The sequence below is a fragment of the Citrus clementina genome, unplaced genomic scaffold (assembly GCF_000493195.1).
Source record: "Citrus clementina cultivar Clemenules unplaced genomic scaffold, Citrus_clementina_v1.0 scaffold_3, whole genome shotgun sequence".
Taxonomy (NCBI): Eukaryota; Viridiplantae; Streptophyta; class Magnoliopsida; order Sapindales; family Rutaceae; genus Citrus; species Citrus x clementina.
In genome coordinates, this window is record NW_006262339.1 from 1,475,016 (window position 1) to 1,592,697 (window position 117,682).

The 117,682-nt window shown below is 35.6% G+C and overlaps 13 protein-coding genes and 1 long non-coding RNA gene across 18 annotated transcripts; 5 read left to right on the forward strand and 9 right to left on the reverse strand.

Annotated features, from left to right (window-relative positions):
- The first annotated feature begins 3,386 nt into the window (after positions 1 to 3,386).
- On the forward strand, positions 3,387 to 6,873 carry LOC18046436 (1-aminocyclopropane-1-carboxylate synthase). Its single transcript, XM_006439409.2, has 4 exons — positions 3,387 to 3,837; positions 3,952 to 4,083; positions 4,206 to 4,366; positions 5,575 to 6,873. Exons 1-4 carry the CDS (start codon positions 3,667 to 3,669, stop codon positions 6,560 to 6,562), a joined length of 1,452 nt encoding a protein of 483 aa, XP_006439472.1. The 5' UTR covers positions 3,387 to 3,666; the 3' UTR covers positions 6,563 to 6,873.
- Positions 6,874 to 10,601: 3,728 nt separating this feature from the next.
- Positions 10,602 to 11,984, reverse strand: LOC18046437 (heavy metal-associated isoprenylated plant protein 39). Its single transcript, XM_006439411.2, has 3 exons — positions 11,601 to 11,984; positions 11,264 to 11,339; positions 10,602 to 11,116 (listed from the first exon to the last, which is right to left on the reverse strand). Exons 1-3 carry the CDS (start codon positions 11,604 to 11,606, stop codon positions 10,791 to 10,793), a joined length of 408 nt encoding a protein of 135 aa, XP_006439474.1. The 5' UTR covers positions 11,607 to 11,984; the 3' UTR covers positions 10,602 to 10,790.
- Positions 11,985 to 21,071: 9,087 nt separating this feature from the next.
- Positions 21,072 to 22,630, reverse strand: LOC112100258. The gene is made up of 2 exons (XR_002906572.1): positions 22,316 to 22,630; positions 21,072 to 21,274 (listed from the first exon to the last, which is right to left on the reverse strand). It is a non-coding gene; the product is annotated as an uncharacterized LOC112100258 (long non-coding RNA).
- A 3,869-nt stretch (positions 22,631 to 26,499) lies between these two features.
- On the reverse strand, positions 26,500 to 31,517 carry LOC18046439 (monodehydroascorbate reductase, chloroplastic/mitochondrial). Of its 3 annotated transcripts, XM_006439416.2 has the most exons (17): positions 31,208 to 31,513; positions 30,948 to 31,122; positions 30,748 to 30,847; positions 30,475 to 30,552; positions 30,129 to 30,200; positions 29,826 to 29,944; positions 29,622 to 29,706; positions 28,838 to 28,927; positions 28,604 to 28,705; positions 28,396 to 28,485; positions 28,128 to 28,208; positions 27,836 to 27,907; positions 27,643 to 27,737; positions 27,452 to 27,540; positions 27,293 to 27,355; positions 27,149 to 27,189; positions 26,500 to 26,960 (listed from the first exon to the last, which is right to left on the reverse strand). In XM_006439416.2, exons 1-17 carry the CDS (start codon positions 31,215 to 31,217, stop codon positions 26,829 to 26,831), a joined length of 1,494 nt encoding a protein of 497 aa, XP_006439479.1. In that variant the 5' UTR covers positions 31,218 to 31,513; the 3' UTR covers positions 26,500 to 26,828. The 3 variants fall into 3 exon arrangements, with proteins under 3 accessions (XP_006439479.1, XP_024045219.1, XP_024045218.1); XM_024189451.1 differs by lacking the exon at positions 30,475 to 30,552 and having other exon boundaries at positions 31,208 to 31,517; XM_024189450.1 differs by lacking the exon at positions 27,293 to 27,355.
- Positions 31,518 to 35,167: 3,650 nt separating this feature from the next.
- Positions 35,168 to 36,777, reverse strand: LOC18046440. The gene has a single exon (XM_006439418.2). It carries the CDS (start codon positions 36,644 to 36,646, stop codon positions 35,465 to 35,467), a length of 1,182 nt encoding a protein of 393 aa, XP_006439481.1. The 5' UTR covers positions 36,647 to 36,777; the 3' UTR covers positions 35,168 to 35,464.
- Positions 36,778 to 45,581: 8,804 nt separating this feature from the next.
- On the forward strand, positions 45,582 to 54,247 carry LOC18048141 (transcription factor MYB16). Its single transcript, XM_006439421.2, has 9 exons — positions 45,582 to 45,714; positions 45,813 to 45,942; positions 46,509 to 47,184; positions 47,433 to 47,508; positions 52,512 to 52,567; positions 52,716 to 52,764; positions 52,901 to 53,183; positions 53,438 to 53,570; positions 53,915 to 54,247. Exons 1-9 carry the CDS (start codon positions 45,582 to 45,584, stop codon positions 53,990 to 53,992), a joined length of 1,614 nt encoding a protein of 537 aa, XP_006439484.2. The 3' UTR covers positions 53,993 to 54,247.
- Positions 54,248 to 56,802: 2,555 nt separating this feature from the next.
- LOC18048142 (heat shock protein 83) lies at positions 56,803 to 60,113 on the reverse strand. Its single transcript, XM_006439422.2, has 4 exons — positions 59,633 to 60,113; positions 59,365 to 59,506; positions 58,971 to 59,251; positions 56,803 to 58,372 (listed from the first exon to the last, which is right to left on the reverse strand). The coding sequence occupies exons 1-4, from the start codon at positions 59,768 to 59,770 to the stop codon at positions 56,825 to 56,827; spliced, it is 2,109 nt and encodes a 702-aa protein (XP_006439485.1). The 5' UTR covers positions 59,771 to 60,113; the 3' UTR covers positions 56,803 to 56,824.
- A 4,988-nt stretch (positions 60,114 to 65,101) lies between these two features.
- LOC18048143 (mitogen-activated protein kinase 4) lies at positions 65,102 to 69,268 on the forward strand. Its single transcript, XM_006439424.2, has 6 exons — positions 65,102 to 65,502; positions 66,173 to 66,302; positions 66,979 to 67,116; positions 67,796 to 68,128; positions 68,397 to 68,580; positions 68,676 to 69,268. The coding sequence occupies exons 1-6, from the start codon at positions 65,327 to 65,329 to the stop codon at positions 68,846 to 68,848; spliced, it is 1,134 nt and encodes a 377-aa protein (XP_006439487.1). The 5' UTR covers positions 65,102 to 65,326; the 3' UTR covers positions 68,849 to 69,268.
- A 374-nt stretch (positions 69,269 to 69,642) lies between these two features.
- On the reverse strand, positions 69,643 to 72,605 carry LOC18048144 (probable polygalacturonase). The gene is made up of 6 exons (XM_006439425.2): positions 72,396 to 72,605; positions 71,982 to 72,314; positions 71,123 to 71,243; positions 70,858 to 71,032; positions 70,668 to 70,738; positions 69,643 to 70,446 (listed from the first exon to the last, which is right to left on the reverse strand). The coding sequence occupies exons 1-6, from the start codon at positions 72,426 to 72,428 to the stop codon at positions 69,737 to 69,739; spliced, it is 1,443 nt and encodes a 480-aa protein (XP_006439488.1). The 5' UTR covers positions 72,429 to 72,605; the 3' UTR covers positions 69,643 to 69,736.
- Positions 72,606 to 77,092: 4,487 nt separating this feature from the next.
- LOC18048145 (protein SPIRAL1-like 5) lies at positions 77,093 to 77,709 on the reverse strand. The gene is made up of 2 exons (XM_006439426.2): positions 77,368 to 77,709; positions 77,093 to 77,266 (listed from the first exon to the last, which is right to left on the reverse strand). Exons 1-2 carry the CDS (start codon positions 77,590 to 77,592, stop codon positions 77,192 to 77,194), a joined length of 300 nt encoding a protein of 99 aa, XP_006439489.1. The 5' UTR covers positions 77,593 to 77,709; the 3' UTR covers positions 77,093 to 77,191.
- Positions 77,710 to 88,100: 10,391 nt separating this feature from the next.
- LOC18048146 (beta-carotene 3-hydroxylase 1, chloroplastic) lies at positions 88,101 to 89,992 on the forward strand. Of its 3 annotated transcripts, none has more exons than XM_024189745.1 (7): positions 88,101 to 88,806; positions 88,900 to 88,959; positions 89,045 to 89,116; positions 89,238 to 89,372; positions 89,565 to 89,690; positions 89,785 to 89,841; positions 89,936 to 89,992. In XM_024189745.1, exons 1-7 carry the CDS (start codon positions 88,429 to 88,431, stop codon positions 89,981 to 89,983), a joined length of 876 nt encoding a protein of 291 aa, XP_024045513.1. In that variant the 5' UTR covers positions 88,101 to 88,428; the 3' UTR covers positions 89,984 to 89,992. The 3 variants fall into 3 exon arrangements, with proteins under 3 accessions (XP_024045513.1, XP_024045514.1, XP_006439490.2); XM_024189746.1 differs by having other exon boundaries at positions 89,581 to 89,690; positions 89,936 to 89,964; XM_006439427.2 differs by lacking the exon at positions 89,936 to 89,992 and having other exon boundaries at positions 89,581 to 89,826.
- A 2,043-nt stretch (positions 89,993 to 92,035) lies between these two features.
- Positions 92,036 to 93,528, reverse strand: LOC112100378. The gene is made up of 6 exons (XM_024189747.1): positions 93,158 to 93,528; positions 92,949 to 93,063; positions 92,760 to 92,841; positions 92,630 to 92,681; positions 92,418 to 92,472; positions 92,036 to 92,311 (listed from the first exon to the last, which is right to left on the reverse strand). The coding sequence occupies exons 1-6, from the start codon at positions 93,521 to 93,523 to the stop codon at positions 92,133 to 92,135; spliced, it is 849 nt and encodes a 282-aa protein (XP_024045515.1). The 5' UTR covers positions 93,524 to 93,528; the 3' UTR covers positions 92,036 to 92,132.
- Positions 93,529 to 98,983: 5,455 nt separating this feature from the next.
- Positions 98,984 to 101,567, reverse strand: LOC18048148 (pentatricopeptide repeat-containing protein At4g13650). Its single transcript, XM_006439429.2, has one exon. It carries the CDS (start codon positions 101,488 to 101,490, stop codon positions 99,085 to 99,087), a length of 2,406 nt encoding a protein of 801 aa, XP_006439492.1. The 5' UTR covers positions 101,491 to 101,567; the 3' UTR covers positions 98,984 to 99,084.
- A 6,026-nt stretch (positions 101,568 to 107,593) lies between these two features.
- On the forward strand, positions 107,594 to 111,198 carry LOC18048149. Its single transcript, XM_006439430.2, has 3 exons — positions 107,594 to 108,993; positions 110,169 to 110,711; positions 110,851 to 111,198. Exons 1-3 carry the CDS (start codon positions 108,055 to 108,057, stop codon positions 110,950 to 110,952), a joined length of 1,584 nt encoding a protein of 527 aa, XP_006439493.1. The 5' UTR covers positions 107,594 to 108,054; the 3' UTR covers positions 110,953 to 111,198.
- The last annotated feature ends 6,484 nt before the right edge of the window (positions 111,199 to 117,682 follow it).

Here is a 117,682-nt window from a genome sequence, read left to right on the forward strand (position 1 = left end):
CATCCTCTTTACTTATTCTTCGCTTCACACTACAGATTTCTGTCCGTTTCGGACAGAACGGCAGCTCTTTTTACTTGCAATTCTATTTTAATTTTTTTCGTTAGAGTTTTAAAATTGAAACTATCAACAAAAAAATGGTTAGCTTTAATATATTTCATCACATTTTCTTATTATTATTGATAGCAATATGATTTTTTGATTCTTGATTTCTAGTTATAGTGAAATTTACAGTATCCATCAACAACAATTATAAATTGTGCTAGTTAATTTTATTGGAGTGGATTAGATGTTTGAGGTTTAAACTCTGCTCACATAGAAAAAGCAAAAATTAACATACCATAAAACAATCTATTGAAAAAATAAAGTACACATAATACGATGAATGAAAACATTATTAAATATTTATGTTGAAGTTTCTTAAACATTATTATTGTTTTGAATGACCCTCTTTCGGCTCAAATTCCTACCTTCACCGCTATTTTCTATTAAATAATTACGAAATCAAACTATAGTTATAGTGATAAGTGTTTATTAAATGCATTATAACTGAGACTTTTAAGCCACGACTTCTTAAGAGGAGTACCAAACAGACCCCAATAATTATCATTTTTTTCATGTTTTATGTATGCTTTAAAATATATGTTCCTCATCTCACGTTTTCAATCATTTTAGTTTGGATTTTGTTGCTGCAGAAATTTTTTAATTCCCAGTTTTACATCACAATAAAAATGTTCAACAGCTTTTTTAGATCTTGGAATGATTCTCTGCACCTCTCGAACCCTTTTCGGCTCTGTAGCATATGTTCCTTAAATTAATAATTTGAGCAACATATCTTTGAATGATTTTCTGCGTCACATATAGACCATTAAATCGCACATGTTTTTCAATTAATCAACGTTCTCAGCTGGCGAAATTCCTATACTAAAATTACCGTATAGATCCAAGTATGGTTTCTATTCTAACTAACCTCTGCTTTTTGGTACAAATGGAAGTCGCAAAAACACGTTTGTACACTTGGATCTCTTTAGAGCCTGTCTGCTTGGCAATAGAGGTTTGTATTTCTTTTGAGTCAAAGCGCAATATGCTCCAATTTTCCTTTTAATATTTTTTACCAAATTTCAATTACTCTTTTGACTTTTGCGAAGTCCTGGACAAAACCCAGAAGCCAGAACTGGTCAATGTAGAGCTGGGCTTGTTCGTGGAGAAAAATCGGGTTGTATATGCAACTCAATGGTACTTTTCAAAGGGCTTAGTGAGTTCCTACGACGTTAGAATTGTCGACTTGTGCCCACGCCACGTGTAAAAATTCTAAACTATGACTTTTGACAAAAATAGAAATTAATACAAGCGGGTCTAAGTGGGCACCTTGAGGATTTGGAGGCTTCAACATTTTAAGTTGACCAAGAAAATTGAAAAAATCACTTGAAGATTTTTTTTTTTTCTCTTTTTCACTCGTAAGGCTCCATTTGAGATTGATAATAAAACAGTATAAGTGGTTTATTTCAAAAGTTTTGATAAAAATGATGTTTGGTAAAGTTAGTTTTTATTATAACCTTATAAATATTTTAATAAAAAAAATAATTATGTCTTATTTTTCTATAAATTCTAATATGTAAATTAAAGGTAGTTTAAACTTACATTTATTTTGGTTATTGTATAATAAAATAACAATTCTATAATAAAATTTACTAAAAATATATATTCTACTTTTTAAACTGACAACAAACACAATAATATAATTTATTAAACATTAAATAATTTTTTTAATTGATAAATTTATTTCATCCGCATAATACAAATAACTTAATAATTCCAAATTAATTAGTTTCACTCCAATTTTGGGTTTGATATAAATAAATGACTCTCCAATCTAATTAAATCCAGTTTAAAAAGAAAACAACGAAAGGTGATGGTCTAAACGTGATTTTAAAAAATAAAGCAATCCGTGGAGTCAAGGTTAATGTTTGCCCCTGGCAGCCCAAACTAAATTGCCTCCTAAAATTCTGGTCACATTAATAATATGTGGCCATTAATGGTTGAACTTTCTAGATTTGGACTACATAGTGGCATATGACCTCTATTGAATATTTGTGCCACGTGCCAGAAAATGTATACTCCTTTCCTTCCTTTGACATATGGCTGTAAGCGTGTCAGAGTTTTTGCTTTGAAACGACTTTCGGTCGAGCAATTTTGTCTATTTTCAAAATTTCCATAAACATCATCAAATGCAGTCAATTCCTCCTCTCTCTCTCTCTCTCTCTCTCTCTCTCTCTTTTTTGAAGAATAAATGAGCATTCTGTATTTCAATTCAACACAAATTAAGCATATACGTAGGTGGAGCAAGCCCTTTCCTTCCCGTTCCTGGCTTCTGGGAAGCGAATACACACATGAAGGTTCAGGATTTCAGAGGAAAAAAGAAAATCTTAAGTAATTAGCCAGATGAAAACAAGTGGCGATGATTAAGACAGATGCGGTTTCGGTGCCAAGTAATGAACTGGCAATACCTACTTCGAGATATACATACTCCTACTTGTCCTTCATATTAACTATTAATAAGTAGATAGCATTACCAATAAAGTGTTGGCTCCACTGGCAATGGAGTTTCCTTAAGTGGCTTGACTGAGTTTGCTCTCCAGTTCGAGTCACAGGGAAGTCGCCTTTGTTGGGAGAACCTGTGCCTCTCGGTTTGAGTGGGGACTTTTAATCTGAGTTGTGGTACGGACTTAAAGGTGCCTCTCACAGTTGGGGCCCTCCCCAAGATATCTCGTGGTCAAAACCAAAAAAAAAAAAAAAATAGATAGCATTAGGAAGTTATAAGAATAATATATATCATAATTTGCTACAAAATCAAATTAATGCGATGGACTAGTTGTCGGGCAACACGTCTTTCTCATTGCTCCAGTATCTTTCATATGGTGCATGTTATTTTGATAATTTTTTCGAGTAATTAGGCATACTCTTATACGCATACACTTTTTCCACACTATAACAATACGGAATCAAAAGAATGAATTTCACTAAAGTACAAAATCACAATTTAATTTTCTTTTTCTCTTTCTCCTCTAAAAATGGTAAATAAATAAATAAAGAAATAAAAGGTGTTAGAAATGGTTCTCTATGTGGCAAATTTTGATTAAACAGTCGCACCAGCAAATTTTGGTCCCACCATAATAATTCTCCCTCTGGTTACCTTACCTTCACCTGCCACACAGTAAACACCATGAGTAAATATGATTGGAGATGAATTTCAACAGGCCTGCCAATTCTCACCCGTGTATTCAAAGAAGAGAACCATGTTGGCCTTCCGGGATCCTTCTGCTAGGACTAAAAGGTCAAGTTTGCTGTCAGAACAAAACAGAGAAGCCTTCTCAGACAATATTATATATATATATATATATACACGCACTAACACATTTATGGATCCAACGAAGCTGCATCTGTATCTCAATCTTGCGTACTCTTGCTGGTGGTAGTTCAGACATCACCATACAGAAACCGTGTGAATAACCTAAGCGATTGCGAATCCAAAAACCAAATTAGAGCCTCCCCTCACTACAAATATTTGCCATCTCTCCTCACTTCTTTCAGTCAATTTCATTCCACTGATCTCGTTCACACTTGTATCAGTTCAGTGCATTTACTAAATTACTTTCAGAAACAGATTAAATGGCCTTCGCGTTGAGTAACCAAGTGCAATTGTTGTCCAAGATTGCAGCCGGCAATGGCCATGGTGAAGATTCTCCGTATTTCGATGGCTGGAAGGCTTTCGAAAGTGATCCTTATCATCCCACCAAGAATCCTAATGGGGTTATCCAGATGGGTCTAGCTGAGAACCTGGTAAAAAACTTATTATGACTAATTAATTAATTAATTAAGTTCATCCAAAGCGCAAAACTAGCCACCTAGCTGCTGCTTCTAACTTCTTTAATTTGTTGATTATTGAAATCGCAGCTTTGCCATGAATTGGTTGAAGACTGGCTCATGAACAACCCAAAGGCCTCCATTTGCTCAGCTGAAGGCCTAAATGAATTCAAGGGTATAGCTATCTTTCAGGATTATCACGGCTTGCCAGAGTTCAGAAATGTATGCAACAAACCTAGCCTTCTACTGAATTAACTCTCTCTAAGTTGGATTGTTACGTTTAATTAAACGTTTTATACATGGTTCTTAATTAATTTATAATACGATTAATATTAATTCTACAGGCTGTTGCAAAATTTATGGGGAAAGTGAGAGGGAACAGAATTACATTCGATCCCGACCGTATTGTTATGAGTGGTGGAGCAACCGGAGCTCATGAGACGGTTGCTTTCTGCTTAGCCGACCCCGGCGACGCATTCTTAGTACCCACTCCCTATTATCCAGGGTATGTTGTTGATTCATTATTTTAATTTCCTGTTTGATTTTGACTTTGTTTTCTGCTTGAATATTTTATTGTTGCTATGACTAATAGCAGAGATTGCATGATGTAGGTCAGCGGTTTAATGATTACAGCACTTCCTAATTAAACACACATTTGAAAGTATAAAGTCTTTTTTTCTTTTTCTTTTTCTTTTTTTTAAGAAATAATATTTGCATATGATATTACACATTCGATTGAATTTTATCATTAAAAATAATAAATATTTCATTATAAAATAAATTTATTCACTTTAATATTTTTATTTTTATATATAAGTATTCTCATTTTATTTATCATATATAATTTTGCGTGTAAGTGTCTTATATCAATATTTTTCTTTTAAATAAATATACTCTTCGCTTATTAGAACCACACAACTGAGAAAATGCAAGAAATTAAAGGAGACATTAGCTCTATCAAATCAAGATTTAGATTAATGAATCAAGTCAAGGTTACTTTAGTCAATCACTTTGCTTGCATTCTTAATGTATTAAAATTTATTGGGGAACTAAAACCTGATTAAACCCTAACAAACAAAAGGAGGTTGTTTTTTGGTATTTTTTTTTCTTTTACAAAAAACCCAAAACATCTAAGGATTTAATTTTTGTACATATATCGTTGATCTACCTAATTGTATAGCACCAAATTTTCAGTGCCATATCTTAACCTTTTGACAAACATGTATTATTGGTGGGGACGAGCAAACAGCCAATTTATTCTAAGCGATGAATTATACCGATTCTCTTTCATCATACACGGACAGTTTCAGGAATCATGTCCATTGTCCAATACAATAATTGATAACACTACTCGAGGAAGATGAGGCCCCACCTTCCCACAAATGCGATACCAATTTACCCGCCACTTGGGTCATTAGTTGACTCTTCCTTAAATGCATAAGGCTAATTGGCTTCCACCTATTTAAGAAACTATCAATTATTAATAGCTGAATGCATAAAAACTCGTCCTTAATAGGCTTATAAATTAGTATGCGGGCATATATTTAAGTTCTTTAATTCGCAAAATTTCTTTTATACCACAAGAGGTACAGGAGATCTAAATTTAAATTTTTGGCACATTAATTAATTAGAATAACTTCAAGATAATTTCTCTGTCTTCTAATTCATTCAAGTTGGATTATATTACTAAAAGAATTTGTGATTCTAATGCAGATTTGATCGAGATTTGAGATGGAGAACAGGAGTTCAACTTGTTCCAGTTGTATGTGACAGCTCTAACGATTTCAAGGTCACCATGGAAGCCTTAGAAGCGGCTTATGAAAAAGCCCAAGAATCCAACATCAGAATAAAGGGTGTCCTTATTACCAATCCATCAAACCCATTGGGCACTTTCTTAGACCGAGAAACCCTAAAAGATATAGTGAGCTTCATCAATGAAAAGAACATCCATTTAGTCTGTGATGAGATTTATGCTGCCACAGTGTTCACCAAGGAGCCTAGTTTCGTTAGCATCGCGGAGATAATAGACCAAGACATTGCATGCAATCGCAATCTCATTCACATTGTATACAGTCTTTCTAAGGACATGGGATTCCCTGGCTTTAGGGTCGGTATCATTTACTCGTACAATGATCAAGTAGTGAGCTGTGCTCGCAAAATGTCTAGCTTTGGACTTGTATCCTCACAAACCCAACATTTAATCGCAACAATGTTATCGGATGATCAGTTTGTGGAGAAGTTCATCGCCGAGAGTGCTAAAAGAATAGCAGAAAGGCATAAGGCATTCACTTGGGGACTTTCCCAAGTGGGCATTGGGTGTTTAAAGAGCAATGCTGGCCTGTTCCTATGGATGGATTTGCATCATCTTCTGAAGGAGCAAACATACGAAGCTGAGATGGCGTTATGGCGAGTGATAATTAACGAAGTCAAGCTTAATGTTTCTCCTGGATCTTCTTTTCACTGCCCGAATCCAGGGTGGTTTAGAGTTTGCTTCGCCAACATGGATGATCGGACGATGGAAATTGCTCTATCAAGAATTACAAGCTTTATGCTTAAGAATGTGGAAGCCAAGGTGCCTAATAAGAAGAAACTTTGCTGGCAAAGAAGCCTTCGGCTCAGCATGTCATCTCGAAGGATGGATGACTTCATGGCTTCACCATGCATGTCTCCTCAATCACCTCTTGTTCAGGCCCGGACTTAAGTGCAATAATAATTGGAGCTACACGTTCGTATGACCAAGTCAAGTGTAATTGAGGCAATTTAGTTCAATTATTTTTTTCATTTTGTTCGTAACTAAGAGAAACAATGGCTCATGCATTTTTTTTTCCTCCCTGTGTGGAGTCGACCAGAATTGTAGTCCTTCGTTTGGGATTTTTTATGCTTCGTGCATTTGTAATTCTTTTTAAAATTATTGTACTGTTCGTGTGTATTTTTTCGTTGGTGAAAAAGTCTATCATTTGTAAGTCGACGGTTGTATCTGTATTCAATCAATTATGATCCGTAATTCCAAAATTCAAGATTCATTTGCCTGCAGTTTAGCAATTATCATGGATGAGAAAATTCTTTAGTACTCTTGGAGCATTGTATCTTATCCTTTCATTACTTGTCAGGTATGTGCAAATTTTATTACGATTGGTTGAAGTATACATGTGATAGAAAATGAATGAGAAATAAGTACTGTTTATTATTTAATAGGTATTCGTTAGTATTAGACTAAAAATACCAACCAGTTTATACAATCAATTTGCAATAATAATAATAAAAAGTCAAAGTCAACTATCAAGTGAAGTATTTATAATTTCTTTTAAAGAATTTATAAGTTAAATAAGAAAAACAAAATTTGGTTTGCATTATTGCCTTTCCCGTCGCTTTCGTGATCATTAAAGTATGTTGTGGTCGAAAGGGATAAGGATGCCTGCATGGCTCTTCATCTCTTCGATCCACCATGTTATTATTAATCAAAGGTTTTATGGTTAGTGTGAATTAACAAGATCTTAATTACGTGATGAATTTGGTTCCATCGATATCATAATCAGATCAATCCTCTTGTCTTCTTATTCTTCTTCCTTGTTTGTACCTTTTTTTATTTTCCCTTTCTGTTTTAACTTTTAGGTAACATTACAATTACATTGCTAGGGTCGTATTCTTTTATTTCCGTTCCAGCTGCGAACTGTATGATAAATTAAGGACATCCGAAGACATCTAATGTCAGCAATCACATATCAAATAGGTAGCCGCCTAGTCGGTGGGATCATTATAATAAATTAATCATTATTGTGCATGCTCTCGTCATGCTCTTTCTAATTATGAACCGTCATTGTCATTACACGAGTACAGGTCATCGATGAAAGGGTATATGTATAAAGAAGAAATAAAAGAGCAAGGTTTGAATATGTTTTTGGGTGTTATTAAGTTACATTATAACGTCACCCCCAATGATAATATTTAATAATTCAAAAATGGTATCAAATAAATTGTATGTGATGCGGAATATTTAACTGATGCTGAATGTTTAACACACCCTCTCAATTTGGGGCACGGGCATGCCTAAATGAGAACGAAACACTGCCAGGATCTTGAAAAAAATGAAGGCGTGAGCCGTGAAGTAAAGACTGCCCAAATTTAGGTTTGGGAGGTGTACAACAAAGCCCTAAAGCTTCCATGGCAATTAAATTACTAGATTTGAAGTTCTTAATCCAAAAAAATTAAGTAGATAATTAATTAGTTATTGGGTTAATCTTCAGCCGTTGATAATTAAAATGAACGACTCTTATCCATTTGCCCTTCCAGGGTTGACCACTACATTCATTTAGTGATATGTACAGAACGGGGCTTCACCTTGCAACTTGTGATTGTAATTTAAGCCCTCAGAAAGAAGATTGTGACTCAATGACAAATTAAATAATCTTTATGAACCTTTTAAAAAGGAAAAAAATTCGTTTTGAACAATTCGTGGTTCCAGATACAACAGCTAATTAAAAAGTATGTTTTTGTTAACCCTCCTTCAAAGAAGACAAATATACTTAATTACATAGGCATCCTTAAAAGACCGCAGCGAAGCTTAATTATTATTAATTGGATTGTCTTACGTACGACTTGAGAAAAGACAATTTGACTTGTTCTTTGGAGAAATCACTTTTTCCTCTGCCAATTGTTCGTTTTGATTAATTTTATATATTTTCCTTATTCCACAAGATTGATTGTCTTATGATTGATCAGCAATTTCAGAAACACAAGATAATAATGCTAGTTAATTTTCTTTCATTAAATTTAAAGCAGTGTGCGCCCATTGCGTATTCTGTTTCCAGAAGTCAAAGTCACGGCACTGCCATTAATTCTCGACGACTCTACAGAGCCCATGAAATTCAATATTAAAATGATAAAATGTTCTATTGGTCAGGGTTATAGTGTTAATTAAAAAATATTCATAAATTTTCAATTAGCACTATGAATCCTATTGAACGTAACATTGTGTTTATCGTCATTTGATCAAAATATTTTTGTATCAAATATCAGTTTACGTTCAAAATTCGAATGGTCATTCCATCTTTAAGAAAACCACTACATGAACAGCGAGAAGTTTTTAGGACTCCGTATAAGAGAAAATTTTACTCTATGGATAATGACAATCAATTATTATGATAAACTTGTTAATGTCACATATAAGAACTTCAATTTTATCATTGTTATCAATTAGTTTGATGAAATAGACAGATACTTTACCCTTTTTTTCAGTCTAATAGAGAGGTTTAGGTTATTTTAACTTAAAATTTTGATTTAAAATTTTAACACAAATTTAATGCTACTTGTTGAATTTAAATCCCTACCATTTTAATAAATGTTGAACATAAAATTTTGATAGATAAATTGATCTTGTTAAATGTTAATTCGACCTCAATTATTTAGTAGTATAGTATAATCTTTATAAATTAATAACTTCTATTATATAATTTATTTTCAGCCCCTTGCACTAATAGGCTAAATTTATACTTCCAATAAACTAACAAGATAATTTTTTTAAAAAAACTTATATAACTCTATGTTTCCATCCATATTACAAATAAATAATCTGCTAAAACGGAAAATATAATTTTTCATGATGTTTAATTAAATAAAATATGCCTTTATTGTTACTTTTTTCCTTAAATTTTAAATATCCTTGGATTTCATCTCTAATTTTACTTATTGCTTCTAGAAATTCTAGAGTTCGAATCCTCAAATTGAAAGAATTTTGATTTTTTTGGTTAATTTATTTCTATATTTAGTGGATTGATTCATTTTTAATTGATTAGATTGGTAAAATGTAATGAAATTTTTAGTTGATTAAATATATATTCATGAAATTGTATGTAATTGATTATTAATTTAGCAGTTAATTAATACCTCTTTAAATTAATAAATTTTTTTTGGTGCCAAAATTATTAATTTATAAAAGTTCAACTGTAAATTGCATGAGAGCATTTTGTTAGTTCTATTAATAATTAATCAAATTTTAAGTGAAAATAGTTCAACCCTCCTCTGCTAGTATACAATTAGAATTTTGTTGAGAGTTGAGACTCATAATCAATGTTGATCAGCACACCAGCGATGAGTAAATACACTCTTAAAAATAGACCAAAAAGACAAGAATCTATCCCAAAATTTAGAAGAGAAAAAAAAATGATGGAACATAACAAAGAGAAATCGCTAATGAAGATACATAAAAGTCACACATAGTTAGGGACGCGCATTATTTCATAAGAATATGCATAAAGCCGGAGAAAATAAATACTCTAATGTGTAATATGTAAATGTACATCATTACTTTATGAAGTCTATTCCAGAAGTCAATGGTATTGGTTTGGTTTCTAGTTGCCGTGACTAAATCAATCCTTTAGTGGGTTTGTTGATCTCTCAAATGATTTTCTATTATTCAATCCCATAATATAATCTTTAACCAATCCTACTAGAATTTGAATTCAAAGCGTCAAGTACATGTCACAACCCACATGGATCGCAACCCCAACCGTAAACAAATAATCAGACTGTGTAGCCAACGTCACCTCTGCCGATTGTGGGACGGGGGGGGGGGGGGGTGGGGCGGTGTGTCGGGTGCGCATCACATATTTTAATATTTTGATGGGTAAAATGAAAAAGATCAATAACAAATGAACTATTAAGTAGCGTAAAAATATTGAAGTGGAAAATGAAATTTGATTTGATTGATTGATTCTAGTAGAGCTAATTACAAATTGCTCCTGGATCCGAAATTTGTTGATTGAACTCTCTCTGTAGTTTACACGAACACACATATCCTTTATACTAATTAAGACACTGAACCTGAGGCAAAGGGCAACCCATTTCTATCAACTATAATCTACACAAAAATAAGTAAGAAACCCCGGTGGGTTAATTTCCATGACCATATTATATCATTGATTGCAAAATCTTTAAAATATAACACAACCATTAGGGTTTTCTTCAGCACTGACATAATAATGTCTGGGCATGTAAGGATTGTAGGCTTGATATTGATAGGCCCTAATGAGCTCGGCTAGTTGTTGTTCATTGGGATTCTTCTTCTTATCGTCTTCCTTTTTTTTGTCTTCCTCTTTCTTTTTATCATCCGGTTTCTTCTCTTCTTTTGCCGGACCCACCGTCAAAATCTCCGCGTACCACTGTTTCTTCCTCAGCTTTTTCACCACATCAATGGGGTCAACGTCACCGACCACTGTTAATTTATTGTCCTTCATATCTATAGCAATGGATTCAATCCCTGAAGCAAATTGAAGAAAGTAACCAAAGACATATACATATGTTATCATCGTGAAAAGGAAACAGAAACAGAAACAAAAGAGATGAATATTGATCGTCAGTAGTCAGCTGATGATGAAGGCCTAAATAGCTTATACCAATTGATTACCTGAAATGCTGGAAACTGCTTTCATGGCCTTCTGCTTTGCTTTGTCATCGTGTAAGTCCAGTTTCAACACCACTTTCTGCAACAAATTTAAACACAACATATTTAAAACTAAATTTTATTAACAAAGAGATAAACTGACCATCAACGACAAATTCTTAATAAATAAGACTAGGAAATTAAAGCACAGTCCATCACAAAGCTAAAAGACTAATTTTATGACCAAAAAGACTGATTAAACTAAACTAACAAGAAAAAGACTCATGACTTTTCCAAGAAACTGAGATTACTTAATTGGATAATTAGCTAATTTAATTAGATTAAGGGAAGGAAGTTTCACCTTCATTGCGCTACTGGTTTTGTTTAAAGCTCGGACCTCTACTTGAAATGAAGATGATCGATCAGATAGAGACTGCACAAAAGAAATGAAGATCAACAAACAAACCAACCAACACAAAGAGAGGGCCAGAGAGAAATAATTATTTATAAGAAGATCCAAGTATACATATTTAAGAAAAATAATCTATTATAAAACTAGAACAAGGTGCGGATATGTGTTGAAGGTTTAAGGGGAACATTGACAAATTTAACCCGCAGGGCTAATATCAACAAGCATATACGTAAGGCCAAAACTAGTCAATCAAACTACACTGCGAGTGTGAGGTTCCGAGCAAGCTAGCCTTGTGAAACAAGGAATTCATCAAACGTTGACGTTGAAGCTGAGACAAAGTCCTCTAGGTTTTATTTTGTCTGCGTTTCCTGTTTTGCTAGTTAGAAAATGAATGCTATATTTTGTTGTACCATAAAAGCCTAATATGTTGTATGTCCATTTATATGGCCGTTTGAGAGTACAACTTCACCAAGCATAGTATGTAATGATGGTGCGTTGCATGAAATTTATTTTCCCGAGGCCAAAAATATGAAACATGTGGAAGCCGTCCGTCCCGTGGTTTTTTGGCTGTTTGGTAATTTTACTAGTCGCCAACGCCAATGTCATAGTTTCTTGTCATTTTCTTTGGCAAACAAAGTTTCTCTGTAATTGAAAATTTGAATGGATAATTTTCACTTGCCACTTTTTTTTTTCGTTAATGTGTATCTCCTCACGATATAATAAATAAAGAATCCGAGTGACAGAATAGAACATTTTAAAATTTTTAATAGTAACCCAAAAAAAAAAACTGAAAATGTGAGTAATAACATTTCATTACTGTTTGGGAGGGATACTGTTTGGGACAAATGCGTCGAAGGGACCAGGAATGACGAGCAGACATCTGATGGCGGAGTTCTGCGAACCGGTGTGTTCCGTTAAAGCCTGGCGCGTGGAAGAACAGGAGCAGAAACATCCTGCTCGTCCACGATGTTGTCGTCCGCAAGGCCAATTCCTATAAAAGGCATGAGGCCATTCCGGCTAGAGATCGAGAGGCGAGGAGACCCGGTCGACGGCAGTTGGCAAGACGTGCTCTCCAGCACGAGAATCTAGGCACAACAGCCACGCTTTCCCCAGAACCGCGACGTAACACGCAAGGTCTCACAGAGCCGTGGCAGCCACGCTTTCCCCAGAACCGTGGCGTAACACGCAAGGTCTCACAGAGCCGTGCCAGCCACGCTTTCCCCTGAACCGTGGCGTAACACGCTAGATCCCATGTTTTGCCCATAACGCAGCAGTTGGAGTCCCATACCGTCTCGAAAAGAGCGGAAGACTGAGATTCAGAGGAAGCCTATAAAAAGGTAGCCAACGAAGGTAAAAGGGTTGGCATTCTTGAAAAAAGGGGAGAAAACCACAAGAAACGCCATAAGACCTGTGGCAAGCTTTTCCCGAACCTTCATATCTGACTTGAGCGTCGGAGGGTTTGCGCCGGGAAAACAACCGGCGTACTCTGACTTATCTGTGTACGCAGGGACCTCCGGAGAAGAAGCCTGGCGAGGAGACCTCCTGGTAGTGACGAAGTTGATCGAGCAGAGATCCTGATCGTAGAACGAGGAGAACCGGAATCTCGCATCAACATTTTGGCGCCGTCTGTGGGGATCCAGAGCAAAAAGCTTCTGTCGATAGCAAGAAGAGGGGGGGAGTAAGCGAAAGGCAATGGAGATAGGAGGAAGTAGCGCACAAGGGGGTGACATAAGGCTTAACGATTCCGTGACGCTGAGGGAGGTAATCAGCGAAGCACGGGAAAAAGTCATGTTCGACCGGATGGAGCGAATGGAAAAGCAGATGGAAACCTTGACAACCATCCTGCATGAGCTGCGGAACGAGCGAAGGGTAACCCAAGAGGGAACGGTGAGAGGCGGTGGAGCGGCACCAGGTACCGATAGTGCGGAGAGAAGTCAAACCGCTGGGAGATTTGGTGGTGAGAGAGGTAACGTACCTCTGCGAGGAGAATTTCATAGAGAAAGAGAGCAGTCCCCGGTAAGACAGACTTGTGACGGGGGCGACGGGGTGGTGAATGCAGAGGAAACAGAACTGAGGCAACACTTACATGATGTAGAGCGAGAGCGGGATCAAGCTGCAGCGCGCGACCCTGGTCGCGCAGGACAGCTGGAGGAGGAAGTGCGAAGGCTAGCGCAAATAATTGATGACATGCAAGGGAGGAACAAAGCCCCTGGTTGGAGGATAATGCTGGACGGGGAATCACCGCTCGCAGCAGAGATCATGAGGGCAGTTATTCCGAGAGATTTCCGCCTCCCCGACCTCAGATACTCGGGAAGAACTGACCCGCTGATGCACATGGAGCGCTTCAACGACATAACGGGGGTACAGGGATTATCTCCATCCCAAAGGTGCAGGGTGTTCCCACTATCCCTTGAGGGACGTGCACGAGAATGGTACAGGAAACTTCCTCGGGGCAGCATAAAAACCTTCGAGCAGATGTGCCAGGAATTCGCAGAGCAGTTTAGTGGGGCAATGTCACCGGAAGATGACATGATGGAGCTGAAGAGCATGAAACAGGGGGAGCAAGAAACCCTTCGGGAATTCATCAAGAGGTTTCATCGGGCTGTCCTCGACTTGGGAGCCTTCAACCACCCTCAGGCGTTAAGGGGACTGAAAGAAGGGGTGAAGATAGGAAGGCTGTGGTACAATTTGAGAAGCCCAGCTATTCAAACGTATGCAGCCGCATACGAACAGGCTAAAAGAGACATCGAGATTGAGGAGGAGAAGGCTGCACGGATCAAGACAGACCAATTGGAAGGGTTAGGGAGGAAAGAGAAGAAAGCATTACCAACTAATGGGCCGATCAGGAGGAGGGACCACCAGATCTCCGGTAGTGGAGCAGGAGGTAGGGTAATTGCTTACCAGCCTCATCAGAGGCCGCCACAGTATCAGCGCAGCAGGGCGCCGCCTCCTCGTTCCCCAGCTAGGGAGCCTTGGAGAAGACATGATCCGGCATCCGGTGATCTTCATCAACATTCCCACGGTAGCAGGACGAGCAGACCAGAAGCACTCCCACCGCCCCCAACTCACAGTGGGGCAAACAGAGAAAGAGCAGTGCATCTGGTCGACCAGAACCAGGACTATGGGCGGTACACTCCCTTGAAGATGCCCCTGGATGAGGTGTACGAGGCCATAAAGGGTCGAGGGCTGCTGCACCTCCCTACACCAATAACAAAGCTACCCAACATGAGGGATAGAGGACGTTATTGTAAGTTCCATGGCACCCATGGCCATACCACAGCAGAGTGTAGAGATCTCAAGACCCAGGTCGAAGATTTGGTGAGAAATCGGTACCTGGATGAGTTTATGGATGGGACTTTCCCGATGGTGGCCACAACGGATGAAGGGGAGCAGAGTGAAGGAATCTTGAGACGCGAGCCGCCCGCAGCGAGGGTGATAGCTGGGGGCCCAACGTTGGCCGGAGATTCGAACAGATCGAGAAAAAATTATGCCAGATACGCCATGACCAGTAAAGAGATACTCTTCAACACCCCAGCAGCCAAACGAGCAAGGGTCAGGCAAGTGCCAATCATGTGGACGGATGAGGATGAGGAAGTGATTCTATACCCCCACGAGGACGCTTTAGTCATCAAGGCTACGATCGCTAGCAAGAAGTTTGACCGGATACTGGTTGATACGGGGAGCTCAGTTGATGTGCTATTTAAATCAACTTTGGAAGAAATGAGAATAGCCGACCGGAAGTTGGAATACACCAACACCTCCTTGAAGGGGTTCGGAGGAGGGAAGCTGGTCCCTCTGGGCGTGGTCGAACTGCCTATCACAATCGGGGGCCCCCCGACAGAAAGAACAATGATACTGGACTTCGTCGTAGTGGACGAGGAAGGTCCTTACCAGATGATCCTAGGTCGGCCATTTTTAAGGATGAGCAAAGCGGTGCTGTCCAACCATTATCTGGCTCTGAAGTACCGGGTGAATGGGGTAGTCGGAGTGGTACGAGGAGACCAGAGGATCGCAAGAAGCTGCTACTCCTCGGCAGCAAGGGAGGCGATGCAGATAACATCCCTCGATACCCGAGTGGAAAACAAGACTGGCAGACAAGAACCCGTAGAGGATCTGGAAACAGTGAGCATGGGACCAGAGAACCCGGGAAAGACGATCAGAATCGGGTCGAGACTTGAGGGAGAGCAAAAGCAGGAGTTGGTGAAATGCTTACAGGCTCACGCCGACGTGTTTGCCTGGACACATGAGGACATGCCAGGGATTGACCCAGAGGTAGCATGTCATAGGCTGGCAATAAAGAAAGGTGCTCGGGCAGTAAGGCAGAAGAGGAGGTGCTTCAACCAGGAGAGGTATGAGGCTGTAAATGATGAGGTGGAGAAGCTTCTGAGAGCGGGGTTCATTCGGGAAGTCAATTACCCGGAGTGGATATCAAATGTGGTGTTGGTAAAGAAGGCAAACGGCAAGTGGAGGATGTGTGTGGATTTCACAGACCTCAATAAGGCGTGCCCAAAAGACAGCTTCCCTTTACCAAAGATCGATCAGCTAGTAGATTCAACGGCTGGACATGGTCTGCTTAGCTTCATGGACGCATTCTCGGGATACAACCAGATCCCCATGTACGAGCCGGATGAGGAGAGCACGGCTTTCATCACTAACCAAGGTCTGTTCTGTTACAGGGTGATGCCATTCGGTCTCAAGAATGCTGGGGCCACCTATCAAAGGCCGGTGAATAAAGTCTTTAAGCCCTTGATCGGGAAAACCATGGAGGTGTACGTGGACGACATGATCACCAAGTCCAAAATCCCGAAGGAACATGTCAGACATCTCGAGGAGACGTTCGAGCTTTTGAGGAAGTATAAGATGAAGCTCAACCCGGAGAAGTGTGCTTTTGGGGTCGAGTCAGGGAAATTCCTGGGATTCATGGTGAGCCATAGGGGGATTGAAGCAAATCCCGAGAAGATCCAGGCGATTGTGCAAATGACGTCTCCTCGAAACCTGAAGGAGATGCAGAGCCTCACGGGGAGGCTGGCGGCGTTGAGCAGATTCATATCCAAGGCTACAGATAAGTGTCAGCCATTCTTTCAAGTGATAAGGAGGGGAAAGAAAACGGAATGGACCCCAGAATGCGAGGAAGCCTTCCGGAACTTGAAGCATTACTTGCAGCAAGCCCCGCTACTGTCCACACCGAGGGATGGGGACAAGTTGAATCTGTATTTGGCGGTATCTGATCGGGCCGCCAGTTCCGTTCTAGTGAGAGAGGAAGAAGGAATTCAGTATCCGATATACTACACCAGCAAGGCCCTGCTCGACGCTAAGACCAGATACCCAACGACGGAGAAATGGGCACTGGCCCTTGTGGTTGCTGCTCGGAAGTTGAGGCCGTACTTTCAAGCATTCCCGGTCTCGGTAATCACCAACCAGCCATTGCGTCAAATTCTGCACAAGCCGGATGCCTCTGGTCGGCTCGTCAAATGGGCTGTAGAGCTGAGCGAATTCGACTTAGACTATAAACCCCGCGCGGCGATAAAGGCCCAGGCAATGGCCGATTTCGTAGCTGAGTTCGCGGAGCCCGAAGTATGCTTGGGTCAGCAAGATGCAGATGTAGGCAACGACGAAACTCAAGTATGGCAGATATCTGTGGATGGGTCATCAGGAGAGCGGGGTTCAGGAGCAGGGATTGTCCTGGAAGGCCCAGAGGGGGAGGAGATCTCTTATGCTGTAAAGTTGGAATTTGCAGCCACAAATAACCAGGCAGAATATGAAGCCTTGATAGCAGGGCTGGAATTGGCTAGGGCCGTGAAAGCGGACAGAGTTAAGATCAGAACCGATTCCCAGCTGGTTGCGAATCATGTCAGTGAAAGATTCCAACCAAGAGAGGAGAAGATGGAACAGTACCTAAGGATAGTCAGGCAGATGATGGGGAAGTTCGAAGCAGTGGAGGTGATACAAATCCCCAGGGAGCAGAATAGTCGAGCAGACATTTTGGCTAGGATGGCAGCCGTCGCCGACCCAAAAATGCCAAAGTCGGTCCCCCTAGAAGTGAAGTCTCGCCCGAGTATCGAGCAAAATTTGGGGGTGTTGCGGATAGAACAAAAAAGCTCGTGGAGGGACCCGATAGTTTCATACCTTAGAGACGGGGTCTTACCACCAGATAAGCTACGGGCTCGGAAGATTAGAGCTCAGGCCTCGAGATACACGATGATCGATGGGGTACTGTATCGACGAGGATATACATTACCGTTCCTTCGGTGTTTGGACGATGACGACGCGGATTACGTGCTGAGGGAAGTGCATGAAGGAATTTGTGGAAATCATTCTGGCGGGAGGTCCCTGGCCCACAAGGTTCTAAGGCAGGGATATTTCTGGCCGACGATGCACCAGGATGCGCAAAGGAAGACCAGGAGCTGTGCAAGCTGCCAGAGTTTTGCGAATTTCTCTAACCAACCACCAGAGAAGCTCACCTCCATGGCCTCCCCTTGGCCATTCGCTCAATGGGGAATTGATCTGATCGGCCCATTGCCAAAGGGACGAGGAGCAGCAACACATGCGATAGTCGCTATAGATTACTTCACGAAGTGGATAGAGGTAGAAGCCCTTAGCAGGATCACAGAGAAGAAAACAACAGACTTCGTGTGGAGAAACCTGGTCTGTCGATACGGGATCCCATATGCCTTGGTAACGGATAATGGCAGGCAGTTCGATAATCACAGCTTCAGGGATTTCTGCCAGAACCTCGGGATAGAGCTGAAGTATTGCTCGCCTGCTCACCCTCAATCGAATGGACAAGTAGAAGCAGCCAACAAGACAGTCAAGAGGCTTCTGAAAACCAGGCTCGGAGCAAAAAAGGGTGCGTGGGTTGACGAGCTGTCAGGTGTGCTATGGGCATACAGAACAACCCACAAAACCGCAACGGGGGAGACACCGTTCGCTTTGGCTTTCGGACATGAAGCGGTCGTGCCGGCTGAGGTAGGAACGACCACACACCGGACAGATCATTTCAATGAACAGGAGAACGACGAGCAGATATGTTTGAATCTTGATCTGCTAATGGAGAGGAGGGAACAAGCAGCCGAGCGATCAGTCACTTACCAACAGAGGGTTGCTCGGTATTATAACCAGAAGGTGAACATACGGCAATTCAGGGTCGGAGACTGGGTACTGAGAAGAGTGAATCAGAGCACCAAAGATTCGACTCAAGGAGTGCTGGGACCGAATTGGGAAGGGCCGTATAGAGTCAAGCAGATAGCGGGGCCCGGAGCTTACAAGCTGGTTCGCGCGGACGGCCACGAAGTGAAACGCCCATGGAACGCAGCACACCTCCGAAAATACTTCCAGTAAGACTTGCTCACATTTTAAAGCAATTTCTGCTCATGCTGTCTATCTTTTATTTTTATGTTTTATGTCCGAACAATTTCATGTAAGTCAAATCCTGCCATTAATGTAACGTCGACGAATTTATTTCGCTTGAAACCGAAAAAAATCCTAAGGCATGCAAAGGCTCGCCAAGTCTCAGAGCCTGTCTTATGGCGAGACAGAAGCCAAGCATGCCAGGATCTGCTCGGCCACGAGAAGGCAGCAGAATCCAAATCGTTTGAAGAAAATCCTAAGGCATGCAAAGGCTCGCCAAGTCTCAGAGCCTGTCTTATGGCGAGACAGAAGCCAAGCATGCCAGGATCTGCTCGGCCACGAGAAGGCAGCAGAATCCAAATCGTTTGAAAAAAATCCTAAGGCATGCAAAGGCTCGCCAAGTCTCAGAGCCTGTCTTATGGCGAGACAGAAGCCAAGCATGCCAGGATCTGCTCGGCCACGAGAAGGCAGCAGAATCCAAATCGTTTGAAAAAAATCCTAAGGCATGCAAAGGCTCGCCAAGTCTCAGAGCCTGTCTTATGGCGAGACAGAAGCCAAGCATGCCAGGATCTGCTCGGCCACGAGAAGGCAGCAGAATCCAAATCGTTTGAAGAAAATCCTAAGGCATGCAAAGGCTCACCAAGTCTCAGAGCCTGTCTTATGGCGAGACAGAAGCCAAGCATGCCAGGATCTGCTCGGCCACGAGAAGGCAGCAGAATCCAAATCGTTTGAAGAAAATCCTAAGGCATGCAAAGGCTCGCCAAGTCTCAGAGCCTGTCTTATGGCGAGACAGAAGCCAAGCATGCCAGGATCTGCTCGGCCACGAGAAGGCAGCAGAATCCAAATTGTTTGAAGAAAATCCTAAGGCAGGCAAAGGCTCGCCAAGTCTCAGAGCCTGTCTTATGGCGAGACAGAAGCCAAGCATGGCGGGATCTGCTCGACCGCGTAAAGGCGAGCAGAATCCCGAACATCGGAAAATTTTCTAAGGCAGGTGGCGAAACCATATACCAAGCCATAGCCAGCTCGACCAGACGAGGACGAGCAGGCTCTCGTAATTACCACACAAGAGAGTAATCAAAAACATTTCTATTAATTTGTTAATAATTAACAAAGCAGATAATCTTCACAAACATTGTTCATTACAATACAAGAAACATATCAGGAAGGTCGTGGATCAGTAAGCCCAGCAGCGTCGGTTGGCTGGACCTCCTCAGGTGCAGGAGGAGTATCACCAGTCGCATCCAGAGGGGCGCTCGCCTCGCCAACATCAGCAGGGACTGCACGAGGAGGAGAGTCTCCCTCCTCAATCACGATCGGCTCTGCCCCTTCGGCATCTTCCTTGGCCGCCTCCTCGTCCATATGTTGAGCAACACCAGCTGCAAGGTCATCCATCTTCATATCAGGGTGTTGCTTCCCGAGGACGGCCATGATACAACGATAGGAATGCCGAAGTCCCTGGTCGTACTGGTTGTCGGCCTCCCTCTCCAAGTTCTCTATATGAGCTCGGTGGGAATCGCGGAGAGATTCGAGCTGAGCCTCATACATAGCCCTCTGCCCTTGGAGATCCTCCTTAACCTTGGTCAGCTCCTCCTCGAGGGTAATGGCTTTTGCTTGAGCAAGGGACTCTTGCTCTATCAGCTTGAGGTTCTCAACGTTTAGCTCCCCCGCTTTTTTCTCGGCAACGTCAGCTCTGGTCGTCGCCGATTGAATGTCCTCCTTCATCTTCCTGTCGTAACGGCCAACCTTGGCCTTATAGTAGGTGGCCATGCAGCTGAGATGGAAAGCACTATACTGCATGGCTCCCACCAGCTCGCCCAGGGTACAACCGTCAAAGCCCTCCAGGTCCTTCTTGCTCACGAGTTTAGACAACTCATTGAGATAGGGAACCAAGTGTTCTGGTCGGCTGTCGGGTAAGCGAGACCGAGGCACAACAGGCGGAGAAGAGGAAGCAGGATCAGTGGCTGCTCTACTGGATTCCCCGACTTTAGCAGAGGCAGGAGGGAGAGCCTGCAAGGGAGGAACCTGCTGCACGATGTTCTTTCGCTTCGCAGCGGGAGCATCTTTGTCCTGGTCCCTATCGGTTGTTGGAGGCCGAGAGCGTTTCCTGGTCAGAGCTCCAATCACTGCGTCCTCCATCTTATGGCCAGGAAGTATCAACCGAGACTCGAGGAAGTTGTATGTAGATAGCAGTTCTCGGCTCGAGCAGGAATTGGCCAATACAGCCTCGACCCGTTTAAGCTGACCAGGTCGGAGCGGGAAGTGAACACCCCAGGAAACTACAGCACAAACAGACACTTGGTTAGAGACAAACCAATACAGCAGGAACAATTATGGATACAAGACATCTAAAGCGAGCAGGCAACCTGGGACCGTGAAACGGGGTGGGACGCGACAATCCTTCCCGTCTATTTGTGCAACTTGACCCCAGGGACCCCCAGCAAAAAAGAATTTCCTCTTCCAAGTCCCACCACCACCAGTTGGAAGATCAGTTATGGGTTTCCTGCTCTTGGTACCAGATTGGAAGTAGTACCAGCCGGCATCTTTAGGGCTGCTCTTCAGCTGGTACAGGTGCTTCACCTCATCAACCGTGGGCTCGCTTTGGCAACATCTGTCCCACAATATGAACAGACCAGAGAGCACTCTCCACCCGTTGGGGTTCAGCTGACCAGGAGCCAGATTTAGCCCGTTAAGTATCCGGACAAAGTAAGGCTGCAAGGGACACCTCAGCCCATACTTAAAGCTCTCCAGATACAGGGTAACGTATCCCCTGGGAGGCCGGCTAGGTGTATCCTTCTTTCCTGGGATCTTAAGAGGTATCTCACCAGGAATACTATACCTAAGTCGGAGGTCATTGAGCTCGTCAAACGTGGTCGTACACGACATGTAATCAATGGCATAATCACGCGACAAGGCTCTACCTCCTACTGTACCCCGTTCTTCTGGTCGTGATGCTCCTGATGGGGACGCCTCACCAGAATCATCCCCTTGACCCTCACTCAAGGTGTTCTCCGATCCAGAAGATCCTTCTTCATCGCTACTGTCGCTCGAGGGGGTTGTTTGGGGAGACATCCTCCTAGCGCTAGTACCAACACTAGACCTAATGGGCTCTAAGGGGATCCCGGGATCAAAAGCAAAATCAGCGGGCAGACTAGGCAAAAAACCTAGTTCGTCGTCACCAACCTCAACGACCTTCTCCTTACCCTTCGACATATCCTAAGTTCTAACCAAAACACCGCCGCCAACTACAACCTCAAGCAAAGCAGAGAGAAAGGAAATTACCTACAACTAACCAATACCGAAAAAAATAGAAGAAATACCTGAAGCAGGGACTCGGTCAGAGAGAGACAGGGATGACAGCTTTGGCGCCGAGGTTCATTCGCCGGAGAGACAAGAATGGAGAAAATGACGAGTTCGTGTTTGAAGATTTTGGGTTTCCTTACTGAGAAGCAAACTCTTGGGCTGCCAGCATTTAATGACGCATATTCCGAGAATCCCGTAACCGTCGGTTTGAAATTCAAATGGAGGGGGGGATTTCTGCCACGTCACCTCGTCCGCGATTAAATGCGACATGACTCCTGGCAGCCTTTTCCAAACCCACGCGAGCGAGTACTATCGAGTTTCTACTGCTGGTCCACTACATTATCCAACACCAGAAACTGGGGGACCGGTGTTTGGGAGGGATACTGTTTGGGACAAATGCGTCGAAGGGACCAGGAATGACGAGCAGACATCTGATGGCGGAGTTCTGCGAACCGGTGTGTTCCGTTAAAGCCTGGCGCGTGGAAGAACAGGAGCAGAAACATCCTGCTCGTCCACGATGTTGTCGTCCGCAAGGCCAATTCCTATAAAAGGCATGAGGCCATTCCGGCTAGAGATCGAGAGGCGAGGAGACCCGGTCGACGGCAGTTGGCAAGACGTGCTCTCCAGCACGAGAATCTAGGCACAACAGCCACGCTTTCCCCAGAACCGCGACGTAACACGCAAGGTCTCACAGAGCCGTGGCAGCCACGCTTTCCCCAGAACCGTGGCGTAACACGCAAGGTCTCACAGAGCCGTGCCAGCCACGCTTTCCCCTGAACCGTGGCGTAACACGCTAGATCCCATGTTTTGCCCATAACGCAGCAGTTGGAGTCCCATACCGTCTCGAAAAGAGCGGAAGACTGAGATTCAGAGGAAGCCTATAAAAAGGTAGCCAACGAAGGTAAAAGGGTTGGCATTCTTGAAAAAAGGGGAGAAAACCACAAGAAACGCCATAAGACCTGTGGCAAGCTTTTCCCGAACCTTCATATCTGACTTGAGCGTCGGAGGGTTTGCGCCGGGAAAACAACCGGCGTACTCTGACTTATCTGTGTACGCAGGGACCTCCGGAGAAGAAGCCTGGCGAGGAGACCTCCTGGTAGTGACGAAGTTGATCGAGCAGAGATCCTGATCGTAGAACGAGGAGAACCGGAATCTCGCATCAACAATTACCATCTGTAATATTAAATCGGTGATGAGACCTCCACTCCATAATTTTTGTAAACTTATTCTATTTTCAGAAAAATAGTAAAAAAGTGCACTTATTTTTAAAAATATTCAAATAAAAAGGAATTATGGAGAACTAATTAATTAAGTCTATCTTAATTTACTTTTTTGTGACTTAGATTTTTTTTAATAATATTTGATTATAAGGAATGTTTTGGCATAAAAGTACAAATTAATTATTTTACCCTTATAAGGTAAAACTATCAAGAACTTACTTTAACTTCAATATTTTTCTGATTTTATATCAAATTTAGTGTTTCTAATACTGCTTTATTAGTATGACCATTAAACTTTAATTAAACTAACAATTTTTTTTTTAGCTAGAATGTTTGTCTATATTATATAGTTAGTTAATTACTAAGATATTTTCATTTTTTTAAACTAAACTTTATAATTATTGTAGGAAAATGTAGGGAATTTTTTATTCCAAACGAGTGGAAAAGAATCACAAATTATATGTAATGTTGTCTCTCCACACAAAAAAAAAAAAAAAAAAAGTTTCATTTCGATAAATATCTAACACGTATAATATATGTAAGATATCAGTAAGATCAATTTTCTTTTCTTTGAAAAATTGTTATAGATAATCTCTCCTTTTTTCCCTTAATACAGTAGTTTTATTATTGATTTTTTAAATTCTCGGCGATCTTAAAATATTGACATGTACTCATTAAAAAAAAAATGCATGGATTTAATTCAAATATCACAATTCCACAACAATATTGAAAGAAATAATCTGATTAAGCTCGCACAAAGTATTGCAACTGACGACACCTCTTCAATTGACCTTTACAAAAATAGTAAGAAATATGCTTATTTTATACCAATACACCTATTTGTCGGATCAATTGAACCAAACAGAATCTTGGTTTGAACCGAGCTACGTGCGATTACAAACGAGTTCACCATTGGTTCGATCCTGGTTCATAATCAGCCGACTGATGACGTGAGGGGATTTCCTTAAAATAAGGATTCTTCTTATTATAAGGGTGCGTTTGGGATTGAGGTTGGGCAGCTGTAACTTCTAAGCTATAGCACTAAAGTGTTTGGTAAGCACTAACTGTTGTATCTTATAAGTTATGTTAATGTATTTTTTCACTTGTATCATGAAAAATCTTTTATATCTTTAATAATTTTGTTAAAACTATTATTTAAATTTTATATTTATTACATATTACTAACTTTTATTTCATAATTATAACTTTTTTTCACAGCAACTGTAACTTAAAAATTACAGCACCTCAATCCCAAACATACCCTAAAATTACTCTCCTCGTATAGAGATTCAATACTCTTTCGTGATTCGAGTGTTTTATTTTCATCCCGACGCATGATTTGGGCGATCGGATTGATCCAACGGTCCACATCAATGTTGTCATTTTAACAAATAGATTATGGTTCACAAAATTTAGTTCAATGAAGTCAGTGTTATCTGTTGTGGGTGATTTGAAGTCATTTTGAGACAAATCGATCAGGATGCGCCACTGCTGACGCCAGCATGATAAGCACCCTTCTGAATAGTACTAAAAAATCCAACCATGCACGAAAGGTACATTAATATATTAAAACTTTGTATTAAATTCAGGAAAGGCAAAAGGAATACCGTCTTCGAATCTTTAAAGCAGATATAGTTATTTGGTCAGCTACAACAGTCCAATAATTTCTTAAAATATTTGTGCGACGAAATTGTCACTCATTACTTCTTTGTTACCTCATGGTGTCAAAAGCGAACTTGTAACTTGTTAGATGATAAGGATGCACATTTTCATGTATGAAATGTGAATGCTTTTATAACAATTGTTTTTTTAAGCGAAAATTGGAATGCACTTATATTTTTTCAAATTAACCCAGCAAATAAAAAAGAACGTTGAGCTAGTTGAACTTTCTATTGGTTTTTTTTATAAATAAAATAAGCACAACTCAACTTAATACTAAATTTTTATATATAATAAATAATTGCCTTTCCAAGTCCAATTTTATTTGAAGGAAGCACTTGATCTTGATCTTGAGTGATGATAGAGTCATAAACTCTTGTATAAATTTATATTGTACAAATTGATTTGGAATTAATTCATTAGTTGAATAAAAATATAAAATAATAAAATAAATTATGTGGACCAAGAAAAATTTAATTCAACCAATTAAATCATACCACATCAATTTAAAAAAAAATTATACAAAAATATGTAATTATATTATTACTTCTTTTATCTTTCGATAAGACAGAACCCTCCCTATTTTGCATAAATCATTTTTTCGACGGCCCATAAGGAGCCAGTCTATTCAATCCGCAAACTTCATATCTCATAGCACTAATTTTAAGGAACTTGAAAAGCATAACAAAATGGTGCTTAAGACTAACCAAGTCCGACACTTCATTTTGTCGACGACGGCAATCAGTTATGAGTACGACACTAATAAAACTAGTGCCGCCACCCCCCCAACTCCAAGGATCATTTTGCTCAGTGTCCAAGAACGTGTAGGGCAAATTAAATTTTTCGACGGTTTACATGTCTATTTTGATGATATTGTCACTGACTTTCTAAGATTGCTTTTGTTGCAGAATATATTCATGCTGAGAGTTTACTTACGCGTTACGATTGCCAATGATGAAATGACAAAGGCCATGAAAGCAGAATATGTTGGTGCTGAATATCGGGTAACGTATTACGTATATTGCAGCAGGTTAGATAGCCTCAATTACTTTGAGCTGAGCCTGAGTTGATTGTAATTTGTGTTGCAGGGATTAAGTCCATGTCCATTGTTGGGTACAGCAAGAAAAAAGAGATTTTTCGGTTTCCAGGGACTTTGAACCGATTCCGATCCAGGTGGTGATGAGATTGAGATTTTGTGCATCGGATTCGTATCAGAAGAGACGAAGGCAGGAAAGAAGCAAGCAAGAAACAAAGAAAGCCAATCCTTGTTACTAATGTTACAGCTATCTGTATTCTTATCAAGGTTATTTGTCCATTATTAACAGACGTGAAAAGGAGCCAGTAGCTGTAGCATCGAGGGATGAACACTATGGTCCATCAATCATACGCATTAAGTAGATAATCATAACAGGACGATGTCCAAACTCCAAATCCAAAACCAATCTACAACCTGAAAATCGAGGTGTACCCATTAAAGTCCCTCTTTCTCTCTAATATCTGCATAATGTTCATCATTCTCCTATTAATATACAACAGTGAAGATCCAGGATTTGGTAACAAGAAATAAACCCCTGGAATCGAGATTATTGACAAAGAAATCATAAACAAAATATCTGAGGGATGACTGGAAACTTCAAGAATCAATACTGGTCTAAACTGCAGCCTCCGCTGGTAGGGCAGCCCGAGCAATTTCCAGTGCCTCCTCAACTGAAGATGCTTGTTGAAGTTTTGCTTTGTCAACAAAAGGCTGACTCCTCGCAAGAGTAGGGAGGAGTTGGAATTCCTGGAGTATAATAATAGACATTAGTTTCTCAATACGGTAAATCAAACATTAGAAACTACCATCATTCAAGGTTTTATCACAAGGCTGATAATACTGCTCTCCTTTCTTATATTGCTTTGTTCGACTTCTTCTACTCATAGCAAATACGCAAAAAAGAAACTGAAAAGTTAAGAGCAGCATCTTAGTACCTCAGGACTCCCACTTTCTACAAGGACTCCTTTCAATTTACCTGCGGGGCAGCAACAATGAATTAACCATCTGTTTTACTAGAAACAGGACAAAGCAAGATGAAGTAAAAGAGAGAAAGCAAGTAAAGGCTATAATCTGACTACCAGAATCTATCCAGAAAGTGGCAATTTTAGGATCAAAATTTCCAATTTCAATTGTCTCTCCAACTGTACAATAAAATTACAAGTAAGTATCAAGCAAAATTTATGAAAGAAGAACAAATTATGAAAACTCCAAGAAATGAAGATGTAAGAGATTCTCACCATTGTCTCCAAAAAACTGCCACCACACTTTCCTGGGGCTTCCTTCATACTCAAAAACCCTCGAGTAAAAATATGGAAGATAATCATATCTGGAGTTCATGCAGGAATGAAATTATTAATAAAGATGTATGTGGAGGATAAAGAAAGACAGACAAATAATGTCTTAAGTCATAATAGAAAGTTGGATATACGTGTGAGTTTGTGCACTAAGTAATGCTTTAACGCAATGCTGTGCGGATCGACGAGCATGATCAACATGTTCCACTCGTGCTATACGGTCATACATCTGTTCGGTCAAAACATGTGTCAGAATCCCAAAAAACAAAAAAGGAGGGAAGTAGAAAGAGAAAAGGGTAAGAGCTGCTTTATTAGACAGAGATGTACCTTCAATGGAAATGCTGCAACATCTCCAATTGCAAAAATTCCAGGCATTCTTGTTCGGAACTGACCATCAACCTGAAAATTCATAAAGTTTAATTACACACACACACAGAGTAATTTTAGAATTTGAACAGCTATGAGTTATAGCTTTGGGAACAAAGTTCAACATGGCAAAAACTCTATAAATTACTTCGTGAAGCACATTAAGTTTACACGATATTAGCACACTTTATATATGTTAATCTATGCATGGGTCAAATCTAAAGAGACAAGAAAACTTGTTGTCAGTAGTCACCTGTATTCCACCCACAGAACTGTTTAACCCCACCCTTTCAAAAGGACTAACAGTAGGTTTTGCTCCAATACCAATAACAATCTGCACAATGAAAAGAGAAATGAATTGTCTGTCTTATCAACTTGCCCAATCCATCTTCTAATGAGAACACAAGCAGTGCAGATATTGCCACAGTTTCACCTGTATGTTGTGAGATGTAAACAAACATTCGACATTAAAGGCCAATTTAAGGGAAGAAAAATTATTGATCATAAGGCAAAAGAATTACTGTGTCTGCATCTATGGTTGATCCATCTTCAAGTTTAACAGCAGCTACACGTCCGTCAGAACCAGCTTCTAAGTTTTTTATGGAGGCACCCTGGTAAGTAATTGAACAAAGTAAAATAGTTACAGCTAATGCATATGGCTAGGGTTAAATGCAGCCAACAAGGTACAAAGGTGTGCATTCCTGGGAGGGAATGAGAAACAGAGACTACCTTAACAAATTTGACACCATTCTGTTGGTATAATTGTTCATATCTCTGAGCAAGTGAAGGAGTAAACAATCTTTGCAACAGGTGATTCTCTGGGAATATAATCTATTTTGTAATGTAAATGAAAATTTAACATGTAAGAAGGTTTATTCAAATAATCCATTATTAATGCAAATGTACAATATCTGGCCAGAAACATATCAAGTAATCATGGCAGCTTCAAAAGGGGATATGTACCGTTGTATCAAGTTTCCAACCGACTGCTGCCGCAGCAACTTCCATGCCAATATAACCACCACCAACAACAACCACCTTCTTTGCTTTCTCCTACAAAATAGATTAGGAATTTCCATTACAATAAGATAAAAATAGTACACTCGAGAACCTTTTAGCAATGCATGACATATATATAGATTTCCATGAGATATAGTCATGAGATTTTGATTTTACAGGGAAAATGAAAATTACAAAAGATTAGCTCACAGAAGAATAATCTTATGCACAGATTTCTATCGTCAGATCTTAAAATTGAATGTCCCCAATTAGTGCCTCATTTTAGCTTTACAAGAAAGCAAGGACGTAATGCAGATAATGGTTTGCTGGTGTGTACATACATGTGTGTGTGTGTGTGTGTGTGTGTGTGTAGATTGCTAGTAAAATGAAATTTCTTTTCAAGTTTATGCATTTTGCTGATCAGTCACAACTCCAGAGATCCTAAATCAAGAAATAATGTAATAAACAGAATTCAGAATGCTAGATTCATTTCCAACACCAAAGAAAGAAAGTACATGCCTGATAGAAATATAGTTTTTCTTTCCATGGACAATAGAATTACGACTAAGATTTCAACCATTCACAATTATGAAGCTGGAAAGAGATGAAGTTCACCAGTTGTTTAAACCATATTTGCAAATTTAGGATTCACATTCAAATTAAACATTCATTCACCAGTTGTTTAAACATTCATTCACATACTATTTCACAAAAATTGAATTTGCAGGTTGAAAGATACTAAAATTACCAAAGACGATATCAGTGCGTCAGCATCTGCCACATCTCGAATATAGTGGACTCCAGGTAGGTTCCCTCCGATTTTATCTGGAAATCTGAAACCAAGAGGACAAAATATCAGTGTTTCTTATCTTTAAACCTATTAATGCGTACACTTTATAGTGGAGAAATGCATGAATTGGGATCCATACTTAACCCAATAAATCTTTAGTACCTTGAGGCTGTGCATCCAGTAGCCACTATAAGGGATCCATACTTAAGCAGTTTGCCTGAATTTGTTGTTAACGTTTGCTTTTCAATGTCAATGCTTGTCACAGGATCTTGATAAATCATCTAAATAGAACCCACCCAAAAAAAAAAAAAAAACACATCATAAGTAGAATTTCACAAATTAATTGCACTGCTTATTTATAAATGAAAATGGAAAATAAAGAATTACCAAAAATGAAAACTTTAAGCAAAAAGAACACTAGCACAAAATAGACAATTTAAGTAGTAAGAAGACAGTAAATAACACCTCTATTCCTTTCTCTTTGTACCACTCAGGTGTTTGTCTCTCGCCACCAGATCCAACACAAGTATGAAAACCCTATGATGAAATTCAATCCAAGGAATTAGAATAGCATACATAACTAAAACATAAAAAAACTGAAGCACCTAATCAATGGAAACTTAAGATCACATGTTATAACACAATAAAAATTAAGCAAAGTCATAATCACCAATGTCGATGAATTTAGCTCTCTAACTCTATCACCTTCCTGAATTAAACAGGGCAAATCTAACTACTTATAAAGAAGAATCAAAATAGCGGTTCATGCATCACATAATGCCATAGAAAATGCATGATTGATAATTCTTACAGGTAAACGCGCCGGCTTTTTGTCAAGGGGAAACAAGTAACCTTTTGTCAAAGCCGGACGCTCATAAGGCGCATAAGCCTGCCACAACAATGCCAACAAATAAGTGAAAAATGAAAACGTACAGTTAAATGTTTATTAAGCTCATAATATCAACATTTCATAATCAATCATCCAAAATAGAGTACAAACTGCTGGAAAATCAAGCTTAGCCAAAATTGATAGCATTACATTTTCAAGATCGATTAAAACGCAACACAAATGCAATTAAACTACCTCCTTAGAGACGATACAGAGGCGTCCATCAGCCATTCCATGTTCGACGAAAGTCCTCGCCGCATAACCCGCTGCATTGCCCCCACCAACGATCACAAATCTGAAAACGCCAATTGCCAAATTGACTCGAACATCCCATCAGGTGACAACGAAAAAAAAATAAAATTAATAACAGTAAAAAAAAATTAAAAATAGCTGACTCTCGATTTTCATTTGCAAAAGATGAGTATGCGACGACAAAGCCTCTCCTCTGAAAGTTTCTAGCAGAAGAATGCCGAATTCGATGAAGAGACGGCGACTGAGGACACCAGAGGGACAGTCCGTGCTTGAATGATAGCGAGTTTGATACGCTCGCCATTACTTTAAGTTTTCGAGCTGCAGATTATCCAACACACAAATAATATAGATAGATTAGGATTTAATGATTATATGATAATAGAGAAATTTGTATTTGAGCGACCTGTAGACATTGAACTTTGGAGACCTGGCTGCTTCTAGTTATATAATAATAAAAGAACAGTGTCAATAAAATATTAAGCAGATAATGGCTCTACAAGAGAGCGAAAGGTCATGACGTCAAGTAATATGTGAGAGAGTGAAAAGGAACGTCTGCAGCTGCAGCAAGTTGATTGGTCAGTCGATCCGGTTGTTAAGTGGCACTTCGCCATTCAAAGCCGCTACCACTTTTTTCGGAGGAAGGCTGCTCCGAGGTCGTATTGTCTATTGCGTGGAAACAACTGAGGTCTGAGAATCCCTATACACGACGCCGTTTCCCCACCGTGCAAAGCGTCTTGGACTTGGGTTACCCTTGCCACATGTCGTTCTGAATTTGGGCTTCAGTGGCATGTGCCCATGATTTCTGCTGGGTTAAGTAAACCCCATTTAGAAATGTACCGAACTCTTATTGCTATTAGCACTCGCTTTAATTCTGAAAATTCCCTTGTTTTAAACGACAATTACTCTCCCTGAAAAAATCCAGAAAATAGAGTCCAATTTTCAGATTCGTTCAAGACCTCAAGAAGCCGAATTGAAACTGAATTTCAGAGTGTTTGTTTTTGGATCCTAAAATTAGGAGTACTTTAGTTTAATGACATTTGATTCAAAAGAGTAATTTTATAAGTTAAAGTTTTATTTGGTAAAATCTTACATGAAATTAGAATGAGAAAAGAGTTTTGAGGCTTTTAAAAAAAAGTGTATGATTCGTATGCATGGATTTTGATATGGGCGTGTCTAAAGAGTTTCGTGAGAGGGAAACATAGGGGTTTAATTAGATTTATTATTGGATTTTATTGTAATTTTAAGAATGAGGGATTTTATAAGATTAATGAAAGGTGCCACCCCACTATCTAATCTAACAACACTTATCTTTGGCTCAAATTTTCATCTAAAATGATCGAAATTAACCTTTCTCGTTATAGTCAAACCAAATTTGGGAGATGACCCATTGCCGGGCAACTGTCTTTGGGCAATGCCCTCTTTTCCAGCCATCGCCCAAACAAAAAGAAAAAATGTTCAGAATAATCAATTTAACGGAATTTCGGCCAAATATCATTTTTTATTAAGAGTTGACTGTTAACACCCCTCAAAACTCCTTATAAAACACCTTTTCTAAGATACTACATTAAGAATATTTAACAATAGCACTATTTCTATCAACACCCATTTAATTTTATAACTAACCCTCCAATCTTATTCTTAGAGTTGGTAAAATTTATCACGACCCGATTACCCGACATGAACACGATACGAATAAATGAGTATGAGTCGTTAAATTTGACACGATTATTAAATGAACCGGGTTTGGATTGACACGATTTTTGTCTGTTTTGGGTTAATGTTAAAGTTCTTGACCAATTTACCTTAACAATGACACAATTATATTTTCTATTTTAAATTAATTTTTAGGTTTTTTTCATTAAAACTCAAATATTAGACATGATTCTCTCTTTTTATTTTTTATTTTTTGGGAAGATGGACATGTACATAATGTTTTATTTATAAAAATTTATATAAATTTAGAATTTTAATAGTGTAAGTGTGTAAAATATTGATATACATGTATATTTTATGATATCGATATGTAATATTATTTACATATACATAATTTAAACTTTAAATTGTGTAAATTTGTAAAAGTTTGGGGTATGTGTGTGTAACATTTATTAAATATATAGATATTAAATGAGTTATTGGATAATTCATTTATTTTTCGTGTCAGGTTTGGGTCCTAATATTTTAACATAATTATTAAATGGGTCATGTTTGGTCGATTTAAATTTGACACGACATGAACACGATCCAGTGACCCATTTTGCTAGCCTGCTTATTCTTGAGAAAAACCATGCGAACAAAATCCTTTTACAATGCAAATTTTCATAAATTTAATCTGAAGCTCCTGGGCATTCAATGAGAATCATTTTCAATTTCAAATGCTTTTAACTTCTTTTGCTCTTTAAATGACAATTTACATTCTCAGTTTTGACTTTTTTTCTCCTTTCCTTCATCCTAGTGTGGATGAAAATTATAGTTGTATTCATATTGTATTATTTATACAGAACTTATAACTGAGAACTTATTTGGTAAGACTCGTTTTTGGAAAGCTTGTTTTATACAATATAATAAAAGAACTTGTTTTCTTCTATTATTCAATAGAATGGGCATTAATATACAATTTTCAAACATTTAAAAGTATCTCAAAAATAAAAGAAGTTGGTGGTCCAAAAATAATTGAAAATAGAAACTCCGTAAGAAATAATAGAGCCCACATACTCTTTCTATTGATTTGAAGACTGTATATCAGCAAAATTTTATGTTGATTGATAATAAAATATAATGATAATCATATATGGGTAATTAGATTTTTTTTTAACATTATTTATTGAAAGGTTAATTTGTAAATTTCTAGAAGAGGGTTAGGGATTTTAAAGGGATTCCAGTAGCACAACTCTTTTCTTAATTTAATTTAACCCATATTTTATCCAATGAGAACCAGTGTTCAAGTGTACTAAACCATCAAAATCCTTTAATTTTTATTTCCACGTACATTGTGAAAAAAAATATTGATTATAGTTAGGATTTTTCTTTATTCAATTTTTTTTTGTTGAGTTGTCTCCCATAATAGTAAATAAAGGAGAATTATTTGGGTTTATAAATAGGATAGCTCTCCTACTCAATAGAATAATTTTTTTAAGTTGAATACTTAGAAATCTTGAGTCTAAATCAAGTTAGATACCTATAAATTATGGGCTTAAATCCCTAACAAGTAGTTGCAATTCATAGCAAATATTTCAACATTAAGGTTTTCAAAACCTGTGACGGTAAAAATATAAAAGTTTGATGGAAGAATTAATACAATAAAGTGGTTTTCAAAAACTATAACTGCATAAATGAAAAAATTTGATGGAAGAATCAATATTGGATTTTGGTAAGTACAAGTTAAGAATATGTTGATTCAATCTAAGTTGCACAAGGAAAGTAAGGGCTGTGTAAATCATGTTCTCACTTGTGAAAACTCATGGGAGTGTGTGGATAATCAAGATACTTTAAAAAACTAGGGTCTGATGGTGATTTCTTCCGAGAAGGAATTGTTGAATTATGTCCCATATTGACCAATAAAGGGGAGTTGTTTGCGTTTATAAGAAAAATAAATCTCTCTACTTAATGAACTAGTTTTTTTGAGTTGAATGCCTACAAATTATAAATTCAACCCCAACATTTTCTTTTTACGATAATAAATCTATCATTTTATAATTGATTGAAGCTTTTTTAAATTAATTCTTTTGCGCAATAACCTAAAGTCCCAAATTATTCACGGACTCAAGCGACTTCTTCAATAAAAGGAGTGAGTTATATGATATGAGTGGCAATTATATAGTAAAGGCAGAGTGGAGTGCAATTATCAAATCAGAACACCAGTGTTTTCTCCCATTCAAAGTTCGACCCTTATGTAGCAAGTCTTCCATTCCAGCTTAAGCTTATTTGTTTATATTATTTATGGAATCAAAAAGGAAGAATGGTCTGGCATTACATGTTTGAATGATGCGAGAACAACAAAATTGGTAGAATCAGAAAAGCATTTGCATTCAATAAACCTGAAAAACTTCGCCATCGAAAAGCCATATGAAGGCAGGTACCTTTCGGAGAAGGATTGATTAATTTATACTTACCAGATCACTTTGTTGTCACGAGCATATATCGAATTAATGCGGATAAATACCAACTAAAATATGGTCCAAATGGTTCTCATCTCTAAGGGAGCTAATTATATTAAAGCTTTTACTTCGTTTTCTGAATTTTCTGCATTAAATTGCTGTAAAAATGCTACAAAGAAAGCAAATTGATGAAACAATTAATCAGTATAACATGAAACAATTAATCAGCATTTCTGTTTAAATACATTTCACATCAATTTCCCCAGACGTGATCCCATTCTGACCTTGAGAAACTCTCACTAATATTAACCTTCAAATACGGGGAAAAAAAATAAATTGATCGAGAATATATACACACACACACATAATTAAGAGAACTTTACGCACGAGCAAACAAGAGTTAGCTTGAAAAATAAATAAATAAACAAAACAAAAGACCACATGATTTCGCATTACGAAAATGCATATTTCAGAATTTCATCCCCATCTTAATGGCGATTTTTTTTTCCCAATACCAAGTCCGAAACATTACCTGAAAAAAATTTCTAGACAGAAGTCCCCCCATATCACATAGCTAGTGCAGACGATTTTCCATTTAAATCCAACACGTCAAGAAACTCGGCCCTGCTTCTCACAATCCTATGAAACACCTCCCTAATCTGGACCTGTAAAGGCACCAAACCTTCCTCCATTCTCCGGCAAGTCTCCCCCAACTCGGCCAGATGAGCCGATACCTCCTCCGCCCGCTCATCCTCGGCCGGAAACTGAAAACTATCAGTGAACTCAATCAAAGATTGGCCTAGCTTGTCCAGCTTTTGCATCTCCTCAAGCAACCCAGCTGAGCCCTTCTTCTCTTTCTTCTTCCACTCCTCAGCAATCTTTTCATGCAACCCGATAATACTCTGTGCCCAAACAAGCTGTTTAGGCACAGGAAAATGCGTGGCCAATCCGCTCCTCTCTTGACATGGAATCGTGGCTACCATCGTCCACATCACAAACAACAGAATAGTACTCATTATGTAAACCGGCAAGGCCAAACCCGAAGCCTCCGCTCCACGTGGCGCCACGAGATTGGCAGACATGGCATGAATTTGTTTTGCTGCTGACCAGTTCTTGCTCACTGACCAAGACAGAGATCTTAACTGACCCGTACTTTTATTATTACCTGCAGCAGCAGCACCTCGGCGACCAAAAGACCAGGTCCTCGTGTAATTGGCACCATCTTTATCTTCGCAAGCCATTGCTGTAATCAAAGAAGTCAAAGCTTTCCTTGCCCGCTTAACCTGGCCGTCGCCAAACGGTCTCTGTTCCAAAGCCGAGACCGCAATTTCAGCCAATTTTTGATAGTGCCTCACGGCCTCAATTCCGTTGGTGATCGCGTTACATATGTCTAACGCCTTCACGTCTCTGTCGAGCATCTCGGGGATCAAACGGTCGAGAGGTGGCTTCGAAATCTGAGATGGGTCACGACCCATGATTAAGATAGCCTTGAATTCGGCGTCGCAGCAGAGGAATACGTCGAGGAGTTTACGAATCCAAGCAATTGAGAGGATGGGGTCAGAAGGTATGTCATCGGACGGTTGTGATGGACTTGGTGGTGCCAACTCGGCGAAGCGATCAGCCACGTGTTTTTGGAAAAGCTCGAGGTCTTCGAGTTCTTGCTCGTGGTTGCCCTCCATCGACATTACTTGGTTCCTGCGAATGCTGATTCGGCCCAGGAACGACCCTTGGTAATCTGTTGCAGGCATTTTTTTTTTGATGTTGTCGATTACTGCAAGAATAGGAAAATGAAAAACGAAGAGGACGAGGAAAAAAACAAAACAAAAATAAAACAGAGAGGTCTAAGAAAAGGGGGGTTTCGTTGACAAGTATACGGTGAAAAAATTCATGGCCTTGGCTTGTCGCATACGGGACTGATTCTTATTTCTCGTCGTGGACGCTGACCTGGCTACATTTTGCTTTTCATTTCCCAAACTGCCCATCATTGGTTGCCATTATTACTCCGGGTGTTACTTACTAATTAGTTTTGGAGAATTGGCAACTTGCAAAAATCAAACTTCCCATATTATTGAAAAATTTCCATGATAGTATTAAATAAGTGTTTGAGTTAATTTAATATGCAGGACCATAAAACTATTTGATATAATCTTATTTTCTAAATTAATGCATTTTGTTCTCCTATTATATTAAGTAAAATTTTAACTAATAAAAACTTTAAAAAATGAGATTGCCTTCACTAAGTACATTTATAAAAAATGTTTAATATGTTAAATTCATGAATTTAGTAATCTTTTACTAACATGCACCTTACTTTACTAATAAATTGATAATTCCTATGTTAAGATTAATAAAATAACCAATATTATATCCTCGTAGCTTCAATAGAAAAAAAATTAATAAATTTGTTGATTTCATTTTTATCAAAGTACCCAAGCTGAAAATAGAAGTTAAAAAGGAGATTTAAAAACTTTTCTTCATTGATTTCGTTGAATTTTAATTAACAACTTAGTAAATCATACTATCCCATAAGTATTGGACTCCAAAGAGAAGACAAGCAATTGGGCGGAGTGGGGTGACAGTAGACAGGCCTCCTCCATTCCTTATCCCTTTTATAATTTGACCCTTATTTTTCATTTTATTCCTAATAAATTTAGTAGAATTGAGATGGAGAATCTCTATATTAAGACTAGTTTACTCATCCCCAACCCATTTCTATTTACCTATTTTATAAATGATTTTTATATATAACTTTGGCAAAATAAAAATAAAAATAACTCAAATAAAATTATCGCTAACATACAGTAAAGTACTTAAATCATTAAAAATAGAAAAACTTTCCAACATATTAGAGCAACACCTTGAATAATATAAAAATATAAAATGTTTGGATATACAGAGATTGGGTTGAAGAGTACTAAATAAAAACCCATCCCACTAAAAATTTAGAAAATATTTTTTTCATTTCTCAAAATTTCATTAAAACTTACCCTACTTAGGGTAGGCTCCGTGAATTCCCAAATGCATAGAGGATTTTGTTATTCCAAAAAGATTCAAAATTGTAATTAAATTATTTTGCTCTTTGAAAATGGCATTTTTGTGATAAGCACTTAAAGAATGACCATAACTGCAAAAGTGGATTTGAGGCGTAGACGAGTTGCTGAGTCCGAGAAAAAGCTTGTTCTTCGCCAGATAGACAGGTCTCTATCTTATGTCGGAGACAAAAGAGCAAACTTGTCAAAAGCAAAAGGATTCTTTGACGGAGTCTTCTTGATTCCCACTACGCTCACGCACGATCACACTTTTGCCCACCCGCTTGACTTCTTGACCTTTAAACACTCCCATCCATTAAAGCTCATTGCCGGCCGTCCACCTCATCAGTCGTAAATCGTATCTCCGAAGATCCATTAATGACTTTATGATGGGCCCCATAATAAAGCTTGGCCGAATCAATCAACTACGTGGATTTCGATCTATACGGGCCACGTTGACCTAGTGTTTCCGGTCCCCTTTTTTGCTTTTAAAGAGTTATTTTATTTTATTTTGGGGCGAACTCTTTAATTGACAACTTATATTGAATTTAAGCTCATTTTAATTTATCATAAGCAATCTTATTGAAGCGTGTATGACGATAGGAAGTTGAGAAATGAATTATTAAATAAAGACTGAACTTTTAGAATTAGAGGTTAGCTGTGTGAGTCTAGTCGAATTGACTGTAAATCAAATGTAAGCAACCACGTGGAATCCAAATTAGAGGGAAAATTTGCCATTTAAGTCAACATGTTTGTGTATTGTTACATGATCACGCGGGGCCTGACTTTATCAAGTTCTGTTGTTGGCTAAAGCAAATCTGGCATTTCTTTAGTTGAATGAACAAGAGTCTTAGCCGGCCTACCTTGCCCAGTTTTCTTGAAATAACCCTTTTTTTTTCCCGGTTATGTTGTATGTTATTGGAGGGTAATTTTTATAATCATGAGATACCACACACATTGCCACTGAATCTATTATATTGAGCCCAAAAAAAAAAAAAAAAAGTGGGGGGGGGGGGGGGGGGACAGTTGGTAATGGAAAATGGAGAGATTAAGATATGAAAAACTTTGATCGCACATGTATAATAATAACGCATGAATTGAACACGAGATTGATCCGAAATTAGAGTACAAACTTCTGAAACTGAAATCGTAAATGATGGATCATGAACATTGATAATTTAAGTGTTGGGTGGGGAGCATGCACGGCGGAAGACTTAGAGCAATGATAAATGAGCAAACCAATGACAAAATCATGATAATATTTTTTTGTCTTTTAGTAAATTTTAAGAATTTTTTTAGAAAGAAAAAAGTAAAATTATTAAAAAAAATTTATAAAATCACTAAAGAAAAAATAATATATTTTTTTCACCGTGATTTTGTCATTATTGTGTTTCTTTATTATATTTCGAAGATTTAACATTAGAGATGCGACACAAAACTACTACTATTATTATTATTATTATTTTTTTTTTTTTTTTGAGAATGACACAAAACTATTATTAGTAAGTAAAAGAAGTGTCACACGAACAACGTCAACGTGGATGTGATCGATCGCCGCAAATCACGAGTGAGCTGCTCTTGACATTAGTCTACTTCGTGGCATTTCTTGAAATCAATCTAACGAGTTACTTATGATTCATTTGTTTGTTATTATTGTATGGCAGTTGTCCATGCGATCATAAAATATTGACGAGTAACGTTTTATGGGATCTGTCGAGCAGTACCAGTTACAACATTAATAAAGTTGCAACCCCATGAATGGGAATTCATTAATTTGCGATTAGCTGATTTAAAATGATTCCTAATGGCCTAATAAGATTGGCAGTCCCACAAACGACACCTCGACAGAAAATTAATAAAAATTTGTTGCATGATACTTCCAAAGACTTATAAGATGGCGAGTGAATCAAATGTCAACGTATGAAAGATAGAGAGATTCGATGCCCACGTGTTAATCGTTACAAGCTCAAAGCAGCTTCACGTTGTTCATGAGCCAAGCTTGGAGTTTAGAAAATAAAAAAGGACGTGTCCTAATCAAATGTAATTTCCTGGTTTGGCACCCAAACAGAAAGGAAACCCCTTAAGGAAAGGATTCGGCACTCGGTAGAAATGGTCCGGGCTTCGTTCGGTTAACTGGTATGCGCTGTTCGGTATCTTCCAGGAGTGGTGCTTTAGCCCAGCTTTAAAAGGCTTGCTCTGGATCAAAGCCCAAAACTTCAAGTTCGCACAACGGTTCATGAATCAAGACTAGCGACAGAAATGAGTTTTAGGCCACTTCGGGGTTGTAGTGACTGATAAAATCAGTTGTTTTTCCTGTATAAATCAAATATATTAATGATTAAAAGAGTAATTTAGTGTTTAGTAAATTGTGTTATTATTGTTGTTATAAGTTTGAAAAGTAGAATATATACGTTTAATAAATTTTCTTACAATAGTGTTGTTTATTATATAATTACTAAAATAGATATAAGTTTAAGTTGCCTTTTATTTATTATGTAAAATAAGATATAATTGCCTTTCTGTTAAAATATTAAAATTATAATAGAAAATTTAAAATGGTGTGATAAATAAGCTACTTATAAAAAATAACCTCTTACCTGCTTGTAAAAAAAAAAAACTACTATTAAAATAGAGAAAATGATGAAATAAGTAGCTTTTAAAATGTTACCAAACACAATTTTGATCAAAACTTATGAAATAATTAAGTCACTTACAACATTTCAACCTCAATCCTAAATAAGACCTTCACTTTAGTGTAAGGGTTGGGGCATTTCACCATAATCAAGTTAAATTGACTCTAACTGACTCAATTCGAGTTAGAATGGTTTTATGATCTTTTCAAGATTTGCTTAAGTTTTTGTCAATTGGTCAATTTTGGTTCGAGACTTAAAAATGAATTAAAATAATTTTAAAAAATAAAACACACCAAACTGATTTGGTTCAATATTAAGGGCCTATTTAGAATGCTTTTGAGAGATTTAAAAGTGATTTTAAAAAGATAAAAGCTAATTTTGGTGTTTGGTAAATTTTTTGAAAAATAACTTTTGCTAAAATTGACTAATCCCATAACAAATTTTGAAAAGCTAGAAAGAAATAACTTTTCAAAGTATGATTTGGAGAATTAGTTTTGCACTTATTACAATTCCATATATATCTTCACATGTATTATAAAAATAAAAAAATTATCCTTATTCAGTTAGGAAATAAAATCAATAAATTGAAAGAGATTAATATTAATACCAATAATAATGAGATAACAAAATAAAAAATAAAATTCGAATATTTATTTTAGTTATTGACACACACACACACACTAATATTTATTTTAGTTATCGATTATTATTATTATTGTGTGTGTAAATAAACTTTATTTAATACTGTGGCTATTTCAGTCATTTGCATTCTTACAGTGATTTAACAATAAAATTTATCAAACATATATAATTGCTTTTAAAACTCGCAATATATTTAAAAATAAATTTTACTAAAAGTTTAATTGATTCTCTTCACATCTGATTATTTCTTGAGTAAAGTTAACAATAATTATTTTAACAGTTACAACATTACCAAACTGATCCTAAATATATTATTAGGATCTATATCAATTTTGATAGTTGTAACTAATCAAAGTTGGTAATATTTTCTCAAAATTCTAAACCGAACCCGAAATTACTCCTATCGTGATGTGGACGCAAAAAGGGAGAAAAAAAAAAAAAGAAAACAAGTTGTCTTACAATTATATCTATAATTTTTATTTTATAAACGAAAGTCTAAAGTAATACCAATACAGTTATCATTCTATTACGTGATGCTTATATATATAGGTTATTTGCAAATAAATATTAGATCGAACTCGTAAGAAGTTAATTAATTAATTCATTAATTATGTAAGAATGTCCAGGTATTAGATAATACGCTTATCTTTTCTCCTTGCTTTTGCCGTGACTATCGCAGTAAAAGTAAAGACGACTTTGAGGGCTTTTAAAAGACGATCAATTTGTGATGAATGGGTCCATGTGAGGACTAATGATAGTTTTAATTGAATTAAAACTAGAGAAGGGTCCATGCGAAGATTTAAGGTGGGGGCAACTGAATTGCAAAAAGTCACCATGAAGATTGTAAGATATATTAATTTAATCAGTAAACCAAGTGAGAAACATAAGGGTTACATCTAATCATAGAGATTATGGTAGAGATATTACATCCATGACTTAATAACTTAACCAACCGTGCTTTTAAAAGGAAAGTTCCCTATATTTTTTTTTAATTGATAACTAGCCCTCGATTTTCTAAATGGTAGGCCCAATCGCCACTCTATTGCTCCTGCTTAAAGCTAAGTATAATCATTTCCCCTTTTCAATTCCTCCTAAAGGTCTTTTTTATAAATGATTTGTATATTACTTTCAAAGTTTAGCTAGCTTGCGATCCATCCAAGCAAAAGTCACTTCTCATATTTTCACATCAAATATGGTGGATGATTTAAATCAATCAACAGATCCCTTTGCTTTCACTCTCTAAAGCTACAAATTACTCTCTTGGTTACGTATATTAAAATGATTTAAACACCGTTATTGAACTTTCTCAAAACAATACCCTCCCACCTTCTATGTATCTTGCAACCGTTAGTTGATACATCATATATTCACATATATAAATAAAGATTCTAGTTTCTTCATTACGCATCTGTATCTTCTACTTTGAGATTAATAAGTTTAGGATCCTGTACGTATTGCCCCTATATAGATTAGGATGTTCGTATTTGCATTGAGTTAGTGAGAATACATATTTTACGCTATTTATCTGGTAAATAATTAAAAGTGGGTTGTAAATATTGTTTTTATTATTGCTTATCTTCAAGCAATGCTTGGTAGAAATTAAGATCCTCATGATATTCGGATGTGCGTGCTCAGTAAATCACCAAATTATTCTATAATTGTATGAGTTTAGACTTCAATGTGGTGATGATTTCAAGTAAAAAGCTTAATGCTAAGGAGATGAAGTGGCAAGTATAACATTTTATGTCGTCTAATTTTATTATAATCAATATGATGGAACTTAGAAGATTTATATTTTTAAAGTAACAAAGTGAAAGATCTTAAAGCTAGAGCTTTGTAACATTGGAGCTGCTTTTTTTTTTCCAAACAAAAGTAATAATAATAGAGAAGAAAAACTAAGGTTGATCCGTGAATAAGTGGAGATTGTATACTAGTAACCCATGCATATTCTATATATAGTTGTATGTGTTTAGACTCGGCATGCTGATGGTTTCAAATGGCCGGATTAATATGAAATGCAGTGACAAGCTTTAATATTTTATATCATCTAATTTTGATATAATCAGCTTAAGTGTTGAATCATAGAAGATTTGTATTTTTAAAGGAATAAAATTATCAATCTTACTAATAGAGCCGTGTACCATTACAGTGTGCAATTTTTTTTAATGATAATTAGAGAAGACAAATTCCGTTGATGTTGAATTTTAAGTAGAGTATGTAAGTCATGCATAATTTTTTAAACTTAAATAAAATCCCAATTGAGCCTGAAATTTACTCTATATAGTTACGTTCCTATCAGGGACTTGTTGTATCTTAACAACCAATTGGATGGAGTGACGTTACCCATGCTACGTATAGAAATTCTTCCTACACAATTAATAAACATTATTTCTTGTTAATTAAGCAAAGACAAATTTCAGTCAAACTAATAAGAGTATTGTTACTCAATGTATTACCATTAAATCATAAGCAACAAAACTACTTGCGCTTGTCCTTCTCAATGTCCACTATGTACTAATGCAGCCTGCACCTGAATTAATATGAGTTACGTGATGCAACCGTCACCAATGGCACCAAAATTTATGAAAATAAAAACTATGAGACCTGGGTCTTTGTCTTCAACAGTAGCTGAAGTGAATATGAAAATTATGTTATTATTATTATAAGTAAGTATGAAGAAAAATCCAAATTAAGTGATTTCATTTTCATGAGGTCTCCATATGTCCTCTAAACTGAATAAGCATTTTGTAGTTAAGAGTCATTAATTCTTTCTGCGTAAATCTTGGCGTTGCATGTCTACAATGTTCTTATGTACTGTTATTGAGTCTCAATGTTCTTATGAACTGTTATTGAGTCTTCAAGAAAAGTATGCGGCTAGCAAAATAAAATAAAGATAAAATATCAACGTGCGTTATGAATCATGCCCGTAGATATCCTCTCCGACATTGCAGCCATCGCTAATATTACCACCTGGCTAAGTGCATCATGATTCATTCCTTTGCACCTAACTTTTAATAATTTAATACCATGAGTAGTGTGATACTGTATGTTCTTAAAGAACTCAAGAATGTTAATTATGTTTTCGAGGAGTGATTATGCAAGGTAAAAACTGGAGTACATTATCTGGTGGTAGTGATGCATGAAAAGTGCAGCATCACTTAGATTTTTCTGTCTTGCAATTCTAGAGAAATAAAATGTTCAGTATTTTACTCTAGATAGCACTTTGACTAACGAGCCTATAAAATCATTATGTATAAAGTGAAAACTAAATATAGTACCTTTTTTCTCCAAAAAAAAAAAAAAAAAAAGGAAACAAATTACCTTGATGGTAGATTAGTGATCATGGTTATTTTGGAGATCACATAACTAATTGCATGAAGATTGTTTTGTCTAACAATACAATATGATGATTGTAATCAAGAAATGAATGATATTATCGAGAACTACTCTTATTTTACATCTTGAATATTTTTCTTTAGATGCAATTTTTAAGGGATATTGATAATTGAACACTCATCATTAATATTTCCTTTCAAAGGGAACAGACCATATACTTATAAATAATACATTATGTGTTGTTTTTATATTAAGCCACACACTTATTAAAATTTAAATCAGTACCTCAGCTCAGGTTAAGGAAAGCAGCTCCTTATTACTGGAGCCAGACCTTAATTTCAAAGTAATTTTAATGTCTATGATCCCTCTATATTCGCCAAGTATATCATAAGCGATTTTTCTTTTTTTTCTTCCAACAAGGAATTTGTTTTGGCACATAAAAAAAGAGAATCTCCACTTTTACATTCACTAATTGAATACAAGTCTCAATGGATTTTATAGCTATACGCAATTAACAATCCGCCGTTGCCCTATATCTTTTTAGGAAAAATGAAAAGAACAGAGAATCCGATTGTTCTTCTGAATGGTACCCAGTAGGGCGCAGGTTAAAGTGTTTCCATGGAGGATGATGACGTGTCAGGATTAAAACAGTGTGTAAAATAGACAGAGAGGTCCGGAAACAACAGGCAACGTTGGGTACGTGAAAAATGGTTACGTAATACAAAGTCTACGTAGAAAATAGTTACACTATGACAGCCTATGAGATAATTAATTAGGAAAAAGCTGATCGATCGATGAAATGTCGTTTTAGGGTTAGATGAAAATCCGGGTCCCTTGATGGACCCCATCTGGTTTTAATGTCGGCACCTATATGACTTGTATTAATTTTTAAATGGAGGGAGAGAGAGAGAGAGACCTCACTTGTTGCAAATGAGCAAATCCTATTTGCAACTCCTGCACAGGACACACAGAAGAGAATTCTGTCATATATAGAAGGAGAGGATTAATTGAACAAGAGAAAAGGCTTATTAATTAACTTAATTATGGGTCACCACTCTTGTTGCAATCAACAGAAGGTGAAGAGAGGCCTTTGGTCACCCGAGGAAGACGAAAAGCTCATCAGATATATCACCACTCATGGCTATGGTTGTTGGAGTGAAGTGCCTGAAAAAGCTGGTCAGCGTGCTCTATTTCTTCCTCTGTCTGCATAACCCTAATCTGCTTGTAGTTAATTGATTGATTGGTCTATAATCATTGACTTAATAATTTTGCAGGCCTTCAAAGATGCGGTAAGAGTTGTCGGTTAAGATGGATAAATTATTTGAGGCCGGATATCAGAAGAGGAAGATTTACTCCTGAGGAGGAGAAGCTGATTATTAGCCTTCATAGTGTTGTAGGAAACAGGTTTTAACTTTAAGAAAATTTTATGCTACCTACACAACTCTCCATTAAAAAGTAATTTATTTTCTCCAAACTACACAGTTGTCAGTTGGTCAATTACAGTTACTGATGCACGGTACTTCAAAAATCTTAAGAGTTCAATTTCAGTTCAAATGAGAAATATAAAACCACATATTTTTGTGGGTTTTTTCTTCAATGCAAATTATGATAGATAACTAGGGTTCAACTTTATGTTCTGTTACTAAAATTAGTAATGTCCCAAAGCAACCCTCTCAATGTTAAATTAAGTAGTTGCTAACTAAAGCAGCTATCAGGCATTATGGAGGAGGTTATAAAGGCAATATCGGAGGTTGTTAACACAGTTGGTCAGTTGAAATTACTTAAATCATATGTCTTTTGCATTCTCACTTTCATTTCTTAAGCATTTAAATTAGTCATTAATTTGTTCTTTGCTCTTAATCATCCTTTTTAATTACTTGCTCCAAAACGAAGCATTCTATTAGTTTAATGATCTCTTGCTTTCTCGATGTTGTTTAATCTCTAATTAATATGCTTGAGGGGAATTGTAGATGGGCGCATATTGCAAGTCACTTGCCGGGAAGAACGGACAACGAAATAAAGAACTATTGGAATTCATGGATCAAAAAGAAGATACGAAAGCCTTCGACGGTGCCTCCTCCTTCCACCACCACCAACACACCTAGCAGTGCTACTGAGCATTCCCAAGTAAATTATGCCTCAAACCAACTAGACTTACTGAATAATCAAGATTTAACAACTACCAGACCATCACTTCAAGAAACCCTATTCTCTTCCCAATGCCCTCTCTTCATGTTCGATCCTACTCCACTTGATGCGATTACTGATCACAGTGTAAGAGGGGATCATCTATTTCATGAATCAGCTGCAAGCTTGAATAATGAAACATGGAATACTAATCATCAGCAACAAGTTCAAGCACAAGCGCTCCCTCCTTCAACTTCTTTTACTAGTGGCATTGATAATCACCATCATCATTATCTGCCACCATTAATAGAGAACATGGAAACAATGGTGCCCATGGATCAGGTGCAATCTTGTAGCATGGATGAAGAAGGAGATCAGATAGCACTTGATTGCTTGCAGATGCAAAGGCAAGAGCTAAATGAATGGGTTGAGTCTCAGCATTCAAGCTTTCTATTCTGGGATAATGTTGAAGGACCACTTGGTGGGGATGACATTGCACCACCTTCATCAAATACAGAAGCTACACTTTCTTCTTTCCCTTCATCTCTATAATAAATTATTAGCGATGGTGATCAAATTAAACTATCCCTCTGACTCTTATTGTTTGATTTCTAGGGAGAGCTTTAAAAATCTTCCAGACTTTTGAAAAAAGTTTGTTTTATTGTTTTCCGCTTTTTGTGACTTTGATTGGCGAGATTGTGAAATGTGAGGAAATTTGACATAAAGTATGTAAACAATGTTTAATTTTTTTCGGTGTTTCGAAACAGAATAGGGAAAGAATAAAAGCAATGCAACAAGCAATGTTTGATTCTGATGAGAAACCATTTATCCCTTTTACTTTGTGTGTGAGTGTGTGTCATCGTGTTCAATGATATCAATGGTTTGCTTTTGCACTTTTCTAGGCTTTTCATTGATTAATAACCATATTGGGAAATTGTGATAAATTTAAAAGGTTGCATGTGGGATCATGAGTGTTTTTGGTGGTTTCAAACTTTCAATAATAGAAATAATTTTTTTTTTTTTGCCAGTTGCGTATGGCATATAGATTAATATGCATGGGCTGTCTTTCAATAAACACACACACACACACACGAGTGAACAGATGAACAAAATTTTAATTGATTATGACTGGGTTAAGTTACTCTTCAAGGCAATGAAAAATTATGTATATACCCGCACTATACAGTTTGGTGTAATATGCATATATCAGTTCAAAGGAAACTCAGTATTTCTTTCGATTATGTAACTGAAATTTAAAACTGATGATGACGGCCTACTTGTCAAATTTTAAAATAATGATATGTTTATGCAAATTATAATATATCGTCATGTACCAATCTTCGTGCAATGTACCTGTTATTATCGGTTTGTATATATGTACTTTTGTGCGTGTACAGTTTGATTAATTGATAAAAAAAAAAAAAGAATTTACATAGCAGTTGAAAGCAATTTCTACTTTCAGTTCTAATTAAGAAAATTTACTCTTATAAATTACAAGAAGACTTATCCTGTACTTTATGAATAGGAGGAGAAGGTGTTTATCGACTCATCCAAAGAATTTTTTACATGTAATTTTTTTTTTATAAAAAAAAAAAAAACCAAATTTAGGATTCGGGCGGTTATTAATGATCATGTGCATTAAAACTGCCACATGTAATAACAGTTTGATATTAATAGATTTAAATTATATAACATGTGTTCAAGTTTAGGGCACCTTTTGCTTTTTTATAACTCTTACGCATAATTGTTAGAGCAACTATATATGAACTATCAGTACGGTTTGCAGATATACATGACATTAACGGATCGAAAATTGGCTGGTTCAGATTAATTTTGTGCAAGCATATTCCTGGTGTATGGAGATGATTTTTTGAATCGATTTTCGGAATCGTTAATGACAAATAAACTTGCCATCTTTTGACTAGAAACTTCTCTAGAATCGTGAAACGTGTTACTTAAAATGAACAATACTACATTTGGAAGCTCAAAATCCAAATCTACGAAGGTTTTTTTCCCCTCTTCCTCTAAAACTAAAAGATTGGATTACGAAAGAAACTAAAGCGCAATCTTTATTTATTTATTTTGACAGGTACCACAAGATTTGTTTTGACGGCAAGTGAATATCGTCGAATTCATCCAAAAGGTTGCTTGTTATACAGAATATATGCACCACCATAACCATACTCTTTGGTCGGCCACTGGCTAAGCCATATAATAAAATCACTTTGTACGAGTTACACTGATTTGACAGAAGCCAATCGAACACCCTATCTATGTAGGTATGTGTGGATGCTGTTATCCTGTCTGTAAGTTGTTATGTTGTGCTTATTGGAAATGAAATGATCATGAATTTTAATACGTTTAGAAACTGTACTTTTCGTAGTCGGTTGATGTATTAAAATCTGTGTGTAGATATAGATATAGATATAGAGATAGATAGATGGTCATTATTTTGTTAGAGTTAGTTCACATCATGTGGTGTAATAAAAGTATTATGCTATTACACAACACAGGGTGCGCTTGGTACATTGTATTATATTATTTTGTATTACATTAACATTTTATTATAATAATTTTGTACAATGTTTGGTACTACATTGCACTGTATTAATTTTTTGTGATTAATTTAAATTATATATTTTTTAAAAAATATTAGTACTTAGAAAAATACAAAATATAGAAGTCTTAAATTTTAAAAATTTAACTTTTTTATTATACATGTTAAAAAATCTCACAATTCTTCGTAAAGATCGAAGTTTATAGCCTTAAATTTTTGGAAGCGTATAATTTATTTTCAGTATTTTCTAATATATAATAACTATTGAAATAAAGATCAAAACAAATAATCTCTTAATAATATAACAACATAAATAAATATTTAAAACCTATAAGATTAGTCCAAAAGTCATTTTAGGATGATAAAATAAAAGTTTATACATACCACAAAATAATAAAGTGATACAATTGTTGTAACATATTTACTAACAAAATGAATTGTGCTAAATAATCCAAGTGAAAGTTTTGTAGTATATATAATAATATTTTATATAATTATTTATATTATATTAATTTAAAATTAATATTATTCAAATTTATTCAAATTTAAATATTTATTATTAATTATATTAACTTATTAAATATTAATCAATTTTATCTATTAATTATTATAATATAATTAAATAATACATTATTTAGTGACATTTTTAATATAATAAAAATTAAAAAATATATAATATTATTGAATAATAAATTGTATATTAATTAATTCATATTAAAAATTATAATGTAAAAATAAAAATTAATATTATATTATATTAAAAAATTATATTTATTTATAATTATTATCAAGTTAAAAAAAAAAACTAGCTAATGCGGCCACAACCGTATTAGCTAAACCCAATTTACACTCCGATTTAGCTAATACAGCAAGTGATTGCATTATAATGCACCGTAATGCAGCCACTCGCTGCCGCCAATGCAACCCCATGTTTAGCTAATGCAATGAGGGCTAATGAGGGGTGCCAAACCCGCCCGTAGTACAACATGGGGTTGCATTGCAAGATGGTGAGAATTCTCAATTATGATTCGATAATATTTGCAAACAAGTGAAACTGTGAAAATTTTCTTATGATGACATCGTCACTTTCCTCATTACGCCTAATGACAAACTTTCCACGGGGACTAATATCTTTATTGGGGAAAAGATACTAATAGCAATTATTCAGATTCCCCCGGTGATTCACTTCAATTCTGGTACGTGAAGCTAAGATTATCATGAACCATTAGAGAGAACAATCCAAAAAAGGTGCTTTGGTAGCAACGATAAATACATGAGGTCGGACTCCCATGTTTGGACCATCTTGGAATTGGTACAAAATTCCTATGTGATTATCATTTAAGATTAAATTATGGTCCCATGTCAAAACCACATGCTTTCTGTACCAATTCCAAGATGGTCCAAAAATAGGAGTCCGATCTCATGTATTTATCTTGCTACCAAAGGCACCTCTTTTGGATTGACGACGCCGATGATGATAAATAAAAAGCAGAGGCTTAAATGATAAAATCTATAAAGAAAAAGGTATGGATATTACCACCCCAATTCTAAAATATACTACAATAATTTTTCATTATACAATTAATTAATTAATTAATTCTTATAACTTTTTGTTCTTACTTATGTTGCTCAAATATGCTTGGCTATTAAGATTGTTTTAACATAAGTTTTATTTGACTATTTTATCATTATAACATGAAATATGTGTTATTGTATCTAATTATTTACCACCTTTTTATTTAGTATCCTATGGGTCTATTTAGTACATTCTATTGCATTATAATGTATTACATTACTTAATGTAAGGTGTGTTGTATTAAGTTGTATTGCACTAACGTTGTATTATATTAGTGCTGTACAATATTTGATGTTATATTGTTGTTTGATGTTATATTGTATAGCATTATATATGATAGTATGTTTATATTAAATTAATAGTTTATAACTGTAATTTGTATTTATTATTTTATTTTTAAATGTAAAAATAAAAATAAAATTACTCACCCACGGCCGTTGTGGGCAACCATAAACCACTATTGGCCTTCATAGTTCGGTATCTGTTGATGTCATTTTTCTGTGCCATTAAAACCGTCACTATTTGCGTTAACTTATGGTCAAAGTTTTAAGATTCACAATTTTATGTGCCAGATACAGCAATAATGTACAGTGGTGGGCCCCATTACTGTTGCTGTGCCTGGCATAAGTTACGTTAAATGTAACTTAGCCGGCTCCTATTAGTTAATGCTACGAAATGCATTCCATTTCAAATGCCCAACATGGGTTTATTTCAATCAAGACAAGGACCCACCAAGAAGTGCTATGCAATGCTGCATACCAAATATGCACTACATGTTTAAAAATCCAATAATTTACATGAATATTATATCATAAAGATATTATGTTAGTATAATTAAAGATTAATAATCATATTAATAAAGTACTATTGACTCATCATTTAGAAACAATGAAAATTGTATGAAAATTTAAAAATATTGATGTTAAATGTAAAGTTTTGGTACTTTTACCTCATAAGGATAAAATAGTCTATTTCAACTTAGGCTAAAGCAATCTTAATACTCAAAATAATTAAAAAAATATAAGTCACAAAAACATAAATTAGGATAGATGATATAATTAATTAATTAAATTCAAATTATTTTTTAATTTTAAACAATTTTGCGCACTTTTTATATTTATTCTCCATAAGTAGGTTGAATTTACAAAAAGTACAAGGTGAAAATGTCACCATCATAGATTAAAAAAGAGTGATGATAGAATTATAACTCATGTACCGAAGTATTTTGTATAAATTGATGTGACATTAATTTATTGGTTATATGAAAATAAAAAAGATAAAATAAATCATATGAGTTACGAGATATTTAATATAATCAATTTAATTATATTACATCAGTTTGTACACAATTAATTTTTACAAGAGTTTGTAACTCTGTCTTACTCATAAAAAAAGATAAATTAAATTCTTCTTTTTTAAGAAGAATGTGAAATGTATTATATTTATATTTCTTATAAGGTCTTATATTTAATTAAGAAAGCAAAACAGTTGAGAGACAGATTGGGCCCAAGTGTGAAATTGTCCAATTACACCACTTACTATAATGTATTTAGAAATAAGGGAGATGCATTTAGATTTCCTCGGTTCCAAAATAGGCGCAATTCGGCCCCGAAACCCAAAATGAGCAGTAAGGAGAGAATCTATAAGAAGAAAAACAAAACATACGTCAAGAAAGCTAGGGTTTTGGTGCTACAGAAGCGATAAGAGTGTGAGATTTGTTCTTCTTTGCCGCCTCTTTTCTCAATCATCACCTCTTCATCGCAATCATGGTAAGTGCAGCGTGTCTCTCTCTCTCTATCTATCTATCTATCTGAAGTTTTATCTTGTTGTTGCTGTTTGGCTTCCGAGAAATTTACATCTTGGAACAAGAAACCTTAAGAGATTCAAAGTTGTATTGCCTCGTTTTATCATCTTTAGATCATTCCAGAGAAGAACCGCCGTGAGATCTCCAAGTACCTCTTCCAAGGTACACAAATGCCTGCGTAAATTTAATATTTTATCTTGAATTAATTAATTTTATGTATTATTCTTTTAAGTTCAATTACTTAATTATGGATTAATATTGATATTTGAATTTTTTTTTTCAATTGTGGTGTATGTAGAGGGTGTGTGCTACGCAAAGAAAGACTACAATTTGGCAAAGCACCCAGAAATCGATGTCCCGAATCTACAGGTGATTAAGTTGATGCAGAGCTTCAAGTCAAAGGAGTACGTCCGCGAGACCTTTGCCTGGATGCATTATTACTGGTACCTTACCAATGAAGGCATTGAGTTCCTCAGAGGTTACCTCAATCTTCCTTCTGAAATTGTCCCCGCCACTTTGAAGAAACAGGCCAAGCCCGCAGGTGGTCGTCCTTTTGGTGGCCCAGGGGGTGATCGCCCACGGTATAATTTGTCTTTTTTTTGCTGCTTAATTAATTATTTTACTCTTCTATTTAGTATATTTCTGTCACTTTGTCAAGTGATTTTCTTTCTTTCTTCTGACTATGTTGCACATTCCTATTGTTTAAATATCACTACCCCTGAGTTAGGATGAGTAGGAAATGCTTTTCTGCTGAGATTTGGGGTATTATGTTTATTGCATTGGCAGTAATGTGTTGATTTTTGTTTTTCCCCTTTTGTTGATTGTACAACAATAGTGGCCCACCACGCTTCGATGGTGGAGAGAGAAGATTTGGTGACCGAGATGGATACCGCGGAGCTCCACGAGGAGCAGGTGGTGATTTTGGTGACAAGGGTGGAGCTCCTGCTGACTATCAGCCATCTTTCAGGGTATTTTTATTGCTTTTTACTAAGGAACTGTTACTTGGAGTGCTTATATATATCATATATTATGTTCAATTATGTTGTTTGGAGTTTCTTAAGTTAAAATGGTTAAGAGTTAGATGAGTTGTTAATATCAAACCAATAACTCACAGTAGATGCTAGGTCTTAGAGTGGGTTTTATTTCTTTTTTATTTCATCTGCACCCTCACAATGCTATTCAAGGGAATAAACTGTTTGTAAATAGGACTTGAGGTTTGCAAGTTAACTATAAAATATGGGGTTTTAAATTGGAAACTTTGTATTCATGTTTTCTTTTGCTTTTATATTCATCTTTATTTGCTTATGTGCAGGGCCCTGGTGGAAGGCCAGGGTTTGGTCGTGGCGGCGGTGGTTTTGGTGCAGGGTCTGCAAGCTCAAATCTTCCTTGAGAGATGAGTTCTGCATCTTGAGGGATTTAGGAATTTTGGTTACAAGATTGCTGAGTGTATAGCAGTCTTTTTTTGATTGCTGCATTGTTTGGGACTGGTTGTGGGATTTTTTATATATATGTATTTAATTTTGGTTTTGATGGCATTGAGATGAATAACTATATTCTCTACCAAAATCGGAATGATGCTCATGATACATACACTGATTTTTCCTCGCAATATCAACAAATGATCTACAACAGATTAAATGATTAATCATGTGCAATTTGAGATTTCCCTTTTGACCTGTATATTATTTTATGAGCATGATGGTGCCTGCACTGCTAGTTTCCAATTCTAAAGGTGGGTTTTGACAAGATGACATTTTTAAATTTTTTTATTTTTAGAACCATACAAGGAGATGAACATAAATGAGAACGAAGTTTAAATAGAAAATGTATTCACTCATCATAATATGGCACTGCATGCAGGCCCATGTCTACTGGTAACTCTGGCTTTCAACAAACTATTATCCGTGAACATGTATCACGGCTCATATCTCCTGTGTACTGTGTTCATTCATCCCACCGGGCACTTGATGTCCCGTATCATTGACCATAAACTCGAAACTATCTCCTTCAACCTCCACATCCCTTTCAACCCTTTAAATTTTGTTCACTTGCGATGCTCTTTCGACTGCATCAACATTCCAAAAGCACCCAACAGGGTTTGAATACAGCTGGACCAGGCGTTATCAGCATTGCTGCTATAAAAGCCTCTGCTTCTTCCAGTCTCGCCGACCTTTCCAACAGACCCACCGTGCATGCAAAATGTTCCATATTTGGCTCAACGCCATTTCCGTACATGCATTTGAAAATTTCAAAGCCGCCTTCAACTGGTCCCGTAGGGGTACGTGTCAAGTAGATAATTTTTGATGACGACATGGGGAAGAAACTGGTGCTTAATCAGCAGCCATAAATCTATTTCTCTAATTTCAGATATCTGCAGTGCAGCCCTGCAAAAGGGTAGCCATGATCTCTGGACCAAGATGGAAACCTTTGCCAGTGAAAGAAAACCCACAAGAAACTTGTGTTCCTTCCCTGAAATAACCATCGAGTAAATACTTCTCAACAAGAGCATTCATCACAAGATTATTGCTACACCATCCCATTTTCACGAACAGGCGGTGAACCCACTGTCTTTTCGATCATTGATTAATCAGCAACATGTAAAATGCTCAGAATTGTTACCTCACTTGTTGGGCTGCATCCTTGGTTAAGGAATGAGAGCTTCCTCCTCCATCCTATTGAAGACACAGCCTGATATAATTGAAGTCCAAGATACCATATCCCTACATGTAGTGAACAGCTTGTCTCTTAAACACAACAAACTAATCACTGCCCAAGATACATGTAATCAAACCAACTCAAGTTGCACAGATCAAATCACACCTCAGCAAACCAACAAGAATTAATCAAGAACAAGAATTAAAAACAAGAATCCACAGAAACCAAGATATTACGTGGTTCAGCTGTGCATAGAATGCTCAGCCTACATCCACGGGAGAAGCCTCAAGATGAGTTTTTTTGAATGACAATAGAAATCGTTACAGAGCCTTACAACAGATTTTACAGAGAACAAGATAACACTTTCTCTCTCACAAAACACTCTCAGCAAGACTCTAGAATCATCCTCTATCCATCCCCGAAAAACAGCCTTTATACCCTGTTTTGATAGCTGGCTTAGTTTCCAGATTGTACAGTTTGTTGACACGTGGTTAACAAACTTTAACGAACTTGAATCAGGCTTCATCACATGCTTCCTCACGTGGTTACTTAAGTTGTTATTCAAAACGCGCTACAGCCCCGTCGTTTTGACCAATCTGTTTTCTATTATAAACCAGCTGAGCAGCACGTGAACTAAGTAACTAACAAAGCTTTAATAGCCTCAAAACGCAGTCGTTTCTGGAAAAGCTAATTTGATTCATCAGTCATCCTCACACGACAAGTAGTCGTCTGTCCTTCTCTGAATTTAATGCTTTGGATCGCCTTTCTTTGCATAACCCTTCAGAAAAGCAGCAAATGTAAATTCACTAGTATGTGCATTTTCTAGCCTTTGGCAGAAAATGGATATTGCTTTTCCAGCCTCTCCATCCTGGCTGTAATAGGATATCGTTAATGTCCATAGCACTACAGTCCTTTCGGACATATTACCAATCGGCCTTACAGCATCAGGTTTACAAACTCAGAAGAGAGTTATCCAAAACTGCTGTTTGTCGAGGTCAGACTTTTGTACTAGGCCATGAATGCAAGAACCAAAGCTTAGGTTTTTTGATGCGACGCATAAAGCTGAGGCGTTCACGGTAACAACTTACTCCCCGGCTACCGGCTATATATTGTTCTGGGCCATATACCTCATCTTAGGAAATACCGCTCCAAGAATCCTTAAATGAAACTAGCATACAAGCAAAAGTGGTGCCCATGGGAAACATCAGAGATCTAACCGACAGCTGACAGAATCATTTGGGAATTTCGGTCCAAGGCGTTCTATAGAACCCAAAAAAAAGGCGTTCACGGTAAAAATAACATGGCTGACAGAACCCCATTCAAATAAATGCAGAGCGCACAACAATTAACTACACACGGGACGAGAAAATAGAACATTAAATATTTATTATTTTTTTTATTATACTAAAGAGTAATCATCTTACACGGCATAAGAAAATACACAAGACTCAACAAGACTCAGCTAACCACAGCCAATAACTAAGCAGAAAGCCAAAAGTCAATCCACTTCCATGAGACTTTATATACCATCACTCCATTGCGCACTAAGCGTTCCCTCTCTCCCTCCTTAGTCGACTTCCTCCATCTTGCTCTCCTCATTTCCTTCCTCCTCCAATGGTGGCATCTCAGCATCATCATCAGCAGTCTCATCCTCTTCAATGCTCAGACCCAACTTGAGCATCCTGTGAATCCTTGCAGCAAATGTGTTCGGATCATCCAGACTGAAACCAGAGGTCAACAGAGCAGTCTCATAGAGCAGCAGGACAAGATCCTTCACTGACTTGTCATTCTTGTCAACCTCAGCTCTCTTTCTGAGCTCCTCCATTATGCCATTGTCAGGATTTATTTCCATAGTCTTTTTGCTTGACATGTATGAGCTCATGCTGCTATCTCTCAAAGCCTGAGCTTTCATTATCCTCTCCATGTTCGCCGACCAGCCATACTCACCGGTGACCAAACAGCAAGGAGAGTCTACAATTCTGTCAGACACAACAACTTTCTCCACGTTGTCTCCAAGAATTTCCTTGATTGTCTTGCACAAGTTCTCGAAAGACTTCTTTTTTTCCTCCCTTTTCTTCTTCTCTTCATCATCTTCTTCCAGTTTTAGCCCCTCTTTGGTGGCTGAGACAAGCTTCTTTCCATCATACTCTTTCAACTGACCAACAGCATACTCATCAATGGCATCCACCATGAAAAGCACTTCGTAGCCCTTCTTCTTGAGTCTCTCGAGGAATGGAGAGTTCTCGACAGCCTTCCGACTCTCACCAGTGATATAGTAGATATCCTTTTGGCCCTCCTTCATCCTTGTAACATAGTCCTTCAGGCTAGTCATCTCATCACCACTCTTGGTTGAGTGAAATCTGAGCAAGTCAGCAAGTTTGGCCCTGTTCTGACTATCTTCATGAATCCCCAATTTGATGTTCTTGGAGAAGGCATCGTAAAATTTGGCGTAGTCTTCTTTATTCTCAGCTATCTCATTAAACATCTCAATGCACTTCTTCACCAAGTTCTTTCTGATGACCTTGAGAATCTTGTTTTGCTGCAGCGTCTCACGGGAAATGTTAAGTGGAAGATCATCAGAATCCACAACACCCTTGACAAAACCAAGATACTCGGGAATAAGCTCTTCACAATTGTCCATTATAAACACCCTCCTTACATAGAGCTTGATGTTGTTCAACTTCTTCCTTGTGTCAAAGAGGTCAAACGGAGCTCTCCTTGGAACAAAGAGAATGGCCTTAAACTCAAGCTGCCCTTCCACTGAGAAGTGCTTCACAGCAAGGTGGTCCTCCCAGTCATTAGTGAGGCTCTTATAGAATGAGGCATATTCCTCCTTGGTGACCTCCTCTGGTTTCCTCAGCCAGATGGGTTTCTGTTTGTTGATGAGTTGCCATTCATGGGTCACCTCCTTAACCTTCTTCTTCTTGCCCTTCTTCTCTTTGTCCTCATCAACATCCTCCACATCACCTTCCTCCTCCTCCTTGGTTTCCTCCTCCTCATCGTCACTCACTTCTTTCTCAGTAGTTTTCTCGGTCCAGAGATAGATGGGGTAGCTGATAAACTCAGAGTGCTTCTTCACAAGGTCTTTAATTCTCCTTTCCTCCAGGTACTCGCACTACAGTAGCCACCCATTAAAAAAGAAAAAGAAAAAAGAAAAGAGAAAAATAAGGAAGAGTACCCAATCACCAAGTAAATCAGGCATGGATAGGACAAAACAATTAAAATAACAATTCCACTTTTTTGCGCATTTTCTACATACCAATATTAAATCAACAAATAGAGCTACAAAACCTATATTAAAATTACATTGAAGTTTTAAATCAACAACATTTTCACATAACTATATTAAATCAAGTACAACCGCAAAACGTAACATAAAATGACATTGACGTTTTTTGCATAATGAAACCTCAAGTAGCATCGCAATTTCTGAATGTCAATACTCAGCTGCTATCATAGAACTCTAATCCTATGTTCCAATGTACAAAAAATATTTCATATATAATTCCAGCATGAAATCAGCAAAATAATATTAATCCCACAATTAAAATTTCAGTAATCAACAAGCAACTTGGTTTCAGATAAAAGCCGAAGATCACGAAACATAACTGCGTCGAAACATATGTTCCATATGATCATCATAAATCATAATAGAGTAAGCATTGACGATTAACAACCAATTCCAATTGAAGGCATTTTGGTAAGATTCTTACCTGGTCCTCCTTGAGGAAGAGCGTGATTTTGGTTCCTCTGCCCAGAGGCTCACCGCTAACATCTCTAGTAACAGTGAAAGATCCACCGGCCTGCGACTCCCAAACGTATTGTTCATCATCATTGTGTTTAGTCGTCACAATAACCTTCTCCGCCACCAAATAAGCAGAGTAGAACCCGACACCAAACTGCCCAATCATGCTTACGTCAGCACCCGCCTGTAATGCCTCCATAAACTCCTTTGTTCCGGACCTCGCAATTGTTCCCAAGTTATTCACCAAATCTAATAGCAGACAAAATACAGATTATTTATTATTCATCAGAAACTTTTTTTTTTCTTTTTTGTTTTAAAAAGAAATATTCTAACAGAGTCGGCTTGTTAGCTAATGAAGGTACCTGCTTTGGTCATGCCAACGCCGCTATCGATGATTGATAGTGCCTTGTTGGCTTTGTCAGGAACAATTCTGATGAAAAGCTCTGGCTGAGCATCGAGCTTGCTCTTGTCGGTTAAGCTCTCAAATCTGATCTTATCAAGCGCCTAAAAAATTAACAACACAATTCAATCTCAGTGAACCGAGGGCTCCAAAGATCATTAAATAAAAATTTAAACAAAACAAATCAAACTTCAATCAAGAAATGAAGGCGCCGTGTATAAAATACGTACATCAGAGGAGTTGCTGATGAGTTCACGAAGGAAAATCTCTTTGTTGCTGTAAAAAGTATTGATGATCAAGCTTAAAAGCTGATTAATCTCAGCCTGAAAAGCGAAGGTCTCGGTTTCTCCCATGTGCACGTCAGCCATTGTTTCCCGACCAGACTCAAAAACTCCAAACGTTCAAAAAGAAACAGAGCAAAACGAAAACGAGCGAATACAAATGCCGTTTGCTGTTTGCTGAAGAAGTAGGAGTACGAACTGATTTGATGATTTCTATTGGAAAACTCAAGACAGTGCTTCTACTTGACGATGGGAAAGGACGGTACGAGCTGGCATTTTTATAGGGGAGCTGAGAGGTTCTGGGAGCTTCTTTTCTCAACGAATCAGGATTCTTAGTCATCAGTGCCTGGAATGTTTTGGAGTCCGTTTTCGCGGGGTCTAGACTCTTCTTCATCTTTTGATTTTCCTTTTGAAATTCCCTTTTGACACTCGCGACTCTTCGTTTTAAGATGTCGTATTTCCCGTATAAGTTTTTGGTGAAATTGTCTGCGTTATTTTTCACACCCGGCATAATATTATTTTTTTGTAAGCATACGACACTATCAATTATCGAACGGGACGTTAGGTTAAGAGTTCGCCTTTTACACCTCAAATAACCTTTTTTTTTTTTTCAAATTACTCAAATAATCAAAAAATAAATTTATTTATTTATTTTTAAATAAAATTTTAATTGAATACTTGAGTAAATTATTATTTCAACAAAATTTTTAAATCCATATGAGTTCATAATTCTTATTTATTTTTAATTAAATTAAAAAAAATATTTTTTTAAAAAAAAATTATAAGAGTTTAAATTTTTAGAGAGAGAAATTATACGATAGAAAGAAAAATTTTAAAAAAGTTTTAAGATATGCATGTATTTTTTAAGTAAAAATTATTAAAAAAATAATTTTTAAGAGTATAATTTTATAAGAAGATTGTTGATTTTAATATATAAGTCTATATTTTATAAATTAGAATAAAGTATTTTAGGAAATAAATTTAAAAGGGCGTTGTAACAATTCTAAAGAGCCTTAAAAGCTATACTCTTAAGTTATTTTGATTTTTTTTTTTCTTAAGAGCGGAACTTCTAACATCCCTCTAAAATTTTGAAAAAATCACACCACTAACCTAACCGCGTAAAAAAAATGCACAATTTAAAATACTTCTATAAATACCCATATAATTACATAAATAGCCTTCACTCTTTCTCCTTTTCCAATAAAACTCTTTGTGCCTAATTGTCCGTACAGGTCCTGCAGGAGCTGCCGCAATTTCCCGTTTGGAAATTTTGCAAACAGATGGATCTCGAGGGACTAGAACTAAAAGATTAACTTAGAGAAGGTGCATAACTTACCAAATTATGAAATTTATTCAAAGAAATTGATTGCTGCAAGTTCAAGAAACAAAAATTCTTAAATTAGTGTGAGTATTCTCTTTCTCAAATTTGTTTCTCTCAAATGTAAACTATTACAATTGTTTAATTAATCGCAAATTTTTATGAAATAGTTGACAGTTTCGTTTCACGGTTGCTACTAGAAACTTATGCTATATTACTTTTTCCATGTTCTCTAAGACAAAACAATTATTTGGCTCTCAAATGGAGTGTTGAAAAAGACTTCCCATTGTCTTGTTTTGTAATTTCAACTAATTAAACAAAATCATTGGACTGTTGGCGCCCTTCAAATTCCTCTTAAAAGCTCTTTTTAAGTATTTGTTTTATTTTAACCTTCAATGAAATTAAGTGTGTCTAATTAAATAAGGGTGTTCAAAATCTAATCCGACTCGATCAATCCGTTTAATCTGCAAACAATTTATCTGTAAAAATTCGATTTGTGGATTGGTGGATTGGATTGAAAATTTAAAAATCTACAATCGGTGGATTGGATATGAATTTACTTTTGTAAATCCGCAAAAATAGGCGAATTCCACAAAAAAAAAAAAATTATTTATTTATTAAAAAATAAAATTTGTAAAAGTGGCATTACTACTTAATAATAAATAAATAAGTTAAAATGTAGTTATATTAACACTATACATATCTTATCCAATAATAATATATAATAAACATAATTAAACAATTGAATAATTAAATAAACAAATATAGCTCTCCAAACAGTTGATTTTAGTTAATTTTTATAATTTTTGTTAATTTTCATGTATTAATTTGAATAAATGAGATTTTTTTTTCTTTTCAATGTGTTATATTTTGAGACTTTGGATGTATTATTCTAACTTTATTTAAACACTTAATTTGTTTAAATCTTATTCAATTTTTAATTTGATTGGTAGCAAAATTATTTTAATATTAGATTTTTTTATCTAATTACTTCATAGAATGAGCATAATTAAAAATTTTTTAATTTGCAAACCAATTTGTAAAATGATGGATTTGATATGGATTGGGTGAAATCCACCAATGCTCTACCTTCATTCTTTTCTTCGAATATTATATTTTCTACTTAAAATTCTTTGAACAATCTGTCATATTACCAAAAAGATTTGGGTAATTCAAGAAGACTACTTAACATCAGATAAGTATAAGATAAAATCACGACTAGTAGATCCAGTTAAGACTAAAAGACAAGAAGTCGTATATGCTTAAAATGCAAAAAATACACAAGCATATATGAACTTAAATAAAATAATTTAAATAAAGCCACCATTATTCATTCTTATTATGTAAAAATTACAACAAAAAAGAGGGTTCTTCATCTTATATTTGATATAATAGAAAATAATAAAAATTTTAATGCACAATAAATAAAACCACAAAATTCCAAAAAAAAAAAAAGGTACTTGGATCTTGTTGCTTGGTACAATGAAGAAGAAAAAGAAGGCCATGTTTAGCGGTATAGTGGAGAAGAAGACGAAGAAGAAGATAATGTGTAATTGTAAAAATAGTATAATCGTAAAAGTGGTTTTTTTTTTTTTAAAAAAAAAAAAAAGATAAGGTGGAAGTAAAATTGACTAAAAAATGAATAAAATAATAATTTAACAAATACCAATGGTGGGCTCGAAATGACTTTTTGCCTTACTTTGTTTTAACTTGCTCTCCAAAGACGCAAGAATGCCAATTTAGCGTTTTTGAGATTTCTTTACAGAAGTTAAAAAATGAAAATTTTTTGTTGTTTTTTTTTTTTTTACTATATATCAAAAAATGACTTAACTAAACATTTTTTATATTTTTCATTTATGAGAAACTGAAAACACCTAACAAAAAAGCGTTACCAAATGCACCCAAGTGCCATTTATACACACACACAAACACCCGGCCGCTAAAAGCTTCAGCAAGGCGAAAGCAAACAAGAATACCAGGATCATCATTGTCCAGATCAAATTCAAAAGTTCCAAGTCAATGCACAAAATAATCACTTGTCTAAATCAAGGACACTTGGAACCTTTGAAAGTGACGCACAAAGCCAAAATGGCCATGGAGGAGAAAAGGAAGAGAATAAGATAGAAGGACAATCCAAAAAGGGCGAGCAAAGCAAGATGATGAGAGAGGGGTTAACGCTCAACCGGTTTACCGAAGAGGAGATCAAGGTTATTTTTTGAATTAAAGGGTTTCATTGGAGATTTTATGACCTTTATATAATTTTAACGGGTAAATAAAGAAAACGAGTTTTTTTTATATGATTATAGTATGACATAGCTCGAACAACGACCCTCACTTAATACTGAAAAAAAATCTACTCTACTCCTAAAACGAGAAGCCAAAAAAATCTCTATTTAAAAAGGGAGCCGAGTCTCAACCATTGCTGGGACTTGAACTCATGCACATTGGGTGCATGAGTTGCTGATGGTCTACTTTGTTTATACCTTTATTTGGATTTGTTAACTATCAAACATTCAAACATTTGCCTCTAGAGTGCAGCTTTTAACTACTTTGCAATCTTTATGACACTCCTTTTGAATTTTATTTTCTTAAATGCCCTCTATTTAATTTACAAAATACAAACTCATATATTAAATTAATCATCTTCCCATAATATTTTAAAGTAAAATACATAAAATCTTAGAATCTTCAATTACTTTTTTTTATTATATAATTTATATCTCCATAAATCTAACCCTTAAAAAATTTTCAATTAAATTTGAAATATAAATATAAATTAGGAAATTGGGTTGATTTAAATAATTTTTATAATAATAATTTTAATTAATTATTTAACTGAAATTTTATTTAAAATAAAATAAAATAAAATCAATTTCTCATTGATTACTTAAATAATTTTCAATGGAAAAAGGAGTTCGGTGAGAAATTTTGAGGGTGTCAAAGGCTCACTTTTGCCTCTAATAGGCCTTGGGTTTGTGGCCTGAGGTCCATGTCCATCGTTCAAGCCATAGTCCGTAAGAACCCAAAACTACTCAGGCCTATTTCATTTGAATGGACCGGACCGCATTCTCAGTTACAGCTGGGTCCGAAAGATAAAAGTTTCTGTGAAAAATAGTTGCAACCTAAACCTCCTGCAGCAGATCATTGATCTTATTATACTGTTTAAATGCACCTTTACATTCACTAGCTGAAGTAATCTGCGTTTAGGATGTAAAGTTTCTTCATCACGAAAATAAATTAAAAAGAAAAACGCAAAATAATATGTGCAGTTTCTTCGTCACCGAGTTAAATCTTGCTGGCCAAGTGTAATGGACTAGAAGCCCACTCGCCGTCGTTCTATCTTTGTCCGCTCACCCAAAAGGGCTTCTCGTAAAATCTAATGCATATGATTTATGACTATGACGTGGGAAAGTTAAAAGAGCGTTGCAAACATCCCGTGACCACAACCGCCCGGGTCCTAAAAGCCCTTTTAGATAATTAATAATCTCTCTCTCTTTTTTGTCAGCTTATGCTCCTCTCACGGTCTCACCTATTAAGATTTTTTTTTTTTTGAAAAACGATTGATATTAAAATTAAAAGAAATTTTGTGTGGCAGAGTTATTATTAGAATTCTTTAAAAACAAATTCAACATGATTATCCGAGATTGTACGTATGCACAATTATAATAAGGATCTTTCTTAAGTTACATGCACGTAACTTACAATTGTCTCATATAAATAGTGAGTAGACCTGTATTATTCACTATTTATATAAGAGTGTTATAAGTTACATACATATAACTTAGTATTAGCGTTACAATAATCCCCAGTTTGACCAAGAAAGAGTGGTGAGACAAGACATTATTCATCTTGACAATGCGTGCATGCAAATTTTTAACGATATTTTGAGATAATATTAAATTTAAGGGCTTTCAATAAACTTGACTAGGTCTAGGTAGTAGGTTCGATTAAAAAAAAAAACAATTTTAAGTTCACAAATGTTAGGAGTAATTTACATTTTACCTATGCAACCAAAAAACACGAGGCAGGATGGCATTGGTTTGGCGGGGAAAAGATAAAATACGTGGATGCAAAAATAGCAAATGCAGGTCGATGTTATTTATTACTTATAAAACATAAGAAAAGTCGCCTTCATTTCACGGATTTTCAAACAAATTTCAGATCAAAAGGTGTGGTTAGGAGGCGCAAAAAGTTGTTGCTGCATTCATATTTTCACATTCACAACACGCTCTGGCAAGACCCAAATGCTCAAGCTCAACTCTGATAAAACAGTAAACGGCCAGAAGCAGAGAAAAAGAGAACCCAGTTCTGGGTTTTGACTGAAAATGGCCGCAGCGGCGAAGGATTCGAGTTCAGGTGGTGCGACTAGCAGTGTCAAAGGGGTGCTCACACATGGGGGTAAATACGTACAGTACAATGTTTACGGTAACCTTTTTGAGGTTTCAAGCAAGTATGTCCCACCCATTCGACCCATTGGTAGGGGTGCTTATGGCATTGTTTGGTGAGTTTTTTCCCCCTTTTTTTCTTTTTATTCTTATTATCTACCCGTCTCTTCTCTCTATTTACTAGTTATTTTTGGAGTTGGCTTGGTTTCTTTTTCTGGAGATTTATGTAGTTCGATCGTTTGGTTGGTGTTTGCTTATACGGCTAGATGGTTTTTGCGGGGTTTTAAGTAATAATATATATGACGTTAATTTGATGTTTTATTTGGTTTCATTTTTATCATTGATTATGTTATTCAAGATTTATGTATATTCTGAAATAAAACTTTCAAAGAGATTTTATAGGCTGATTTTTCATGGGATGCATGATCGGTGTATTTGGTCGATTTTATGGAGAAAAAGCTTACTGATGGATGAAATATTCGATTTATTTAGTTTGAGGCTGATTTAGCAATATAAATGATATCATCTGGGTTAGAAATTTGCCATCAAGGACCTCTTCTTCACCAGATATGAGCTAAACCTCTAGGACAAGACGTGGGCTAATAAAAAAACTATGGCTATCTGGTTTAATTTGTGTACTTTCTGCTAACTACCTTAGTAAATGTTGAGTATCTCTCATGAGATAAAAATTTTAAAATCTGTATCTTGATGATGCTTTATTGATTATGTTACCATGTCTGTTAAGTTGAGAGGAGAATATGATGACATAATTTTTTTTATTTTCAGCGCTGCTGTAAATTCAGAGACACGCGAGGAGGTTGCCATTAAGAAGATCGGTAATGCATTTGACAACATAATAGATGCCAGAAGGACCTTGAGAGAAATTAAGCTTCTTCGCCACATGGAGCATGAAAATGTAAGCTTAGCCTCTGGTGACTGTAGAGATACCCTGAACCAAGGGTTTCACACTAAAATTTTGTTTATTGGTTTACTATCTTTTGGGATGCTAATCTTTATTTTATGTTTACATTTTGTTTTTCTACGATTTATTTTGTAATCATTAGCACTGTCTGGCTCATGACATGAAAAATGTTAATTCCCAGTTTTTTGAATTTATATGGTGCATCACATCTACCGAACTATCTTAATACAGCAAAGAATTATTGTAGCTTAACTGGAGTGTATTTATGGCATCAAATGTGGGTAAAAGCTTAAAAGGGAGCTTATAAGACTCCCATATTATATATGATGTTCACAGCCTCGAAATTAGTAGTTTCTCTGCATCAAGTTTTCAAAAAAAGGACGTGTAGTCACTGTGCCACAAAGCTATTTGACATGCATTATCAATGTCAGAATCTAATGTGGCACCTCAGTGATTATTAATGATTCATGTCTGTAATTTTTTATTCTTATAACATGCAACATGTTAACTATGGTGCAGACTCCTTTTATGAAAATCAGATTTTCAAATATCTTTAACCAATACAAACATTATCTGGATTTACATTCTGTTACCATGGATGTGGTTTTGTATCTGTCACTCTTTCTGTGTTGACCCTTGTTATTACAGCTCAGTTTTTGTATTCCGACAGGTCATCGCCATTAAGGATATCATTCGGCCTCCCAAAAAGGACACCTTTAATGATGTATACATTGTTTATGAATTGATGGACACTGATCTTCACCAGATAATTCGCTCTGACCAACAACTAACGGATGATCATTGTCAGGTTTGGCACTAGCAGTGATTTTAGGGCTTCAAACCTTTTCTTGGAATGAGTTTTTATAATTCTCTGTAGCTTACAAAGGATTGCTTCTAGTTTCCTTTTGAATTTCTTTGATCACATAAGACTGACTTCATATAATAGTTGAATACTTTCAGCTTTGCCCTTTTCTCTGATGAAGATGAAATTTAACTTCTAAAAGTGAACAGGTTATGAAAAACTAACTTTTCAGTAATTTGGTGGTTATGAGTTATGATAGAACTGATTAACCTGCTGTTGTGAACTGAACAACTTGTTTTTACCTTTTTACGTGATTCTGCCATTGATTTGCCCGCAAATATTGATTGAGAAAGATAGATGTTCTAAGATTATTGCTAATGATAACAAATAAAAACTTTACCTATCACCTCTTAGGTACAGCTGCAAGCTCCTCAATTTTGGCTCAGTGATGCTATATCAAATTATTGTCTGTAGTGACTACCCAATATGAATGGATGGATGAGGAGAAAAGTGATGCTTTTCATGCACTGAATATTGAAAATGTTTTAATCAAAATTTTGTACTTTTTCACTGGGCATATACTCAACCTGTAAAGGGTTTACATGTGAAAAAAAAAATGACTTGTTTTAAGACTTTCCAGAGTTTGAACTTACTGTGAAACTGATATTTGATAAAAATTTTGCAGTACTTTTTATATCAGTTGTTACGAGGATTGAAATATGTACATTCAGCCAGTGTCTTGCACCGTGATCTCAAGCCCAGTAACTTGCTTCTCAATGCCAGTTGTGACCTTAAAATTGGAGACTTCGGATTGGCAAGGACGACATCTGAAACAGATTTCATGACCGAGTATGTTGTCACTCGTTGGTACCGGGCACCAGAGTTGCTCCTTAATTGTACGGAATACACTGCTGCAATTGATATTTGGTCTGTTGGTTGCATACTTGGTGAAATCATGACCAGAGAACCTTTGTTTCCTGGGAAAGACTATGTCCATCAGCTGAGACTCATCACTGAGGTATGATTTATGGGGCTGTTAGATAAGGTTTATTAATACTGAAGCAGCTATAAAAATAATATTATTGTTACTAATAGGTTAGTACCTAAATCGGAAAGGGATCAAATTACTCCGGAAATCACTTTTCATTCTTCTTCAGCTCTTCTTATTTATATCCTTCTAGATTGCAGTGATTCTCGAATTAAGAATAGAGTAAACTTGTCTATCATTTCCAATAAACTGATGCTTATGACATTACCCATGTGTTTTCTGTCTTTTTGTTTAAAAGTTAATAGGTTCTCCCGATGATGCAAGCCTTGGATTTCTTCGGAGTGATAATGCTAGAAGATATGTTAGACAGCTTCCACGGTGTCGAAAGCAGCAATTTGCAACTAGATTTCCCAATAAGTCGTCTGGGGCTGTTGATCTGTTAGAGAAAATGCTTGTGTTTGATCCCAATAAACGTATTACAGGTACGAAAAAAGATTTCAGACCTCCTAGCTCAACAGTTCTCTCTCTTACTGTATCTAATCTCCTAAAGTTTTATCTCATTTGCTTCTGTTTGCAGTTGAGGAGGCACTTCGTCACCCCTATTTACAATCTCTTCATGATCTCAATGATGAACCTGTCTGCCCCAGGCCTTTCCACTTTGATTTTGAGCATTCATCATGCACTGAAGATCACATTAGGGAGCTGATCTGGAGGGAGTCGGTGAAGTTCAATCCAGACCCAACATGTTAGGAGTATGCTTTGCTTGTGCTGTAGAAATTCATATGGAACAAACCCTCGTTTGCCCCTAATACAATGTATTTTCATAATCCTTCTGTAGAATGGTGAGTAGGAAAAACACTAAAGTTCATTTTCGTGTACCTTAAAGCTGGAGTTCGGTAATGTTCAAGCAGCTTAACAATAACTTCTCTGACTATTGGGACCCAAAAATATGCATGAAGGCCCGATTGCTTGTTAGTTTCCATGCTTACAAAATCAGTGAATGCAGCTGCATTGGACCTTGAAAGAGACTGGTAAAAGGATAGAATAAGTTGGGAATTTTGGAGGTTAAAGCAAATTAGGAATACTATGTTGTTCATGCTTACTTCCAGTTTTTCTGAAAACCTTTGGAGTTAAATCAATATAATTACATATAATGAGTTGTTTCCTGTATCTCTCTGTCCTTCCGATGTGGGCTATTATGTGCTGGGGTTGATGCTTATAGAAATTCGTAGTAAGACAAAATGGTTGTAAAGTGTTAAAAATTTGTGAAATCTTGATGCTACATCCTGGTCTAAATTCCTAGTTACAACCGGTTTATTTTTCTTTACAAAAAGGAAAAGCGAAAATTTGAGTCTACGATGATGATGCGAGAAATCTGAGTTGTTGGTAGGAAGAAAAAAAAAAGAAATTAGATTACGATGGAACTAGAAGTTCAAACTAACAAACCCAATACGAGAAAAAATAAAAATAAAAATTCTAATCCTTATCGCCTTTTTTGAATTAAATCGATTTTGTGGGTTAGAGCGATAATTTAGTCGCATTACTTTATTTGCAACCAACTGTAAGTATAGGTTTGGTGACTTATCATATCACTGCAAATAGGGACTGAAATCCCTTATACATACGTAACAATTCGCGTTACAAGTAATTTGCTTTGTAGGAGCACATTTGAACTTCCATGTTCTCAACGGGCAATCTGTTGTCAGGAAAATTACATTCCGTGGTCTTCGCCGGTTCGTGATCTGGCAACAATTCACATGGTTTGGGAGTCACACCACTCGAAATCCCGGTAATATCAGTGCAGTTCCACTGAAGTTTCTTAGGCTTGTTGGTTAGCTCAATGGTCACATTTGATATGCAAATTCCAGTAAAAGGATCCCCAGCAATTCCTTCCAATCTAGCTGCCATTGTTACATTCTCAGCAACCATGTCACGATAATTGATATTCTGAATCACGGGAAGTGCATGCGGATCATAGTTATTGTCAGGATGAGAACCATAACTGCCTGTAATCCAAAATGCCCATTTCATGGTTTTCATTGTCATTCTTCTCACATATACGTCCTTCACAAAACCTCCTCTTCCAACAGCAGTTTTGATCCTGACACCTGATTCAGAATCAATGGCTGTGATATCTTCTGCCCGTACGTCCTGAATCCCACCGGACATCTCACTTCCCAGTGCAATCACTGCACTGAATGGAGAAATGCACGTTAGGCGTCTGATAATAAGCTGCTTTGTTGGCATCCCGTAAGCAATACCATACTGATCCCAGCCACTTTTAACTGCTACACAGTCATCCCCTGATACAATGTAGCAGTCCTCTATTCTGGTGTTTGTGCAAGAATCTGAAATCAGAATCAAACGGTTGCTATTTGCTTAGTATTTGTTGAAGCATAGCCTAGTGGAAGTAACAGTTTGTTCCTAAATCTTTAATCTGTTGCCGGAACATTTTAGGTGTGTTAGACTTAGGTTCCTCTCTCAGGAAGTTAAATATTTTCAAGAATATGGCAAGAAAATGTTGGTGCATGTTCTTCTAAGTGGTTTAAAAACATTGCTGCATACTCACCAGGATTAATACCATCAGTGTTTGGAGATGTCACCGGCGCTAAGATCGTTATGCCTTGAACTATGACACTACTGCATTCCATAACATCGATTGTTAGAACAAAAAGGAACAAATTTTAGGGATTAAACTATCAATGTATTTAGACAAGTATAAGTATATGTAATTAGGTACTAGAGAAGCAGAAAGCAACCTGCTATAAACAGGATGAACATTCCAGGATGGGGAATTGATCAATGTGAGGTTGGATATTTGAATATTCTGTGAGTACATGATTTCAATAAGGTATGGGCGGGTATACTTTAGCTCTCCCGCACGAAATTTTCGCCACCAGAGCTCACCCTGACCATCAATAGTTCCATTGTCCCCTGAAATTCAATGAAATCTTCTGTAATGCTAACTAATCACACATATAAATCTCCGTCTAGTTTCAGAAGTTACGCTTGATTCACTGGTACCTGTTATGACAACATCAGTGAGGTTGGTTCCAAAAATAAGACTGCTATACCTTCCACCTTCTGTGTCCCTTCCTCTACCGTAGGATGGCAAAGGCTCGATCACAGGCCATTCTTTCTCATCCTAGCCCAATTGATAAAAAATAGAAAAAGAATAATCAATTCGGATTAGATCGTGATACAAATCATTTCATCATCTAATCATCAGATTATTTAAGCATTATAAATGAAAGTTCTCAAAATAGAAACTATGATGCTAATAGTCAGCATGATGCATCTTGTTATTAGTAGAGAAACATGCTTTAGACTCCGTTTTTGGTATTCTAGTGATATAGCTCTTTAAGCCGCAATTGTTGGGAATGAAAGCTCAAGCTGTCAAGGAAAAGTTAATAGATGTTTGATAAATGTCATTGGTAGACTTTAGAGCTTATTTTTGATTTAGTAGCTGTAGGAAATAATCAGATGTGCTGCCAAAGTCAACCTGTTAGCCTGAAATAAGTGTTTCCTAGGAAATGCAGGTCTAAAGTCAATATTTATCAACAATAAAAAGACTAGTTCTAGTATTCAAGACACACATTAACGGCTGAAACAAAAGGAACACATTTATTATGAGGCAGTTCGCATGAATGATATTATACGTTTTAATGGCTGGAAAACTGTTATAGAGTGCGTTTCTATTGTTACGTTTGTTATTCTTCTCGTTTTTCTCTCGGAAAAATTTTCCCTTATCCGAAACCTAACGGCCGTGATTTAAGGAAAATATACATTGCCTTGCAGGCAGTCTTTTCAATCTCCCAGTAAAATGAATAAACTAATGTGTATGATCAGTTGAAGGAACAATCGATAGTACAGAGCTGCTAACCTGGGAAGCAAGAAGAACAGCATCCTTGTGAAGAAACAAAGTGAAATGGCTGGTGAGATTGAAGCTTCCAGTCAGCCATTTTCCAGGAGGAACAAACAGTTGGGACCCTCCTTCTGACTGGAACCGACTCAAATGATCAATTGCGGCCTTAAAAGCCTTTGTGTTTGATGTGATTCCATCGCCAACGCCTCCGAATTCCTCCAGTGATGCGCTGTGAGCTCTGCAACTTATTGCTGAGTACTCAAACCAGTCTGAATTTCGGGCTTTTCTACTCTCAACTCCATTTGTATTTAACGAGATGATAATACCAACTAGCAATATGATACAAATAACCTGCGCGAATTAGAAGAGATTGCGTTATGTTTGTTTCCGGAGATCACGGAAAGATATGTACGATAGAAGAAGAAGCTTTACCTGAGTTCTTTTGGCAGTTTTTAACGACTCCATTGAATAAAAGATGGGTTGCTCTGGCTTGGCTTGTTCAAAGAGTCCAGGGACTTTGATGCTTGTTTACGATTTATATAGGGGAAGAACTCCGGACTTTTAGCACAATATCGACAATCCCCCAGTTTACGTTGATGTTTAATCTTATGAGAAGAAAATGCGAGAAAAGTGGAAGAAAAAGAAAACTGATTAAAGTAAAAAGATTAAAGAAAAACAGAGACCAAAATATCATTTTAAAATGTGACAAAGATAATTGTGTGTACCACAAGCAAACTGAGGGGTAAACGTGGAATGCGTGCGTCTTTTTTGAAATTTTATATTTATTATTATTATTATTTTTAAACAGAGTACATTGTATAACATGAGAGTCAAAATGAAAATTTTAGGGAGATTTTTATTGGATGGTGAAGGTGAGAGTGGAAGTGGAGACAACCCCAGATTGTGATCATTGTCCCATTTGAGTTATACGCAATTTTAATAATTTGAGTTGGGATTTCTGAATTAGGTTCTATCTAAAATTTTTAAAAACATGGCACAATGAATCAACATGCCTACCCACTAGTCCTTTTTTTTTTTTTTCTCCATCTACTCCACTTACTCTGTTTTGTGCAAATGGAAAAAGAAACTGCATGTGTTGTTGTTCTTCTGATGTCAGGATTACCCAATAACAATATCGCATTTGTTTTTATTAGCAATAGGTTTTAAAACGAATACATGCATTTGTGACCTTCGGTGCTACAGCAGACAAAGCTTGTCCGATACTGCCATTTCTTAGGCTTATGAGAAGTCGAAAGCAACCGCCGGGGCCCCGCATCACGATACTTTTGTCAGGATTCGAGGCTTGTGGGCATGACATCCCGTGACCAAAGTTCCATTCGGCTTCACGGGTTAAGTTATCGTAAAGTTGTTACATTTTTTTTCTTTCTCTTCATGTAAAGATACAGAAGATTGCTATTTGAGAACCATTAGGGCCACCAGAAAGTAACACAAATCTCATGTACCTTTTCTTCAACTAATTCATTTTAAGTTCATTTTCCTGGCAGTACAGCACTAGCAATTAATCAAAATGAGCAGTTAGCAAGCAATGAGTACGGCACTTACCGCGGCATCCATGTGGGTCTCACTATCACCAAATTTGCACTAAATTCAGAAGCAGCATTCACGGGACGACTTTTAGTTTTAGGTAATCAATCACCAACAGAATGTTTTAATAATCCTCTTCTATTTTTGCTTACTGATAATGATGTTTATGACTTTGTGGTTTGGGATGGGGCATTAACGTCCATCTCATTCTATAATTGGCGCATGGGTATACAAATAATATGGTGTGGTAGTGGTAGTGGCATGGCCGATGAGGCCACCGAGCCTAGATCCATCATCCATGTGCTGTATTGTTTATCTCTCTAAAAGGCATTCGTAATTTCTTGGTGGGTAAGTGGATGGCAATAGCATGAGTGCTACCTAAGTTTTCGGTGCTTCTTGTATATACACGCTTTCGCGAGATGGAGGAGTACACATAAAAGGCACTCAAAAATTTTGGCGTAAAAATAAAGGTTTTCTTTTCTTAGAAAAAAAAAAATTGAAGTACTGAGTAAAGACATAAATTGCCAAGTTTTGTTGTAAAGTTAAGATTCTAATACTAAATATAAAAATACAAACTATAACATTCGGTTTTGTTGCTTTGGATAGATAAAAACTCCTAGGATGAAGATCAATTCAAATAATTATATAAAGTATATCAACTCACAGCTCTGCGATATATATATATATATATCTATCAATTTTCCGTAAATACTATTTCACTCTCTACTACTTTGAACTAAAATCAATCTTTTCTGTGGCATACATTTGTTTAACCTTTATTGTTGTTCAATTAGTGTATACATATTCAATAGACAATGGAAGAGACAATTACATTAAGATGTGTGGTGGATGGGCATGTGCAACTTGCTCAATTTGATTTGTTTTGTGCTCACGCTCGCATGAGATTCAATTTGTTTGGTAGTCACAGGCGGCGTACAAATATCCCGTTGAAAAAACAAAAAAGTTAGGGCTAGAGTTAGGTTTGGCCCATAGAATTTGCCTGTAGTTGTGTTTGGCCCTCTATTAGGAGTAGATTTTTCGGCCTCAATTGCGGGAACCTAAGATATCTTCTGGGGGTGGGTCCCCCAGAGTTCAAAATTCTTCAACTGCCCTAGATGTTAGGTTTTTGATAACTCCACTGGCGTCAAAGCTGATTAACATATTAACGTTCTCAATTAGGAAACTCTGAGAGAAACTTTACTCTTAATTAGATAATTAATTTTAAATATATCCTGCAAGCAAATTAAACTTTATGTCACTGCTATTTGTTAGTTAATTCCCTACACTCAGCAATAGCAACTGAATAAACTGATCGAGCTTCCTTAATTCATTCATAACCTCTATAAAGTTAAAATTCAGACGCCCACAAAATGTTATGCCAAATTGTGTACCATTATCATCATTTTGATTCTGACATTGTTTTCTGGGACTGCAGACTGCAGTTCCTTTAATTTCATTCAATATGTGCATTCAAGTTTAACTTAACTAGTTAGGTCTTTAAGTGATTCGTCCACGAACAAAGGAAAGATTTAAAAGGGTGTGTGTGTATACACACAGACACGCAGACTTAGTGCGTCAACGATAACAGTGTGTGACTCGATATGTATGTATGGACCCTAATCCTGCACTAGCTAACTACAAAAGGTCTCCAAGTGAAAACCAAACTCTTTCGTTCTATTTAATTAGCAGTGAAGGCGTTTATAAATTTGCCTTCATCATCAAAAGATAAAAACACACACCAAAAGGAGAAGAAAACAAGAGGGCAAGCATATTATAGTTTGGTCTCTGTTCCAAGTTGAGAATCATCTTACATCAAGGCATCAGTCATCTCACTAAGTTTCTTTCATTTAATCATACCATGCACTCGCAATATACTGCCAATTTCAGAATGCATGCACGAAGCAAAATATGGACAATGAATTAAGCAGGATTTCAGGTTACTAAGTTAATGTTACTCTTTGAACCAAGTAAAATGTATAGGCCAGATCATATATATTTAGCATACATGGAAGAGGTCAGAAACAAAGAATTGATCGCGAATCATATGCAGTAAGCAGGGATTCAAATATTATGGGTGTTATCCCAACGCTGAACTCTTTGAGAGTTCTCCTGAGGGAAGAAGTAACTTAGAGACTTGCAATATATAATAAGAAGTGGTGCAACGCATGTTAAAGTGGAGTCTAGACATCAAGTTGTAGTTTATAATTATTACTTCATTTTCTTAATATTAACTACGTATTGACATCATTCAATTGATAGTGTATGAACAAAATTAGGTATATAAGTTTATAGTACTTAAGGCTCTATTTGATATTAAGGTGGTGTAACATTTAAATCACAGTTGCTGTAAAAAAGAAATGTAACTATAAAATAAAAGTTAATATTATTTGGTAAATATAATTTTTAAATATTAATATTGACGAAAATAGTAGAGCAGCAACTGCCAACCACAGTACCAAATATAGTGTAACTCTACTCAGTGGAATTGCACAAATATTTGAACTTCATAATACGAAATGAATAAAAAAAATATGATTATAGTGATAACTAAGATAGGCAACCAATGACAAATCATCCAAAACATCTTGCCCTCGGGAAAAAAAAATAAAATAAAAGGTCAATAGATACGCTACATATTTATGCATGCACAAGTTTGTAAGAGGTTACAATAAATATATGATCGGCATAAATAATATTACAAAGGAAAGTGAGTCCCTTCGTGAACTAGGGTTCACTAGCTAATAATAATAAACGATAAAGAATGGAATTAAAGAAGAGCTTTAAAAAAAATGCATGCTAATTAAAGTATTATCTTGTTGTTTTCTAATTGCTCTCATAAATGATTAAAGTAGAAGGAAGACAAATCAGCAATCGATGGATTAAAGTTTTATAGTTTTACCCAAAATAAGAAGTGATAATTTATCATGGAAAGAGATGGTAAACAAGAACCTCTAACAGGAGGCGTCTGTTAACTTGATTCCACCTTCATAGCCATCGAATCAAAAATACAATTAATATACAAACAATTTCAGCACTAACCCGCACGCCCGGTGGACGAACTTTTTTCTTATTCTAGATTATAACACAAATAATCATAATTGGCATCTCGAGCAAACCAATTCTAAAAGATTATATATTCAAATCACGTTCACATCATTATTTAGTCTCTCTATAACAGGAAAAGAAATATAATTATAATAATTCAAAACTGGGTTTGATTATTAACTTTTATTAATAAGTTGTTTGGGAAGTGATTCGAGGCATATATATGGATTATGGAATGAACTAAAATGTAAAGTCCCTCACTTTTTGTTAGCTTTGTTTCCATAGCTGGTCATGAAAAACATACACAAGATCCACCATAGAAATTTCACACAAACTGATACAAAATGCTTCTTATTAATGAACATTATTAAGACATACATATAGCAAACCATACGTAAATAAAATGAACTATTTGCATCACGAGTCCTGCAAATCCATGTTCATTAGTACATGGAAATCACTAAACATCATATATAAATTACTAGAAAGGCTATCTCCTCGAGTATGATCACATACTGATGAGAACTGAATCCCTTATTTTTTATATTTTCACATTCCATTCAAATCACACCAAACTGCAGCTATACTAAATCTCTTATTTAAGGCAAGCAAGTAGGAAGAAATATAAAACACATACATCACTTATCTCCAAACAGATAGCCGAGTGAGGAGTCTCCACCGGGAACTGATTTAACTTTTGTTGAGGGACGATCCTGAAGAAACGAGATTTATTATGTGGTAAGTGAAAAAGTGATACCACATACAAGTAAATACTGCATAAATGTATGGATCAGTGGATATTCTCAGTACTCACAGTTATGAAGTTCCCAGTGTTCTGGCCTTGAGCTCTGTGATAGTTGTTTGAGACATTTGGTTTGTTAGGAGCCTGATTATCCTGAGGTTTCTCCGTGGTGGTATCGATCCCATATGGCGGCAAGCTAACTGTCTGTGGAGCCGGAGGTGCAGCTGGTTTCTCTTCAGACCCAAAAAGATAGCCTAATGAGCTCTGCCCGCCGCCATAGCTCCCACCTCTACTCATGGTTCCTTTAGATCTGTTTAATTAATCAGCGAATAATGATAGGTAAGAAAGAGGAAAGGTAAGAGCCCTAATTGTATGATGTGCTCGTCGATTTTATGTATGTGAGGTTGCGCAACCATATTTATATATGTACGTGTGTGTGTGTGCCCATTTTTTTTGGTTGATATAATGCATTATGTACCTAGTTGTCATTTATGCTCATTATTGAGCTGTTAGACCCAATAATATTACTTGCCTATAGTAACTTACGATTTCGATGCTAAAAAGGGGCATCCTATGAACTAATTTGTTAGCTCTTGTGCACAAGTCCGTTGGTTATGTTTCGATGTAAGGATGATTTTTTAGTTCCTTTCATCTGATTACTGAAACTCATGCAACGCTTTGTAATGCGCATGAAAATTACAGTTTCTAATTAGTAACCAAATATCCCAGTCCATGTATTATCATGGAATTGAATTTTTGGTCTCTCACTAACAGTAGCATATATGAATGATTAAATATATGTATGTTATATACTGAGTATTATGGACTGGTCTGGAAGTAACTTGAAAACGATCTTTTTAGCTCATGGGAATGCTTGTTTGAGATGTAATCTAAAGGCATACAATGAATATAATATAATGATTTGGTGTAGTTTAATTTGAAACCTTGATCGAATTCCTCTCAAGAAGATGTAAGAAAACGACCCTTTAATTAATTAAGCAGGTTGGTCTCAGCTGCTTCTTTCAGAAATCACATTAACCATTCAGTCATTCATGGTTTATATTCATTACATAACAAGTGTTAAACAGAAACTCAATGTATGTCGTGTCGTTGTTCTAGGACATACATGAAAATAATTAGAGATTAAAATAACACACAGCCCAAAATCCAAAATGATGATAATTCCTCCTTGACTAATGATCTCCAACTAGCTTAGAAAATATCTATTTAAGAGCTCCTCGGTAATTATATCAGTCGTACTGAGAAAAAAAAAACATGCAAGGAGAGTTCAAATGACTCTTCAACTGTCGCTTGGCATTGTACGCCAATCTGATTTGGTAAAATATCAAATTCAAGCTCACTTAATTCAGCAATTAAAAGCAATATTAACCATAAATTTTGAATTAGTGGTATCGAAAATTATACTGTTGACAAGGTGTCTATTAACTAACTTATTTTAATTAGCACTCAGACTTTTACTTAATACATGGTTAACGTTGGCCCCATTTTGCTGGAGCAAGCGCCGAGGCATCCGTCTCGACAGGACTTAATGATCTTGCACCTTACAAATATCAAATCAAGCAATCTAGTACGTCAATGTAAAGCTGACTATACCTCACTACAAAAAGTACAAAGAAAATATTTAAATTTTTGGTATACTGTAGATATCTTTATCCCTATTTCATTAGGATAGTTTGTGGGAATTTTATCTCATTTTCTAATCCTTACTTTGTTAGAATTATTTACGAAAGTTTTATTTCTCTTTTTTATGTCTATTTGCTAGGGTTAGTTGTGAGAGATTTTTCTTCTTTTTTAGTATTTTAGGTGTAGATAAGAGGTGTTGCATTTGTCATTTAGATTTGAGCATGATCTCATTATAAGTATATGTAAGTCATTCATCACCTTGATTTAACCCCAGTTAATCTATCTCTTTAGTTGCTAATTAATTAAATAATTGCGAGGGCATAAATTCGAGCCCCCACAATTGTGAGGGCACGAGTTTGAACCCCCACAATTTAATTTTCCTTTTCAAGTTGAATGAAGACAATCTTCTCCCTTTCGAAACGTGAGTAGAGTAGACGTCCCTCAAATATTAGAAAGGACAAAATCTAGACAGTGCTATAAAATTAGTGAATTTAGTTCAAGTAATTATTTAATTGGAAATATTAATATAATAATTATATGAAATATGAATTATGATTTGAGCAATAGTCTCATATAATTCAAAAAAAAATAACTAATTTAGCTAGGCCCACGCCACACGGGCCTGTTGCAATTGAGGGACGTCTACTCTACTCACGTTTCGAAAGGGAGAAGATTGTCTTCATTCAAATTGAAAAGGAAAATTAAATTGTGGGGGTTCAAACTTGTGCCCTCACAATTGTGGGGGCTCGAATTTATGCCCTCACAATTATTTAATTAATTAGCAACTAAAGAGATAGATTAATTGGGGTTAAATCGAGGTGATGAATGACTTACATATACTTATAATGAGATCACGCTCAAATCTAAATGACAAATGCAACACCTCTTATCTACACCCAAAATACTAAAAAAGAAGAAAAATCTCTCACAACTAACCCTAGCAAATAGACATAAAAAAGAGAAATAAAACTTTCGTAAATAATTCTAACAAAGTAAGGATTAGAAAATGAGATAAATTTCCCACAAACAATCCTAATGAACTAGGGATAAAGCTCTCACAAAAGAAAGAGAGACAAAAATCATCTAGTTAATAACAAGAATAGAAGAAAAGGTTAATTGGTTTCCAGTCTCTTATAGGGAGGATAATGAAGAAGAATGTTGGCAGCTAATTAAGGAAAAAAAATTTGGTTCAGAGAAAAGATAGAAGATTTCAAAGTATACTCGTTTACTTTCAAAGAAATAATATATGGGAAACTTTAACATTAAAGATATAAAGGAGGATTAATTATTTTATATATATTATAATTGGCCAATGTACTGTGGCCACTAGACCCATCAATGAATTGTATTCCTTCTATGAAAATGATCAGATAGATATGGTTGGGTTGGAAGGGAGCTAGTAGGCCAAAGGAAATACTTTCAACTAATGGTTTATGTGGCAACTTTCCTAAAATGAAAAGTTCAAAATACATATGATCCTCAAAATGTGTGATCTTATACCATTAGAGACTCTTAAAATCGTTGATGACATTGATTAGCCAAGAAAAGATATGTTGTGACAAATTGAAAATTAATTAATAATAACTTCTAAGTTCACATGATTAAATGAGGAATCTTTTATATGAGGTCCAGTAGAGTTGGCAACGATTTAACTAGCTAGCAAGGAAATTGTCGAGGGTCTAGTCAGATATTAAGAGCCCCACATGTTAGAGCCCTTTTTACACAAGTTGATATTGGAGCTAACATAACAATGATGTCTATGGCCCTCAAATGACATATAAATGTCAACAAGTGTATCTTAAAGACATTGAAAAGCTCAGCAGTGGGGCTGCATCTCCATTTGATTTGCGAAAAGCAGCAGGTCTTATCTCGTAAAGAATTTTTCACATTCTTTCAGACCAGAGATGGAAACCCTATTGAATTAAGATTGTTGCATCAGTTGTTAATTTACAGCTCAGATACCTCCAGTGATGCCCCTACAAACATTTCCATTATAGGGCCTATATGATGTAAACTTTTTCCACCCTTTATCAAAAAAGGAAATGAAAATAACCTTTCTATTTCCCTGCAGGAAGAAACTCAACAAAGTGTGATAATAATAAATTATCATAATTGGATAAGGCTAAGATGGGAACAACTATAGAGATATTCCATTAGGTCTCTAGGTCCCTATAATAAAAAAGGAAGTGAGTTGAGGATGATATGGATCACACCCAATTGAACAAAAGCGATCTGTGGAGACCTCCGTGTCTTCCCTCTTTTTCGGACGTGCTACTTTTGTTGTTTTGAGGTAGGTGCAATATATATGCACGATGCCTCATTTCATTGCAAATGGTGTGACGCTTACAAATTTCACTATCTACAATTATAAATGTCAAATACAATCTTCGAGTTCTATTGAATTTGACTTTTGATTATTGCGACGTCTCAAATACTTTTGATGTTTAAACAAGATTAACGCCTTAGCGGGTGGCGTAGCTTTATTCAGAGATTTTACAGAATGTTCAAAATCAAGAACCAAGGTCGAGGAAACAAAAAAGGTTGACCAAGTTCTAGAACCAATAGAAAGCTCTGCTGTGTTGTCTTTTTATCCACTTCAAGAAATGTTGGGCTTTTTGGAATCTGTAGTTTCGCCATTAACCGGCCCAAAAAAATATCCTTGCCCATCATTAATTCACTGCTATCAAAGGCTCATCACTTCCTTTCATCTTTGGTCAGCGCGAAGAGCGGCAAATCGGCCTTGAATCATGATGATTGCGCATTTTGTGCTCCCCGCGCTGCTGGCCTGCTGCATAAGTCATTTGTTAATTACGTAACTAAAATCCGATCAAATAAAGGTACGAAGCTTTGTTTAGTACACACTATTAACTTTTATTTCGCTATCACAATTTTTTCCTTAGCACATATAATTTAAAAGTTGTACTTCAATATCAAATAAGACCTAAGATCATCTTACAAATCCACAACATATTCAATGTTGGGAAGTGGAATCATTGGAAGGGAAAGCATGTTATATTTTATATTTCTCCTCTTTCCATCACTAGCTTGAAAAACTGAAAACGTTGAGATTGAAAAGATAAAATAAACATAATTTTCTAAAAAGTTTGAAACTTTATTAATGAAAATCTGAATAAAAAATAAAAATAGGGGTTTTGGACCCATTTTACATTAACCTTAAATATCACGAATTTATCAAAGTAGGCAAACCTAAAATATTTTTTTATAATAAAATTCTCCTAACTAACGTAAGAAAACCAAAATAAACAACACTTAAATCCAATAAAAAAGAAAAGATAAAAATTTTAAAAGCAAGAGGCTAAAAAAAAAAAATCTTAGACTTGTAAAACGAGTAGGGCAATATGGCAAATACCCTATTTTATTATCTATCAATTTCTTGTCTATGCCCTATTTTATTTAAAAATGTTATTACCTCAATAATTTTTGAGAAAAAATATTTAATTAACCTTTTTTTCTCTATCTTTTCTCAATTTCAAGAATTCTCATTAATACATTCATATATATTCTTTTACCTACAAATAATTGGTATCACTAACTAAGAGCATCTTCAAAAGGCTCTATGAATTTTACTCTTCAAATATTTATTTGCTTACCTATGTGGCAAATAGAATTATGGAAAAGTGAAAAAATATATTATTCTCCAAAAGACTCTTTAAATATAAATGAGTTAATATTATTTTAATTAAATAACTATTTTTTTAAAAGAAAAAGTCAATAGTAATTAAAATACATCTCTCTCTTTCTCCAGCAAAAATAATAAAATATAAATTGAAGAGGGAGAAAGCAACTCTCCAAATTTAAAGAAATATGATCATTTCTTATTTGAAGAATTTTAATTGGAATGTCGTTTGGAACCTTAAATGCTGACATGACTCTTCCAATAAGTCATAAAATCCTATTTGAAGAGTTTTTTGGTGATACTCTAAGAGCATCTCTAAAAGCCTATATAAAATTTACTCTTCAAATATATATTTGCTTACCTATGTGGCAAATAGAAAGGTGAAAAAATATAATATTCTCCAAAAGACTCTTCAAATATAAATAAGTTAATATTATTTTAATCAAATAATTATTTTTTTAAAAGAAAAGTCAATAGCAATTAAAACACTTATCTCTCTTTCTTCAATGAAAAGTAATAAAATATAAATTAAAGAGAGAGAAATTAACTCTCAAAATTTGAAGAGATAGAATAAGTTCTTATTTGAAGAATTTTAATTGGAGTGTCTTTTGGAGCTTTAAGTATTGATGTGGCTCTTCAAATAAGTAATAAAATCTTATTTGAATAGCATTTTGGTGATGCTCTAAGATGAACAAAACCTATCATTTAAAAATGAACATGAACAAATTTTTATTAGCCATGAAAGTTAATTAATATGAATAAATTAATTTTTACCAAATACAAAAACTAATGAATATCAAGAAAAAGAATTATTATTATATATAAAAGCATGAAAATCATGATATACTAAGAAAAGCCAAAAAAATAATTCAAAAGAGAGTGAAATTGAGTATTAACTTTGTAAAATGTTAAAGAAGAGAGAGAACATACAATTACAAGATAGAGAGAAAGAGATTAGTGAAGAGTAATTTTGATATTTTTAATTTTTAATATTTAATAATGAATTTATTTTGAAAAATAGGTGTAGAGAGGAAGTTGGTGGGTTCAAATAGTCCCCACCCTTTTCCAAATGTCAATGGTAAGATATTATTCAAGATAAGCCTTGAAAATAAATGTGCTATACTGGTTGCAGTAACTAGTAACAAGATCAGGGGCTTGGTCACCAGGTGCTATTGCTGTGGTTTTCCAAAGCCTTTCATTCTATCATAAAACATTGTATTATAGAAGTTACTATCGGACACTTTCTTCTTTGTTAATATAGCATATTAAAAAAAAAGAGTTGGACTATTGGCACCCCTTGATTAATCTCATAAATCCCCTATTATTATATTACAATTAGTTTTAAGGACAAATTTAACTAGAGTTAAACCATTTATATTTTCTTTCTCTCCTCATTTTTATTTTGCTTACCCAATATAAACTTTTTTATTATCATTAAAATAATTTGAATTTAAGAAGTAATCATCTAAGCCAAAACAAAATTATTGTAATAAACGTAATAACTTAATTAAGATACAACATAAAGGAAAAATAAATTAAATAAAATTTTATCACATTGCAACTAATTTTTTAAGGATTCTCAAACTAATAGCTGAACCTAATGAACCCAAAATTTATAGGTAGGATAAAATTATATTAAACCCATAAAATATTCATTATTTTCTAAGTATAATGTTTTTTTTTTACTTTTTTTTTTTAGATTTCTTTTCTTTAGAAATTAAATAATAAAGAAAGTTTGAAGAGAAGAATATAGATATTAAGACTGAAAGAGTAAGAAAATTATTAGAAACTGAAAAATTCATAAATAAAAAGGGTGTTCATTAAAAAAAGATATTTTTAGTATTAAATGAAATATAATTGAAAAAGAGTTTTAATAGGATTCTGGAGGGGTGCTAATAGTTCGACTAAAAAAATGCTTTATTAAATAATACAGTAACACTTGGTTTTAGATGTACACTTTCGAAAATTCGATCATTATTACTTACGGTGCGTTTATCAATCGATAATTAAAATATGTTGGAATTCAAATAGGGTAACTAATGATAATCGAAATCAAAATGAGCTTATACCACTTTGTCTTCGAATTTAAATGCGTTGTTATAAGTTACTAAAATGATTTTAATTGATTATTTTCAATTGTGATTACTATTATTATTCAAATAATAATAATAATAATAATAATAATAATAATAATAATAAGGGGAAATATCCATCGTCCACCCGTTTTTTTCAACTTTTTAAAAAATATACAATTCTTTTTTTTTTTGGCTGGAATTCACCTAAAGTTACATTTTGTTTCGTTTTTCCACTTCTATTTGGAATCCGTTAAGAAAACTAACGGAAACTTAAAAAAATGACCATTTTACCCCCAAAACGAAAATTATAATTTCACCTTAAAATGCTAAAAATAATCAGATTTAATGATAATTTTACTTTCTTTATTAACTGATGGGGAAAATATTTAGATTTAATTTGATTATTTATTACAATTTTTAGGGTGAAATTGTTATTTTCGTTTTGGGGGGTAAAATGGTCATTTTTTAAGTTTCTGTTAGTTTTCTTAACGGATTCCAAACGGAAGTGGAAAAGTGAAACAAAATATAACTTTAGGTGGATTTCAGCCAAAAAAAAATTGTGTATTTTTTTACAAATTAGAAAAAATGGGTGGACGATGGATATTTGCCCTAATAATAATAATAATTTAACAATAAAAATAATTATATTATTATTACTGATAAATTTATTATTATTGAAAACTATTACAAGAATAAGAATAATAACAATAACAATAATACAATAATATTTTAATTGAGAATACAAATGAAATTATGAAATTTAGCTTAGGGTAAAATTGGGAGTTCAAGGAATATGAACATGATCCTTAATTCCAAAACCGTGTAAGTCTCATATGTTTCATTTTCATTCTTACTTCTATTTTAACAAGTAAACACCATAAATCATTTCTATTTTAGATTTCAATTCTCCAATCTCACAAATAAACACATCATTAATGACAAATAATAGAGTTTGGTAGGGATTGAAGGATGCCATTCCAACAAATTTAAGTCCTCTTAAGTTCTCTTATATGCATGTGTGAGAATGATGGGGTTTTTTTTTAATTAAAAAAAAGGGGTTGAAGCATATACCCAAATTTCTTGTCACTTTTTATCGACAAGCATGTTTATCAATGTCAATGAAATAATCTCATATGAGTTGGGAATTGGCTAAGAATATAAATTTGAAACAACTGTCAACTCATAAGTTAAACTTTTAATACGAATTAGGCTTATGATGTGTAAGCTAACTTAAGAGTAGAAGCTCGCGCTGTATTAATACGTGATTAAAAAAAATATGAGTAGATCTCAGATTATTTCCCCACGTGCCAAGGACAAGATGTGACCAATTTACAAGTGGAGGTATCAAGCAACTAATTCGACATAAACTGAGATCTACAGGTCAAGTAGATAATCCCACGAAACTAGCACATGGCTTGCCTCACCATTCATAAACAACTATCAAGTTAGGCTGCAAAGTCCGTTTATACAGATTCGGCACTAATGCCTTCAATATATGAAAGGAAACTTATTTTTGGATTTCCTCTAATTTCCACTTCAATAACTACAGGCAGAATTGATTGAATACAGCATAAACTAGACAGCTACAAAGTTATAAAGCTTATAATTCATAATTAATGTAACTTTCCGATATTATTTTGACCCTTTTTTTTCCCTGAAAGACATATTGTCTTACACACCTTCATAACAACTTATTGATTTCATTCCATTTGTGTGATTCCGATAACTAGCTATAAGAATACTGGTTAAAAATAATTTTGTAGCGGAAATATTTGCATTCTCATATAACATATAGAATTAACATAATGTAGAAATCCTACATTTACTTTTCCGTAGAAGTAATTTAGTTTCCTAAGTCACGATCCATCATTACTAATCTTATTAGATCACAAATTGTCATCAATGATCTTATTGAATCATGATCTATCAATCATAATCTTTCAGGTTATGAATTAAGTTTGATCTATATTTAACATGTGGACGTCTTTATCACTATTGTAAGCAACTAGCTGTTGAAAATTTTTTCTTTCAAAGTTAGAGAGAAAAATTATTTTCTCCTTTCTGTATATTATGGCTCCTCTATTTCCTTTTCTGGATACAAGCATTTTTACATTATTTTGGTAGAAATCCTAAGCTCCTTATTTATTTTTATCCTATAAATAAAAAAATATTTAAATTAAAAGATAAGAAAAAGCCCAAAAAGTGACGTTGCACTTGTTCTTATTACAGGGACCCACATTGTAGAGTAACACAAAATCTTTTTTCATGCAAGCATATTAAATAAAGCATTCCACTAAATAATATATTTATACTTTTAATCCAAATAGGTAGTTATCTTACTTATTATTCCAGTAGTGGTTCATTCAACTAAATGAGCTAACCCAGAGATCATATGGATACATACAATAGTGGTTAAAATAATTAGGTCTGTAATTAAATTAGTCCAATTATTTAATTATGAATTTACTCCATTAAAATATTGGAATCGAGGTGCATAATTGTATCCTATATAGGATGGTGTTCTGGAATAATAATTCGACTTATGTCACATTGACTTTATTTATTGACTAATCATTTGTGTTGACCATCACTAATTAAATTGATATTTCAATTGTCCAATCAATTTAATAATATCTTATTTCTTGACACTCACTAATTTTCTTTAATGATCATTTTGAACATATTAATTATGTTGACATACTTTGACTAAAGAATTCTATGATCAAGTACCTAAAACTTGTCAAAAGATGTGTTGTACAAATTCTATATGATTAATCTATAATGTCACTACTTATAATTGCTTATATCAAGATACTCGCTAATCTTAACTACAAATATATGTTATGCTCATTGGTAATTCAAATGAAATAACAATCATAATATAAAAACTATAATTAACTCAAGATTAACATTGCAATAAAATCAATGCATGTGAGATTTAATAAGTATGATAGTCATATAAAGATTAATTAAATTTCATATGTGATCGAGTTCAATGGAGTCAAACTATATCATTAAATTCATACATGATTAAGATAAATTATTTAATAAATTTATTACAGTTTAAACATAAATAAATTGCCCAACTTCATTTATCAATTACAAACTCAATTCATAAGATAAATTATTTAATAAATTTATTACAGTTTAAACATAAATAAATTGCCCAACTTCATTTATCAATTACAAACTCAATTCATAAGATAACTTATATTTATTTTGTTTGTGAATCCATATAATGGTCACATAAATACATATAATATGATTAAACCGATATTGTTTAAAAAATTTATACAATTAAAATATCAGAAAAAATATCCCAAATATTTTATTAAAAAAATATATGTATTATAAATTAATTAATTAATATACTTTAAAATCACGTAATCCCAGCAAAAAATAGAACATAAAAATATATACACACCACGGTAATCCAAAAGTATAGGGCATTGAGGTAAATAGAAACATCAAACCAACCGTTGGATGGCAAAACCTCCCGTCAAATCAAAAGCAAGGGCTGAGTAGTTAACAAAAAAATTTGAAAGATTTGCGCTCTGTACGACCCACCATCTTGGTTTCAGGTTCAAGCCAGCTTCTAGTTACTTTCCCAGTAATTTAATTTCTTCTCCTTAAAATAGCTCGCAGTTTAAAAGTTGAATCTCTCAAATTTTCTCTGTGTGTGTACACATTTAAACTTGCGCGCATATATTCGCTTAAATTCAAGAGTCAAGATTTTGAATTTGTCTCCTAAAATAAAGCCTTTTGATTTGAGAATCTATGGCAAGTGGAATGTCATCAGCCAATTCAAGTGTTGTGACATATCTTCTTGGTCGTAATACTTTCTTTACTGGAAAAGCAATATCCAAAGCGATAATTCCTCGATCATCTTTAAGGCAGGGAACCCAGAAGAGGAAACCGAAGAGCTTGAGTATGTGCTTTGTCACAGAGGATAAAAATGAAGGTACTACTAAAGTTGAGAAGAAAACTTTTGTACAAGCACAGAATGAGATCAAATTTTTCTCGCCAGCAGAAGAGAGACAAGCAAGAAAAAGATCAGAGAGACAAACCTACCTTGTTGCAGCAATCGTGTCCAGTCTTGGCATCTCTTCAATGGCTGTTTTGGCCATACATCACAGATTTTCATGGCAAACAGAGGCACTGATTCACCTTTATTAATTTTTTCTTCTCTTTCCTTTTCTTTTTATTTGAAGAAAATTCAATTAATAATTTTGTCCCTTCGCCTTCCAGGGTTGTGAGTTGCAGCTTCTAGAAATGTTCGGTACATTTGCACTGTCTATTGGGGCAGCTGTAAGTTAATATTGTACTTCCAATGATTGCATCGAAATTTCTGTTGTTGATGCTGAATCTTTCTCTGTTGCAATTAAATTTGCAGGTAGGCATGGAGTTTTGGGCAAGGTGGGCTCATAGAGCTCTATGGCACGCTTCATTGTGGCACATGCATAAGGTCGGTTACTTATGGACTAATTAATAGTAATTATCAATTGGTGACTCTCAGAAGTGAAGCCGCTTTTTTTTCTTTTTCTTTTTTTCCCGCTCCCTAAAGTTTGCATCTTGGAATTTTGCAGTCTCATCACCAGCCGAGGGATGGTCCTTTCGAGTTGAACGATATTTTTGCAGTAATTAACGCGGTTCCTGCAATTGCTCTGCTTTCTTACGGCTTCTTCCACAAAGGCATCGTTCCAGGACTCTGTTTCGGCGCTGTACTTGCCTCGTCCTTTTCTCTCTGACTTAGATTTTTCTTTTCCCACTTTAGATTAACATCGTAAAATTTTTCCAAGTCATCGGTGGATCTAATATCCCCTGAACTGATCTCTAATTTGGCGCCATTATTATCATTTTTTGTTTGACACGTTTCTTTAAGCGAGTTTCACGCGATTAAGATTTTAATCCAGGGTCTGGGAATTACAGTTTTCGGAATGGCCTACATGTTCGTTCACGATGGACTTGTCCACCGTCGATTTCCTGTGGGACCAATCGCTCATGTCCCTTATTTACGTAAAGTCGCTGCAGCACATCAAGTACTTCGATTACCCATTTCCATGTACGTCCTGTAAATATCTTAATATCACAACATTTACACTCATGTATTTCTCTTTTTCCACGTAATTATAGCTTCACCATTCGGAGAAATTTAATGGGTTGCCGTACGGGTTGTTCTTGGGACCTCAGGTAAGACGTTAGTTGGTTTTTTTTTTTTTATTCACTCTCCAATATTGGAAGGATGGCATGAGGTTATATTGAATGCATGTGGCCTTGTATTCAGGAGCTAGAAGAGGTGGAAGGCACGGAAGGATTAGATAAAGAAACGTAGCTAAATTAAGGCTCAACTGTATTTTTAAAAGAATTTTAAAATATTTTGATGTATTATATTAATTATATAACAAGTAAATAATCTTATGATATATCTGTATTTATTTTGAAGAATCAACATATAATTGATGATTATATAAAATTTTAACTACACGTAACATATATATATATTAATTAATTATATTTAATAATGTAATCTAGAATTTCTCATATTTTAAGTAGTGTGAAGCGATGATGTCCGTTTGTATTTTATTTTTTTTTCGCAATTGATCATATTGTGTTCCACTTATACGTATAATAAGAGTCATTTTTCCTATATTATTTTCTCGTAATAATAAAATGAAGACCTGAAAGTGTAAGACCTCGCAGTTGACTTGAAGTAGAAAAGGAATGGCGGTTAATAAATAATGTAATACTACTATATGTTAACTTTCATAACAAACGAAACCAATCAAAACAACAGAATCATACCATAATCCAAAACAAAAAACGCTAAAAATGGAAGTCATTGACAATCCATTGTCACAGCAACCGCACTACGAAATATGAAGCGACCCAATTTGTGACCAAAAAGAAACTTGGTGTGCGCGGCATCGAATTATTGTCTCAAGTATATGTTTGTTCGTTCGTAGAACTATATAAAAGACGAAAGTGTAAATCTGTGTACGTAACATTATGATATCGTGTTTTTAATTAATTGATAAAAGATGTCAACGACGTAGCATACGTGTCGAAAGTCAGTGATCCCCGAACTTTTGAAAAAGTAGTATAAGTGTGTGGACGACTTCGGTCGGTAACACGAATGCGCAACGCAAAACACGTGGACCATAAGTAATGCAACATCAGTGCTCGTTGGATGATTCACTTCACGGGTGTCTTTGTGTATCACCTAAATGAAGTGGCACATGCGTAATTGCTTCTGTCATTTGCCCACAAAACCCTCACAGTTGTTGCAACAATTTGCCTTAAATGGCGACTCTTGTATCTTGTGATCAGCTTAATTAGAAACGGAAAGTTGAAAATAATTTGTAAATTTTGTAATAACAATTTAGATTTTCAAGTAATTTCGTTTTCTCTCTTAAATTGAAGAAGTGTCTTCAAAGCTTGGGAATTGAAAACGTGCAAGGGACAAAAGCCTTGCAAAGAATATCAATGAGTGTGACAAAATGCATGAGACGTGCAAAGCAACGATGACGGCGACACAAAGTTTATTGCCAGCGGGACTAATGGAGTACGTGGGTCCTGCCGGCAACAAGCCTAAGCATCTCTGTCCGAACACAGGACTCGAAATTTGAAAATTTTCGAACTGGGCCAACCCAAAAGATATTAATGGGACAGAAATGAGTGAATTTGGGCCCAAAAATAATGCACCTGGCCTTGAAAATGAATGTCGTCAAATCCAATCCAAAAGCCACGTTTACATTCGTATCAACGAACAGGTCGGTTTCTAGAACTTGACTTGAAAATTCCCGAACTTTACTGCTCTCGTCTTTAAGTTGGAAACAAACGACGGTGTCGTTCGCTTTCGCTTTGATTCAAGCACGACATTCGCAGTCGCAGGTTCAGTTACAGCTTCTCTCGCTTTTTTTTTTTTTTTTTGGTCTCTTCGTCGCAGTTCGTCGCAGGTTTAATTTTAAGATATGGATTTTAACCTGACAGGGTTGCTATTTGATCGGCGTACATGCGTGGAACTAGTGCACTGTTGTCTGCAAAATCCAAATTGAAACCAATCTACCTTGTCACAGGATCAAGAGGTATATGTTCCCTGCTCTCACCTTTGAATTTTGATGGCTTTATTATAATTATAATTGTGTAAGAACATTGTACATGACAACAATGTGTTTGTGGAAACTGGAAACCAGGTAGAGTGGCCACTACAACTCCAAAGAAGAAAATCAATGAGGATTCTCCAGAAAGAGGACTAATTACAAAGGAGGAGGCCGAGCCTACGGTAGCTTTCGGCAAGCCGCCACCCCTTCCGCCTGTTCTTGGGCCACTGGTTGCTCTTTCATGGCTAGAAACATGGTCGAGTCGTGATGGGGATGATGACTGATGTGTAATGTGAAGCTATGTTATTTGCTGTACTTTTGCAGTGACATGCATGTATAAGTGTATAATATATAGACTACTTTTGCGAACTGTTGTTTCTTTTACTTGGAAAAGATCTTTAGAATGTAAATGAGAATGTTGAATGCTAAGCCAAGTAATCGAGCGATGAAATTCCACATATTGATGTAGCCTGCTAGAATTGGCCTGACGAAAGGCGCCAAAAATATAGTGTAAGCTTTTAGCAGGAATGTCGATATCACATGAGGACTATTTAGGAGCCCTGCCAAAGAGAGTGTGTGAGCAGTGTACAGTGGAGTCAGATTCTTTAGAATAATGATAAGAGTTCATTCTTGGTTTTGAAATATCGATCATGTCTTAGAACTTACATTCAGTGGCCTTTGGGAAATCATCAGACAATGAAGTCAGATTCTTCAACAAGGTCTGAATCCATCAAACAGAGTGACCCAGAAATATAATTAAAAAAAAAATTATTATAGAATAAATGTTCTTGTTACGGGGCATTTCGATATGGAAGCTCTTGTTTATGTTATATTGTAATATATATGAATGCTTTAAGAGTATTTATTCTGTTGATTACCAGCACTATGCCTCCTGGTTTGATTGGTGACTCGATCACAACTCGAGCTTTCCTGCACATTAATTATTATATTAGTGGTATGCTCTTGTTTACTTATGAAATTGTCATTTGGTAGTGTGTTTGATACTACTTTATTAGTAGTGTTTCCCCCTCTAATGAGCATTCGTAGAAGCTGCATCCTCTGGTAAAAGGAACTTGCTTTCCTTTCCATTCTGCCACGGAATAGAAGATATCTTGAATTTGTTACATTGTTCATGGATAATGTATTATTGAAGAGAGACACAGATAAATATTATAGGGAATGGCAGATGATACTTACCTAAGTGCCAATTTATTCCTGCAGTGAACTCATCCCCTTCACAAACTTGTTCAACACTGAACTTTACATTCTGACCCATGCTTGTCATAAGTTGTTCAAGGAATTGCATAACCTCCTGTGGTATCCCATTTTTAGATCCTTTTGCAGTAAAGAACCAACGAGGCCTATTTTGCTTAATTAAAGAAACCTATAGAAAATTATAGATATACCTTCTTCCCTTGAAATGGTTTAGGAAAGGAACAATCCTCGAAGCAACAGTCGTCTGAAATGTAAGTCTCTAATCGCTCCAGGTTCTTCTCATTGATGCATGCATAGAACTCTCTAATTGTGTTGGATGCCGAAAATGGAACAATTTCAATACTGTCATCGCTTGCTGATGGGACAAGAGTTGAAGGTTTGCATTTAGCCAGACTTCTGATGGAAATCCCATGGTGTTCTATCTTGCTTGTATTCTGCATAAGTTGACACGATATTTTGGAGGGCAAAGAATTGAGGACAATTCCATTTCCCCCCAGTGCTCTGAAGCACAATCTTTGCGTTTGGGCTTGCCCTGAGAAATTGATGGAAGCAGACATGTCCTTTCTCACAATGATTGAAATGGGAAGGGGATGATTTTGGTTTTGGAAGATAAGGGTAATAAATTATTGTTTTCATAGAACGATTGGAGACAGAATGTGGCAAAGAATAAAGTTGGTTAACGTGTCTTTTTGTTCCTTGAAACATTAGAAGAGGAATAATCAGTCGCTACATTTTCATTACAGTCCAATGTGTCATGCCTTGGCATGAAATCAAAGAAGTTATGCTCGCCTGTAGGCCTTTTACAGCCAGTTGCTGAAAAACAGACAAGGGAATCCGCATCATTATAGTTTATAAGAAGTTGCCGAAGAGCACAACGGCATACAAAACTTACGGCACAGTACACACGCACGCGGCCATCAGAGTACAAGCCAAACTTTCTGGAATCTGAAGTAAAATACTAGCAGTAAAAAGCGTTTGCAGTAATATCTATTATCTAATTGAAACTTTGAGAGCTGTTACTTGTTGCGGGCTGGATTTGCCTTTATGCCACAAGGTCACTAATTTTGAGCGTATGGGTCTGTAAGCAACTTAAGTCCGGCCTGCGGGATTTATTTTGGAGGTCAATAAATGATCAGTTCTGTTGAAGTTTCTTATTCGAGCAATCTTAGATTATATGCAAACTTTTCGATGGAAATTATAAGCAGAATAGTTTAGCAGCCTCAAATTTTGACCTGATTATAAAAACAAAAACAGGTGACATAGAAGGACGTTGCGTTGAGGGACAAGCCAGCGAGATTATTCAGCCGTATGAGAAATATGTCGGAACCAGTGTACTGAATATACAATACCAGTATTGCGTGTGCATCATTATTATATTTCTAAGCTCTTCCGGCGCCATTCAAAAATAAAAATAAAAATAGGAGGATAGCTGGCAGATTGATTTCGAGGAACATAGCCCCCTGTTAAATAATGCCTTTCTAGGAATGGCTGTCCATGCACACATTGACAAACATTGGATTTTCAAATGGTTGCAATAATACGGATAGATTGAAACAGACTTACTCATAAATATTATGCATATTAATGCTGCAATACATGAAATAGAGAAAGGTGGTGTTACAAAAAAAATGTTGGTGTCATGAATTTGAAACAGGATCATTTATCTTGCATTAGTGTCAAGAAAAGTCAAAGAAGAAATGCCAGTATCATGAATCCTGTAGCAGATTCATTAGTTCTACAGCAGCAGTTACAAATAAGTCAAAAAGCCCTTTCAAGTAGAACACCCATCAACTTTCTCCTGACAGCTAGAACTTACATTCACGGGAGCCCTTTCAGCCCTTCATCAGTTCATCCAAGTCATTCTATTAGATCTTGCACGCACAACGGAAAGCTCTATTAGGAGGGTTATATGACTAAATGAGTAACAAAAAATAATGATCAAATTGATGCATCATCATGGTCGTCATCTTCTCTTCCTATCTTTTGCATCCCCGGAGAAGAATCTACTTCAGCATGTGATTCAGCAGAATATTGTAATAAAATAGAGCAAGATGGGTAATCCTGTTGGCCCTAAAGCAGCAATTTGACATTACTAAGTACCGAGGAGGTTTCCATGGAAACAAGGTGTATGACCCTCTGCTCCCTGAGACCTGCCCAAACTATATTTGAACTCACAAAAATCGGTCTGGCGATAGTAACATAAACAAATCATAGATCAATATTTAGAACCTAGCTAGATACCTATAGATCCTACACGCACGTGCTCTCAATCAGACAAGCTCAATGATGGTTTATATAATTTCCACTTGGTCACCAAATCAAGCTAACTTGTCCCAAGTTGAGATGAAAAGAATCTTGTACAGCAAGACAAATTAGCTGGCATGCACCCCAACTCCTGCCACTCTGAATAGCCGGTTTCTGGTATTTCATCCTTGTGCCAGGCCAATCACATTAGCTCCTGGTATTGTCAATAACATGTAGCCACTGCTATATATAAGTTCCGGGCAGAAGCAATAGGTCACATATCTATCCACATTTGTCAAAGCAATATTATCCCAAATCAAAAGAGCAATTAATACATACTCTTTACATCATGAATAGCAAGGTTATAGATACTCCAGCAGCTGGTGCAATCAGCAAAAGTCTCAGGAGCGCTAGGCCTCTCCCGAAAAGAGGGCAAATAAAGTGCAGAATTGCAGTAAATGCTTTTCAATCCATTGTTTCAGTGATATCCAAAGCTTCTCCAAATCGTGAGCAGCATGCCCTCAGGAAAACCTATTTGATGGAACATTAGAGATTAATGAATGAATACGATGGTATTATATAATGTAAAAATTTATTTTTCTATTATTTCTTCTTCTTGATTACTGCTTTTATCTTCTCTGCTTTGTATGTTGTTCTTTTTTTCCCCCCCAAAAAAAAAACGAAAATTCATCTTGGATAGTTTTCAGCTGCCAACAGCTAAAATTTTACTATATTCATAATGACAGAACCTGAGGGCATTTTGTTATGTTGTAGCAAAAATGTGAAATCGGCATTAATTCATAGTTCCAATAAACCCCTGTATCAGAGAACATGAACGGCCAATTTTGCATACAATACACATATTACTTGAACACGAGTTTTAACAAGTTTATCATAATTGCAGAAGGGAATGAATAAACATTTTATCAGAGATCCATCTGAAAGTCATAGAGAAATCAAGGGATATAATAAAAGCAAGAAAACTTCTAACTTTCTACAGTGATTTAGTTTAACAAACGTTGAAATTGAAGCACAATGTCTGTAGCACACCAAAGATATATCTTCACAGCTGTTAATCTGACGTTAACTGGCTCAATGGACACAAGCTTTGAAAAACCTGTCTCCAGTAATGAGAAATAAGTTCCCAAGTCAACAATTATATAATATTTCCCACCCTTGACATTTTCAATAACATGAATGAAACCAGAGGTCATTGGGAATCTGACAATATATTTGCACATGTAATACTTAACCACACGTGTTAATAATCAGATAGCCACACAAACATTATGTTTTCTAAGTACGAATCCATAATTAGTCAACTGCAAAATCACCTAATGGATTTCATTTGTCTTATGTTGGTTGGAAAAGAATCCGAAATTTGCTCGCATGCCTCCCGTCTGTCCGCGTTGTACTTCAATTTATACGTATGCTTCAAACTCTAAGCCCTCAACCTCACAGGGAAAAAAACAATCAAATATGAAAATGACCGATGATTAGAATCATTGATTTGTTAATTTATAGCACTGGAAGCAAGTAAATAATGCCTCATACTATGATACAACCTTGCCCGAGATTAATGACAAGTCAGCATGGGAAACAGAGAAAGAAGCCCAGCTGGTTGAGGAGCACACAAAAGGTCCAGCTCGTATGCGCAGGGCACCAACATACCTCAAAGATTACATTACCTAAGGAATATTCGAGAAGGCACAAAGAGAATGGAAAAGATGGCAGCTGTGATTTTGTTATTTTGTTGTGACTGTTTTTTCTTTGAATCATTCATTTGTTGGTTAGTTACACGTGTAATGTTGAGGGGTAAAAGATATATGTAGAGGGGAACACGTCATAAAAAAAGGACAGGAAAATGGCAAATATTTCTTCTTCTCTCTCTCCGTCTCTCCTGCTATCTCTGTTTCTCCATTAATTTCAATTCTTTTGCTTCTTTTTGCTGGAGTCAGCACTTACTCGAAAAGTGTAAATCTAGGATATAAACTCTGAGTTGCAGAGTTGTATCAATTGGTGCTTTCATTGTCTTCTTCTCCTTCTTAAAAATATATATATATATATATATATTCGACCATGACCGAGACAACAAAGACGCTTGATTCTGAAGTTCTTTCCGCCATGAAGGAGCTCCTTGAGAAGCAAACACTCTCTGTGCATCAAACCTTACAACAATACATGTCCACTGTAGATTCCCGTTTTGAGGAATTACAATCTCAAATCCGTGGGTCTGTCGGCGTTTTAAGTGGCCCTTCACGACCATCGGAGCGGATGTCAGCGTTTACAGAGGGTTCGGCTGGGGGCACAGAATTTTCCCCGCTTTTACATTCCATGAAAATGGACATTCCCAAGTTTGACGGCTCTGATCCGACCGGGTGGGATTTTCGCATCAACGAGTTTTTTGACCTCCATGGGACCCCAGATAATTTGCGTCTTCGCATTGCATCGTTTCACATGGAAGGGAGAGCCGCTGCTTGGTATCAATGGATGAAAGCTAACAATCTCTTAACCACATGGCGAAGTTTTTTGGTCAGTCTTAAGAGTCGCTTTGGAGCTTCCATGTATGAAGACCATCAAGGGAATCTTTCAAAGTTAACACAGACCACCACAGTTGCGGAATTTCAGTCTGCTTTTGAAGACTTAATGAACAAAGTTACTGGTATATCTGAGCCTTTGTTAATTAGTTTCTTTATCACGGGTTTAAAACCCGATATCCGTCGTGAGTTGTTGTTTACTCGACCTACTTCGCTCATGGAAGCCTTTGCTCTTGCTAGAGCTTATGAGGCTAGATCTGATGAAGCTAAAACAACCAGTCGTTCTTGGTCAAAGTGGTCTCCTACTACACCGCAAGCTCCACAAAATTTTTCCCATGTTTTATCGAACTCTTCCACTTTTAAAAATACCAATACTCTTGCTGCCCCTGTTATTACTACACCAAAACCACCATCTCAACCTCCATTATTACCAACCCCAAATTTACCAATCCGTCGACTTACTCCGGCTGAGTTACGGGATAAAAGAGAAAAAGGGTTATGTTATAATTGTGATCAGAAATATAGTGCAAACCATCGCTGCCGCAGCAACTTCTTGTTGTTGATGGGTACTGATGATGAGGAGTGTGTCCTGGGGGAGGCTTATGATGAGTTTTACAAGTTATATCCCGAGCTTCACCTTGAGGACAAGGTAAATTTTCAAGGGATAGGGAATGATACAACCTTGCCCGAGATTAATGACAAGTCAGCATGGGAAACAGAGAAAGAAGCCCAGCTGGTTGAGGAGCACACAAAAGGTCCAGCTCGTATGCGCAGGGCACCAACATACCTCAAAGATTACATTACCTAAGGAATATTCGAGAAGGCACAAAGAGAATGGAAAAGATGGCAGCTGTGATTTTGTTATTTTGTTGTGACTGTTTTTTCTTTGAATCATTCATTTGTTGGTTAGTTACACGTGTAATGTTGAGGGGTAAAAGATATATGTAGAGGGGAACACGTCATAAAAAAAGGACAGGAAAATGGCAAATATTTCTTCTTCTCTCTCTCCGTCTCTCCTGCTATCTCTGTTTCTCCATTAATTTCAATTCTTTTGCTTCTTTTTGCTGGAGTCAGCACTTACTCGAAAAGTGTAAATCTAGGATATAAACTCTGAGTTGCAGAGTTGTATCATACTATCCCCCGTGAAATTCTTCTCCTTCTTAAAAATATATATATATATATATATATTCGACCATGACCGAGACAACAAAGACGCTTGATTCTGAAGTTCCCGGGAATGCAGATCCAAGGCCAAGGGTACACATGTTCTGCTTGCAAATAGCGCAATGAATTTCTACGCATCATAATTTGTACATGGTTAAGAAAAGATTGAACTTTTACAATTTCGCAGTTGCTACCATATGCTCATACAACTTAATTAGCTCCTTGTATATTTCTTTACTCTGAGAATGTGAACTATCACCAGCGTAGAAATGATGAGTGTATCCTCCGACATGAATCCAACTATAACCAGGTTCCTTGCAAAGAAATTTTTCTTTCATTTCTTTCCTCAATTTCCCAACATCATTCCACATTCCTGCCGAAGCATAGAGATTCGAAAGGAGAACATAAGTAGATTCATTATCAGGCTGAAGCTCAAGAAGTTTACTTCCTGCTAATAGGCCTAGATCAATATTTCCATATATGGTGCAGGCTGATAAAAGACTTTGCCATATATGAGCGTCAGGTGGAATAGGCATTTGATCAATGGTCATCTTAGCACCTTCTAGTAGTCCTACTCGACCAAGTAAATCAACAATGCAAGCATAATGTTCTAATTGTGGGATCAATCCATGAAGGTCAGACATACAGCTCAAGTAAGTATGCGCTTCTCTCACGAACCCAGCATGGCAGCATGATGTGAGCACTGCAAGATAAGTTATCTCATCCGGTTTTACTCCAAATTTGGACATTTTGTTAAAAAGATTGGATACTTCGTGATAACAACCATGTTGAGCATATCCCATCATCATAGCATTCCAACCAGCCAAACTGTCCCTGCATATTTTCCTGAAAGCTCTTTTTGCATCTTCTATGGTTCCGCACTTACAATACATGTCAATAACAGCACTCTCAACAAAGATATCCTGATCATATCTAGCTTTCAGTGCCAGACAATGAATTGCTTTTCCCTGTTCCAGATCTGTCATAGCAGCACAAGCCTTAAGGACAATGCTGAAAGTTGAGCCATTCACTTCACGGCATGAGCCCCATATGGTTCGGTATAATTCCAGAGCTTCAGCATGACAAGAAGCATATACTAAAACACTAGCCAAAGCATTAATGTGAACAGCATTCTTTTTATCAATCTCAGAAAGTACTCTCTTTGATTCATTCAAGGCATTGCATTTCCCATACGTTGTTATCAAGCATGAAATCATGGAATCATCCAGCAAGAATCCAGATTTAATAATATGTGAATGTACTTGCATTGCCTGCTTTAGAGATTTTGAATTAGACACTGCTTCAAGAATACTAGCCATAGTGTAACCATTGGGTATTAGTGAAAATTCAAGCATATGACAGAACATATCCAGAGCCTGATTAAAAAAGCCATTTTCAGAATATCCAGCAATCATAGAATTCCATGAAACAGAATCCTTAAAAATCAGATAATCAAAAATACTCCTAGCATCATTAACTTGCCCACATTTCCCATACATGGATATCAACGCATTTCCAATAGAAACAACCTCCATGAATCCCACCTTGTAACAAAATGCTTGAATTTGCTTCCCAGCTTTTAATATCCTCTCCCCTCCAACTGAAGACAAAAGATTGATCATCGTATACTCATTAATTTGAAAATCATTAAACCGCAGATCTTTAAACAGTCCAAAGGCTTCCACACCATCACAGGCGGCTGCAATCCTTTCGCTCCAAGAAACAACATCTGGCTCAGTAATTTCATCGAACATTTTAACAGCGTCCAACTTTTGCCCACACCTTACATACAAGTTCATTATGGCATTATTCAGATGATTACAAACTCCACTCAAAAAACCCACTTTAACACCAAACCCATGAATCTGCTCCCCTTCTTTAACATCAAACGATGCACCAAGCACAGCAGTCAAACTAAATTCATTCAATTCTAAACCTAAACTCCTCATCTCCACAAAAACCTCTTTACTCTTATCAAACTCCCCATTCCACACATACCCACAAACCATAGCAGTATAAGCCACATTATCAAGATCTAAACAGTCCCTAAAACACATCTCAGCGGACACAATTTCTCCACTTTTCGCATAATTTTCGATAAACCCACTTACTAAATAAACCCTTGAACTGAATCCTAGTTTCAAACAAACCCCATGAACAATCTCGTTTTCTTGCAGACTCCCACAAGCCTTAACCAAAGAACTAAAAGTGAAGGCATCAGGCCTCAAACCCTGATACCTCAACCTATCAAAAAGCTTTAAAGCGGGTCCAGATTGGCAAAAACGAGCCAATCCAGAAATGAGAGCATTGTAGGTGATGATGTCGCGGTTTTGGGTGTCAAAAAGGAATCGAAAAGCGCGACGAAAGTCAGCGAATTTGGTGAAGTGAGAGATGAGAGTAGTGGACAAAATGGGGTCAAGATGGTGGCCATTCTTTATGAGAAGAGAGTAGATTTGGTCTGTGAGCAGTGGGGAGAGCTGAGCGAGAGATGATTTGAGTGCTTGTGAGTGGTTGTTTTGGTTTAATAAGGTTTTGATGGAGGGTTTTTGGATAGAGATTGAGCGAGTGAGTCTCTTCATGCATGTCGTTTAACGGTTTTCTACTGGAGTTGTAACCGCTTGGGTATTTGGGGAGATTTCCCGCGGGAAGTAATAGTGAGGTGTGCCGTTTTGATTGAAGGAAAAAATAACAAATTTAAAATAAATTACCAATACGATTCTTATAAGGGTCGGTTATATTGAAACTCTTTTACTGTGGAACAATAACAATGATTGTACGGTTATAGCGATAAATATTAAATTTTTACTTATTGTTATTATTAATTGACAACCATTATCAATGCTCTATAGTGAAGCAGGTCCATCATAGTCACGATTTTATTATTATTATTGTTATTATAGCTATTATTTATATAATTGAGAACTACTGACTCACTCTTTTATTTATTTATTTATTAAATTTATAGAAATATATTTTTAAAATAAGTAGTGCCATACATTTTAAATGATGTGATATTTATCAATAGAGTGATGAGGAAATATGATTAATTTACTCCAATATTATAAAGAATCATTAATCACTTAATAGATAATAATAAAATTTAGAATTTAAAAAAAAAAACTTCAAATATCTATTATTACTATTTAGAAGTTTAGTCCTGAGACATACCTATCCAATAAAAAAAAAAACTGCATCTATATAGATTCCACGTCAAATACAATGATTATATTTTGTAGCATTTTGGTTTATAATTTAACGTGCGTTTGGAGCAACTTTACTACCATAGCGCAGCTACTCTCCACCCTATGTTCTAGCAGAATATGACAGCGCAACTGCTCCAAATACACACTTAAACATAAGTTGGTTTGTAAAACATGAATTTCACAATCCCGGCCATTGCCTGGTGCTACTTGCAAGTTACAAGCAACACCGCTCATTAAACTTGGGCGGGGATTTAGCTGGGGTTCACTTGCGGGGCAAGCATCATTTCTCAAACGATACTATTGACTCAATCTTCCCTCAACTAAAGGTACTGCCTTCACAACAAAATCTCTTTAAAAAATAGTGACTAACCATAATGCACCACGTAACTAATCTGTTGAAATTAGCAGCGTCAGCATTTCAATCCTTTGCCCAGTGACACCACATAATAGATAATACATTGCTTTCTTCAATCTTCATCACTCCACGTTAGCAAAAATATTATATTTTCTACAGTACCACCTAAAGTTTATTTATTTGTTAATCTATTTGCATACCCAAAATTATTAAAAAGCGTTCAACAAATAAAACAGAGGTAATTGAATAGAAATGATGGACGTATGCTGCAGTGCTTCTGCGCTTTCACGTGTACTTTTGTTTCACATACGAAATGTGTTTTCTTTCATTAGCGTGGCCGCTACCGTCGCAGCCCATGCCATGCCATGCCACCCTGCAAAATTTTCCTCCTTTCACGCACAACGTTGTTGGCTTCCTATAGAAGAATATTGATCAGGTGCGAGTGCAGCTAACAATGAATTACGGAAACAGATATTGTAGCCTTTACCCACTTGATACTTTGGATTTATGCCTGTGATGGGCAGTTAACAATGAATTATATACATCACAAATTCAGAGTTTCTGCAAGTTCACATTGGAAGAGAATCCGAATAAATTCTAATCTGATTCAACATGTGCGTTTTAGCCGTTAAGAGGATATAAAGGGACTGATCATTCATCAATTTGGAAGATTAAAAAGAAAATACAATTTAAGCTCCGTCTAAATAGATATACATTAAAAAGATGCGAAGTCGACTGTGTGTGCATATGATTGCAGCATATTAAGGGTTTATTAGAGTTTTATCCACACGTAGAATCATAGCATAGTTAAGGGTTTTTTGAGCATACATAAATTGGCAATCAGTACTAAACAATACAGAAATGAGTTCCTATTAGAAACTCGGGACTCTTTCCCTTCAAATTGAAAGTAATAATATTATATTTTTCCACCCGACTCATGGCCTGTGTGGCATATTGTACGTTATTCTTAAAAAAAAAAGAGCAAATTTATTAATTAGGTCAACCACTTAAGTGAGATCCATCATAAAAATCTCTTACTTCCTCGCTAGTAACTCTCGCTGTGCCAGAACTGTGGTGATTTGGAAAAGAATGGTGGCCAATGTGCATAAAACAAGGGCATGGTTGGCGCAAATTAAAGAAGATTCTCATGGGTTTGGTGGTTGTGGATAAACAAGAGTGGGTTGTTTAAATTAGTGTGAAAAAAAAAAAAAATGCAAGTGGGTTCACGCCAGCATTTACGGAGCCCAATAAGGGCAATTATGCGGCATTTGGTTGATGAAAAGGACAATCAAAGCAGCCCTTTCCAAACCACTTGGGCTCAGCCAAAATGGCTAGAAAATGGTTCGAGTTTCCGCAGATGTATTGTGGGGTTATAATTTAAATGTTCTGTTTTAGAGTTTCAAAACTTTAGTGAAAATAATTTTTTTTCTTAAAATGAAAGTTGGACGTCCCTCGAATATTTTGAGATGGTTAAAAATTTGAGGGTGTCATATCAAAATTAATATAAACGGGTCTCAATAATTTATATGGTGTAAATATCATGAGCAATAATTTTCAAAAAAAAAAAAAAAAGCCGCCCTTTCCAAAGACAACTCGACTGCTGCGTAAGGTGCCGAGTCCATTCAATGTAGCATTGACGAAATTTGTCAAGCTGAGGCAACAAGCTAAAATTAAATTATACTTTTCACTTTCCTTTACGATACTACATTTTACTCTCACCTCCTTTGTTATTTATCTGAACAAGATTGTTTGGCGATTATAATCTTTTAAAATTTTGCCTTAAATAAGAAGAAGCTTTTGGCTTCACAAAACTACCAATATCAATCAGTCTTGCTTGGTCACTTAATGTTTTGTGCTCTTGTCAAACATAAATGCTAATGCCTTATTATACCTGGAGTAGCTGGCTCTTGACAGAACAAGCATGTTTGATTTATTCTACTTCGTTAAATTGCAAGAGAGATGTTTTATTTAGGCAGCAACTACGTTGAAGCAGTTCTAACTTAAAGCAACCTCTAAAACCGTTGGATGTATAAAATTAAATTTAAAATAATTATAATAATATGCATTCAATAATTTTAAAAGCTGTTCTATATTAGTGATACTTTAACAAAATTGAACCCTTTATTTTATTTTATTTGACAAAAATTAAACTTAAAAAAAATGTCAGCGTGATTTCAATAGTTAAAAGTCAGCTCAGAAAAGGTGAATAATTTCGTTTTGTCATCGTGCAAAACTTTACGAGGTTTGCAGTTTTCATGCCGTTCAATATTCACATTAATTATTTTAATAAACAGCTTTTTATTTGCAAAAGAAAAGTGATTACCCTCACGTAATTCGTGCCATTAAAGTGTGAACCGCTTTGCGTTGAATTGAACAGGGCCAAATATTTTGTTTGTTAAATTCAAATGGCTGTTAAAAAAGCTAAGGCAAAAGGGGGTATATCACCACACACATGATAAGAAATAAAAATATTGACGCCTGCAGGAGGAAAAATTTTATAATATTATTATGATAATATAACCAATTGATGTAAAAGTGATATGTATAGTTAAATTTAATGTAACAATCACATATATGATATATGATAATTTTTAAAAAATAAAATCAGATAAAAAAAAATACTATTTACATTATCCTAATATTAGCGCTCTAAATCTGTATTGCATTAATTTATAAACTTAATGCGGCCAAATCCGCATAAATCAAACAGGAGAGTCGGGTTTAAGCCGCATTGCATTACAGATGAAAAAAAAAATTAAAATTAAGAAACTTTTGCAACGTTTTCACGCCAATCCTTCGTGGTTTCATATCACCCAATCCAGCAACACCAAATCGATTTGACAATCATCGCTCGACGCTATCATTGACGCCTTCACAGTGCTGCGCGACACCATAGCCACTGCTCCATGAAGACGCCTTCACTGTGGAGAAGACGAAGCCCATAGAAGAAGAAGAAAGAAGGAGAAAAAGAGGAAAAGAAAAATGGAAAACAAACTGAAGAAGATAAAGAAGAAGGAAAGGAGGGGAAAAAAAAAAAAGAAAATGAGATGAAGACGAAGAAAGAGAAAAAAATGAAAAAAGAAGAAACAGATCTGGAGAAGACGAAGGTAGGAGAGAGAGGAAGCAGATAATGATGCATTCAAAAATATTATCCAAAAAAAGAAAATTTTGAAAAAAAAAAGAGAGAGGAAAATAAAAAAAGGAGTAAATAAATAAAATATATATGTTCTTTTAATAAATAAATAAATAAAAATATTATTTTTTAATTATATAATTTAAATTAATAAAAAATTTAATACAATACAATGAAACACCAAATATAGTATAATTAAAAATTAATACAATATAATATTGAACCAACCGTCGTACAATATTATTATAATTCAATGTTAATATAATGCAACATAATATAATGTACTATATTAAAATAATAAAATATAATATAATACAGTACAGTGTGTGAAATGCATCATTTAAACACTTTAATTGTTGAGTAAACATAAACATAGCCATCGGCATTAGCCAGCAGGATTGCTGCCTCGGTTTCTATGAGTAGTTAAGAGTGAAGAAGATACAGTTCTTCAACAATTGATCAATTTTAATGTGACTAATCGAACAGATACAAAGTCAAAATCCATATCAATAATTATATGAATCTCATGGGCCAACTCTAAAGATGTCGATGTATCAATGCAAAAGAAGGGGGAAAAAAGAAAAAAAGGACAAGGGTCTACGCTGATGTTATATTTATTTAAAAGTAAAATTTATTGTTGGATACCCTCAATATTCATTGTTTTTAGGTTATGATCTCTTAAAGTTTGATGTTTTTACATTACGGTTCCTGTCGAATCAAATTGTGTTTTCTCACAAATTTGTTATATGGGCTATATAATGTCCTCGATGAACCAACCAGCTATTAAGGAATTGAGGTCAACAGAATTCTAAATCATGGATAAAAAAATGACAAATTTTCTTTTCCCAAAAAAAAAAAAAAAAAAAAAGAAAAAAGCATCGACTTAATTAAAAATATCGCGCATTTTTCGGCAAGCAGTTGCAGGAAAAAAAAAAGAACAAGATGCAGCCGTAAACGCGTCTTACCGTTGGTAATAACAGGTTCACAGAGGAGGGGAGGTCGGTGTGCAACAGTGCAAGTGCAATTATCTGATATTTTGAGTCCACCAAATTAATACGTGTACTCTCCTCAGCCCCCTGCTCTCTTAACAACTGAGAGCAGGTGCCCTGCAACGCGTAAGTCGTAACCAAACATGTCAAACATAAGTCAATCGATCGGGCCCATCAGTCCAATCAAGGGTGGCCATGGATGCCGCCCGCCACGGCAACCTACTGTAGATTTTTATTTAAACAGGAAAAATTACTGTAAGTTTTAATAATTATCAGATCTACCCGGTCCCTGTTATATTTTAGAGATTCCCTCGTTCGAAATTACATATATTAAAAAATTATTTGTAACAATACATAAAAATATAAATTATATAATACAAGTTATAAATTATAACTTGTATTTTAAAAAATAAATTTTATCAATGTAAATAAAAAATTAAAATTTTAAAATTAAAATAAATAAATAAAATTTATAACTTGTATTTAAAAAATAAATTTTATCAACGTAAATAAAAAAATTAAAAATTTAATATTAAATAAATGAATAAAATATACCAATCTAACAAAAATATCTCTATTATAAACAAATTATCATAAATAAGATCAATATCTCACTTTATTTTTTAGTCAATATATAAACATTCTCAACAGTACACAATATTTTTTGGATTTATGTTAATGTTCAAATTTTAATTTTAATATCCTATTTCATCCTTTTAATTAATACATAAGTATTATCGATAATATTTACCAGAATTTTTAATAACTACTATAAAAAAAAAAACAGATCAGATTTCTTTGGGAAAAATATTTTCTCAACACTATATAATCTACTGTAAATTTAAATTTAAAATACTAAATTTATCCGTAACCCGTAAAATTATTGGAACGAATTTCTACAAACAGATTTAGTGGTAATTTTGCCATCCTTCGCATCATCAGCCATTATATGTCAATGTGTCGGCCCACACCTCTAAGTGACCACACCCAATTCAGCCAGCTGCCAGCTCCTCACAATAACAGTACAAAAAACTTTAAACATAAACATAAATATTACCCTGCGTGTAGCCTTAGCCTAATAGCCTTTACCCCGTATAGAGTCAGGAAATCCGACAGCTATGCCTCTTCTTGCTCTCGTCACTTGTAAACTCTCTGCAACTCCCTCTTCACTCTCATTTCACCTTCTCCACCTCTTAGCTCCTTTTAGTCTTTACCACATTCATCTCACAGTTCCAACATTTTAAGCTACTTTACCAAATCTGGTCATTCTTTTAACATTAATCGATTTTTTTTTTTTTTTGTACCCAACAATTGAGCTCTGTTCTGTCCAAATCTAGTAACAACCTATTTTAATTCTTTACAATCTACAGTAATTTTGCCAATGTACAATCTCTAATTCTTTTGCATTTACTCGAAGCAAAAAGAGGGAAAAAAAAAAAAAGAGAGAGAGAGAGAAAGGAATAATGAAAAGCCAGAAAGATTTGGAGAAACCAATTTGGGATCAGATGAGGAGCCCGTCAGGTAATCCGATTCCAGGAACCGGGTCAAGTATCCGACCCGCACCCAAGCTGATGGTCTGGCTCATCCTCTTCGTATCAGTCACTTACGTCGTCTACACTCTCAAGCTCGTCTCCACCTCACGAGCCTGCGACGGCGAACGCGAACCTTTCTCCACCACTCATCGATTATCATCCACCTCTACATCGGTCACTAGCAACATAACATCTGAGCCGTCGGTACAAAATCAAGCGGATGCCCATCGCCACATCCACAAACACGAATCTCAGGAACTACGAGTGCAAAGAGCGACTGAAATCCACCACATCGTGTTCGGCATCGCCGCGTCAGCTAAGCTTTGGAACCAAAGAAAAGAGTACATCAAGATATGGTACCAGCCAAACGACATGCGCGGCGTGGTTTGGCTCGATGACTCTGTGAAATCGAACGAAACCGACAACCTGCCACCGGTGAAGATCTCAAGCGACACTTCGCAGTTTCCGTACAAGAACAAACAAGGACATCGTTCAGCCATACGGATCTCGCGCATCGTTTCCGAAACGCTCCGTCTTGGGCTTAGAAATGTGAGGTGGTTTGTGATGGGAGACGACGATACCGTTTTCATAACTGAGAATTTAGTTCGGGTTTTGAGAAAATACGACCACAATCAGTATTATTATATCGGGAGCTTATCTGAGAGTCATTTGCAAAATATATATTTCTCTTATGGAATGGCTTACGGCGGTGGCGGCTTTGCTATCAGCTATCCATTAGCTAAGGCGCTTGTTAAGATGCAAGATAGGTGTATTCATAGATACCCTGGACTGTACGGTTCTGATGATCGAATGCAAGCTTGTATGGCCGAACTCGGTGTTCCACTCACTAAAGAATTCGGCTTTCACCAGGTTCGCTCACTAGTTTCTTAACTCGCTTTTGTCACTCAGTGCCTCGCCTTTAGTTTATTTATTTTTTGTCGTTTCGGCTTTTTCAGTCGGGTTATGATCGGTGATCATTTGTCCGTAAATGAACGCTAGAAGCTTCGATTTTTTTGGGGTTAAATTAATTTTTTGGGCAGTAGTTTGTGTAATTACTAATTTGCGTAGAATTGAAGTTAGATAACAGTGGAGTTAATTAAGTAAAAATATGAGTGTGGATTACCGAAAGACGAGTATACGTTTCGCGGAATTCAAGCACAAGCAGAGCTGTTGATTGGCGTTAGCTTCGGCCTTTTTGTTTGTGTAATAATAATAATGTATGGTGTATGGTTACTACTTATTACCAGACTGTAAGATTGGTCCATAAGCTCCTTTCGGTCTACACTCAACAGGCGTGTGATTAGTTCAATGTTGTCCGTAGTCTGGGCTGGCCTCCCTGGTGTCGGGATGGGGCCCACGTGGGGCTGTCTTTTTACCATTTTTCGTCACACTTGATCTCTCTTATACCCACAAGCATCTTTAGCGCGTGCTGTCACCATTCTTTAATGGATCATGAATGGGTTTTTTACCTTCACTTGGACTTGGCCACATGTGGTGATTTGACGTGAATATTATACAAAACATCTATGAAGTTGATTAATGGGGATGTATCCAGCAAAAAAGTTGCACTATTAACAATCAATTGACACGTAAACTTTTGGGTACCACTCTTGGGTTGATATAGCATGACCCTGATTAATGATTGCTTGCTTCGATTGAACAAATTTGGCATAAACCTTGTTGATGAAATAGGTTTTTGCTTGCCGTCTTAGCTAAGTGGCTGCATTTCAGTTGTAGTTATATTTTTGTTTTGTGAGCTCCATAAGAGACTAGACTTTTTCATTTATATTTTCTAGTAGCTAATTTGTTTCGATGTCACATGTGGATGCACTGCTGCATATGAGCAAGTGCAGTTCGGAGAAGGCTTATACCGTTGAAAATGTGTAAAATTAGATGTGTGTATTGTTCGCCTCAGAATCAATGGTCTAATTCTAGTCTATCTTTGGTTTTGTTTCATCTATGTGATCAAGAAATTTTATATTGTGACGTTATCATGAATGATTCTTACTGATTCTAACAGTCTCTTCTTGGTGGATGGCTATCAGTATGATGTGTATGGAAACCTGTTTGGACTCCTTGCTGCACACCCAGTTACACCGTTGGTGTCACTTCATCATCTTGACGTAGTTGAGCCTATCTTTCCAAATATGACAAGAGTTCAAGCCCTTCAGCATCTGATGGTGCCCAAGAAGCTTGATTCAGCGGCACTTATGCAGCAGTCTATCTGTTATGACAAACGCAGGACTTGGACCATATCCGTTTCATGGGGTTTTGCTGTTCAAATTTTTCGTGGTATATTTTCACCCCGGGAGATGGAAATGCCTTCAAGGACATTCTTGAACTGGTACAGAAGGGCAGATTACACAGCTTATGCATTCAACACTCGTCCGGTTAGCAGAAACCATTGTCAAAAACCTTTTGTATTTTACATGTCAAAAGCAGAATTCAATTCTACAATGAACCAAACAGTGAGTGAGTATGCTCGGCATCGGATCCCTCATCCCCAATGCAGATGGAAGATGGCCAATCCTGCTGAGCTTGACACATTAGTGATTTACAAAAAACCTGACCCCTATCTATGGGATAGAGTAAGTGCATCTGTTAGTTTCTTCATTTACTCGTTACTTTTTCAATATTTTCGTTTGGCCATTGGCCCTGCCTGAATGCACTTGGGCTAATAGTGGCCTTTTTTTTTTTTTTTTTTTTTGAATCGGCGTGTTTGGGCAGTCTCCAAGGAGGAATTGTTGCAGGGTCTTGAAGTCGAAGAAGAAAGGAGTTATGGAGATAGATGTGGGTGTATGTAGACCGGGTGAGGTGAGCGAAGTATAGTCACCAATTTGTTTATTTTATTTTATTTTGTTTAGGATGGTAGCTTCTCCTTCTTGTTGCTCATAATTTCCTTAATTTATTCATCAAATTTCCAAAATTTTGTTAAGTGTAATTGAGGAACAGTCGCCAGAAGGGAAGAAAGGAAATATGTTTTTGTAATCTGTAGTTATACACGTTCCATGTCGTACATGTAACCTGTTAATGTAAGAGCAATGAGGCGCTGTACCGTGTTGTTTCACTTCATTTTATTCCCTCGTCAGCGATTAATCATTCTATGAGCCCGACACGGCGCATGTACTGCACTATGAATATTTTACTCTTAGCTTAGATTTGAAAATGACCATTTTTTTATTGGACGACTCATGCGTCATCGGTAACGTGGCATTCATTACCAAATTGAGAGCAATTGCATCCGATACATGAGAAATTTTAAAATAACTTAGATGTGTTGCAATCAATTTAATATAATATAAATATACATATATTATAATATTATTTATTTATTATATAATTGATACAGTATCTTAGGTATACTGTCAAATTTCTCAATACATTCCGAATTGGCAAATGCTATTTATGTAATTAATGTTGTTAATTAATTTTAACGGGTCTTGAGTTTTTAGGCCCTTCCAACGTGTCAATCTTTACAACGCCCACACTACTTTTGATGTAAAATGTATTAGAAAACGGGGGGTCAGAGTCAAAGTCAAAGACATGATGTGAGGTGCTAGGCTATTAGGAAATTAGAAAAGAAATATAAAAACTATGTAGTTTTCATTTGCTGAGCTGGGGGAATCATCATGGATATCATTATGAAAATCTCATACATATTTTAATCGTGCTTGGAGTTGGAGGGTTAATTTAGGATCAAGTGGACACGGGCCAGACAAACCTCGAATGGTAAAGTGGCATAATCATTTCGTATTTCTTCAATATGTCTCGTTGCATCCGGAAAAAGAACTTTTGATTTATTAAATTAACGTGTCTTCACCGCTGGAAATTTTTATTTTAAAATGATTCCAACCAAATTGAAATATGCATCACTAACCGTGACCCTGTCTTATTTATTAATCCTAGTTTATTATACAGCTCTCTTAGGTGTGCAATTAAATAACTTAATAGTTTGACTAGGGTGTGACCCGGTCCAATATTAAACTTGCGTAACATATATTTTTTTAAGAGATTTTAAGCAATGATAATAATAATAATAATAATAATAATCCCTAATTGATATCTCCATATTTTTATTCTTAATAGTCCCTCGCACCACCCCACCGAGTGTCGGTGCCAAATATGGGTGACAAAAACGACATAATTCACGGGGGTGCTAAAATACCTTCTTGGTGATTTTTAAAATATAACTTTCCAATGGACGTAGGACAATGATAGCAATCATACCCTTTCCACTGCCTTTCCTTCGTGATTTGAGAGCGGCAATGTCTGAAGGTGGGTGAGATAAAAGCCCGGCAGGGGTCCAGTAGTGAGTGTGAGTACGTTCACATCTCGATAAAAGTTGCCATCGTTTCTCCACGGTCTATTTTCGTGGGTCCCGCTGTCTTAATCAATGGTCCATATAGCAGGGTTTTGTACGGGGCAATAAAAGCCATGGTTGGATCAAAAGATCTGCCTCTCACGGTCGGTTTACGGAGGGTAATTTTTAAAATCCTCACCTGAAGTTTAGGCTTGTTGTAAGTAGATGGTGAGTATTTATTTATTTATAAAAAATTTTTTATTATCAGTTAATTTTAATATTGACCGTTAGTTAATTGTGCAAAGATAATATTATCCTTAAAAATAATTTATAGATGGAAATAACTAAAAAAAAATTAAAATTGTTGGCGCGAAAAGCACAAACCTTATTTTTTGACAATTTTATCCTTGTCAATTTTAAATATTTACAATATCATAGGTAAAGATTATAACTATTTTATTTTCAAATTTTTAATTTTATCTTTTTTGTAGAAACTTTAAGAAAATATTAATAATTTAAAGATGATTTTTTAAATTTTAAATTTTATCTTTCTTGTAGGAATTTTAAGAAAATATCAATAATTTAAAGAGGGTAAAATAGCCAATAATTTTAATTTTTTTTTAGTTATTTCCGTCTACAAATTATTATTAAGGGTAATATTGTATTTGCATAGTTAATTAACGGTCAATGTTAAAGTTAACTGATGGTAAGAAATTTTTTACAAATAAATAAATTCTCGTCATCTACTTGCAACAAGCCCAAACCTCAAGGGAGATTTTTAAAAATTACCCGTTTCTGGAATACTCTTCGGCTCCCGATCTAGAGTAAAACTAAACTTCTTTACGGTTAGTTAGCTGTACGAGCATTTCCGTTGATCCTTTACTTGATTTCGGGAAAAAAGGTATTCGAGTGAGTGTTTATTTCTCCGCTAATATTCTTCTTAAAATTAAGTTTGCGGTGATAATAGTTTTACCTTGGTGGGGGACAAACAACGGTTCAATCTCTATAGACTTGTCTGTTTAACGAGAGGTAGCATGTGATTGGTCGCATACTACAAAAAATAAGTATCTTGGGCCCTCTTCTAATCTTATTAAGATTGGAGGATCCAGATATCCAATCCAATGACATGTAGTAACCATTTCAATAATATCATTATATAGCCAAGATTAATTTGTTCATTTAGTCCCATGACATTTTATTTTAACTTCCCTAATTTTCTTCAAAAAAATAAATAATTCTCAAAAATGAAAAAATAATTTTATCCCCAAACAATGCTCTCTCACATCGACTAGCACTAATTCTCAAAATGAAAAAAAATAAAATAAAATTTAACCCTTAAACTTTTGGAGCCATTTATGACCATGACTGGTGAAAAAAAAAATTGCATTATTTCAACATCAGCCACCACGTAAAAAATTTTTGGGGTTCATGGAAAGATAACCTTTCTTGCAATCTAAAGAAATGGTGACTGATGTTGAAAACTTGACATAATGCAATTTTTTGGAGATAAAGCGCATGTGTTGATGTATGATAGGTATAATAGTTACTAGTTAATCACTTTGATTTGAAGAAAAATGAAATGGTGAAGTATCATATATCAATAAAAAGAGGGAAAAGGACACCCGACACTTATAGCCTCAAAATTTGGAGAAATAATTATAAAGACCCTTGAGTTTTCAATAAAGGATACCAAAACCCTCTTTTAATTATAATACTCTTTAACTCTATAAATCCAAAAAAGTTGACCTTAAAATTTTATAATAAATAGAAATATGATATTAAAAGAAATGTAATAATATATACATTTGAAAATAACTTTAATATTTAATTTTTTATTTTAAATCTATTCGACCTATTTTATTATATTAAAGTAATTTTTTAATAATAAATAGAAACATAATATTAACATAAATAAATTAAAATTAAAATTATTCTGAATATTATGTAACAAATAATCTTAATATCATTAATAGGGAGGTATTTTGTTAATTGTAAAATCTATTTAACCTAAAGCTTTTAAAAAAAAATCTTTATAATAAATACAAATATATTATCACAAAATATTAATAATCTAAAATTTTAATATTATTTAAATGTTAATAATAATTTAATATTATTGGTTTACTAGATAGATTATATTTTTTATATTAAAATTGCATTAATTAAAAAACTTTAAAGTCAATTTTCTAGTTACTATATTCAAAGAGTATTATGGTAAAAAAAAAAAGGTTTTTGTGTCTCTTTCTGAAAACTTAAGAGTTTTTATAATCATTTTTTCAAACCTTAAGGGTGTAGGTGTCATTTTCTCATAAGAAAAAACAAACTAAAAATTTGGAAATCAAAATGATAAGCTATGTAGTTGTACAAGTTTGAAACTCAATTCTTTGTGTGTGTGTGAAAAAAAAAAAGGAAATTCCTTTCAATAAGAAATAAAATGTAACAGTAGTGTGAAATATAATCAGATTTATGATTTATGTAAATGCAAAATATTATATATTGAACTTATAATTTTCTTTAAAGATTAATATGTATATTACAATTTAAATTAAATTTAAGTTTATTATGATGCAATCTATATTTTACTCTTTACAAATATTAGAGGAAATTCTATTGTATCAACGATCATACATTATTAAAAGAGAGAACTGTTCCTACAAAATTTTAAAATTGAGAGAGACAAATGTCAGAACTCAGAGCCATGCCTTCAAATGGGTTACCTATGGGCTAGGAGCCCACTACCGTTTAAATTGTGTCTATAACCACATAGTTCAAATTTCTAGCACAGCCTGGTAGTTGGTGCAGAAGCAGAGGTGAGAGGCAGAGTTGGAGGCCCAGCCCATGCAGAGCACAGAGTGATCCGATAAGATGATGGCCAGGAATGTACCCCCGGTCCGGTCCGTTGCCGCTAAAGAAGACAACAGTGTGGTTGGAAAAAGAGTAATACTTTTGACATCCTCTAATATTCTTATAAAACTCCATTTTTGACACGTGGCTAGATTTTAGTATAAACAAAAATAAATTGTGTGATTTTAGTTAGAATTGGTTGTCTATTTATTATTATTAATTTTTTTTTTAATGTTCATTAGGACAGAACTCTATAAATATATAAGAGGTGAGGTTTCAAAGGGATGTTAATAATTTAAAAAATTATTGTGCTGCTGAATGACTAGTGTTAGTGTATTTTATTTAAATAAGTTTCTACATTAGATGGTTCTACCACTAGTTCTAATATTGGTCTATTACTCCTTTCTCCTATCTCTGGTTTTATATCATGTTCTCCCAAATAATATTTCATTTTCTTGTTCTAAATAATAAATTTCACCTGTTCTAGATTTTTAAAGTCTAAATGTTTTATAAGTTCTTCATCTATTGGAAGCTATATATTTCCTAATTTTTCTTCTATATATTAAATTATTTACAGAGTGAGCTTTCTAAACTAATCTTTTCTAGTTCACGTTCTACAATTTTTTAAAGCATGTTCTAGTGTTTCTATACGAAGGACTGTTTTGTATCCAAGCATCATAAGCTTTTTCTAAAACAACAAATAGATTTTTATAAAAATTATCATCAAATTTATCAATCGTGGAAACATATTACGAACTAAATGAAGCGTGCCTTTACCTGGTTGAAGGATTTGTTGCAGAACTGGACTTCGTCCCCCGATTTAATTGTCTTCTTCTTTTTTTTTTTTTGGGTCGGAAAACATAAAATAATAGAATCTACTGGATTAGCGTAATATGTAAAGAAACTGCACAGCTCATGACAGATAAATAAGGATGATCACAGGCGATCCAAGTGCCCTTTTAGCCTTTAAAAAAATAATTTATAGGCAACTCAAAAAGAAAAAGAAAAAGACGGCTGCTTGTGTGTAAACACCGGCTTGAAGCTTGAAAGAAAGAATGGCAATTGGAAAATACCAGCTTCGAAGACGACATTAATTAAAAAGTCAAATAATTATCATGTATAATAATGATATAAGTGCAAGTTGGTATATAAACATACCACTTGGTATATAAACATACTGCGTTAGCTGTTGCAAAGCGACAGTAGTTAAACTTTTCATGCACAATTCGACGCGTTACAACTGTTTTGTGCAACTTAATTTGCTGATTTGAAGAATCATAATAAAATTATATTGCCATTGAATTAGTTAAAAATCAATCAATTCAAACGAAAGCAAAAAGGCCTGCTAGCTTTTGTCTTGTCTTAGCCAGCTTCGCTGATTCACACGCTGCTCCCTATTTGCAACATTATTCATGCATATCAAATCACTCGATCGAACACTCTTTTTGCTGAATTTTGGCAGATAATGCGTGTTTCTTTTTCACGCTCGGCAATAAATGAGCACCAATCAATGTGTAAATGATCCTATATTGAGGATTTATATGTAGTATCTCAACTGCGCTAATTAATCACTCAAATCTTTCACATATGCTACATGTGCAGTTATAGCAATGAAGAGTTAAAAAGACTTAATTGTGCCAAAACCTGTGACAGACAAGCCCCTTTGCGGCAGCAGAAGATACTCAGAATCGTCGCTCTCTTCTTGCCGATGGAGCGGCAACTAATTAGATGAAAAGAAACTACAGGAATAACAAGTTAACGAAACGTACGTCCTGCACTTGGTTTTGGTTCCTTGAAGAATATTGCTGCCTTTAAGGATGTCACATTCAAAGAATAGGCAAATTAAATTAGGCACAAATATTTTCGTAACTTATGAAGACAATGATTAGTGCAATATAGCATATTGCCATATCGATACTGTATGCTATCGTAATAATCTCTGAAAGGCTCCAACAGTATTGAAATTAAGAATTCTCATCCCTATTTTGTAAGTTTCGCTCATTAGTTTTCCAATATACAGAAAGAAAAGTATACATTTAGATAACACTTGTCATTTAATGCGCCTCTTGTCAGGTTATTTCTTCCACGCTTCCCTTGGATTCCTTCAACTACTTGATTTGATCATGCTGTGGGTTGTTGGTGATGTGTACCCGGTATCGAAGACATGATCTTTCAAATTTTGCTTATTAATATTGTTTTTAGACGTTTAAAATTATTTGCAGAGAGCGTTAACTTTTTTTTTTTTTTTAAATGAAGTCATATCTGAATACATTCAACCCCATAGAATGACTAAAGTTATAGAAATTTGTTCGCCTAACTCATACTTAAAACTTAGCTTATAAGTTGAGAGATGGTCCAAAACTTAAATACTTAGCTAAAAAATAAAAAATCAATAAATTTCAAATTTCCTCCATT

What these genes read in the sequence shown, in the direction of transcription:
- LOC18046436 (XM_006439409.2), top strand. Translation starts at nt 3,667, where the DNA reads ATGGCCTTCGCGTTGAGTAACCAAGTGCAATTGTTGTCCAAGATTGCA. An exon ending in TGGGTCTAGCTGAGAACCTG is followed by an intron (nt 3,838 to 3,951) that starts GTAAAAAACTTA and finishes TTGAAATCGCAG; the next exon opens with CTTTGCCATGAATTGGTTGA. An exon ending in CCCACTCCCTATTATCCAGG is followed by an intron (nt 4,367 to 5,574) that starts GTATGTTGTTGA and finishes ATTCTAATGCAG; the next exon opens with ATTTGATCGAGATTTGAGAT.
- LOC18046437 (XM_006439411.2), bottom strand. An exon ending in AGCAGTTTCCAGCATTTCAG is followed by an intron (nt 11,117 to 11,263) that starts GTAATCAATTGG and finishes AATTTGCTTCAG; the next exon opens with GGATTGAATCCATTGCTATA.
- LOC18046439 (XM_006439416.2), bottom strand. An exon ending in TTTGCAAATGAAAATCGAGA is followed by an intron (nt 30,848 to 30,947) that starts GTCAGCTATTTT and finishes TGGCGTTTTCAG; the next exon opens with ATTTGTGATCGTTGGTGGGG. An exon ending in GTTGGAAACTTGATACAACG is followed by an intron (nt 28,706 to 28,837) that starts GTACATATCCCC and finishes ATTACAAAATAG; the next exon opens with ATTATATTCCCAGAGAATCA.
- LOC18046440 (XM_006439418.2), bottom strand. Translation starts at nt 36,646, where the DNA reads ATGCCTGCAACAGATTACCAAGGGTCGTTCCTGGGCCGAATCAGCATT.
- LOC18048141 (XM_006439421.2), top strand. Translation starts at nt 45,582, where the DNA reads ATGGGTCACCACTCTTGTTGCAATCAACAGAAGGTGAAGAGAGGCCTT. An exon ending in CACCTTCATCAAATACAGAA is followed by an intron (nt 47,185 to 47,432) that starts GCTACACTTTCT and finishes GTTTCGAAACAG; the next exon opens with AATAGGGAAAGAATAAAAGC. An exon ending in ACCTCTTCATCGCAATCATG is followed by an intron (nt 52,568 to 52,715) that starts GTAAGTGCAGCG and finishes TATCATCTTTAG; the next exon opens with ATCATTCCAGAGAAGAACCG.
- LOC18048142 (XM_006439422.2), bottom strand. Translation starts at nt 59,770, where the DNA reads ATGGCTGACGTGCACATGGGAGAAACCGAGACCTTCGCTTTTCAGGCT. An exon ending in TCATCAGCAACTCCTCTGAT is followed by an intron (nt 59,507 to 59,632) that starts GTACGTATTTTA and finishes TTAATTTTTTAG; the next exon opens with GCGCTTGATAAGATCAGATT. An exon ending in TCTTCCTCAAGGAGGACCAG is followed by an intron (nt 58,373 to 58,970) that starts GTAAGAATCTTA and finishes TGGCTACTGTAG; the next exon opens with TGCGAGTACCTGGAGGAAAG.
- LOC18048143 (XM_006439424.2), top strand. Translation starts at nt 65,327, where the DNA reads ATGGCCGCAGCGGCGAAGGATTCGAGTTCAGGTGGTGCGACTAGCAGT. An exon ending in TAACGGATGATCATTGTCAG is followed by an intron (nt 67,117 to 67,795) that starts GTTTGGCACTAG and finishes AAAATTTTGCAG; the next exon opens with TACTTTTTATATCAGTTGTT. An exon ending in AGCTGAGACTCATCACTGAG is followed by an intron (nt 68,129 to 68,396) that starts GTATGATTTATG and finishes TTTGTTTAAAAG; the next exon opens with TTAATAGGTTCTCCCGATGA.
- LOC18048144 (XM_006439425.2), bottom strand. Translation starts at nt 72,428, where the DNA reads ATGGAGTCGTTAAAAACTGCCAAAAGAACTCAG. An exon ending in AAACTGCCAAAAGAACTCAG is followed by an intron (nt 72,315 to 72,395) that starts GTAAAGCTTCTT and finishes TAATTCGCGCAG; the next exon opens with GTTATTTGTATCATATTGCT. An exon ending in GTTCATCCTGTTTATAGCAG is followed by an intron (nt 70,739 to 70,857) that starts GTTGCTTTCTGC and finishes TATGGAATGCAG; the next exon opens with TAGTGTCATAGTTCAAGGCA.
- LOC18048145 (XM_006439426.2), bottom strand. Translation starts at nt 77,592, where the DNA reads ATGAGTAGAGGTGGGAGCTATGGCGGCGGGCAGAGCTCATTAGGCTAT. An exon ending in ACACTGGGAACTTCATAACT is followed by an intron (nt 77,267 to 77,367) that starts GTGAGTACTGAG and finishes TCGTTTCTTCAG; the next exon opens with GATCGTCCCTCAACAAAAGT.
- LOC18048146 (XM_024189745.1), top strand. Translation starts at nt 88,429, where the DNA reads ATGGCAAGTGGAATGTCATCAGCCAATTCAAGTGTTGTGACATATCTT. An exon ending in GATTTTCATGGCAAACAGAG is followed by an intron (nt 88,807 to 88,899) that starts GCACTGATTCAC and finishes TTCGCCTTCCAG; the next exon opens with GGTTGTGAGTTGCAGCTTCT. An exon ending in AAGTCGCTGCAGCACATCAA is followed by an intron (nt 89,691 to 89,784) that starts GTACTTCGATTA and finishes ACGTAATTATAG; the next exon opens with CTTCACCATTCGGAGAAATT.
- LOC112100378 (XM_024189747.1), bottom strand. Translation starts at nt 93,523, where the DNA reads ATGTCTGCTTCCATCAATTTCTCAGGGCAAGCCCAAACGCAAAGATTG. An exon ending in GGGGAAACACTACTAATAAA is followed by an intron (nt 92,682 to 92,759) that starts GTAGTATCAAAC and finishes ATTAATGTGCAG; the next exon opens with GAAAGCTCGAGTTGTGATCG. An exon ending in TTTCCCAAAGGCCACTGAAT is followed by an intron (nt 92,312 to 92,417) that starts GTAAGTTCTAAG and finishes TCTCTTTGGCAG; the next exon opens with GGCTCCTAAATAGTCCTCAT.
- LOC18048148 (XM_006439429.2), bottom strand. Translation starts at nt 101,490, where the DNA reads ATGAAGAGACTCACTCGCTCAATCTCTATCCAAAAACCCTCCATCAAA.
- LOC18048149 (XM_006439430.2), top strand. Translation starts at nt 108,055, where the DNA reads ATGAAAAGCCAGAAAGATTTGGAGAAACCAATTTGGGATCAGATGAGG. An exon ending in AAGAATTCGGCTTTCACCAG is followed by an intron (nt 108,994 to 110,168) that starts GTTCGCTCACTA and finishes GATGGCTATCAG; the next exon opens with TATGATGTGTATGGAAACCT. An exon ending in ACCCCTATCTATGGGATAGA is followed by an intron (nt 110,712 to 110,850) that starts GTAAGTGCATCT and finishes GTGTTTGGGCAG; the next exon opens with TCTCCAAGGAGGAATTGTTG.